At 37.0% G+C, this 130,421-nt stretch overlaps 1 protein-coding gene across 1 annotated transcript; it reads left to right on the top strand.

Annotated features, from left to right (window-relative positions):
- The first annotated feature begins 16,797 nt into the window (after positions 1-16,797).
- Positions 16,798-69,891, top strand: AEBP2 (AE binding protein 2). The gene is given in 10 exon segments (XM_020994341.2): positions 16,798-16,886; positions 16,888-17,522; positions 35,919-36,126; positions 45,698-45,805; positions 57,336-57,522; positions 61,371-61,495; positions 63,755-63,822; positions 65,298-65,411; positions 67,777-67,803; positions 68,338-69,891. Coding segments are annotated over 10 exon segments (1,578 nt in total). The 5' UTR covers positions 16,798-16,826; the 3' UTR covers positions 68,384-69,891.
- The last annotated feature ends 60,530 nt before the right edge of the window (positions 69,892-130,421 follow it).

Genomic DNA, 130,421 nt, shown 5'->3' with positions numbered 1-130,421 from the left:
AACCCTACTTGCCTTAGTTTCCTTATCTGTAAAATAGGAGAAGGAAATGGCAAGCCACTCTACTATCTTTACCAAGAAAACTTCAAATGGGGTCACAAAGAGTTGGACAAGACTGAAATGACTGAACAAAAGATCATTTCATCAAGCAATAATAAAGGCTGTCAACCTTGGATTGGTCAAATGTAATTGAAAGTGGTGTACTTCTAGATGGAGCCTATGAAATGGCTCAGATCCAAAAAATGGAATCAAAAGGCCCTGATGGGCAAAATCTACATAAATTCAGCCGACAATATGTCAACAAAATGTATCCAAAAATTTGCTGAATCATGAGCATTTTGATGTAGAAAGAGAGGGGATTTATAATGGCATTTTAGGACCAGGTCATCACCACTGGAAATTACAGATAGGCTATCCTTAAGAAGCCTTGTAATGAGTGATCAATTCAGATTATGTATAGAAACACTAAAAACTATGCAACAGTTCAAACCCCAGGCTACAAAAATTTAGCATCTACTAGAACATAGCAAGACATGACCTGATATGGCTGGAATTATACAATGGAAGCTTCCTGTCTTTCATGAACCAACAGACAACAAATTCCCATACCATAAATATAGACCTCAAAATGTACTTGAGAATTCAACAGTAAACTGAAACATTATCACAGACTGAACTATTTCCCACTATTACCCAGATGTAATATCAAGCTATAATAATTCAAACATAACATTTTAATAGATTTTACCATACCAAATACTTCTAATATCCAAGCTCTATGGAATGAATAACTTTCAAAATATAGAGACTTAGTAGAGTGAATCAAAACAATGAGGGAACAGGTTGAGGTACATATAATCAGGGTCACCCATGTCTGCTACTAGAGTTATACTGAGGATTCCTTCAGTAAGACTAGAGAAGAAGATAAGTTCATTCAAATATATAAATATATATATAGGCAAAACTTCATTCAGGTATATAAAGCACTTATTTTATTTACTTGTTCAGAGAATATGAAATATAAAATAATGATTGTAGGATAGTGACTTGATTGATTCAATCTGAATTCCTTCAGAAACATAAGAACTTGTACATAATTATGGTAAAGTTATGGTTATATGTATCAAGAGACTTATTCGCATCCTGAAACCAAAGTTAAACATGAACATATACAAAGCATTTGACACACAATATCAATCTTTTTTCCCCCTTATTTTGTGAGGCTTTTGGGGTTAAGTAACTTCCCCAGGGTCACACAGCTAGTGAATATCATGTGTCTGAGGCCGGATTTGAACTCAGGTCCTCCTGACTCCAGGGTCGGAGCTCTATCCACTACACCAATGCTCTATCCACTATGCCAAATATTAATCTTAAAATGCACTTTTGGAATTGTAAAATGGATCATGATAGATTTGAAAAGTACCCTATTATAAATCTGTTCAATATTAACAGAATATATGGCCCATTGTGATAAGGCAGTTATGGAAAGATGAACATTCATTGTCAAAAAGGAGGAAGAAGGTTGATAGACATTTTCATAGCACTGACAAATAGGTTTAAAAGTTTTAAAGAAATACTGTTGGAATAAGCAAATTTGGTTATTTGAGGTCCTTGGTGGGGCTCTACCATACCTGCTGATAATCCCAGCAACTTTGTGTTCCAATAGTCACAGGAGTCACTGCCATGTGGAGCCCAGGGGGAGTTCATTGCATAGGAAGGCTGACAGTGTTGCAGCTGTCTGCTCCTTTTCTGTCAGAATCATCTTAAGGGGATAGCTTTCCATTTTCTTCTTTTTGTTGTTGTTATTCTTTTAATTTACACAGTAAATTTCTTGCTGTTTTGAAGTGTAAAGGGAAAGCTGGACTTGAAGCAAAATATCAGCCATCTTGGCAGAAGTCTAGGCTTTTGATATTCTTTGACATACACGTTTGATATAGTGCTTACTACCTTGATCCATTCAGCTATTATATGATGAATTACTGGAATTTTCAATATATTTTAATAGTTCATAGGGACAATGGGACAAAATATTTTTAATCCATCTCAGGAAATCTGGAACATCAGTTATCTGCATACTTCATTAAAGCAAAAAAGCCTTCCTTATGAAGAGTTCTTCTAGATTTCTTTGCAGCCTAAAGCAAAAAATTCTCCCTTATCATTTAACCACGTACTCTATGGCACTCTTCTGGCCATGTCGGCTCAGTTATAGATATCTACTCAATTGTATTAGGCCTATTTCCTCTGGGTGCCAATTAAACAAAATTGAGTCAACTAGGACTATAGCTTTTATGATTTAAAAACAACTAGGGAGGAAGCAAGAAAGAAAGGAAAGAAGGAGGAGAGAAAGAGAGGAAGGAGGGAAGGAAGAAGAGAAAGAAGGAGGGAAGGAAGGAGGAAAGGAAATAGAAAAGGAAGGAAGGAAGAAGGGAAGGAAAGAAAAAACCAAGCATTTATTGAGGACTTACTATTTGTTCACTTGACATATAAACCATAGCCCTTAATAAGCACCCAAAAAAGCTGCACTAACATGGTACCAAGTTCAATCTTAGAGGCTTCTCAATAATTATGACTCCCAATGGTTTATGTTTGCCTCACACAGAGGGTCCTTCTGGCTCATGTTGGCTTTCTCTAGGGACCTTCAGTTTACTTCCTGCAGGAAAACGAAGGTATTTTAACTTCATTATTGTAAGTCATGTCAGGAACAGAAAGAGATGTTATGGGTAGCACCACACTCATATTAAAAGCACCTGGGGGCAGCTAGGTGGTGCAGTGGATAGAGCATCCACCCTGGAGTCAGGAGGACCTGAGTTCAAATCCAGCCTCAGACATTTAACACTTACTAGCTGCGTGACCTTGGGCAAGTCACTTAACCCCATTGCCTAGGGGCCCCCCCCAAAAAAAAAAGGACTTGTGGGGTTTTTTTTGCTTTTTGATGAGGCAACTGGAATTAAGTGACTTGCCCAAGGTCACACAGCTAGTAAGTGTCAAGTGTCTGAGGCTGGATTTGAACTCAGGTCCTTCTGACTCCAAGGCCAGAGCACTATTCACTGTACCACCTAGCTGCCCCTTGTTTTGTTTTTACATTGGATAGATGTCCCCCAAATGGCCTCCAGATTTTAGACAAAAACTCCCTGGGAAAAGGAAGTAAAGTAAAGCTTTTCTCCTGTCTCCTTATCTCACTTACATGTTCTGATTTCTGAGGAAAGGTTACCCTCCTACTCACCAGAACTGTACCCAGTTGATTTGTTACTTTCCCCTCCCAAATCCTGCATAATTCAAATGTGTCTTTTAAGGCCCTGATGCTGGACTTACATGGACTGGGCTCAGTGTGGGAGGAGGCCCTCCCAAATAATAACTCGATGGTAATTTGCCCTAATCTGATGTTCCCTGTGGAATATCTCAGAAAATAGCTCAATTATAACTTGTGTCTAGTTCTCCAAAGATGTAGATAAAAGACTCTCTAGCTTCACACAATACTCACGGTCAGAATGTTATCACAGAAAAGAGAAGCCTTTATTGAGTCTTAGATTTACCCCTTGTGCCTGATACACTATTCTATACTCATAGTATTATGCTGTGGTTTGGACTCTTCTCAAAAGGGAAATAAATTTGAGGTTGTAACAGAGTCAATCTTTCACCCATGCCAACCCTGTGACATGCCCCACTTTCACCCCAGATATGCATACAGACCTCCAGCATCACGGCAGCTACCCTAGAAGTTTGAATTTCCCACCCTCCTCTCCCTCCAAGGAAAGCAAACTTGGGATTTCTAGAGTGCTAACTCCCTTCCCATTAGACTCAATGTCCCAATAACTCAGGGTAATGGCAGAAGCCAAAGTTCAGTGTTTTACTCCTCCATGCTGCATTTTCCAGCTCCAGAAACCACTTATGCAACCCTATTCTCCTTAAGAGACTGTTGCTATCATCCAGCAAACACTCCCCCACCCCCCACCCCCACCCCCGGTCTCTGTAGAAAGCTGGGGTCCTGGGACTCTCAAGTGTGAGGTTGCTATAAAAGCAACCCTAAGGGTGGTGCTTCCTAGGAACTTCCCTTTCTTTGACTAGAAGGCAGATCCCAGAATTTGCAGTTCAGGAACTCTCTTCCTAGACACTGGTTGAAAATATATGCATTTCCCAAGATAGCCACTAACAGTTCCATGGTTAGGGGAGAGGACTGTTCCCTTATTATAGGCTCACTCTTAGTTTTACTGATCTCTGATATGTTGCTGAAAAAGGAAAAAGGGCAAAAAGGACAACAAAAAAAAGCTGGACTACAAGTGGCTTCCTTTATTATAAGATCAATGGGGGTTGGGTGGGGTGGGAAGGGGGTGGGCTGACTCTGTCCCACAAAAGTCTTAGCTAACCCAATTCATCCCCAGATGATAGACAGATAGATAGACCGGCAGACAGACAGATAAATAGATATATAGATGGATAAAGCATTTATTAAGTGCTTGCTTTGTTCCGGACACTGTGCTAAAAGCATATACAAATACAAGCAAACAACAAAGTCCTTGTTCCCAAGGACCTTACATTCTAATAAGGGAAGACAAAACATAAAGGGGAACTGGAAAGGAAAGGGATAAGAAGAGAGAATGAGGATACTTATGTGAGGGGCTAGGCAGCCTGTATGGAAGTGGAGCAGAAAAGAAGGTGAGATTGAAACAGAGACTAAGCAGCATGGTTGGGCCTTCTCATGATGAGAAACAGCTAGTTGCTAAGAAAAGTCAGTTCTACTTCCATAATATCTCCTCATCTCCACTCAAATAGTCATCACTCTAGCTCAGGTTCTTATCACCTCCAGCCTGGACTATTGTAATAGCTTCCTAATTGGGCTTCCTGCCTCTGGCCTTTTCTGTCTCCAATTCATCCACTACAGAGCTAACAGATGAATACTCCTAAAGCCCTTGTCTGATCGTTACTTCCCTGTTTAAGAAGCTTCGCTGCTTCTTTGTTGCTTCCAGGATAAAATATAAACTCTTCTCTGCTTATCATTTAAAGTCCTTCATAGTCTGACTCCAACCATTCTACTGAACTGACTGCTTCACACAACGTAGACAAAGAGAGGCTGTTGCATTACCAAAGACAACAGTCTGAGGCAAAGGAATTCCTCCATTTCCATGAGCGCACCAATCACATACAAGTCAGGACAGAGGTGTGTTCAGGTTGGCATATCATGTTTAACCCTGCTTAGCTTTTCTCTGTGAGTTCACCAGTCCCATTTGCCTACCCTTCCTTAGGTGTCTTTTTTTCCCTTCTTCAACAGAGCGTGGAAGACACCAAGCCCCACAAATCTGCGCCGTGTCCTGTTCAGTGCTTGTTCATGTTGTCCCATGGATCCCCCCGGAAAAGAATTAACTCGACATGCTGGGGGTTCTCCTTTAGATCTTCTAACATTTGGCTAGTACTTAGTTTGCTGGCAACACTGCAGCTATTTGTTTGTTAACTCCAGTTTCCACTTAAGCTTACTCACACGTTCTAACCCTGGGCCTCTTCTCAAAAACATTTATTCAAGCTCCCTTCTCATTGCTTAGTATCAGGTGCCTATTGCCCAGGTCCCTTGGCTAGGTCCTGTGCTACCCTGGACAACTAGATTTTTTGGCTTAACTTTTTTTTTTTTGGCTTACCTTCTAAACCTCTGAGATCCCCTATCCCAGTTTTCCAGTCTCCTAATATGAAGGCCTTTCTATTAGCTCTTCTGTTTAGATTTGAATTTCTTTCTCTCTGGACCTATGACACCTTTCTATTTCTTGTGTCCTTAGCTGATCTGTCCAGATTTCATCTGTAGTCTGCTTGACTTATGTTTCCTTCCAAATCTGCTAGGCCATCATTTCTTGCCTCTACATCTCCCCATTCCCCACCAAACAATGTAGTGAAACTCCTCTTTTTCTTTCCTCAGCAAGCACCATTTAAGTGTCACTTGAGATTTCTCATCCTTAAATATTCTGTCTAGTTGAGTTGCCTGAGGGATACAGTGCAAAGGGAGATCCAGACATTAGCATGATTTCTTTTATTAGATAATCTTCTTAATGAATTTCCATGATGATATATATCTCTCCAAGAGCCTAAAGAATATTCTAGATTCCTTAACCTAGTGTTTAAAGGTCTCCATAATCTAGCTTTTAACTACCTTTTCTGCCTCATCTGTCACTATTCTCTTTCACTTTTTTTTTGGCATTCAAAGACTTCATAGTCCACTTTTGGGGGAGAGTCCAGAGGGTATCAGTACAATAAAAGGCAAATTGAAATAGACATCATCAATGTTGCATCTGCCCTGCCCGTTCTTCAGCCTCCCAGTATGGTATAATGAGAAAAGTATTGTCTTTGGAGACAAAAGATCAGAGTTCAAATGTTAACTGTTTCTCACTATCTGTTTAACCTTGGATAAGTCACTTAATTTCTCTGAGTCTCAATGTCCACCTCCATAAAATAAGGGTGTGGGACTAGATGGGTTCTCAGGTCTGTTTCAGCTTTAAATCTATCATCCTATTTTTCCCTCAGAGAGTAAAGAGATCAAATCAGTCAATACTTAAAGAAATTAATTCAGACTATTCACTGGAAGGTCAAATACTGAAGCTAAAGCTTAAATACTTTGGCCACATAATGAGAAGATGGGATTCATTGGAAAAGACCCTGATGTTAGGAAGACTGAAGGCAAAAGGAGAAGGAGGCAACAGAGGATGAGATGAATAGATAGTGGATCTTGGACAGACTTCAGGAGATATTGGAGGATAGAAGGGCCTGGTGTGCTATTGTCCATGGGGTCATGAAGAGTCAGACTTGATTGAACAAGCCCAAAAGAAAACAGCTTACTTCGAAGTAGAAGCATTTAAGCAACAAGTGTAACAAAATAAATGACAAGAAAGATCTTCCTTTTACACACAGGAATACATTCTTCCCATAGGTTGCCTCTTCTACCAGTGGGGAGGGGACACATTCAGGGAACATATATGCTGAGGAACATGCATGGCCAGGGAAACTCCTGCTTCCCTTACTGTAGAGTCATTGACGTTCCCGGGTAATGTCATCAGCCTGCTCTCTATTGAGCTGCCCTCTCCTTCCTGTTGTTGGGTATCTCTACTGAGCTGCTCATGCTGCTACTTTTCTAAAGTCTTCTGTCAGTGTCCTCTCTCTTTTCTAGAATTATGATTAATCATCATATTTATTATAGTTCTTAAGTCTTTCACAGTCATTTTCTTTAAATGACAGAATCATAACTAGCACTGATATAGCACTTTAAGGTTTGCAAAGTGCTTTACAAATATTATCTCATTTTATCCTCACAATAACACTGAGGAGTAGATGCTATTATTGTCACCTTTTTCAGATGAGGAAAGTGAGGCAAACAGAGATTAAATAACTTGCCTAGTCATACAACTAGCATGTATGTGAGGGGGAACTTGAACTCAGGTCTTCCTGATTCGAGGTCCAGTGCCCTATCAATTGTGAAACTGTTCAATTCTGGTCAATTTACTCTGCTTTGGTTCATCCAGATTCTCCCAAGATTCTCTTAATATGCCACTTTCATTATTTCTTACAGCGTAATAATTTTTCATTACATTCACAGACTATAATTTGCTTCATTATTCTGTAATTGATGGGCATCCACCTTCCCCAGTTCTTTTGCTACAAAAAAAAAGCGCTGTTATAAATTTTTTGTTTTTATGAGTCGTTTCCCTTTCTCCCTGATGTTTTTGGGTATAATACTGGTAGTGGCATCCCCAGGTCAAAGGATATACAAATTTCAATTGTAAAGTACTAGTGCTGATTACATTCCTTCTCTTTCTAAACTTCTATTAGAAAGGGGAGGAGTATAAAAAGTATGAGATACAATTAACAATCATAAATATGAACATGAATGAGATACAGTCATCCAAAAACAGAGAAGAATAGCAGAATGGACTAAAATGTAGAACCTAACAATATCTTTTTATTTTGTTTTTATAAGAAGTCATATTTCACAATACATTCTAAATAGATAAATGACCTTAAAGATCATGCCATAAAATATTTAGAAGCATATCATATGCCTTTCATAGCTATAGGCAGGGGATATATTCGTTAGCATACAAAGGATAGAGTCGATTACAAAAGATAAACTTGGTAATTTTGATTTAATAATAATAACAATAAGTTATTTTTCAGTCATGTCCAACTGTTTATGAGTCCATCTGGGGTTTTCTTGGCAAAGATACTGCAGTGGCTTGCCATTTCCTTCTGCAGCTTTTTTTTTACAGATGAAGAACTGAGGCACACATGGTTAAGTGACTTGCCTACTGTCACATAACTGGTAAGAGTCTGAGGCCAGAGGCCACATTTGAAGTCAGACAGATGAGTCTTCTTGAGTTCAAGCCCAGGACTCTATCCACTGTGCCACCTAGTTGCCCCCAATAACAATAATACTTAGCATTTCTATAGTGCTTTAGGGTTTGCTTACAAATATTATTTTACTTTATCTTCACAACAATCCTGGAAGATATCAAAACTTTTGGGACATGGCAAAAGTAGTCTTTCTTTTGGGGAAAATGCATACTTCTAAATACTTTCATTGACGAAACAAAGAACAGATCAATGATTGAGGCATACAACGAAAAGAAAAGTAAAAAGCCAACAAATTTTAAAAAGCCAATTAAACACTAAAAACTTCTTAATTGCTATAGTCAATAACCTTTCCTCAGTCCTCACTGTTGTTGTTACATTTTTTACAGCATGTGATACCATTGACCACTCTTTCCTCTTTAATAAAATCTCTTTTTCTTGGTATTACATGACACTGTTCTCGCCTAGATTTTTTGCTTATCTGTCTGACTGTTACTCAGTCTTCTCTGCTAATTCATTGTAAAACTGCCCATCCCTTAAGTTTGGGTATCTCTCAAATTTCTTTCCTAGTCACTTTCTTCTATTTTTATGTTTTTTCCCTTGGTGATCTTGTTCACTCTCAGGGGCTCACTTATTACATCTATACTGATGACAAAACTATAAATAGAATCCTTTAAATTTCAGTACTATGTCTTGAACATCTCCACTTGGGTTTCACAACATCTCTAGAAACTCATTCCATCCAAAACTGAATTCATCAGTTTTCCTCCTAAACCTGTTGTTTTTTTACTTCTCTGAAATATTTTTGACTTCTCACTCACCTGCACATCAATTGGATTGCCAACTCCCACTGTTCTACCTTCATAATATTTGTCACAATTGCTATGCTGTTGGATTAAATGTGTTTTGTTTTTAAATAATGTGGTCTCTAAAAAGCAAACACATTACTATGGGCTTGGGAGCTATGATTTTGAATGTAAAGAGATCCACAGCGTGCATTAAAACTAGAGTAACTTTCTGGGGACCCACAAACTTCATGTATTACTTTACAGAGGAAGATGGTGGTAGGTTATGGGCATTAAAAAAAAAAACTGAAAAGTAACTGAAGTGAAAACAAGTCTGTAGAAAGCTTGGCCTTTCACATAGTAGGTAGTTAATAAATGTTTGTTGAATAAAAATTACATAAATAAATGACATCTGTTGCTTAGCTTTCACTTCCTCATTTATGTTAAAGAAAAAAAAGTTAATACTCTGCATTGTAGGCACAAGTCTGCTCGAAACAATTTCTATTAATTTGTTATTTTTCTAAATTTAAGCATTGTTCTGCTTGAGAGATGTCTAAAATAATGGAGTCCCCTATGTCCTTTGATATATCTTACCGACAAGATATTTTGAAGTAATATTTATAACAAGGTTCTTGAACATAGCAAAATTTCAAGATGATAAATTATACATCTCCTGAGGATAAGGTAAAAACTATTATTTTTTTCTTCATTAATCCAGAACAACAGTCACTTAATTTTGGAGAATCATTTTCCTAAAACCCCTTAATCCTTCTAAGACAACTCACTCCAAGTGTTCTTTTGTTCTCCTTCCTCCTCCCACAAAAAACAAACAAACAAACAAACAAAAACCAGGTCTAGGAAGTAATCCAGAGATTTCTTTCTTTGGGCCAACATGGTAATCCCTTCAGGGAAAGGAGAAAGACAAAGATCTTATCTAGATATGAAGAATTTCTCTTTCAAAATCTTGTTACCACCTTCAATTTTTTTTTTGTCCTAGGTTTGTTCTTGACCTTCTACATACTTTTTTAAAAGTCAAGAGGTTAGGCAAAAGAGAAAGGGGGAAAAATATTAGTAGTGGATAGTCCAAGAATTTTGATTAAGTACTGATAATGTTACTTTCCTTAGTTAAGTAAGGATATAAGACTAGAGAAATAGTTATTGCTTAATATTTTGAGTTGAATGAAAAAAGAGGTTTTAATATGCTTCTACATCTATAAACTGGAGATTAGCGTGCCACTTCTAATGGCACACTTTGTGAAAGCAATTTTTTTTTTGAGAATATAAATGAATAATAGGAAGATCTGAATTCAAATCCCACCCCAGACACTTAGGGGAAAGATGCTTAATCTCTCTCAGCCTCAGTTTTCTCAAATATTTCAAAGGAATGTTGTGAGAATATAAATAAAAAGCACTAATCTATGTTGATGAAATATATTAAAATGATTGATACTGGGCCTGATAATTGCTGCCACACATTCTCTCACTGATCATAGATATTTCCCTTCTCTTTAATCCTGGTCAAATACTTCGAAACTGCCCCTTCAGTGACTTATATTGTTAGCTTTTGCTCCTTGCATCCCACGTTAGTGACTTATATACTATTATCATTTCAGTTTATACTTCCAAATGATCTGAAAATGATAGATTAGTGAAAAAGTCAACAAGCATTTATTAAGTACCTACTATGTATCAGGCACTGTGCTAAGCATTGAGGATTTGAAAAAAGGCAGAAATAATTCTCATTTCTCAAGGAACACACATCCTAATGGAGGGGCCAACAGGCCAACAGCTATGTGCAAACAAGATGTGTAATACGAGATGAAATGGAGATAATCTCAGGAGGGAAGGAATTAGCATTAGCAGGGATTTGGACAGACTTCAGACAAATGGAAGCTACGAGGTGAAGATGAGGACGGAGAGAATTCTAGGCATGGGGGCAGTCAGTAAAAAATGCAGAGTTGGAAGATGGAGTGTTTGAGGAACATGGAGGCCAGTGTCACTGGCTTGAGTGACCTGGAAGGGAATAAGGTATAAAAAAATTTTAAGAGATAGGAAAAAGCTAGGTTACAAAGGACTTTATGGGCCAAATACCAAATTTTATATTTGATCCTGGAAGCAAATAGGGAGTCACTGGAGTTTGAGTGTGTGTGGGGGGAGGGGAGAAGTATGGAATTACATGGTCAGAGCTGGACTCTGTTAACTTTGGCAACAGAGTAGAGACGGGCTGGAGTAGGGAAAAACTTGAATGAGGCAGCCCAACTAGTGAGCTTTTGAAATAATGCAGGTTGGGGGTCCGGAGGGCTAGCACCTGGATGGTGGCTACATCAGAGGCGGAAAAAGAGGAGGGACATATGCAAGAATGTTAAGAAGGTAGAATTGACAAAAGCTGGCAACTGATTGGATAGGGAAACATCCAATTGTCTAACTGGCATTTGGAGATTTAAGACTGGAGATCAGGAGAGGTATAGGGCTATTTAAACTGATCTGAGAATAAGCTGCAAAGAGTGGATTTGAATCCTTGGGAGCTGATGAGTTCTCCAGGCGAAATGTTAGGTAGAAAACTGGATCAAGGTTCATCAAAGAAGACAGAGGAGCCCATAGAGAGGTAGGAAAATCAAAAGAAAGCCTTAGGAATATTAATTTGAAAGTTGAATGGAAAGTGGCCTGGAATGGGGAAAGATTTGGGACAGGGAGACCAATTGGCAGGCTGTTGCCATAGTTCAGGAGGGAGATGATGGGGTCCTGTGCTGGGGGGGGGTGACAAAGGGAATTCATACAGAAGAGATGTTAAGAAAGTAAAATTGATAGGACTTGGCAACTGAGGAGAGGATGACAATGATGCAAAGTTGTGAGTCTGAGTGACTGAGAATATGATGGTACCCTCAAAATTAATAGAGAAGTAGAGGAGAGGAGTGGGAGGGAAAGTAGATAATGAGTACAATTTTGGACATGTTGATTTTTAAAATGTCTACAAGACATGCCCAGTAGGCAGTTGGAGACCTGAGACTAGAGGTCAGGGAAAAGGTTAAGCCTGGATCTGAGAATCTTATATGTGTGTGTATGTAAATACATATATATATATATGTAATATAATATACACACATACACATAAATAAATAAGTATATGGGAGCAGATGAAATCACCTAGGGGATAGAAGTATATAGGAAGAAGAGGATCCTTGGGGGAACCTCCTATTAGTGATCAAGACCTGGATGAAGATTTGGCAAAGGAGACTGAGAAGTGGTCAGACAGGAGGATAACTAGGAGAGATCAATGTTACAAAAACCTAGAGAGAAGAGAGTATTAAAAAGAGGGTTGTAATCAAGGAAGTCAAAGGCTGCAGGGGATCATTGGTAACTTTAGCCAGAAGGGAGAGACTGTTAAAGTGAGGATTTTTTAAGGATGGAGACATTTACACATATTTGTAAGCAGTCACTGGAAGGGGGAAAGAAGTTAAAGATTTACTAGTAAGAGTGGGGATGATAGGAGCAATTCGCAGAAGTCAGAAGGGGATCACTGCATGTAGAGGAGTTGGCCTTGGCAAGGAAGAAGGGCCACCTCTTCATGTGAGACAGATGAAGGAGGAGATCGTGGCAGAAGGCTTTGGAATGATGACCCATGAAAAGGAAGGAAGAAGCAGAATGTTCAATAGGTGAGGTTCTCAGATAAGAAGGGAGAGGGAGAGGCAACCACTAGGTTTGAGGAAGGATTAGAAGTTTAGAAGACCTAGTGTAATAAGTGGAATAGTCAATCAATTAAAGAGATGTAAAAGGATTGTCTTGGTTCAAAGAAGGCCCAGTTGAGATTAAATTTGTAGTGGTCAACTGGTTTTCGTTACTTTGCCCAATTTTTCTAGCAGCTGGTGTAAGCAAGGCAAGTTAATGGTGGAAGTACCCAAGGCTGTGTCTTCAAAGTGCAAAATCTGTGATAGAACAAGGGAAAATAATGTACATTTGAACTGGTCCACCCAGGGGCCTAGATAGGGAAGGAAGAAGCATGTAAACTATTCAGGGGTAATGGCTTGAGAAAGAACTGTAGAACAGATTGAAGGACACTGAGCTGATTAAGAACTGCTAAGTGGGAGGAGAGGTGGAATAACAATGTACTCTGATAAAGGAGTCCTTTCAGTAGTTTTGTAACTTTAGCATTATGCTTGATTTTCTCCCTCTCCCTTCATCCTACTTTTCTAATTGGTTCCCAAATCTTACCATTTCTACCTCTACTATATCTTTCTTAAGAATCTGATCCCTTTTTTTCTACTCCTACTGCTACTATTAAGTTCAGGCCCATATCACTTTAGATGATTGTTTTTTAAATCTAAATTAGTTTTTTTTTAAATAAAAAGAGCTAATTATGTCAGATAGTCCAGCCTTTGATACAAAACATATATTAATTATTTATCATGTGCTAGGCACAGTGCTAAGCTCTGGGGATACAATTACAGATATCCAAAAAGACAAATCCCTGTCCCCTTGGAGCTTACATTCTAACAGGGGAAGAAATCCATAGTGTGCGGGAGTGATACCTGGGCATAGTAGAGAACTCTGAAGTAGGAAGCATGGCTGGTCTTGGCTATTTCTCAAAATAAAACTGAAGGTTCTGGGAGAAATTCATCAATGGGAGAAGAGGGCTGAAGTGGTAGAAAGAGAAAACAGAATCTTAGAGGGCCTAGAGAAGTTAAGTGACTTGCTCAATATTGCAAAACAAGTAAATATCTGACTCATCTCTAACCCATAACTTCTGAGCTTAAATTGATTGCTATAAAAAGTTAGGTTACCCAAAACTAGTCTGTTGATAAGCATTTCTTAAGGGCCTACTAAGTACTAAATACTTGGGATACAAAAAAAGGTAAAAGATTAGTAAGTCAGTCCCTATTCTCAAGAATCTCACAACCTAATGAGGAAAACAAAATAGAAAAAATTACACACAAATACTTTGTATGTGGGATAAACTGGAAATGATCAACCAGAGGGAATGCCTTAGAATTAAGGGGAATCAGGAAAAGCTTGCTGAAAAAGGTGGGATTTTACCTGGGACTTGAAAGAAACCAGGAGGCAGAGATGAGGAGGGACAGAATTCCAAGCATGGGTGGACATTTAGTAAAAATGCCCAGAGTTCAGAGATAGGAATGTCAAGGGAACAGCAAGGAGAGTCAGTGATCAAAAAGTGGGGGAGTGGGGAGGGTATGGTATAATAGATATAATACATGGCTCAAAAATTATACTTTTCTAACTAGAGGAGATGATAATTGAATTAAAGTCACCTTGTTTATTACTATTAATTTTTATGAAATTTAAAAATATTAATATTTATCACTATTAATTTTTAGTTAACAGAATTACTATCCTATTACTATTAATATGACTTTCTTGCAGTGATCTCTCTCTCTCTGTATGAATGGATATTTAGTGGTGACTTTTATTTCACTTATTTATTTAAACAGGAACTTCAAGTTCCCTGAAAAATATATCTAGTACCTTCTTTCTATAGAGATTATTCTTGGAATCGGTCATTAAAAAATTATAATGAATTTAAACACCAAAAAAGGGGGTTTCCATACACACACACACAGCAGATGTGAAACTGCATCTCCATTTCTTACCTCTTAAAATAAGTATATAATTCTATGTTACTTTCAAAATTTTTCTGATCTTCTATTCCTTTCAGTACGTTAAAAAATGTTTTAATGACTTTTTTTTTGCATCACTTGCCTAATACCTTTCTATGACTCTCCCCTACCCTCCTGTTAAAAAAAGACAAAGGAAAAAAGACACTTGTAACAAGTAAGCCTAGTGAAACAAACTGAATCTACACTGTGGCTATGTACTGTCCCTTTCTGCACCCTGAATCTGTCATCTTTTCTGTCAGTAACATGCTTTATCATCTGACTTTTGGATACATGGATTGTCTCCTGGATACATTGCATTTATCTGGGTACTTAGAAGTTTTTCAAAAGCGTTTTTCTTTACAATGCTTTTGTCCTTGTATAAAATGTTCTAGTTCTGATTTCTGTTCTACTACGGAGCATACCCAAGCATTGTATGAAATCTCTTGCTTTTGTCATTTTTTAACAATAAAATAATCCATTATATTCGTTTGTTCAGTCATTATTCAATTGTTGGGCACCCTCTTAGATTCTAGTGCTTTCCTTTTGTCTTGAATTAAGCACTGTGCGTGGCACATAGTTTAATAAATGTTTTATCTACTCAAGTCTAATCTCTCCATTCTGGATCAGGATGTTTGTTTTGCTTAAGGCTATTCTCTCGCTGTTATTATCCTTCCTTTAAATCTTGCTTAATTTAGATTATTGTAACTGCCTCTTTGTTTGAGTCTCAAATTTCTCCCCACTTTACATTGCAAAGTGATTTTCTTTAGGCATTTTTGGCCTCTTTTCCCTACTCAATCCACATTCATATTGCCTTGAGTAGAAAAACTTTTTAGCTTTTAACACTCCGAATCACCTTTCTCAACCTCATTGGAAGTTACTTTTATGCTCCCTATGAGAATGAGATCCTTCCCAAGCGGTCTCTCGGTCCATTTCCCTGGTGCACAGGCAATCTCATGCCTGGACTGCACTCCCTCCTCACTTCAGCCTCAGCCTCTCCTTTTATTTAAGGAGCAACAAAAACCCACCTTTTCTGAAACGTTCAACTTGACTGCTCAGTGCCATTCTATGCATTTGTTTCCTAGTTTAAGACTAAGTTCCTTGGGGGTAGGAATTGTTTTTGTTTTCAATAGTTTATCCCTAACGGCTGGCAACCTGCCAACCAAACGTGATTTTTCTGTTTCCCTTAGTAGTATTTCTTATCATTGCCAAATTTTGCAATCACTTGACTCCTCCTTCACCTCCTGCTTCCAGGCATTCCCCAAGACCCGTTCCATTCATGCTATAACAAGAGAGACTTGGACCTAGAGTAAGGTACTCAATCTCTTGAGCTTCAGTTCCCGCAAATGAACATTTTCTTTTCTGTTAGTCTATTCCAGTCTACTCCGAATTTTTTTCATATCTTTTTGCTTTAGGTACTTAGTACGTTACAGTCGAAATGTTGCATTTTGTGACTAATACCCTTCCCTTTCCCCACTCCTCATCTCCCCATTCCAACCTACCCTACTGTACCCCACGCAGGAATAATTTTTTCTAAGGCATAGCGGCTCTAAGCATCAACCCCGCCTGCTGTAGCCACTTCAAAGCTCCATACTGCTACAAAATAAATTCAAATTTCTTAGCCCGGCATTCCAGGCCTGATGTTCTTTTACATGAGTAAACTTGTTACTCCAAGTTCCATTCGCCCACCTCCCCACCGTGGAGTTTATTTATTTGCCTGCCTTTGCTCACCGGTGCCCGGAGTGCTTGGGAGACCAATTCCCTCCAATCTCTATTTCAAGTCTGTGGCCTGGGTAGCGGGGCTGAGTTTGAGAAAATGATACTCTTGAGGAGCGCAAGGGATTGGGAGGGAAATGGGCTGAAGCACAGACGATGGGATACTGGGTTGGAGTGCAAAATAAAAGCCGTCTCCCTCTTACCAACCCCTCCCTCCCGCCACGCCTGTCGCGCAAGCGCTCCATCACCCTGCAACTATTCGAACGCGTGTGTGTGCGCGCGCGCCGGTGACGCCGCCCGCGGTCCCTCCTCCTGCTCTGCGGCCGCGGCGTCGGGGGCGGTGTCAGCGTCAGCCCAGGCTCGGGCGATTGGAAGGGAGAGTAAGAGGGAGGGAGGAGGCGCCATGGCCGCCGCTATCACCGACATGGCCGACCTGGAGGAGCTCTCCCGCCTGAGTCCTCTGCCCCCCCGGCAGTCCCGATCCCGCGACGCGGGGCCGGGCCGAGCCCTGTGGGGAGGAGGAGGAAGAAGAGGAAGATGAGGAGGAGGAGGAAGAGGAGACAGAAGCACAGGCGGTGGCAGAGCTGCTGCTGAACGGCGACGGCGGGGGTGGGGGCGGCGGCGGCGGCGACGGGGGCGAGGCGGAGACGATGTCTGAGCCGAGCCCAGAGAGCGCCAGCCAGGCCGGGGAAGACGAGGACGAAGAGGAAGAGGAGGAGGAGGACGAGAGCAGCAGCAGCAGCGGGGGCGGCGAGGAGGAGAGCAGCGCCGAGAGCCTGGTGGGCAGCGGCAGCAGCAGCGACGAGACCCGCTCCCTCAGCCCTGGCGCGGCCAGCAGCAGCAGCGGCGATGGAGACGGCAAGGAGGGCCTGGAAGAGCCCAAGGGACCGCGGGGCGGCCAGAGCAGCTGCAGCGGCGGCGGAGGAGGTAGCGGCGGAGGCGGTGGCGGCAGCAGCAGCAGCAGCGTTGTCTCCAGCGCCGGGGACGAGGGCTACGGGACCGGGGGAGGCGGAAGCAGCGCTACCTCGGTGGGCAGGAGAGGCAGCCTGGAGGTGTCCTCGGATGGGGAGCCCCTGAGCCGCATGGACTCGGAGGACAGGTCAGTGCCACCCCGCAGCCCTCCCCGGGGGCCGGGGACTTCTTGGGCCCGCGATTGCAGTACCCCGCCCCTCCGGCCGCCGCTGCCGCCGATCGGCGGCCAACTCTCAAACCATTTTTTTCCTCCCTTGCCTTTCCCCGCCCCGTTTTTTTCTCTTGGTTCCCCCCACGCAGTCCCAGAGAGGGAGCGAGAGAGACCCAAAGTCCGACCTAACTCGGAAACCCACCGGCCGCAGAGGCTGCCCGAGGCGGTGTGCCGGGAGGCTCCGTCCGAGCACGCCCAAGGTTAGCTTCAACCATGTTCACGAACAGTTGTCAGAAGTATAATTGACAAGTGTTTTCCAACATGGCTGGTCTAGCCAGGCTGCTGCCGCCGCACAACTTCCTAATCTAGGCGAGAGTCTCAGTTCTCTCTATTCCTTTCTCTCTCTTTTTTAAATCTACAAAGATTTGGGTTTTGTTTAGTCAGGTGAAGGAAGTTTCTTGATTCAGTCTTGTAACAACGTGGTAACAGGCCAGATTCTTCTAACCTTTTTTTTCTTCTTTATTTACATATATTTTGCTGGAGTGTAGGAAAAACATAACTTTTTTTTTAACGTTTCGTGGTTGAGTGACTAGGAAATAAGTTAAATGTGATTCTTCTATTCCATAATGCTCATTCAGATACTTTTAGGAGGGAAAAAAAGCGGGAGGGGGATGGTTTGCAATTTTGTTTCTAACGGCACTTGGAAGCCACAGAGCTGTACAATAAATTGAACTAATTATTTTCGACTTGTACCAAATATCAGCAGTCCACTAATGAAATCTTTCCTTAAAGTTTTAAAACAGTGTCCTGATTTCAGCTGAGACTTAAAGCGCACTAGGCTTGTTGCCATGTGCTGGAGAGGCCTTGTGTGTTTTCTTGTTTGGTAATATTTGTATCTCCAGTCACAGAAAACAATTAAGTGCCATAAATAGTATAGATTTCATTGCTCTTTTATCTGGTTTGAGATAATGCTTTTGGCGAAACTTAGCATTTTTGGTAACTTGTGATTGCTTTTCATGTCTGACCTAATATGCTCCTTTCCACAGGTTAACAATCTGTTAATTGGATATTAATTTGTAGTAGGATTTAAATAAGATTGGTAGTAGGATGTAGCCAAAGCAGTAAAGAATGAGTGGGTTAAATAAGATTGGTAGCATTAGTAGTAGAGTAGAACTGCCTGGGGAAGAATTACTAATGTTTAGTGATCATTATTTTCCTGTTTAATGCCCAAGTTCATTTAGTAAATAGTTTCTGTTACAGATAAACAAAAAATTACAGTAATTTGATAAAGCCATCTAAGCTTGTTTGACAGTTCTTTTAATATTTAGTTATTAGTGTAGTATAGTAACACTTGGGTGTAACACAGTTTATAATTATAAAGCATATTTTATAGTCCTTAGAAGATTGATTGCTGGGTGCAAGGTATGGCTTTAGAAAGAATTCCGTACTGGGGAATTTTATTATGAATGTATTCCACCTAGCAAGACATTTTGGGCCACATGCTCCCTGGTTACAGAAATCAGAACATTTGTTTATTTAGTCACTTCCTAAGGGCAGCATGGTCTGGTACTTTTAGTGCTGGACTTGGACTCCAAAAGAATGAATGCCCCTTTAGTTGGGTGACCCCCTCCAGCATATCACTGAAATCTCTCTCAACCTGTTTTTTCATCAGTAAAATGGGGATAAAAATTCCCGTCTATCTCATGGTATTGTGATGAGGATTAAATAAGTACTTCACAACCATAAAGTGCTAATAGTTTAATGTTGGTCTGTTATTTTGATTTATGAATTCAAAAAAGTGGGGAAAGTAGGTATCTTGTAAAGTGGAAAGTTAAAGATACATTTGCAACTCCTTACACATAGTACCCACCAGTGTTTGCTTGGGTTATTCTTTTGGAACAACTTTTGTCTAGCCTGTACTAGCATTTTAAAGACTAGTATAATTAATCTTAAACAATAATTATAAGTTTTTAGAAACTACCCTTTCAAGCTATGAATTCTCTAGTATGTAGTCACTAAAAAATGGAACTTTTGCTGTACTTGAATTTGAAAAATTCATATTACGCAAAGAAAACAATCTTACAATATTAAAGAAAAAAATCTTGACATGAAAATCAAGCCACAATAATTTTTGTACATGATTTCAGTGTAACTCATTGAGTTTACCCTTTCTGGGAAAAGTTTTTATTGTCTTACCCTGAGACATATTATTTTTGTTGATTCAGATAAGTGTGTATATGATCTAAATTTTGGAAAATATTTCTTGTAAATTATTATTTATGACACTAATCTGGAGAACAAAGGTGTATGTTTTGTAGTTTGACTTAATAGTAATTAAGTCAGTTAAGAAGGTGGGGCAAGACTGGGAAGGAACCTGATCAGATATGGCTTTTTATGATTTGTTTATAATTTTTGCCAAGGTTTGGCCTCTTTTTATACTTAAATGGTTCAAAGAATCTTTTCATCAGAAACTTACTGTGGAAGTTGACTCGAATGATCTAATACTTTTCATGGATGAGGTGAGACTTATACTGGGACTTGAAAATTTCAAGATTTGGATATTCAAGAGGGAGAAATAATCAATTGGTAAGAGAAGCAAGCAAACATGCCAGTTAGAGCTATGGATGGATTTGATATGGTTAGGCTTTAAAGGCTCTTATGGAGGAGAAGGAGTTAAGTCTGAAATAGTTTGAGCATTGATATTAACTTCATAAAGTTAAAAACCATCCTTTTAAGAACATAGCGAAGTCTAATGATGCAGTTAATACTGGTTGCAATCTGGCTTTTATTTTGTTTTCCTTAACTTTTCACCCATTGTACTTTAGGTCATTGCCTGAATTTGTTGGACTTTGTCAGGTGTCTCAGAATAGAGTTTAAAGTTTATTTCTTAAAAGGCAATTTGAAGTCAGTTTGTAGAAGACCTAAAATTCAGTCTAAAGATTTGAAAATGTAATAGAGCCACTGTGTTTTTATTTTGAATAGGGGAGTGATAAGATGAGGGTGAATTTTAAGAGAGATAGGATGAATTGGAAATGTTTGGTGAAGTCCTGTATACATTAAAAATAATAATTCAGAGATAAGCCAATTAAATTTTACTCACCTGCGAGAGTTCCAGAGGTATATAAATCCTAGCCTCATTTTCTTGCCCCTAGGCAGTTTTACTACATGAATGAATTAACTCTCAGCAATGGAGAATATTTCTATTTTCTAGCATCCTCCCTTTCCCCCTCCCCCTTCACCTCTATTTACTTGCAATTCTGTTAAGGTTTCTGCAAATAGAGTATGGTACTTTTAAGTTAGCTAAAGGAACAAAAGCCCTTTTTTACTTTGAAGTGTCAAAAGTATAACAAGGCAAAGGTTATCTTAGTATCAGTGTCTTGAAAAGGTCCAGGAGATGGAGAGATTTCTTGTTGAAAGCTGCAAAATGAGGTTCCTTCACTTATCCTGAATTTTTTCCCCCTTCAGTTGAAATTGAAGAAAAGACAAGATTTTGTGTTTGTTTGCGATAAATTTAACTTGCATTTTATTTAACATTTCAGAAATGTTTACTTTTATCTAAAAAAGTGATGAAACCAAGGAAATTATTCCAATAGAAGATAAGAAATTCCAAGTTTTATGGGTAGAGGTAGAGGCAGTGTGACTTAGTGGGTAGAGATCTAGCTTCAGTTAGGGAGAACTGGATTTCAGTTTTACACTCTGACGTGTTACTGTCTCTATGCCAGTGGGTAAGTCACTTAAACTCACAGTGCTTAGGCAACTTTTTTAAAGCTAAAATTTGCAAAGAAGTTTCCCATGTCAATACAAGCTCCTTACTGGTAGGTCCCTGGACCATTGAAATCAGAGATTCAGTTAAAAAATGGATAGGACTACTTAATTTTATGCTTTTGCCTTGGCACAGTACCCAATAAATTTTGAGTCTAGAAGATGTATCAATTTGCCTATTTCATTTGAGATTTCTGTTCTTTCAACAGAGATTTCAACATGTGAAAACACCATGCATGCCACACTTGAATTCGTTGTCCATTTATTTAAGTTATGGGTAATCTATCTAGACGTTCTGTGGCTATCAGTTTCATTAAAAACTTGCTTCAAGCTTGTGATTCTGTCTGTCTTCTAGAACCCAGGGTTGTTACCTCTATGACATGGTAAAACATTAAAGTAGGATTTTTGTGAATGGACTGAGTTTGTGTTTTTTACAGATTTTTCTCTAGTTTTAGATTCTCACTTTATAAAAGGCAGAGACAATTCCTTTATTAATATTAATTAATTTTTTAGTTTTCAACAATCACTTCCATAAGCTTTTGAGTTTTAAATTTTCTCCCCATCCTTCCCCACCTCCCTCCCAAGATAGCATGCAATCTGATATAGACTTAGAAACAGTTTGTTTCTTTTCAGTATTTAGGGTAATGCCATGAAGGAGCTTACTATATTCTGATGATGGCAAAATCAGTTAACATTGACTTAACTCACAGCTTTACTATTTGAGAAACAGGAACAAGATAGTTTTATTGCTATTAGTAATGGTAAAAATCAAGTTGTAAACTGAGAAACTTAAGCCAGAAAAGGCACTTGCAATATCTTAATCTTAGAGAAAATTTTTTTTACCATATTTAATGGATGTAAAACTGGTTGTTTACGAAAGTATAAAGCTCTTGTTGAATTTTACAGAATGACACTAAGAGATCAAAGAACTTGTCCATGGTTGTGGGTTGTATGTGTTAGATGTTGAACTTGAACCCAAGTCCAGACTTTCTTGATTCTAAACCCAGTCTTCTCCAGTAGGCCATACTGCCTTTCTATTGGCTTGAAAAATAATCACCCAGAGAGCTCAGCAGTATGTAATATAGAGATCAAATAGCACCTGAGACAACCTTAACTAAACTGCTATTTGAAATTTAAATAATGGAATTTACAGTTTGGTTGTGGAGATAAGAAAGTCTTAAGAGTAGGAGAAGCTTGGCTCTTTCTCTTACATTTGGTAGGGAAAGATGCAGATGGGCAAGCTTTGATTAGCTGTGGAGGAGTAGGGAAGATAGCATATTCTGTCCTGTCCAGTTGTTGGGGTTTACTTGGCAAAGTTAATGGAAGGGTTTGGCTTCTCAGCTCATTTTACAGATGAGGAAACTGAGGCAAACAGGGTTAAGTGACTTGCCCAGGGTCACACAGCTAGTTAAGTGTCAGGTGTCTGAGGCCATATTTGAACTCAGGTCCTCCTGACTCCAGGGCCTGTGCTCTATACAGTGCGACACCTAGCTGCGCCTGAGGATATTTTCCAGGTCTCAAGTAGTCCCTAAATTGAACCAAGTGTTGCCAACTCTTGGTTTAAAAGATTTTGAATATTTTTGGTTAACTAACTTTGTTTAACAAAGACATAACTTTAATTAGAACATGGTTACAAAAGGGAACCACTCAATTTCTCGTGTTCATATTTCCTTACTATTTAGGTGCAAATAAATGCTTTTTTAAGTGTGATTTTTGTGGTAATTCAGGGCCCACACCATACCACACCAGACATAATTTAGGAATGGTGATGAAGTATTTAGGAGGGAGAGACCTTATTTTAAGTCTCTAGGTAGGCTTTCAAAGGTCCCTTTGTGACTTGTTTCAACAGTTTATTCACTTCTGGTGTCTACAATTGGTGAGGAAGCAAGGTGTTGTCTTATCTCAGATCTCTCCTTCGAGATCAGTAAGCATCCTCTTTGGTTGAGGGATCAAAAGATTGAGAAAAGGAAGGGTAGAAAGTCTGATTCATTCCGTGGCTGATTTTATAAATTTATTGGACCTGTTTTTATGGCCATGACCTGACTGAAACTTTTCTTGAGCCAATGGGCTTAAATTATTCTCTCCATCCTACTATATAGATCTTTAGGTGAGAGTCTGCTAGACTCTTTGAATCAAAAGTTGACAAAGGAAAAAGATGATAGTGCCCTAAATACCTTTCTTACCTCTGATTAGCAATTCTACAGCATAGTATAGGCAAAATAAAATAGGTTAATATTCACTCAGGTCTTTGTTTATACAATGAAGTTTTGTTCACATTGAGTATGTCATTTTTTTGAGGTGTCTTGCTCCTGTGTGGAGTAGCAGATGATTATGGCAGTTGGAATAAATAGATCTATCATACATAACAAGATTCTGTGAATGCCGTAGTTAAAAGAATATTTACATTACAAAGTATAATTCAGTTGAGACCGCCCATCAATGGGAATTTTTGAACTATTACTATAATTTTTATAACTTACTGTAACTATTGAAGCAATGGTAGAAGACTCATTATAAATGGAAGTATTATTTATCTTAGACAAAATTGACTCCCATAATAGTGATGTTCAAATGTATCCTTTTTTTAAAAATTTTTTTTTGGGGGGGTTTTAGGCAATGGGGTTAAGTGACTTGCCCAGGATCACACAGCTAGTGTTATGTGTCTGAGGTCGGATTTGAACTCAGGTCCTCCTGAATCCAGAGCGGGTGCTGTATCCACTGTGCCACCTTGCTGCCCCCAAATGTATCTTTTTTTAAAGAAGGGTATGTAGACATTTATGTATTTAATTCATTTTGATAACCATATTAAGAACAGAAGAGGTTAGCACAATGCCTAGCACAAAGTGGGCACTTAAATGTAAGGCCCCTTTTTGCCTAAGTCACCTAATTCCTAACTTTTTAGTTTGGTATTCAAGGCTACCATATATTATGGACTCTGGTGTGCAAGGCACTAGGGATTATGAGTGAGATAGTCTTCCAGTTCAAGGAGCTCATGGTCTATTATGGGGAAAGACTCAATGAATGCTTTTGTTAATGTGGGTGGTATATTTATGAGTACAGACCTGAACCCTTTAATAAAGAGTCCAGGCTACATGAATTCTTGGGGCCAGGAGTCTGAGGATTACCCTGGAAAATGGACTAGTTGTTTCTAGGCCTATCCCAGGAACTTTTCTCAATCTGTATTTTGTCAAGAGCTACTTTACTGGCATAGTCTTTGAGAATCCAACTCTGCCACTCTTTGAGTTTGATTGTAGAGAAGGGATGAGCATACAATAATAATAACATGGTAGAATATGCTACGCATGTATTTGTTCATAATTTTAAATGAGTGAATAAATTCAGATTTATCAGTTTTCATTTCTTATAGGTTTACAAAAGTTCAGTTTTCTTATGTAAAATGGGAATAATATTAACCTCAGGCTTGTTGTAAGGATAAGATGATACAGTATCTGTAAAGTGCTATATAAATGCTAACTATTGCTGCTGCTACTATAGTACCTACCTCATAAGATTTTTGTAAAAAAAGACTTTGTAAACAATAGAGTATATAATTGAGTTTTTAAAAAAGCTAATAAGTGAATGAAAAATGAATTTTTAGTGTTTAAAATTAGTCCCTTAAAGTTGAACCACTTGAAAATAGATCTATCCAAGGTGTTAATTATATTAATAGTTGGCATTCTTGCTGTGTACCAATAAATGATTACTGCCTTCATCTGAAATCATTGTACTTTTTCATTACCATTCCAGAGTGTAAATACACTCTTGAAGAGTTCTTTTTAATTTAACTTTAACTCATTTTTCATAATTTTGTCCTGGTATTACAATGAAATGTTGCTAGTTTTATGTAGTCCTTTGTTACAAAAATTAAGGAATATATGCAGAAACTTTTTAAAAATTTATTTTTCAATTAACAAGCATTTATTGTCTTTCCACTTCTTCCCATCTACCTCCATCAAAAGAATTCTTGTCTTGGCCAGGTCAAAACAGGTGTCTCTCATTCTCAGGGCTTTCAAAATGTAAATCAAAAACATGGTGCCTGGAATGGAATTTAAATAAAAATTAGTAACAGCTTAGTATTGAACAGAATGTAATTTTGAGAATAAGAGTGCAACGTACTTGTTTTGGGGATATATTTGATACCTAACTTACTGAATGATATTAGAACTTGAGAATAATTCTTTATATCTGTCAACACAGAAAGTTGGCAAAACTGTTTTGATGTTCATTCCCACCACTTGATATAATGGTCTTTTTAGTTTAAAGCCTTTTCTCAACTTTCAGCTTTCTTGACCTCTTTGCTAACCATCCCATCCTCCTATCTTCAAATGTCAGCTTAGGTCCCACTTTCTACAAGAAGCCTTTCCCTCCCATTACCTCCCACTTTCTGCAAGAAGCCTTTCCCTCCCATTACCTCCCTTCTTTCTAACTTACCTGTTTATTGCAGAGGACACTACCATCCTCCTGTTCACCCAGGCTCACAGACTTGGTGTCATCCTTAACTCCTCTTCACCCTCATCTGTATTCAGTTTGTCACTTTCTTTTCTACCTTCCAGCATCTCATTTCTCTTGACACTATCACCCTGGTGTAAGCCCTCCATCACCTCACAATTATACATATATGTTGCAGTAGCCATGTGGTTGCTCTCTACCTCAGGTCTCTTCCCCACTCTTTAACATATCTACTTAGCTGGCAAATTGATCTTCTTAAAATGCAGGTCTGACCATATCACTCTCTCTTTCAGTAAACTGCAGTGGTTCCCTATTACCTCTATGATCAAATAAAAAGTGCTAACCTAGCCCCTTTCTACCTTTCCACTTTTCTTACACTTGAATCCCCTACATCCGGTGAGATTGGCCTTGCTGATTCTAGAATAAGACATTGCATCTCTCTCTCTTGATTTTTCGCTGCCTGTGTCTTTAACAACTGAGGTCTATATACTCGGTCCTTGTCTTGTCTCCTGCCTTCAAGTTTTGTCCCAAATCTTCTTCAAGTCTTTCAGACCCCATTACTGCTAGTTATCCTTCTCTTTGAGATTACTTCTAGTTTACCTACACTGTATCTGGTAGCTAGGTAGCAGTGGATGAAGGTCTGGGCCTGGAGTCAGAAGATCTTAGTTCAAATTTGGGCTCAGTGTGGGCTCAGATAATAGCAACAGAATTAGAAGCAAAGTATAAATACCCATTAGTTGGGTAATGGCTAAAGACAGGGTGGTACGTGAAGTAATGTTACTATGCTGTAAGAAATGGCAATAGGTCCTATTTGTTGTGATGCAGAATGAAGCAGATAGAGCTAAGAAAACAATAGGTGTGATGACTTACAACAATATAAATTGAAGGAAACAAAAAAAATTAAAAGTGAAGTCACTTGCTCTGTGATCTTGGACAAGTCACTTAACCACTCACTGCCTAAGTTTTCCCAATTGTAAAATTGGTATAATAGAACCTACTTCACATTGTTCTTCATTTCTAAGAGGATCAATGACATCATGAGTGATGGTTGGACAATTCATATGACAGGATTGAGGCTTGTCAATTACCCTCAACCCAAAAAGATTTGCCTGCATGTGGCTGCTGTGCATACTATATATAGCTTCTTGGAGCTACCAGGTGAGAGTTGGGTGAATCAGGTGGCACCAAAGGTGGATGAGCAGCCCTGAAAAGGGGCAAGCCCATACAGCGAAGATGCTAGTCCTGAATACTTACCTGGTAGGGTTGTTATGAAGTTAAAATTAGATAATACTTGTGAAGTGCTTAGCACAATGCCTGGCACATAGTAGTCATAGATATTTATTTGTGCATAGTTGTTTGCATGGTATATCTATCCCCATTAGAATGTTTGCTCCTTGAGGGCAGGGATTGTCTGCCTTTTGCCATTCTTTGTATTCCCAGCACGGTGCCACTGTAATTAATCACTTGTTGTTTGGCTGATCTGGATTTGTTAATACATGACTTCATACAGGAAATTCTCCATCCATAGAGATAAGAGTAGACTAAAATAAATTACAAGGTAATTTAGCTGGTGCTAGATAGAGCAGGACTAAAATCTCACCTCCTAATTTCTTTTTTAAAATTTTTATTGGTGTCATTTTCAGTTTTGCCTAGTGTCCTTCACACTCTGAGAGCTGTCCACTATAACAAATATTTTTTAAATATAAAAGGAAAAAAGGAAAAGTTGTGATTAGTAAAACTGAAAGTCTAAATGCGTAATGCACTAAACTGGTGGACTTTTCTGCAAAGCGGTGGAGTGTGGGGGTATCATCTCATCTCTTTGAAGACTTGTTCTTTATCATTTTGCAAAATGCTTTTGATTATTGTTTCTTTCCATTTACCATTGTTGTAGACATTGTGTATGTTTTCTTGGCTTTGCCTGTCTCATTCTGCATCACACAGGTTTTTACAAGCTTCTCAGTATTCATCACGTTCCATTCTTACAGCAAAGTAATTACATTCATCTACCATGTTATCCTTAGCTATTCCCAATTGATGGGCATCTACTTTGCTTCTAATACTTTGACATCAGAATTGTGGCTATAAATGTTTAGTATTTATATGGAGAACTCTTATCAATGACCACTTGGGGTGTAACCCTGGTAGGTCAAAGGATATGGCTATTTTAGTTACTTTATTTGCAAAACTAAAATTGTTTTCAAAAATGGGGTTGTACCACTTTACAGCTCCACCAACAATACACTAGCATTCCTATCTTTCTTCAGCACCTCCAGCATTGGCAGTTCCCTTTTTTTTAGTTATCTTTGCCAGTTTTGCAGGGTATGGAGGTTAAACCTCAGGGCTGTTTTTTTTTCTTATTGATTTGGAACATTCTTTTTATGTGGTTGTGTTAAAATGTTGGTCTTAAGCTTAATTTCTGCCAGATTGCTTTCCAGTTTTACCAGCTTTAAAAAAAAATTTTAATTAAAAAAATTTTTTTTGGGGGCGGGGCAGGCAGTTGGGTTAAATGACTTGCCCAGAGTTACACAGTTAGTAAGTGTTAAGTATCTGAAGCTTCATTTGAACTCCTGACTCCAGGGCTGGTGCTCTATCCACTGTACTAGCTAGTTGCTCCCTCCTTCCACCTTTTTTTTTTTTTAAATCTAAAGAATTCTCCAGTCCTGTTTTCTGGCTTTTTGAACATTGGGTATTGAGTTCCATTGTTTCAGATCTGTTACCTAGTCTATTTCATTGATATAACTTTTTTTTAAAGGAATACCAAATGGTTTTGATCTGCTTTATAATATTTTTTTTGGAAGTACAATTTTTTGAGTTTTGGAAGTACAATTCCTTACCTCTTATTTTCCTTTCTAATATCTAGTACGATATTTTCAGTATACTACAGGTCATCAAGATGGTTTAATTTATTTATTTATTTATTTTGATGGCCTTCTCCAGGTCAGGAAAGATTCCATTTTGTTGGTCTTGTTCTAGTTGATGTTGATGTAGAGAACGATACATTAGAGAATTTCCTTTCTTTTCTTTGCATTTTATCTGAATGTAGGCTATACTTTCCTCTCATTATGACTGGTCTAAAGCTTGGTTGTTGCCTCATCTGAATTTTTAAGCCTCCCTAGTTTCTCTAGCAGTAGCAGCACCCTGTAGCTATGTGTAGAGACTCTGTGCAAGAAATTCTCTTTATTTCTTCACTTGGCTCCCTACCCCCATTGCCAAGGAATGCTTCTCAGTGGTTAAAATACTTGTTCTTGGTCACACCCATAGTTATAAAATGTGGGAGGTAGAGTTTGAATCTAGGTCCCTCCTATCTCCTGTTTGGCTACTCATTCTGCTCATAGCTAGCATTTGGCTTTTATTTATCTATCTATCTATCTGTCTGTCTGTCTATTTATTCATTTATTATTTTATTTTATTAATTTATTTTGATTTATCAACAATCACTTCCATATGCTTTTGAGTTGAAAATTTTTCTCCCCATTCCTCCCCCCTCACCCTCCCCAAGACAGCTCACAATCTGATATAGGCTTTACATTTACATTCCTATTAAATGTATTTTCTCATTGGTGAAGTTGTAAGTAAAAATTAAAACCAATAGGAGGAACCATCAGAAAGATGAAACAAAACTCAACAGAAGGTAAAAATAAGTGATGGTGATTTGACTTCCATAGTTCTTTCTTTGGATGTGGACAGCATTTTCCATCCCGAGCCATCTGGAGATGTCTTAGATCCTTGTAATGCTAAGAAGGGTTCAGGCCGTTATTGTGTACAAACTCCTCTTGCTCACTTCACTCGGCATCAGACAGTATAAGTCCTTCCAGGTTTTTCTGAAGTCAGCCTGTTCCTCATTTCTTATAGCACAATAGTATTCCATTACATTCATATACCACAGCTTGGTCAGCCATTCCCCAGTTGATGGGCATCCTCTCAATTTCCAATTCTTTGCCACCACAGAAAGAGCTGTCATAGCTAGCATTTGTTAAATGCTTTAAGATTTCCAAAACATTTTTTAGATATTCTCCTTGATCCTCAAAATAATAGTTAGATTTAGGTATTACAGGTTTATTAGCCCTGTTCTACAGATGATGAGGGGCAGCTAGGTGGCTCATGGGTTAGAGCACTGGGCTGGGAATCTGAATAGGAAAATTCTTAGATTCAAATCCAGTCTCAGACACAGGATGAAGCTGGGCAAGTCACTTAATCTTATTTGCCTCAGTTTCCTCATCTATAAAGTGAGTTGTGAGGCAGCTAGGTGATGCAGAGGATAGAGCACGGGCCCTGGCTTCAGGAGGACCTGAGTTCAAATCCTACCTCAGACACATAACACTTAACTATCTGTGTGACCCTGGGCAAGTCACTTAACCCTAATGCCTAGCCAAAAAGAAAAATAAAGTGAGCTGAAGGAAATGCCAAACCTTCCAGGATTCTTGCTAAAAAAAAAAAATTAAAACTGAGAAAACAGCTGAACAAAACAGATATTTGTTTTCTTTCTTCTTGTATAATTCTTCCTCTTTTTTCTGTCCCATGCTTTCAGTTGTTACCTATGCAAATTATTTCCACATCTGTGTATTCAGTCCTAACTTTCCCCCTGCACTCCATCTATGCATTTGCAATTTACATATCTCATGGTCACTCAGGTATTCCTGTGGCACCATAAATGGGAACATTTAAACTCTCACTGTTTATCTTTCTTTATCTACTTATACCACCAAACTTAGAAGATTTTTATAGTAGCCACTTCTTCCTCACCAGGCATCTCTGGCACCATGGAAAAAGCATTGAACTTATAGTTGGAAGATTATAGTTGAATCCCACTTCTATCACTTCCTAGTTGTTTGAATTATCAGCTTTAGTTGCTCTCAAATTTTTACAGAGTTATTGTGAAGGTCAGCTGAGATAAATAAAGCTTAAAGCACTTAAAGTCAACTATTATCTACTTACTCCCCAACTTCTTAAAACTGTATTCTCTTAGTGTTTTAAACATACTTTTGGAATTGTTCTTGTAAATGATAAACCTCAACCCAGTTCTGTTTGAATTAATGAGGCTTCATGATAACTGAGATGAAGAGTTGGAAAGTTGTCCTATTTTCTTTCTCTTTTTAAAAACGTGTTTTTATTGATATGTTGTGTTTTTTACATCATCATTCATCCCCAGTATTTTTTTAAATTAAAAAAGTTAAAATTTTTGAATTAAAATTTATTAAATTAAATTTTTTAAAGACAAAAGCGAGAAGGGGGAAAAATAGCACATCTGTTCAATACCTTGAAAAAGTCCAGTAACATAACAGTCGAGGACTTTCCACCTCTACAAAAGGGTGGATTGGGAATGTCCAATTCAATCAAGTCATGCTTGATGTATACTTTTGTTACTTTCCCTTTTGATTATTTGTGAATCATTCTTTCTGCTTATGTTGTTGACATTGTGTATGTTTTCTTGGTTCTACTTATTTCACTATTCATGGAGATGTTTCCATGTTTCTTTGTATTCACATATACTTTCTTACAGCATGGTAATACTCCATTCTTATACCACAGTTTGTTTAGCCATTCCTCAGTCAATTAACTTCTGTCTGCTTTGTTTTCCAATTCTTTACTATTACAAAAAGTGATTTGCTCTCCCCTTTATGCCCCAGGATTTTATTTAGGATCTACTTTGTCTCTGTCATCATCAGCTTTGGTGGTTCAGCTATCCTTTTTTACTGATTAAAAATTCGTTTACCTATTAGTTATTTTTAGCATTCTTTTAAAAAATTTCAGTTCCAAATTTTCTCCCTTTAGCCCCTCTCCCACCCATTGAGACGACAAGTTATGCTGGTGAAGTCACACAAAACATTTCCATACTACTCATGTTATGCACATGACTTTTAAATACACATACAAAATCTTCATTTGCTTTCCGGAGTTTCCAAGTACTTCTGGACATTGTCACTTAGGTATCTCCTACATATCTCAAATTAAACATGTTTGGAATAGTTAAACTACCCCTTCCTCCTAACTGCCCTTTATTTTATCAGGAATGGTACTACCATTCCTTTGGTCACCCATGTTTATAAACTTTGAGTCAGTCTCTTCATTCTCACCCCTCGTCTAAGCAATTGCCAAGTGTTGTCAAGTCTTAGCAGTGTCTCTCACATCCATCCTTTTTCTCAGTTAATCATACCACAACCACTCACCTCTTGTTTAGACTATTTTAATATCCTCCTAATTATTCTTCCAGTCCTTGGCTTCCGCTAGCCTTCACTGTTGCCAGATTTTTATTCCTGAAATTCAGGTTTGTCCATGTCATTCCTTTGGTAAGAAGCTTAGGTGGCTTTCTGTTGACTCTGTGTTTTGACCTTTCTGTACCTTTATAGTCTGACTCTCAGCCTATTTTTCCTGGATGATTACACATTCTTTCCTCTTTGCCTTTCTGTTCTTGTTCTGTCCAAACCAGCCTACTTGTTGTTCCCCAGTTCACAGCTTTGCAATCAGCCTTTATTTAGGCTGATTGATTCTCCTCTCCTCCCCCAATGCCTAGAATATTCTTTTTCTCATCTTTGACTTTTGGAATCTATCCTTCAGGAGTCAACTCAGATGTTACCTTCAGCACCAGTCCTTTTCTGATTTTTCTAGTTCAGGGGTGGGTAACCTGTGGCCTTGAGGCCACATGTGGCCCTCTGGGACCTCAAGTTTAGACTGAATAAGTTCACAGAACAAATCCCCTTAATAAAAGGATTTAAAATTACATGTTGACTCAAGGCCTCGAGTTCCCCACCCCTGCTAGAGTAACTAGTGTGAGTCTATTAACTTTGCCAATGCTTTTTTTCTCTTCTATTTCTGAGGCAGAAACTAGTAGGGAATGGTTAGCTTTCACTTGGGAAGGAATCCAACATACCTTTTACTGTTCTTCCTCAAGACTACCTGAACTTTCCTTCATACTGCTATGTTATGGTGGCAGAGACCTGAAAGAGGCTTCCTTTCCTGAGATGATTATTGTATACTGTTCCATTGACATGGCCCATGACTGGGTCAGATGAGGCTAGTGGCAGAAACTCTACTGGAGCCCACTCCTGTTCTAGTTGGTAGTTTCTCTTTGCCCCCAAGTTTACTTTTAAAATATTTTGTATTTAATTGCCTGTGTTCACCTAGAATCTGTTTTCCTTCTAGCAGAATGTAAGCTCTCTGAGAGCAGGGACTGTTTGCATTTTTTTTCTTTGATTCTTTGTCTAGTACAGTACCTGGTATGTAGCTGATTGAATGAAATTATTCCTTGAAATTTAAGGAAACTATTTATCATTATTTATTTTTCCTTTTTTTTTTTTTTTGGCCAGGCAGTGGGGTTAAGTGGCTTGCCCAAGGTCACACAGCTAGTAAGTGTTATGTGTCTGAGGCTGGATTTGAACTCAGGTACTCCTGAATTCAGGGCCAGTGCTCTATCCACTGCGCCACCTAGCTGCCCCCTATTTGTCATTATTTATACGAATAGTTTTTGAAGCAAATAGTTTTGTAGGATGTGTTTGTTTTACATTTATTTCAGTTTGGCAGATTGCCAAAACAAAAACCATCTCTTATTGCTGGGTACAAAGAAAATCCTTAGGGAGCTTATATTTTGCAAAGTTCTTAGGATACTAATGTAGTGTTTGGTTTAGTAGGTAATAGTTAAGGGGGAAGTGTAGGTTCATACCATGTCATTTTGATCTATTTCTGTACCTTCATTTTATAGATGAAAAAACTGACGCCTATAGAGGTTAAATAACTAAACATAAGTTGTACCTCCATCAGAGCCTGTTCTATAGTCTCCTGATTCTGCAGTTCAGCTTTTTTTATACTACTATACCAAGCTAGACATAGGTACTTAGTAATTAAAGAGAACTATGAGGAAGGTGGAGAGGACTCAAGTGGTAAAAAACATCCAGTTAATTTTTGTTTATAATATGGAAGCATTGATCTAACCTAGAAGCATAACTAATTAGAAGTTGAAGTCATTCCGTGGAACATGAATCTCCATAATCACATGAATCAACTTTTCATGGGTCTGAATTTTAAAGGCAAAAAAATTCATTTTTATGAGGTAAGAGAAAGAGGGAATAAATAGCTCAGTTATTTTTCAGATCATAGGCAAATTGTAAATAATTCCTTCTGCAGTTTGTTTATGTAACTGAACATGTAATTGATTAGTAACTCTGGGATGGTACAGTATTTGGGTAGAGGGGTGGTTTGAATAAGCTACAGATCATGTAATTTAAACATTACAGGTTTAATTATTGGATAATACTTCCAAGTTAGGCATCTAAAAATCTGGAAGAAGAGAAAGTCCAGATATTCCTGTGACCCATATGCTTTCCATTTCCTTTTGGGCACAGTATGTCCCATAATGGAAGGCAGCCAGCTGTGAGGCTGTGATATCTACCATCTACCCCAAAGCGTTGACTTCTCTCTGTGTCAGCACAAGGCAACAGAAGTTGCCTCCTGCTCCAGATCCAGTGTCAGGTCTGGTCTCCCAACCAGGATGTGAGGAACCTCAGATGCAAAGTAACCCTCCCTTTGATCTCAGGCCTTCCATCTCCTGTTGTTCCCGTCCCTAGAAGAAAGAGGAAGAGGATAGTTGGTGGGAATAAAATGTCGTTCTGCTATATTCTTTCCTACCATATCTCTTCCCTTCCCTGCCCCCACCTTGGAAAGGAAGAGGAGTAGTGGAGCAGGGTGTCCTATCTAACCATCTGAACTTGTTGTTCTTCCCATCTCATGATGCATTTGCTTCCCTCCAAATCTTTTTTGGGAAGAGGAGTGGCACCCTCTACTCAATAACATTCTTACACTTGGTCATACCCTCAATATTCCAGTCATTAGGAACCTCTATAGGTCACCATTCCAAATAACAGTCTCTACTACCTACACCTATACCTTTCTCCTTCCATCTGAAACTGGTGCCTCCTGTTGCCTCCAGTCCAATATCCAGCCTCAGTTGGGAAGAGAAATGGTGTCCTATACCCTGTAGTTCATCTAAACCCCATTACCCTTCCATCCAATTCCTTATTCCCATCTCCCTCAAACCTTATTTCATAGTTTCAAACAAACACCACCCAACCCTTCCACTGTACCCTCTAGCGTGCCTATTCCATAGGCACCAAACTTCCCTTCATCCTAAATCTTTACTTCTCTTACTCTTTTTTTTCATCTGCTAGCTACTACTGAAACCTGGTTCCATTCAGATGACACAGCATCCTTGGCCACCCTTTCCAGATTGGGCTATACTACTTCATGTGCTCCCTTCCGCCTGTTGATTGAGGCAGGGGAGTTATAATAACTTACTGCTCTCAGTTGCCATTTCTAGCTTTTTCCCCCTACTTCAGTCATTTAGTAACTTCTTCTCTGAGGTTCATGCTATTCATCTCTACCACCTATTCAAAATCTTGTTAGCTGTAGATTATAGACCTACGGGTCATTCCTCTTCACTTTTACTGTTCCACCCACCTTGATCTTGCTATACACCCAAATGTACCAACTCCACATTCAAGAATTCCAGAATCACCATATCTGACCATAATAATCTTATTTGTTTTTCCTTTCTCCCTCTGCCTTCCCTTACAAAACCCTAATCCTGTGGCTAGGGTTAGTGGCTCCCTGTCCCCTCCATAATCACATACAAAATCCTCTTTGTCATTCAAAATCCTTTATAAACTTTTCCAATCTTACACCATATTATCTGCCCCATATACTTTGATCCAGTGACACCAGCATCTGTGTTCCACAAACAAGAAATTCCATTCCTTGATTCTCTGGGTATCCCTCATGCCTGGAATGCTCTCCTCTCTCATCTCCTACTGCCTTCCCTGGATTCCTTTAAGTCCCAATTTAAAAACTCCATGCTCTACAGAAAGCCTTTTCCAAGCTTCCTAATTCTAGTGCCTTCCTCTCTTAATTGTTTACTGTTCATCCTGTATATATCTTATATTTGTACATATTTATTGTCTCTCCCATTAAAGTATGAACTCCTACAGAGCAGGGACTGTCTTTTTGCCTCGTATTTTTTGCCTTTATCCTTAGCGCTTAGCACATTTGTCATTTCTAAGTAGTTTTAATTTATATAGAATGTCATGGTTAGGATATAGAATTCAAGTTGTAATATTAACTAATTGTTTGTAGCATCTCCGTATTTCTAAAAATATTTTTTCTTTCTTTTTACAGCATAAGCAGTACTATAATGGATGTAGACAGCACAATTTCCAGTGGGCGTTCAACTCCTGCAATGATGAACGGACAAGGAAGCACTACTTCTTCAAGCAAAAACATTGCCTATAACTGTTGTTGGGACCAGTGCCAGACTTGCTTCAACTCTAGTCCAGATCTGGCAGATCACATTCGTTCCATACATGTAGATGGTCAGCGAGGAGGGGTTGGTTTTATTCCTTTTTTCTTCTCTCACATCCTCGCCGCCCTATTTAAATTATTTTGTAATTTAGAATTGCTACCTAGCTGTTCTTTTAAATTACATTGTGGTTTTATATATATTACAATTTTTAAATCTATTTTATTATACATGTCATTTCTCTTTTCAAGTGGGAAAGCATTTGTATTATATGAACACCAGTTTACTTAGTTGTGATGTTACCTGGTATCTTTTTTCCCCCCACGAGTTTCTTCTTCAGAATAGGTTAAAAGCAAGAGGGAAGAATTCTCTGAACATTTTAAGTGCAATAGAGTACAATAGTTTTTTGTTGCTATTGCTTGGTGGGTTACATGTTATCTTGAACTTTTTGTTTGTCAGGCTTATTCAGTTATAAACTGATAGTTTCAAAAGTCATCAATAAAATCTATCAGTGATTTCTGAAAGAAAAACCTCCCATGTGACAAAGAACAACCATCAAACTAAGACATCCAGCATAATGATCACATCTGACCATATATAAAACATTTCCTTCTGGTCATCTCTTTGCTATCCTTGGAGTCCTCCTTTAGGTTTTCAGATACTCAGAGCTTGACTGATCTTTTTTTAATGTATTTTTGCAGTCATTATGTATATTGATCTGGTTCTACTTATTTTGCTCTATCATTTCTAACTCTTTATCTTCATATAGTAGTTTTTTTCAGTCATTCTGCAATCATCCATTTGACCATTTATCAGCTGTTGCAAGAAATGCTATCAGTTCATAGAGAACTCTTCACTTGCACACAAATAATCATTATCTTCATATAGTAGTTTTTTCAGTCATTCTGTCAATGATCATCATCCGTTTGACCATTTATCAGCTATTGCAAGAAATGCTGTGATTATTTTGGTATTTATTTGGTATTTGACTTTCATATTTTATAAACCTGGGAGTAGTATTGCTGGGTCAAAGGATATGAATAATTTAGTTGCTTTTCTTGAGTAGTTCTGCACTAATATCCGGAATGGTTGCTTCTATTCACAGTTCAGGCAACAGTGCAATAGTGTGTGCCTGTCAAGAATCCCTGGTGCCATTAGTAGCAGAAAGGTTTTTTTAGTTTCAAGGTTTTCTTATAAAGAAAGACATCCCCACCACAAAATTTAAAACTTCAACATAAACATTCTAGCCATGTATGTTTTGAGTTAGAAACAATCCGAGATTGTTAGGGACTCCTGTTACTAGCAGTACCTATGTTAGCCATTTGTACTAAATGGCAACTCTTACTTGGAGCTAAAATTAGAATTGTTCTAGGTTTCCTTAGACCTTACCCCAGCTGTGTAGTTCTGCTTTCATAAAATCAGTTTTGATCTGTGTGGGGTTGTGGGAGGAGAGGTAGAGTTGAGGAGATTAATACTGTCAAAATAGTTGTGGTGAATACTGAGTGTAAGGAACTAAGAAGAATATTGTGGATAAAAACACTAACTTTTAAAAAACAGGCTAAATTTACTATATATAATCCACACTTTTGCCACTACTGCTACTATCTACTCTTTTATCTGCCAGTTATTTCTATTGAGATGCAGTAGTGCTAGCTTAGATGAGGTTGGCTTGCTATGTCATGTTGCTCATGTTGCTTAGTGATTACTTCCAAGACTGCTTTAATTTATATTTTCTTTTTAAGTATTTTTTTTAAAGAGAACCAAAACTTTTGATTGACTTTGAATTTTTATTCTTGGATTTGTAGGAAACGGCTTAAAATGTGTTGATCATTGAGTCAGTCATTATATTTATTAAGTGCTGTTCCAGGCACTTTCTGTACATTGAGGATACAAAAAGAGACAAGATAGGCCCTTCTAACACATTACTAGATTTTAATTGGATTCAAAATTTTCAATGTCTGTATTTCTAGGAGGTCCATTAATGAATCTCTGGCACATAATAATGGCAAAAACCAACCTCGTTGGCTAGATATATTGTTAACTCGGTCTGAGTTTTATAATTTGTATATGCTTGCTGGCTAGTGCTGAGAATGCAATGTTAGAAGATATTTAGCAGAGAGCCTCATTTTGTCATCCGACAACAATGTCTCATGCTAGACTTCTGTTTTCAGTAACATGAGGTACTCTCCTGCTTATGGGCTGGAATAAATGAACAAAGCTAAATGAAGAATATCTTAAATCAAAAGGATCATTGACTCTAATTGTTGACATACTTATCCCTACACTAGAATTCAAGAACATTATTGTACCCCAATGTATTCATGTTCTAGCATTATATGATACTGTGCTAAGCACTCTTTACAAATATTGTACCATTTAATCCTCTCAACAGCCCTGGGAGGTAGATTCTATTTTCCGCATTTTACAGATGAGGAAACAAAAGCAAATAGAGTAAGTAAGTTGCCCAGGGTCACACAACTAGTGTTTTGAGGCTGGATTTGAACTTAAGTCCTTCTGGCTGTAGACCTAGTGCTCTCTCCACTATGCCACCTATCTGTATCTCTTATTTTTTTACCCAAGTTCTACAATTTTTTTTTCAACATTTGATAAAATTATCACCACCAAATTTTTTCCCAACTTCCCTTCTTACTTCCCCTAAGAAAGTCATATCAACATACCAAATTTTTTTAAGAAAAAGGAAGAAAAGAGCAAAGCTCGTCAGTTGGTTGAGAAAAATATGAAAACCTGTGTAGTATACCAATACCCATTGACCTGTACTTGAAAAGCTGTGGGATAAGGGTGTCTTCTCATAATTTCTTTGGGGTTATGATTGGTTACAATTTTGTAACATTCATTCTGTGTATTGTTTTTTATGCAAATAAGTTAAAATGTCATACCTTTTGACCCAGAGATTTCACTACTGTATAAAAAGGAGATCACTGATAAGAAGAAAGTCCCTATATACATCAGAATATATATAGCAGTTCTTTTTGTGGTAGCAAAGAATCAGAAGCAAAGTAGAAGCCCATCAGTTAAGAAACAGCTAAGCAAATTGTGACACATAGATATGTGTTGTAAGACATGATAAATATGATGAATACAGACAAGCAGGGAAAAGATTTATGTTTAGTGAGGCAGAATGAATTAGGACTGACCCAAGAAAACAGCACAATGACTACAACAGTGTAAATGAAAAGTACAACCACTCCCAAAAATCCTAAGTGATTGTTGTAAAATTTTACACTAAGTAATTTTTTTATTCTTTTGCTTTTATATCATCTTTTCTAAAATATGGTCTTAACTTCTCTGTGTTCCCATTTAAAAAAAGGACCAGGTTCACTGTGTAGAAGTAACTGAAACTGGCCAACACAATCTGATAGTATATATAGTGTTCCATCATAATAACCCAACCCTGCAAATATGGGATGTAATTGCATTTTTTTTCAGTTCTTTTTCAACTTAACCATTATAGCTACACAAGGAATTTAGTTTTGTTTCTTTTTACTTTCCTTTTACAGTGAGATGTGTATATTTTCATTTAAATTTCTTCCAGTCAAGCCTTTACTTTCTCAGTTCATGTTTGTACTGTCCCATACCAAAGCCATTGTCTGGATGTAGAAGAGTAGCTCATTGAGAGATCTATCAGAATACCCTGTGATTAGTTAATCTCAGTTGACAACTTCTGGTTTGGGGGTGGGGGGAAGTATCTCAAATTACAAATGAACCTTAGTTCATTAACTCTTGTAGCAAAGATATTTTAATTGTTCACGGTACCTATATAGGGAAACCTATTAACCACGGCTAAATACGATTATAACAACTGAATTCTTGGGTCCATGCTTCTGTGTTTCAAATACTGTAGTAAAAGTTTTGGCTGATTTTAAAGTACCTTCTGTCCACTTACATACTCCTGAATTGTTCATGCTGTACAAGCAGGTTTTCACTCTTGCGGAGCATTAGTTCTTTACTCTTCTTTTGGGACTTGATTGTTTAAAGTTATCCTTAGGGCTCTTTCTTCTGATGTTTTGTTTCTCTTAAGCTTCTTTTCTTGTTCCTTCTTTTTTCTCAAGCTTCTTTTCTCACTTATTTTTTCTGAACTCTCTTCCTTGGTTGGTTTTCTTATGTTTTCTTTTCTGTAACATGGTGTTTGAAGACTTGAAGCAGGCCAACCACCCCATGTTGAGATAGGAATTCTGTCTTTTTTAAAATCTTTGAGAAATAGTCATGGTGGGTTTGGATATATAATCATCTTGAGGAAGTAGCCTCCAAGGCCTTAGGTTATACTTCCATAGCTTTAAAAATTAATATTAATTTGGGGTAGTTAGACTTCAACAAATTTTACATTGTAGCTGGGTTATTATTAAAGCAGGAAATTTCCCAGTGTTCATGATATGTTCTGTGTAACAATGTGGAATATACTATTAAAGTTGTACTTTTCTCTATACTTTTGAACTAAAAATGAGAATACTTAAAAATTGTCAGTTTTCTCACTTGTACCTTGCAAAGGAATAGGCTGTTACTATTTCTATCAGACAGTTTTTAGAATGGAGTCTAGTTCAACCCTTTACTTTAGGGGGAATTTTACTTTCCCAATATATTTTTGCATAATTTTAACTGCAAAAAGTGCAGGTTAATACAACGTAATGGATGGATATCTAGCTGTGTAGTGAGGAAATTTCTGCAATAATGGATTATTATGTTTTTTCCACATGTATAAATTGTGCTGAAGTGTATTTTATTTGCATTAACGTAGATGGATAAATTTTACTGCTTTAGAAGTTTTAATTCAATTTCCTGGTGTGCAGCTAGATTCTCTGTTAGGTTGCATTAAATTCTTTTCACTGGTTATGTTAAAAATCTTACATAGCAATGTCACATACATACTTACAGTGTGCAGGGTTAATGAAGGAGGGGTGCATCTTTTTGTACTGTCACACAGGCCTTATGTAAATTATGCACACTTTCAAATAAATACACTGGTTGGTACACTTGTTTTAGAAAATTGGCCAAATTGAAGCAGATTAAGACTGTGCCATGGCGCGCCCCTCCCCCCCCCTCCCCCCTCCCCCCTTTTCTTGTTTTTGTACCAGCCTTCTTCATCTTGTGTATTCTGGAGAAGATCCTTCAAGGTAAGGTACTACTAAGGAACAAATCTATGCTTAAAGGAAAAAAAAAGTAAGGTTTTCTGGAATTTTCCAAAGAAGGGAAAGCCCTCCCTTAAATTTTGAGATAACAGATTTCTAGATGACATAGTCTGAAGAGACTCCCAGTACAAAACATTCTTTAAAAGAACTAATATTTTTGTGTCAGTATTCCTTAGAAGGATTAAAAACAAAGTTTCATGTCACATAAATATGGTGCTTAATTTTTTAAGTGTATTACCTAAGGTCATTTAGCTAGTAAAATGTCAAAGTTATGACTCCCCAGGGGTCTCTAATTCCAAATCGAGTGTTCTTTTCAGTGTCACTGCCTCATTATTCTGTTATTGGATTTATGCGATATAACGTCTTACTAACATTTAGCTTGTCATGTCTGCATTCATAAAATTAGACTGTCAGGAGTAAGTTTTTTTTTTCCAATTGCTAAAACTCATTTAATAGCTGTAGGGATTATGAGCAAGTCTTAACTTTTCATGTCCTTAGTCACTTACCCTTTTAGAATTGTCTGGGGACAGTGAGAAGTTATGACTTGCATGTGGTCACAAGGCTTGTATGTGCTAGAGTAAAGACTCAGACTCTAGAGCTTCTTTGAACTGGCTGTCCTGTGGGTATGTCAAACCTAGCATATGTAAAACAACGTCTCTTTCTTCCCCCAAACTGTATCATGTTTTCTCATTTTTATTACTGTTGAAGATAGCATCATCACCCCAGTCATGGTGTCACATTCAATTCCTTTTTCATCCCACACATACAGTCCATTGTCAAAGTTGGTTGGTTGTGTTTTCACAGCATCTTGCATATCTTCCCTTCTCTACTTATGTGGTTGCACTCCTAGCACTTACTAGCACTTAACTATCTTTTGCTTGTATTCTTACAGTAGTAGTCTTTTTACTGAATGACTCCTCAAGGCTTACCACATTCACCTGCCAGTGTTACCTTGCTACTTAACTACTAGCTACCGGTGGCTTTCTATTAATATCTCCAGCAGCAAATACAGCAAAGTCTCTTTACAATCTGGCCTTTTCCAACCTTTCTTGTCTTACTACATTAATTGTTCATGTATTCTAAAATCCAGCTGCTATAACAGACTGTTCCTTTAATACTGTACCTCATCTCCTGTTTTTGGACCTTTTTAACTGGTTATCTCCCATGCCTGAAATGCATTTGCCCATCACCTACCTCTCTCATCATTCACCTACTAGTATTTTCCCCCTTGAATTTCCATCTACTCTGTATGTATCTTTTCTGTTACCAAGTTATTTATTTACCTGTTGTCTTCCCCTTTAGAATGTACCCTTCTTGAGCAGGTACTGTTTTTCTTTCTTTCTTTTTTTCTTTTTAAACTTTGTATTTCCAGTGCATATCACAGTGCCTGGTGCGTGGGTGTCTGGGTGTCTGGGTGTCTGTGTGTATATTAAGCAATTAACAAAGATTTGTTGATCACTGTGCTACATTGACTGTTTTTTTCATAGATCCTCTTAAGATTTATTTGTGTGTTTATAGTGGTATGTAACCACACATTTTTAAACTATAATCCTTCATCTTGCCATGGAAAAATAATAATCTTTTGATAGGCTTTGTTTTATCATCATGCCTAGTGGTGGGCAGGAAATGTCACTTACAGTTCCTTGGAGTACCAACATCCTCTTGGGTTCTGGGTTGAGCCAGGGCCTGGTCCTCCTGAGGGGAAAGGAAAGCAGGAGGAAACTAAATTTACTTTTATAAGATTTTGAGTTACAAATTTTTCTCCTCCCTTTCCTCCCCCCTCCCCAAGACTTCATGTAATTTGAAATAGGCTATACATGTACAATCATATTAGTCATGTTGGGAAAGAAGAATTGGAACAAAAGGGAAAAAACACAAGAAAAAAAAACAGCAAAAAAGGAAATAGTGTACTTTGATCTGCATTCAGACTCAATAGCATTTTCCATCATCAGTCTTTTGATCTAAGAAAATTCCAAAAGATTTCATGATGGAAAATGCTAGCTGTATTTTAATAGTCTATTAAGATCGTAGGTCAAACTCATTTAAAAATATTTTTGAATACTACATACAATTTTAGAGGCAAAATGCTGATTATATTTTCAGGGAAGTTTTTGTTATCAGAATTAAGTACTACTAAATTCATATACATTAGCTTTACATTGAGAAAACATCCATTCTATAACATCAGCTTGGTTGTGAAGACCAGCCTGTTTATTTTAATATGAAATCTTTAGCATAAGAAAAAAAGATTTTGAATTAGGGTTTTATAAGTGTTTTTAGAACTTACCTTTTTTTTTATGGGGGAAGATTCTAGATAGGAACTGTTACCCATAGTTATTCTAAGTTTTTTGTAGAAGGAAAGGACAAACAGATTACTGTTTGTAGCCATAATATTGACCAGGAATCAAGAGAGTATTTTCATCTGTATGTAGCTAAGCCAAGTTGATTTTTTTCCTACAGTACAGTTGTACTGTAGAATAGCATGTCATTTGGAGTTATTTTAAAATTGATTTTATAAGCCAGAAGTCAGTTTGAAAATGTTTGACATGTTCAGTTTCACCATAAAAGACTGTAGTGGATAGAATTGAAGGTTTCTCATTGCTACTTACTGCATTGTCAGTAGGTTCCTTCAAATTTTACACTTGACAAAAGATGCAGTGAGTTCTCTTTTTTTCTCCATGTGTTCTTCTAGTGAGTTGTTTCCCAAAAATTGGGTAAGAGAATGTCTCCTTTTGTTTAGAATGGACTCAACTTTTTGCTGTTTTGTTAAGTAACGCCAAGAACTTCACAATCAGAGCAGAACTCTTGTTGTTGTAGCTGTCGTTATTACATGGTTTCAAAATTACTACAACCAGTAATACATTTGTATTATAATATATTACTATACATAACAATACAATTGTTTATTGCATAATACAATAAAAACTAGTTAAAGCATAACAATTGGTTGTTTTCCTGACCTGATTTTAAATGTGTATATGCACCTCTCATATATATGAAAAAAATATAGTTACCATTTTTGTTTCATGAGAACCAATTGGTTACTTCTGTTAGTGGTACTTTATATTTATTTAGATTTAAACTGATTTAACTATTAAACTTTTCTTCTAGAAACCCCAGAAAACACAAGTGAATTGGGCATAACCCATGGAAGGCAGTTTATCTACTTGTCCTTTATGACCCAGTATATTTGTTGAACAGGATTACTATTCAGTCTTCCCTTAAGTTGATCATAAGTTATTTCTTAGTTCTCTCCAAGTAAAATGTTTTGAGCAAAAATAATTATTTTTGAAAGTTTGCTCGTTAGGCATTATTATCTAGCTTCATTTGAAATTTTCTTTTGTTCCCTTTTTTTTACCTGTATTCTGTTATATACAGATGGATGTAGAAGTTTGTGTTTTGAAGTGTGGCTCTAACAGTACTTATAAATTATCCTTTGAAAGTAGTAATGTGTAATGGAATCACACTTTCATTGCTGACGTTGAAGAGCATTCTTTGATTTTTAAGTTTCACGAATAGTGATTTTTGTCTCACTGACTGTAAGATAGAAACGGGATGGTGAGGCTCTTGTCTATTACAGAATGTTGAGTAATTAAAAACCCAGTCATACCCATGTTGCTTATACCCAAGAATGTAAATATATTTAATAGCCAAAAAATAAAAATTGTCCATGTTAATGACTTTTGCAAATCAGTATTTTCAACATTGTACTGTAAAGAAAAGAATTTTACCGATTTAAAGTTTCAATTTTTGCTAGATTATTGAGAATAATTTTTATTGAAAGACTGCTAAGAATAGATTTTCTTTATGCTCGTAATATTTTATAGTTTTATCAAAAAAAGCCCTACATTTAATCAGTTACCAGCTTCTCATAGAGCATTCAGACATCTTTGAAAACAAGAAAATATTTGTTTATTCCATCTGCTTGAAATGATTAAATTTATTTGTAACACTTGCTGTTGAAATGGGATCGTATCTTTTTTTTCAGTTTGAACATTTCTCCTTAGAAAATGTTACTTTATTTTACAATTTTTTTTGAAATGATTATTAATATTCTGCTGGTTTTATATGCAGTAAGTCACATGCTAATTTATATCTAGAGAGAATTGACTTATAAAAGCTAATCAATTTAATAGTTGCCAGTTGTTAATTATTTACATTTTGTGGGGAGTACGTATGAATGTATAATTTGTTAACAGCCTCTTTTTGACTTTATTAGCTGTTGATTTCTTATTTTTTTCAAGATGAGTACATTTTGAAAAAAAAAAGCAAATAAACATAGCCATCTAAATAGTGTCTTCTAATTACTACAAATACTGAAAGTAAAACTACTTTGCTTAATGCTGTAGTAATTGTTGGCTATTATTGAAAAATTTGGTCTCTGAAAATTTTTATATCAAATGATTTTTTAAGTAGTTTTGGAAAATAAATTGCTTTTGTACTGAAAAATGAAATCGAAAGAATGCCTATTGAAATTTTTACAGGAGAATTAATGAAACTTTTGTTTTTGACAGGTATTTGTTTGCCTATGGAAAGGTTGTAAAGTATACAACACTCCTTCAACCAGTCAAAGTTGGTTACAAAGACATATGCTGACACATAGTGGAGACAAACCTTTCAAGGTAAACAGCTTTTGCAACATCTTTTTTTTTTTTTTTTTGCAGGAGTGGGGGCTTGGGTGTGTGAGGCAATCTGGGTTAAGTGCCTTGCCAAGTCTTGCACAGCTATTAAGTGTCAGTGTGAAGATTTGAACTCAATTCCTCCTGACTCCAGGGCCAGTGCCATATCCTGTGCCACCTAGCTGCCTGTGTATTGTTTATTAATAAACAGTTTCATTGTTAGTGAATAATTGCTGCAGTTTAAAAACTAGGTTTACTTTCTTCATAGACTCAACTTAATGTAAGGAGAAAAATCTGAGGAGCTTAAGATCTAGTGAGATTGTGACTTTTGCCCCGATGGCAGAATTTAGGTCTCACAGTTCCAGTGTTCATTCTTGTTATACCATGCTTTCTTTCTTGAATGTTTGTTTATTGATCTTAGTGGTGTGAGTACTTGCTGCACAAATGCAAATTACCTATCTAATGGAACTCTTGTCTGTATATTCGCATAAATTTGCTGAAGGGTATCCACTGGATGTTTTTTTGCCCCCCCTCAGTCTGTCTTGTCATAGTGAATATATCAGTGGAGCACATGGATTATATTTCATTTCTTGTTTTTGGCCATATGGCCAAGCATCTTTTTGAATCATAGATTTCTTTGACATCCTTTCTACAACTTCTCCTTTGTAATTCCTTGTATTTAAGGTATTATAGCTCATTCATGTGACCCTGTGCCTCTCCATGGGTATTTATGCAGTCAGTTCTTCAGTAAAGTATTCCATGACTCTCACCCATACAATATTACTATTAAAAAGATGGTCTTCTGTTTTAGGGAGGTGTTTGGTTTCATTCAAAGCCAAACTGTAGTTGTTTGAAGGCAAGGCAGCCTGCTTTCCTCCTTGTTCAGTTCTAGTCCCATCTTGACCTTTTGATTTGTTCGAGATGGTATACTGATAAGTTGTCTAACTGCATGTGATAATGTTTCCAGTGTCTTTCTATCTGCCTATCCCAGGAAAATTGACATTGTTTATTCCCTAGTGTTTCCAGTGTGAGTAGTTAGGCCCAATTTCTTTTTAGGCAGTTAGTTGGGTGAATGGATAGAAAATAGGATTTGGAGTCAAGAAGGCCTGAGTTAAAGTCTTGCTTTGCATTCTTATTAGCTCTGTCACCCTTGATGAAGTTGCCGAACCTCTCTGCTACAGTTTTTTCTGTAAAATGAGGATGATAATAATAGTACATTACATAGTTTTTACGAGGGTCAAATGATATATTTAAAGAACTTTGCCAACCATAAAGTTCTAAGTAAGTGCTACCTCTTACTACTTCTACTCCTCTTCCTCCTACTCCACTTACCTTTTATTAAACAGTTATCTAAAATGTTCCTGGGCCTTATAATCAGTACAGTATTGTGCACAGACAAAAACATCTGGAGGACATTAACTAGCTAATTCTACTTAGCTTTGACTCTGTAGTGGTGATAAGTAGTATCAGAGGGTAGTCAAACAAGTTTTCACTTATCTTTCAAGGAATTTTGTATATTTTTTGACAAAAGCATGGAAATTACTAGGGAAAGATTTTGCTCCACTGAACCATGCTTCTAATAGTTAGTCAACAATATTTTCTTTTTTTAAAAAAATTAATTAATTTTGATTTATCAGCAATCACTTCCATAAGCTTTTGAGTTTTAAATTTTTCTTCCCCCTCCCTCCTTAAGGTGTGGAATCTGAGATATATATAGGCTATACATAGACATTCCTATTAAACATATTTTCATACTAGTGATGTTTTAAGTAAGAATTAGAACCAATAGGAGAAACCACCAGAAAGAGGAAAGAAAAAAAATTGCAAATAGTATGCTTCGAATCCTCCATTCAAACTCTAAAGGTCTTATTTACCATCATGAGGCCTTTGGAGATGTCTACAGTGTTCTCCTGGTTCTGCTCAGTTCACTGCATCAGACCATACAAGTCTTTTTCTGAAGTCTGCCTGTTCATCATTTCTTGTTTTTTTGGTTTTTTTTGTTTGTTTGTTTTGCTTTGTTTTGCTTTGTTTTCTGTTTTTGGGTGAGGCAATCAATCAGGTTACAGGACTTGCCCAGAGTCACGCAGCAAGTGAGTGTTATGTGTCTGAGGCTGGATTTGAACTCAGGTACTACTGACTCCAAGACCGGGACTCTATCCACTAAGCCACCTAGCTGTCCCTTCATCATTTCTTATAGCACAGTAGTATTCCATTATATTCATTTATCACAACTTGTTCATCTGTTTCCCAGTTGATGGGCATCCTCTCAGTTTCCTGATCTTTTATTTTCAGCAAGTTTTACTCAGTTTCATGATGGTAAAAATGTACTGCTTTGACTTGGTGTGGTGTCCTAGAGCTCTTATCAGAGATATCCTTGACAAATATGTGTATTATTCTCATAAAAATTTTGTAGTGAGGTGCAATGAGGTGACGCAGTGGATAGAGCACTAGCCCTGAAGTCAGGAGGACGTGAGTTCAAATCCAGCATTAGACCAAACACTTGACACTTACTAGCTGTGTGACCATGGGCAAGTCACTTAACCCCAATTGCCTTTAAAAAAAAAAAAAAAAAGAAATGATCCTGTATTACCATCACTGGCTTCCTTCATGTGCAATTTAATCCAGCTGCCTTTATTTTGTTCTGTGCAATTTCCTCATCTGTAGGATCATATCTGGACTGAGATCATTGATTTCAAATGTATTTCATTGTATTTCATATTTTAAAAGTTTGTTGTAAAAATATTAGTATCTTTTTTGTTTATTTTTGCTTGTTGTCCTTCCACTTTGATCTCTGAGCTTTGTTTAAATGGAAATGGTTTACCTGCTTCTCATTCTCTCTTGTGGTGATACTACTCATGATGTTCCACTCTCCCTCTGTAGGATTTTACAAAATAGATTGTTTTGTGCTGGCATTGCTCTGGATTTCTGTAGCTTTATTTCTTGTCAAGTAAGTCAAGTACTTGTTAATAAAGGCAATTTTGGGGCTTATTTGGTTTCCTTATGGCAATTTATTTCCTTGTCCTTTTCTTTCTATCCAGTTCCCATTTTTAGTGATGGGAAGTTTTTAAGTAGGTTCTATTTCAGTTGCACACAGTTATCTTTTCCTCATTTTTTATTTTAGTTTTGCATGCATTTTTGTTTTTCCTCTTTGTTAACAAGTCATTGGTACCATGTTTGGGAAAGCCTTCTATGTCAGTAATGAATTGTTTACTCATTGTTAAAATATAATTTTAAATTTTTGTACGGTTTTTTTTGAGTTTTCTGCCATGAAAACATTGCTAGTCTTAAACGATACCCTTTTTCTGAACAAAATGCTGTTTGAAATATGAAATTAAATTTGAACATAAATGTAAACAGTGCTTGAGATTAAGAACATATTAATAATTTATTTTTAGTTTTCAACATTCACTTCCATAAAATTTTTAGTTTCTACTTTTCTTTCTCTACTCCTCCTTCCTCCCCTTCCCCAAGACAGCATGCAATCTCATATAAACTCTACTTATACGTTCATATTAAACATTTTCACATTAGTCATGATGTAAAGAAGACTTAGGAACCCTCAGAAAGAAGAAACAAAACAACAAAAGAAAAGGGGAGCAAATAGTATGTTTCCATCTGCATTCAGACTCCACAAAGTTCTTTCTCTGGATGTGGATAGCATTTTCCATCATGAGTCTTTTGGAGTTGTGTAAGATCTTTGCGTTGCTGAGAAGAGCTAAATCTATCAAACTCAGTCCTTGCACAATGTAGCTGTTACTGTGTACAGTGTTTTCCTGGTTCTGCTTATTTCAGTTAGTGTCAGTTTGTATCAGTCTTTCCAGATTTTAAATAGCATTGTAGAATTATGGTTCCTGATGCACTCTGTTACCCCTTCCATTTTATGGGAGAGGTCATCCAATTCACATTCACTGTGATTATTACTATCTGTCTTTCTCTCCATCCTATTTCCCCTGTTCATGCTTTTCTCTCTCCTTTCTCCCTTTCCCTCCTCACTAGTTTTGCATTCTACTACACTGTCTCTCAGTCTGCCCTCCCTTCTATCAGGCCCCCTTCCTTTTCTTTCTCCTTTCCCCTCCTACTTCCTATAGGGTAAGTTAGATTTCTGTAGCTAACTGATTGTGTTATTCTGTATTTGAGCCAAATCTGGTGAGTAATACTAAACCAATGCTCATCTCTCTCTCTTCTTTCTCTCTACTGTTTTTGTCTTTTCATGTGATGTGATTTAACCTTGTCTGCCTCCTCCTTTCCTCTTCTCCCAGAACAATCCTTTTTCATCACTTAATTAGATTTTTTTTTATCGGTCTCATCGAAGTCAACTTAAACCCGCACCCTGTGTCTATGTATGCTGCTCTTAGTTCTCAGGAGGTAAAAGTATCATCTTAGCTTGTAGGGATGTAAACAGTTTGCCTTTGATTTCCTGAAAGTTGCTGTCCAGGCTTTTTCCTTCATCATGCTTTTCAGGTAGACCAGTAATTTTTAAAATTGTGTCTAGGATCTGTTTTCCAGGTCAGTTGTTTTACCAGTCAGGTATTTTACATTGTCTTCTATTTTTTCATTCTTTTGTTTCTATTTGACTGATTTCTTCTTATCTCATTAGCTTCCACTTGCCCAATTCTGATTTTTAATTAATTGTTGCCTTCTATTAGATTTTGTACCACCTTTTCCATTTGGCCCATTTTACTTTTTAAGGAGTTGGTTTCTTCAGCATACTTTCTTCATTTGGCCAATTGTATATTTTGAGGACTTGCTTTCTACAGTCAATTTTTGTCCTTTTTCCAGGCAATTGATTCTCTATTTCATACCTTCATTTCCTTTCCCAGTTTTTCTTCTACTTTTTAAATCCTTCGTCCAAGAAGGCTTTTTGGGCTCGAGACCAGTTCGTATTCCCCTTGTTCCCATAATGAGCATCTGTGTTCATTGTCTGTTTCTGCTTTCTGCTCATGGTGTTTGCCTATTTCCTGGCTTTTAAAGTTGAGCTGTCTGGAATCTGGGACCTGGTCACTGGCTTTGTGTGCTAGGGCCTTGGGTGCTGGCAGCTGGAGGCTGTAGGTGTGTGCCAGCTTACCTAGTACTGAGCTGGGGTCAGCAGCACTGGAGCTCTCAGGGTGGGGTGGGAAGTGGGGAGTCTGACACCTGAGGTACCCCGGCTCATTCAGGCTTCTTTAAAGCACTTGTATGTTGGGAGGATATCTGCCAGCCTGGAGTTGTGCTGAAGCGCTGGGAGATTTGGCTGCTGGAGAACTGTATGCTGCAATTGGTAGTTTTCTGAACTTGTGTTCTCCTTCCTGTGCTGAGGCACTCAGGGGATCCTAGTGGGCTCACAATCTTACCCGGTTTGCTGAGGTGGGTCTTGCGGCTGGTTTGCTGGAACACTTCCAGTCCTGTACTGCTCCCTCTCCTTCAGAGTAAGAGGGGCCTTTCCTGTTAATCCCCTAAGCTTCGTGGGCTACAAGACTGCTGTACCCTGTCTTTCTGTTGGCTCCAGGGTGATATTTTCTTTCTGTTTTCAGAGGTCACTAAGGGAGGGTAAGAGCGACTTACTTCTTACTCCTCATCTTGGCTCCCAGAAGAATCAATTTCCAATTATTTTGCAAATTATTAAAAATAAGTAAAATGAAAATACCAAGTCATATTTTTTAAGGTTAAAAAATTAGAAAAGGTGACTTTTCTTCCCAACTTAGAATAGTTTTCCAAATGGAAATATTTAACTAAAAATCTTTCAGAAATTTCTTTTGAGTCTCATGTTAATATAAATTGGAGAAGCACTGTGGAGTTTTAAATAGGACATTGGAAGACCTTGGAAGGAGAGTCCCAGTCTTAATCTTTCATTGGTTATGTGGCCTAAAATGAGTGGGGCATTGTACAAAGGAAAGTGTATTTGCATTCGGAAGACCTTTCTATTTGTGGAAATTGGGGCATGTCAGTTACTCTTTCTTATCTTTCATTCACTAAAAATGCCAAATATATTATCAGTCCTTTGGCAAATTCTGCATACATGTTTATGTAGGATAGTTGTGTTGCAGTATGTTTTATCCATTTCTTGAAACAGTTCTTTAGGGATTAGTTCTATTCATATTAATTTATCCATGTAGTCAGTCTCCCAGTGGGTAGCCTCCAGGGAAGAGGAGCAGTACAATGATGAACATTAAAAAAAAGATGTTGCCTTTTTTCTTTTACAGACATGTTTGATCCTCTTCTCTGGAAATAAGATGATTCAGTTACTTCTCAGAGTTTTTAGAAATTTTCATAGGCATTATATTTACACTATTCTTTTGGTTTTCCTTTTGAATTGAAGTCACAGTCTCTACAAAAGTCTTAAACTTGTTAAATAACTCTGGTGTGGAGAATTTTGTGCTATGTGCTAAGCACCCAACTTTTCTTTATTAGCACCCTGTGGAGAAAGTATCATACTGTGTTCCAAGAAAAATTATGCAAGATCCCCAGATACCAGCAGTTGCAGTTATTATTGTCCTTGAAGGATAAGGCAAACCACAGCACTTAAATTTTGTGGCATTTAAATGTACTTGGCTTGGCTAACCTGTAGCTGTGCTATTTAATCACTGATGTTGATTCTCTAGGGAAGTGATGGTACTTAAGAAACTTAAATAAAATATTGGTAGGGATCATAAAGGTTTGGGTAGATTGGGAGCATACTTTGTGAAGATCTGTTCCATTTGATTAGGATATTGGAAGAGAGAAACAAGAATGAATGTGATAGGTAAGCAGCCAGTTTTTTACGTGGTATCAGGACAGGATTTGTATGTATTCTGTGCAAGGTACTGTGCTTGGTACAAAGGATACAAAGATACATATGAACTGGTGCTTATTATTGAAAAATTACATTCTACTGGGGGCTATATATACTAGTAGTATATACTATATATAGTATATACTATAGTATATACTATATATACTTGAAAATTGGGGGAAAGTACACTAGCAACTTATAGGTATAACTTAATAGAGGAAATGGTACCTCATTTGAGCCCTGAAGGAAGGCTTTGTGAGGAGGGGATGAGTAGGGAATGCATTCAAGTTGGAGAAATGGCTTTAATTTACAGATGCAGGAAATGGTACATGGTAGCCAAGTTGTGGGGGTCCTTAAAATAACAAAATAAAGAATTTCTTAAAGGCAGTGGAAACCACCGAGACTTTAATGACACGATCAAACTTGAACTTTAGATTGTTTTGACAGCTGTGTGGAGTATGAATTGGAGAGGGGAGGGACTGTAAGCATTGAGACAAATTAGGGGATCTTTCAGTGGTGTATATAAGAGGTTATAGGAGGGTTGAAATAGAGTGGTAGCTGTAGTGGACGGAGGTTATAGAGGTAAAACAAAACCTCAAGAACTTTGGCAGTGATGAGAAATAGATGGAACTTTAGTTAAATAGGATAGAAAAGAAAGTGAAACAAGTGGTTTTTTTTTTTATGTATAAGATCAGGGAGCCTGACAAGATATTTGCTATAGTAAAGAATGGAGATATCTATTACCTCCTAAGGAGTGAAGGAAGAGAGAAAGTGATTGTGTTTTGAAAAATGAAAGCAAGAAGCTGAGCCAGTAATGATAGGCACCCACAATATGCATGGAAGTAGGAGCTTAGGTCATCTGCTATAAAAGTGAGGATATAGTAATATTTGGGAGGGAGAGGAGAGAATATCATTATTATAGTCATTTTGGAAAATGATAAAGAATTGTTAAGAATTGAGTGGTGGGGTTTTCCCCAGCAATAGTAAAGACCCAATTGAGGTTAGGTGCCCCAAAAGTCTGTCCAGTAATGCTCAGGAGTGCTATAATACTGTCTAGAGATATCTGAGTTAGATAAGGACCAGCTGTAAAGGAATGATAGCAGGAAGGGAGAGGAGGAAAAGATTCTATGGCATTAGGAATCTGTAGTATTAGATAAAGTTTAGGTGTGAAAGTTATTGACTGAAAGAGATAAATTAATAATGAGTGCTTACTAAATGTCAAGTACTGTGTTAACTTTGGGAATACAAATAGAAGCCAAAAGTGTCTGTCCTCAAGGAGTTTGCATTGTAATGACACAAGACAACCCATTAAAGATGAGAGGTGGTTGAGGGCAAGGAAGAGAGGAGTTGATTATAATTAGGAATTTTATGTTCTTAAATGTTATTTCTTTTTTTATCTCCATAGCTTTAATTTTTTCTTTTTTTAATTTTAGTTTTCAACATTCGCTTCCACAAGATTTTGAGTTCCAAAATTTCTCCCCATCTTATCCCTCCACCCACCCCAACATGGCGTGCATTATGAATACCTCTTCTCCTAATCTGCCCTCCCTTCTATCTCTCCCCTCCTCATCCCTTTTCCCTTCAGTTTTCCTGTAGGGCAGGATAGATTTCTATACCCCATTTCCTGTATATCTTATTTCCCAGTTGCATGTGAAAACTTTTTTTTTACTTTTGTTTTTAAAACTTTGGGTTTTAAATGTTATTTCTAAAAAGCATTTATTGATTACTATGAGATAGCCACTGTGTGGCTTTAAAAATATCTCGTGATTCTCACAATAACTCTGGAAGGGAAGTGCTGTTATTCTCATTTTACAGTTGAGGAAACTGAGGCACAGAGATCAAGTGACTTGCCCAGAGTCACACAGCTTGAGAGAGTCAGAGGCTAGATTTGAACTCAGGTCATCCTGATTTCAGGGCCGGTGCTCTATACACTGCACCACCTAGCTGCACTGAGCTTATTCTTCATATCACATTTTTTACATACTTAGATACCTAAAATGATCTGTTACTTCAGTGTCGATACTCCCTTTAGTTGTGCACCTAGCTTTGGGTACGTTATATTGGGATTCTGGTCTACCTTCAATGCTATTACATGTTTAATTAAATTAAATATTTAAGGCTATTAAAATTTTATTAATGCTCCATTGAATGCTTTCTCAACTTAAATTTTGCTCAGGTCTTCCTAACTCCAAGGCCAGAGCTTTATCCACTACACTACCTAGTTGCCCCTAAAATAAACATTTTCAGTAGTGGCCAGCTCCACTGTTCTCTCTGTAAAATCTGGACAGGATGGAAAGGAAAAAAGGATTAGAATTAGTAAGATGCATGGGAAAGAATCCCTTTTTTAAAATGTTTAAAGATTAGGGACATTTAATATTGGTAGTATTAGAATGATAAAAAGTTGCCTTTGACCTGCGTAGGTGGAAACATTGCAGTAATTCCTCTTGTGGGACAAGGGCCATGATTATCCTGGCAGACACTTTTGGTCTCTAGAGAGTGTGGATACCTTTGGATTGAGGCTAAATTCAGGGAAGCTAGTTAGGCCCTGTAGCATTACAAAGTAGTCCCAGTATTTTTAACTACAGTCAACCTAAGCAAAGATTTGGTCACCATTGTGATCGGAAAATCAGCACAATTTATTGAAAGAAAATTTCAAATGTGTGCCTTACACTTACAAAAGTGAAATCATAGGCGAGTGCTTTTTTTTTAAAAAATAATATTTTATTTTTTCCCCCAATTTTAAAATTTTACAATGTTCCATATCAGTCATTTTGTGAAGAATACTACGCTTCAGTCTATATTCATCAGTTCTTTTCTCTGGAGGTGGGATAGTATTTCACATGAAGCATTTGGCATTGTCTTGGATCACTGTATTGCTGCGAATAGGCAAGTTATTAACAGTTGATCATCATAACGGTGTGCTGTTACTATGTACATTGTTCTTCTGTTTGTGTTCTCCGCATCAGTCCATCTAAGTCTTTCCAGATTTTTCTGAAATCATCCTGCTTATCATTTCTTAAACCACAGTAATATTCTATTAAGATCTTATACAACAGTTTGTTTGGCTATTCCCCAACCCCCTCAATTTCTAATTCTTAGCCACCATGAAAATACAAATAGGTTCTCTTCTCTAGTCCTCCCCACTCTTTTTTTAAAAACTCTCTGTGATACATACCTATTAGTGGCATGCACAGTTTGATAGCACTTGGGACATATTTCCAAATTACTTTTCACAATGGTTGGCTCAGTTCACGACTCATCAGTAGTGTATTGATCCAGTATCCCAATTTTTCCATATCCCTTCCAGCATTTATCATTTTTCTTCTGATAGCTGTGAGGTGATACCTCAGATTTGTTTTAAAATTTACGTTTCTTTAATCAGTGGTGATTTAGAACATTTTTTTCATATGATTTAGATGGCTTTGATTTCTTTATCTGACAGTTGCCTGTTCATATACATCAGTCATTTTTATCAGTTGAGGAATGACTTGTATTCTTACAAATTTGACTTAGCTCTCTATATATTTGAGAAATGAGACATTTTGATCAGAGATACTTGGTGTAAAATCTCTTTTCCAGTTTTCTGCTTTCCTTCTAATTTTGGTTGCATAGATCTGACATGTACTATAACATACTATAACATACTCCCCTAATTTGCTTATGGTATCAGGCAAGTGCTCCCTGAGCTTTAGTTGCCTCATCAAGTGGGGTTTTAAAAAAATTATTATAATTATTTTATTTTTGGGCAATTGGGGTTAAGTGACTTGCCCAGGGTCACACAGCTGATAAGTTTCAAGTGTTTGGTCTGAGGCTAAATTTGAACTCAGATCCTCCTGACTTCAGGGCCGGTGTCCACTGTGCCACCTAACTGCCTCTCAAGTGGGCTTTTAATATTAGCACTAACTAATGGTATTGTAACAAAAGTGCTTTTTAAATCTTAACGGGCTATTTGAATGAGTAACTTGTGAACCATAACGTCAGAAGGAGCTGTATTTCTAATATGTGCAAAGAAAGTGATTTTTTTTTTAATTATAGTAGATATACCTAATTGAATATATGGGATATAGCTAAGTATGGCACCTTCTTTCTTGAGACACAGTCCACTTATATCAACCATTTGCTTGTCATTAGTCATTTCTGGTAGTTCTGTTCTTAATTCTTAACACTATTAAGCTATTTCCTGGACTTTGAAAATTAGATGTTTTGAATATATGTATAATGGATTATACAGTAAATAGTAAATGGCTATTTTTTATGTTATTATAATTTGTTTTGAAGTTGTGTCTTCTGTCATAAGTTTCGTGACTATCAGGGATAAGGACAATACCTCATCAAAGGTACTTAGGGAAGTATTTACTAAATTGAATTTAGATTTCAGATAGAAAACATTTTTCCTCCAGTTTTTTTGGCCTGTTATTTCCATACAGACAGTGAGGGTGTAGAGATAACTGTTGAATGTAAATAAAGTTTCTGCTGCCTGTAGTATTTTGTGTAATGGAAAAATCTTTTGGTTTGTCCCTATTGAACAAAAATGAGTAATGAATGAGTTGCACTTTCTGTTTTTTTGTTTTTATTATAAACCTAAACTTTGTTTTGAAGTGAAACATTTTGGATGTGGAAAGCCTGATTATAAATTTGGAGCCTCCTGAATCTCAGTTTTCGCGCACGCGCGCGCGCACACACACACACACACACACACACACACACGCACGCACACACACACACACACACACACACACACAAAATGAGTTTTTGTGACATATTTTTTTTTTCCTTTTAATTTAGTGTGTTGTCGGTGGTTGCAATGCCAGCTTTGCATCTCAGGGAGGGCTAGCTCGTCATGTACCCACACACTTCAGTCAGCAGAATTCTTCAAAAGTTGCCAGCCAGCCAAAGGCCAAAGAGGAATCTCCTTCTAAAGCTGGAATGAACAAGCGGAGGAAGTTAAAGAATAAAAGACGACGCTCATTACGTAAGTATTTAACCTGAGAGGAAAACTATCATAGCTATTTATTTGTATCTTTAGACATTGGTGGGAACCCATTTGTGGCTATCCCTGTAATTTTCTCCTTCTTCTAATAGATACTTTTCATCATGTAACCATTGGGTTAGCTTTTTTTTCTTACATTTTGTTTTTCATTATGAGAATTAAACCAAATCTGTCCTAAACTATGGAGAACATTGTTGATTTATACTACTGGCCAAGTACAACTTGAATTTCTACTTTTTCTTTTTTTTAAGGTTTTACCTAGGAAGGAATTAATGTAGAAATTTTAATATTCTTAAAAATGCTGGAAAATATGCACGTTCATACTTTGCACTTCATATTGTCACGACGTGTGAAAGTTAACTTGTATCCTTAGTTTTTTTTTATGTAAACAGATCTTAAGATAACATCTTTGGGTTCTCTCATAAATTAAAAAAGGAAAGATAAAAAATGTCCCAGACAAATTTGAGTATTTAGTACTTGTATAAAGTACATGTGGCAGGAAAATACAGATTGCATTAAGAGTCAGTGCAATTTAGTGCTTGTTGTCATGACAAGCTGAATGGTTCCTAGTTATTGCAATAAGGGATTTAATAAAATCTGCCAAATCATAAAGATAAGAGACCTATTATGAGAGAATGCATTTTTTTGTTGTAGGTAAAATGTAAGCTGCTTGATTAAACTAGTACCATGTTATGCATCTAGTAAGCTCATAGTTAATATTTGTTGATTTGAGTAGAATTATAGGTGTTTCCTATTTAAGTTCAGGGTCCTTATTAATGAATCATCCTGAGCTCTTTTCCTCACACTATGAGGAAACTTTCATACACAATGAATTTTTTTATTCTGGAAGGAGTATGCTTTTTCCTTTTTACCAGTAAAACTTAAAGTGATGTCATAAGCATGTCATTTATGCAGTATTAAGGCAGTGAGCTGAGCAGAATACAAAAGTGAAAAGGATATGATCCCTACTCTCAGCGACTTTGTAGTTTTGGTGAGGAAGTGAAACATGTAGGCAAATTGCTACAGAAGAATAAGGTAGTTTTTTGATTACAGGTAAGAATTAGAAAGCTTGGTTACAAAGTTTTAACGTCTGGGTAGGATCACTCTAAGAATGGAGGGAAAAGGGTGAATGTAGACGTGGAAGTTGCTTTGAAATGAATGGAAGAAGGAATCTGAGTGTTGGCAAGGCTTTAGTGGATAGAAGAGGGGAAGAAAAATAATAGACAATGCATTAAAAAGATTTTTAAGTTTTATATTTCAAAGAAAAAAGCTTTTAACAATGATTGATTTCTTGTTAAGTTGTTGTAGAGAGGCTCAGAAGTACTTGTACAACTAGTAAGAGTGAGAGTTAGAACCTGACTTCCATCACTTAATTCACAATCACACAACATAAATCAACCTTTGTTCATTCAACAAATTTTGAAGTGTCTATTATTTCCTTTATGCTATAGATACAATACATAAAACAAACTCCTGTATTTTTTTTGAGGTGGGCTTCAACATCTATGTACGCAAATGTATTGCAAAGTAATTGGAGCAGAGAGAGAGATATGATAACAATTGGGCAGGTTAGTGAAGACCTCAAGGAGAAGGTGGTACCTGAACTCAGCTTTGAAGGAAGTGTTCTGAAAATGTATAGACAAGATTTTGGTAATCTTCTACAAATGAACAGAGGCAGAGAGTTTATAATGTTTGGAGAACAACATGTAGACTGTTTGCCAACAAGATATGTTGGTGCTAATTTGTGGAGGGCCTGTAATAGTGGAGGAATTGTTTTATCTTAGAGGTGGTAGGGAGTCACTTAAGTTTTTTGATGTAAGAAGTGACTTGGTCAGACTTTTTGCTTTAGGAAGATAATTTTGGCAGCCATATCTGAAGGATTAAGTAGAGAAGGGAGAGACTGGGAATAGGGAACTGCAGAGAGGTGACTATGGAAGTAAAGAGAAGGGAATTGATCTGAGGTGAGTTGGAGTTAGGTGTGAAGGAATGAGAGAAAGGAACTTGGGTGATTGTGAATGGTTGTGCCCTCAACAGAAATAGAAATTTGGAAGAAGAGCTTAAGGTGGAAGGTGAATTCAGTTTTGTACAGATTTTATTTTGTGATGATAATGCCTAGGAAATTGGAAATAAGGAAGAGTGTTGGGAAGGAGTAGGGAGGTCGTGAGGGAGAAGCATCGGTGTCACAGTAAAGATTGAAGAACAGTTTTAGGGAAGAGTGATGCTGGTGAATGGCGGGGTGATACATGGAATGACTTGGATGTCATCTAATCTAACACTCTTAATTTTACATATAAAACTGAAGCCAAGAGAAGTTTAGTTGACCTGCTTATATTCACATGGTTATCATTAAGTGACAGAGGCAGTATTTGAACTTTGGTCATAATTCCAAATTCAACTGTTTATTCTACACATACTGCAGATTGGAGATGGAATTCATGGCAGTTGAAGAGGTTGCTGAACTGGATTAAAAATGACTGGGAATATTGAAATCTCTCAAATTTTGAAGGCAGGGCGTGGAGTTCACACGAAGACTTTTAGTGCCGATTCTGGTGAACTCCTTTAGTCATAGTCATAGCAGCAGCTATGTCCTGGGAACTCATAAATCTGTAATGTCATTAAGTGTTAGGCACGTCAAACTAATGAAGTTCCTAAAGTTGCCTGATCATGTAGTGCGGGATTGGTTAAAAAAACAAACAGATAAACATGGTTTTATCTGAGCTCTGTGGTAACGAAACATATACTTTATTTGCTATTTCTTGAGAACAGCCCTGTTGGAAAGGCATTTGGTAAAGTTTATATACACTTTTTAGGATTACGGTTTATTATGTTTTGTTGAAATCTAAAAAGATATTCATATTCTTGTAATCCATTGAACAGCTTCAAATAGTTTTAAATGAAAGCTGTTTAACTTAGAAACTTTTACGTCTTCAGGCATTAAAAGTAACCTCAGAATATTCTTATTACAGTTTAAAATCAGTCAAGCATTTAAGTTCCTGTGTGTTAAGCACTGTCAATTGCAAACGACATGAATGACACGATCCCTCTTAAGGAGCTTACATTTTAATGGGGAGGACACATGTGTTTCTATATCTACTTACAAAATAAATATAAACAGTTGTAGGTGCTGTGTGTATGTGTGTGGGGTGTCAGCAAAGTCTTGCAGAAATTTATCTTTAGGAAAGTGACTCACTGAGGTAAAGGTGAAGAGGGAGTGAATTCTAGACATAGGGGATGGGGAATGCATGGCCGCATCTGTGCTTAATGAAAATTATTTTGTTATCAGTATAATAGGATGGATAGGAGTGGCAAGAGATTCTAGGAAAGGAGGCCAATTAGCTTGTTGGATTAATCTTGAGAGAAAATATGATAGTAGCTCTGAGAGGAGAAAAGGGGTCAGAATCAAGACATTTTATAGGTAGAAGCAGTTAAAATTTGACAAAAAAATTGTATATTGTTAGTAGGTGAGGATGAGTAAGGAGTTCAGATTTATGCTGGGATTATTATTAACCTTTGACAGAAATTTTGAAGAGGAATGAAGCTTTGGGAAATGAAACTGAGTTTTGGGTATTTTGATTTTTGAGATGTCTATGTAAGATGTCCAATAGGTCATTAGTGATTTGGGGGACTGTAGCTGTCAATGACATTGCAGTAAGTTGCAGACTATTAGTAATAGGTTGAAATATATGGTTGTAGGTTTACTTCTTTGTCTAGTACTAATTTAGGGATTTAGAGATTAGGGAAAGTTTCTTGGGCAAGGTAACTGCATAGAGCACATTGCTTGACAGGTTGAATTTTTAAAAAATAACATTTTGTGTTTTTCGTTTTTTCAGCACGACCCCACGACTTCTTTGATGCACAGACACTGGATGCAATACGACATCGAGCCATATGCTTTAATCTCTCAGCCCATATAGAAAGCTTAGGAAAGGGACACAGTGTTGTTTTTCATAGTACTGTAAGTATTCTGGGTTTGTTTGTTTTTTTGCTTATTAAACATACATATACCCCTGAATTTTAAATACAAAGAAAAAGGTGTATATGATTTTATTTTGTCATAAGTTTACCCTTAAATTGTCTCCCGTCAGTGTGGATTTATCAAATATCTGTTGTCTGGTAGGCATTTTATGAATGAAGTACTCTGTATTCACAAGGAGATTTTGAGTTCTGCTTGGAAACTTCATAGGGAAATAGAAGTATAGGCAATTTATATAAAGAATAAATAGAAGGTGGCCGCTAGTTGGCACTGTGGGTAGAGCACTGGCCCTGGAATCAGGAGGACCTGAGTTCAAATGTGATCCTCCAACCAAACGCTTGATACTTACTAGCTGTGTGACCCTAACCCTAGGCAAGTCACTTGAAAAGTGTTCACTATACTAAAACCATTCATGAAAGCAAAAATGAGTCCTATTACTTAGTAGAGATTAACTTATTTGGGTGGAGAGGAGAAATTTTTCAAAGAATAAGAAAACTGAAAGTGGAATTTGTGTCATTGGATAGTGAAAGACTATTTCTGTAATCCCCTACCCCAGTCCTACCTTCATACACATTTTTTTAAGGAGTTTAGGGAAGAGGGAATTGAGTTTCCCATAGGTTACTGCAGAGAATCTAATATCAACATAGGAGAGAGAAGGTTGATTTTGAATAAAGATAAATTTGTTCCCAATGGAAAACTAAAGAAGTCCAAAAAGTTGTGCTGAAGGAGCTTCCCACTTAAATAGGGTTTAATTCTTTCAGGTGCATGATTGAGAATAGCGCTCAGAGGGATGGAGACAGACAGAAAGATAAGAAGAAAGTATTGCTGTGGGAAGCAGAATTGAGATTGATTTTAGGGTCTAAGGCAAGCAGATGGAAGAACTGCTTTATAATAATGTTTTAAAGAATTCTGTTCCTGGGGCAGCTTGGTGGCGCAATGGATAGAGCACCTGCCCTGTAGTCAGGAGGACCTGAGTTCATATCTGGTCTCAGATACTTGACACTTAATAGCTGGGTGACCCTGGGCAAGTTGGGAACACAGTCCTAATGTTATGCTAAGGCCTGTGATTCTTGATAAAAAAATTGTGCAAGTGAATCCCATAGGAGGTGAAAAATAATTTTTTAAAAACATCGCTGTGGTGATTGGAAATTTTTAATGAATGAAACTCACAAAGAAAAAAATTTTTTTTGAAAATTATTTTCTTTTGACAGTGTCTTTATCCATTCCAAGTCTTTAAGAATAGATAGTTCATCAAAAATACCTATCCTATTGAGGTATTATCTGCTTTTTAGGTATCTTTTTAAAAGAATGATAAATAATAATTGGTTCTCTTTCTCTTTGAAGAACTTGCTTTTCTGTCTTCTCCAGAAGAGGTCAGCAGAATGTTAGTTATTATTTGATTTGCTTTAATTTTTAGTATACGAGGCTAAGATTAACTACCTTCTAATTACAGTGTTTTGTTTTAAGTTTATAGTATCTTCTAGAATTCTTTAAATTTCTCCAGTGTTTAAATCTTTCATTTGGGATAGACTAGACTTAGCAGTAATTTAAAAGTTTAAAGTTAAAGGGATAACATTTATACCTATTAAATCCCTAATACGCAAAATTACATTGTCTACCAGGGATGTTCTTAAATAATCAAAAGTATTTTATTCTTTAGATAAAATTCCAATTTTCATTTGAAATAATTGACTCTTAAATGATTCAAGTATGGACCTTATTAATAAATTCAAGTTGCCATTGGTCAATCTAGTATGAAAAAGGATAACAATTATGGAACATATTTTGATCCATCTATTAGCATAGGACTTTTAGTACTGACATCTTAGCTTTTCATATCTTGACTTTCTCATTTTTTATAGGCTATTTATCATTGACTTACATAATTAATATTAAAGTTAAGCTCTTAAACAAAGAAATTGCCTTTTTTGAGTTAACCAACTATCCTTTTAACTTGTCAATTGAAAACTGCTTTTATTTTAGATATGAAACTGAAAAAAACTTTTGAAAAAGATTCTACATTTCACATTACCTTTTAATTGCATTTTTGGGAAAAGGTGTATTTAGTGTTTTGTTACATTTAATTTTTCCTCTTTTTCTTAGTTCAGTATGGAGGCCATTTAAAAAAATGATTGAATTGATTATGATTGGTACTGGAGGAAGTGGGAGAAACACATGTAATTTCCTTGTTTTAAATGTACGTTTTCCACATTTCTTTGTCATTTTAAATACCATTTATAGGTAATAGCCAAGAGAAAAGAAGATTCTGGAAAGATAAAACTGCTGCTTCATTGGATGCCAGAAGATATGTAAGTATTAGAAATTTTAGAAGTGAACTACTGTTGGGTTAGTATCTAGATCTTTAATTAGAGAATTATAATGGTAAACACAATTTCCTAAATAGTTTTCTTTTAACCAATCGTTAACAATACTCAAGCTCTATTATTTTTTTTTTACTTTTTAATTTTTTTTTCACAATTTTCTTTCTTCTTTCTTTTTTTTTCCTAGGCAGTGAGATTTGCCCAGGGTCACACAGCTAGTGTTTGAGGCCAATTTGAACTCAGGTTTTCCTGACTTCAAGGCGCCACCTAGCTGCCCCTGTACAGTTTTCTTTTACATGTACTAACGTGTTCAGTATTTTTACCTTTTTGGGGGTGGAGGAAGGTGAGATTCTTGGATGTATAAATAATGGTACCAATATATTATAGAGGAGACAGTATATTCAGGAGACTTTTGATTTCTGATTTGGACTCTGCCACTTGCAAACACTTTACTGTGGGGAAGTTAATACATTCTTCTTTTTTTAAGCTCTTACTTTCTTCATGTGTAGAATGAATGAGATGGAATAGAAGATTCCTTCTAGTTCTAAAATTTTATGATTTTTACTTTTATAGCTTGCCTACATAATTGTTATAGATTTAAATGTTCCTACCTTTATTTTCTCAAACAAGTACTTTTTAATTACACAAGTAGTTGTTTTCTTGAGCTGGTACTGCTTCTTCTCCATGTTCGTATTTGAATGTCTGGCCAATATCTGTAGCTTCAGAAAGCAGGCCTTAAGTAAGACCTAAAGTAGATTTTGAGCAATTGAAGACATCTGACAAAACTTACAGGCAGAATTCTACTAAGATTTTGAGCTACATAGGATATTATATTGTTTGGTGGCCTCTGTGTCTCCTGTTCTTCTACTCAGAGAGGAATAGGTGAGATGAATCACTGAATGTCAGAAAGTGAAAGACAAGGAAGTTGACAGAATTATTTGTGTGGGGTGGGATGGGGTGGGGAGGTAGTTAGGCAGGATGATAGTGAGATAGGGGCACCCAGTTAAGGCTGGCTTTAAAAGATCAGGGATGAAATATGCTAAATCGTTGTGGAATTAAACTTTTAGTTTATTCTGTTTTTTCAGTAGTAATGGAATTTGATTTGGTTTGCATTAAATGTTGAAACATTTTAATGCAGGAATATGTCAGCTAATAAAGTTAAGAATGCAAAACTAATCTACTCTTCTTTAGGCTTTTTATGGAGCTTTTATAGTTATAATTTCAAAACTATTAAGATCTTTCAGTTCAAAAAGGAAATATTTGCTTGGCATCAGTAGAACATTAACAGCTATGGAATATTTATTACTAAAGACACGCCCTTAAGAAGCATCACCTTTCATAATTTCTAGTAACAGTATTTTAAAGCCAGAATGTTCCTTTAAGGTTTATAATTGTACATTTACATTTAACTTATGGGTGAGAAAGAAGTGATCTTTAAAAATGTTTTGTTTTTTTCCCCATAGTTTGCCTGATGTGTGGGTAAATGAAAGTGAACGACATCAACTAAAAACTAAAGTAGTTCATTTATCAAAGCTACCCAAAGACACTGCCTTGCTTTTGGACCCAAACATATACAGGTAATTTCATTTTGAAGTTCCTTTATGAAGCATAATCATTAAGACTCACTAAGCTTTTAAAAAATATTGTATGTTGAAATTAATGCAAGAAATTGTTAGGGTAGGAATGTCAGTCTTGGTTAGTGCCCAGCAAGTTCTGAGGTTTTAAGAAATTCTTAAATAATCTACCTTCATGAACTGAAATCTAGTTACTGAGAAAGAGGGAATGTGTTTATTTACCAAGTGTATTTTACTTTTTTGTGCTTGGTGTACAGAAATTCTAGTAAAAGAAGTACATACAGTGGAATCCTGAAAGATCACTTCTGTTAAGATCACATACTGGTTTGTATGCTAATTTTTTTCAAGTCCAAATTTATCTTAAGTATTTACTGTTCAGTTGTAATACAATGTAGTATTACTTTGAAACCAGTACTTTTCATGTAAGTACTGCCATTTTTTTGGTAAGACTTTGTGGGGGAGGGAAAGAAAGTGCATATTAAGTGTTCTAGGTAGTTTAAACAGTTTGATTTTCAAAAAATGTTTCTTTGCTGACACAGGGTTAAGTTTATTAAATTGAAATGGTCACATTTATTGTAGGGGGTCTCTTCTCTCCCCCCCCCCCCCCCATTCTGGCCTGCTTTTACATTGGTGTATTATGTTTAAACCATAATTCACAGAATACAAATAAAAACTTTTAAAAAATGCTCAAATACTGCAAGAAGTTTAGGATATACTGATAACGAAATTAAATTCTTGCAGCAAATTATAGTTTTATTCATGTCGCCAGTTAATCTTTGGCAGATAACTACAGGACTAAAATAACATTCACTTAGCATAATGCATTGTATATGTACATTAGGAATTTAATAAATTTTTGTTGAGCTGATTTGTAATCTATAATGGCCAACAGGTATTGGGAATTATTTTCTATTTCACTCCTGATCAAATTGAGGTTTTTTAAGTGGAGCTTTGAATAAATGGAAATACTTTTCATTTTAGGCATTTTGAAGCACAATTTACTTGTTCATTTTTTTTTTTTGGAGCATTATTCAACACAACTGAATCCTAATACAGCAAAGTAATTGCTCTGAATTTTGCATCTGTTTTTCACCTTTTGGAGTTCAGAGTGGGGAAATACCCAATTCAGATTCAACAAATATTCCTTAAGGTATAAGTAAAAGCTATGAGCATAGACTCTGTGCATCCTATGTTTGGATCTATTCTCCTTTTGATACCCCACTCCTTCCATGAATTTCCTGTATTTAAAAAATAAATGACCACCACTTTACCCATATTTATGTTTTCTCAAGATTATTATGTGGTGGTTGGAAATAAGTCTTTAGTTGCTAATGTTAACTTGTTTTGATATTGTAAATGTATTGTGACAGTTGAGTTGTAGTGCTTCCTTAGTCTCTTGAAATCGTAGAGATGTTCCACATTGAATAATCATAGATCGGGCCAGCCTTTGAGTCAGGAAGATCTTTCAGTAATGTATAAAGTAATGACTATAGGAAAGGCCCATAACCTCTAAGTGCCCCAGGCAACTTTTAAAAAATTGTAAGTTATAGATTACTTACTGATCTGCATTTTTGGAGAGAGTTTGCACACAGGATTTCTATACTAGGAATTTCCCATACTGATAAGCCCCAAACCCCGTCTCTTTTTGACCCTTTCCAAGAGGAAGCCCTCCTCTGAGGTTGGCTGTTCTATATAACTATAGAAAAGTAGAGTACTACTTTCACAGATGGTTTCCAATTGGGGTTGGGAAGGCTATTATAGTTGGGGATTGTGGGCCATCCTTGTAGTTTGCCTAGGCCTCAATATCTGCACATATTTAGGGGTTAGACTGAAATAATTCTAAATTTCCATCCATCTCTAAACGTTTTTGATTTTTGGTTCTGCATCATTAGGGAGCTGAATTCCTTTAAGGGATTGAGGAAAACATTTTTTAAAGTTATCTAATTTATGTTGGATATAAAATTTCTTATGATAGAATATAGTACAACTGATGAACTGGTCTAATGAAATAAACCTTAGCATTGATATGTACATTAAAGGAATTCCTTCTAAATTGCTCTTTCATTAGAATCACTTATTTGTCATCTCATAGACAGATATTCTTTTGGGAAAAAATACAAATATTGATACTTCTTAAGAAACAAGAAATTTCAGATATAGGGTGAGCTAGTAAACATGAAAATTTTAGCAGAGGGTAAATAGTAAATAGTAGAATCTAAAAACTTGAATAAATAAATTCCACAGAAAAGTGTCAGATAAGAAATATTACATGTATATATTTTACTATGAAAGAATTTATCATGAATAGTTGTCTTGTTTGTAGTTTTTAAAAACCTTTACAATAAAACACATTTTTTCTTTTTTCTAGAACAATGCCACAGAAGAGGTTGAAGAGGTAAAAATAATAATAAATAAATAAAGCAAACAAACGGGGGATACCTACAGTCTTAGTCACTGACAATGGGTTTAGGAACAAAGTTGCACATTAGAGTCAACCCCTTTTTTCTCCTCCCTCCCCCAGTATTTAGATAATATTTATGCTTAGTGTAAACATTCTGTGAATGAAGTAGATGCTTCTGTGGAATGTATTAATATATTACTGTATATCCACATTTTCATGGAATGGTACAGTGGGAGACTGAGCAACCACTCTTCTGGCAACTTAGTGGAACAACTTCTTAAAAGCTTTGCATGCTTGCTGCTTTAAGCTGCTTTTCTTTAGTGATTCCAGTAGTTTATATTTGAAAAACATTATTACAATTTGTGCCCTTAACAAATTTCAAAAGCACTCTAAGAATATTTGTCTCTACAGTGTTCATTGATTTAAACTCAATTAATATATTAAGACAATGAAAATTATCAGGAGATAATTTTAATTTTCAATTATGATTAATAGATGTGATTGGTTGCCATTTGTGTTCTTTTGCAGAACTCTGATAAGAAAAGTATTCAATTTGTATTTAAGCAAACAGTGAACGTCATTTGCAATCAACCAAAAATTTCATCTATCGAATTAGGGCTGAAACTTAAACTGTTAAGAGTGTTGCAGTATGTCTGGTGACTCCCTTTTCAGGATTAGGGCTTTCTCATGGAGTACAGTATGTTAATATTTACTTACATAATGAATCTGTTAACGGTTTTTGAAAAACCTGTTTCAAAATTTTTGAATACTCATGATGTTTTCATTTTAAGACCGGTTTTTTTCATGAGAAAAGCAATTGTTTTTTTTTGTTCATGTAAGAAAAAAATTGTATTTTTTTTTTTACATATCTGGAAATTGAATTCTTTATGCACCAAAGTTGGTTTGGGAAAATAAATCACTTTTCTTGCTTATTAAGCAAGAAGCCATATGGATTTTTTTTAAACTTAAAGAAATAGAAAATTGTGTAACTTGTTAGTCTTGTATGGAGACAAAAATGTTGCATAGAGATAATAGAAGGTTGCTTGTAAATAATTCAGCAGATTTGTAATATATTTTTATATTATGAAATGTACTGTAGATGTTTTTCTAGAGGCATGAAAGTTAAAATGTATATATTATGGTAGAAATAATATTGAAGGATATTGTAATTCACTAGTGCTGCCAGAAGAATTGTTAATAAAGCACCTTCCTTAACAATAAATGTCTTTTGGAGACTTAAGGGACTATGTACTACTGTTAATATCTGTTGTAAGAATGAAATACGTTGAACATCCTTCCAGAAGTCTTTGAGGGATGACCAGTAACCATAATAGAATTATGGCACTCATTTCCGACAGTGGCTGTGAAATCAATTATTTCCTTACTGTTGGAAGGACCTATTGTAAAGTATGTGGTAATGTGCAGTCAAACTGCATAAAATCCTCCTAATTGAGGAGTCTTCACTTTACTACAGTAAATATAAAAACCAGCAGTTTTTACACTAAATTTTTTTAAAGAAGAGACAAAAGTTTAGAATTAACCCTTTGGTTCCAAGATGAGAATTTTCATGATATACAGTGCATTTTGCATTTACATAATTTTTTAAAAAAATTAAAAAAAAAATAAACATGAGAGGCCTTCTTGGTTCCAGTGGGTTAAAAAGCTCTAGAAATAACGAGTCATGAAATTAAATGAAGTGCAATTACAGCACTAATGTTAAGACATTCTGGAAAGGTTGTTTAATAAGAATATTATACTTAAGCTCTGTAGCAATGTGATATTTTTTTTTCTTTTTTTCTTTTTTTGTGGGTTTTTTTTTCTTTTTGGATTTTTCTTTTGGTTTCTGTTCTTTTGCTGGAGCACTTCATCTACTGCTTTATTCTGTACCTATAAAGTAACCTGCAATCTCCATTGTTATCTTAAATTTGTTATGAAATTGCCAATAATCGGATATATAATTTGTATCTGTATTTTATTTTATTGCTTCATGTCCTTGTAAGTCATTCATAATTGACAGATGATTGTAGCCCTTGCCTAAGTATTTTTTCTAATAAAACAAAGCAAATCACATCTAGCTTGAAAGTTGTTACCTTTCAGTGTAATTTGTAAGTGGCAATTGAAGATTTAAAGTACATGTCCTTTTTGATGTATCTCATTTCTGTCAGTTAAGATTCTCAGTTTGATTAATTTGAATCATATGTACCTTTTCCCTTAATTTTTCCTCACTTCCATACCCACTGTTGCTGTTAGCTGGTCTTGATTCACATTATTACCTATTCATACTGTTCCTGAAAGAGATTATTGGAAGACAAAGCAGGGAAAGAAAATAAGTAGCAAAAGAAAGTATCATTGCTTCCTTATAGTGGTGCACATGGATAACAACACATTGGTAGAGATTTCAGACATCAAAATCAGTCTATGATTTATCTTCTTTTTTATGTTACTCCAGTTGGCAATAGTAATTCACCATAGAGACTTAATAGAAAAAGGAATAATTAGGCATATAAAATGTAATATTTCTTACATTCTTCAGTATTGCTATTTTGACTTTAACATCCATCAACAAGTCCCATGTTATTTCTAAGTATTGCCATCCACATTATGCTCTGCCCTACTTACTATGTAGCCAATAGCATCTTTTTTTTTTTTTGGCCTCTATGTTTGGGTCAATAAAAAGAATGGTTTATTGTTCTGTACCTCTTAGATGTATCAATATTTGTCCAATATTTTCTTCAAAAAAGTGAAAATAGAATTTGGATTTTAAAAATCGGATAAAGTTAAATGCATTTTAGATACTGCATATAAATTGCATCTGGCCCTCAAATATTGCAAAGCCTTTTAAGTAAGCTCTGATGTGACTCAAGGGTTTTGCATAATCATCCAAAAAGACAGAACCAAGTGGAGGAAGAATGCCTGTTGTTCAGACTGATTACATGTAATTAGATAAACAGCTCTTAGAGTTAGTCTTGCACAGTTTGGACTGATGGTGCAAATGGATAGTAGTGGTCTGGGCCCAGGAAGAGAATAGATTGGATGGCCTCTGTGATTGTTTTGCGGTACTTTTTATGAACCCAAATACCATTTATGACTCCGTGAAACAAAAATACCAGTCTCTGAATACTTAAATGTAGTTGGTTATGCAAAAGATGGTGGTGTGTCAGCAGCCAACAATGTCATCAGCGAACTATTACATAGCAGATCTGGCATAAAGGATGTCTGTGTGTCATGTGACTGGACCAAAAGGTAGACTAGTAACTAACTGAAGAATACCTTGTGTGTACTTGATCAATGTCGAGATCTACAGGAACAATTTTTGCGCGACCCCTTGTGACAGATACTGACAGGAGTTTTTACATAGATGAGTTTTGATCATCAGAGAAGTCAGAAAAATCAGTTGATAAATATTAGACATTAAGAATAAAGTTTTATGTATATTAAGAATAGTAAATAAACTAGTATTAGCTAGCATTTATATAGAGCTTTAACACTTGCAAAGTGCATAACAAATATCTCATCTTACTTGCACACAGACCTGAGCAGTAGATGCTGTTCCCCATTTTACAGGTAAGGAAACTGAGGCAGACCAGAAATTAAGTGACCTGCCCAGAGTTACAGCTAATTAGTTAAGTGTCAGAGGCTAGATTTATACTCAGGTCTTCCTGACTCTCATTCAGCATTCCTCATTTCTGCCTAATAGCCTCTACTGAAGGAGACATATAAATAGTCACAGAATAGCTGGAGTAATCTGGAACAGTCTCTTGCGGAAGGTGATAATTGAAGTCAATCTTAATGAAAGCACAGCTGACTAGGTACAGTATTCCACCGTTGGGGGTAGCCAGTATAAAAGCATAGGAGATGAGATACCATTTGCAAGAAACTACAAATTGTCTGGTATATTGCAGGACCTTAATGATGAGATTGGAGATCTCTCCTATGAGAAGATTGAAAAGGCAGAAACAGTTGTCTATTTTGTGAAAATCCTTAAATGCCTAGTTTATTCATGATGGGTGCTAGGTATATACCTATAGTGTAAGAAGCTTTGTGGTAGGTAGATGGGAGTGGGGGGAAAAGTCAAGGAGACTACTAATTCAATTGGCCTGCTACAATACTGTAAGTCAGAGCTAAGTGGTGACTGAATCGAAGGAAGGCAATGGTATAGGAGAGTCCAGAAGGTAAAAATTGTAAAATAAACTGAGTATGTGATAAGAATGAGAGTGAGATGTTGATGCCAGGGTTTTGAACTTGGGAAAGATGGAGGGAAGTGTTGGCACCCAAATTCATAATGGAAATGTGAAAGAAGGAAGATTGGAGAAAAGAGAATTGGCTTGAGATGGCTATGGAACATACTTTAGATGTCAACAGGTAGTGGGATTAGAGGTCAAGCGGCTAGATTTGGGTATGTAGGATCTTAGATTCAGCATAGGGAGGAAAACTGAACTAATTATTGGAAGCTAATGAGATCACCAAAGGAGATATGTATCGGCCTAGGAATCTATAATTCTTTGGATTTGACAAGGATTGTGATCCAGTGATCTGGGGCTGAGAGATGGCTAGACAAGGTAAAAGGCTACAAGAGAGAACTAAATCATTGTCACAGAAACTTAAGGGAAGGTGTCCAGTGGAAGGAGTTCAATAGTGTCAGTGTTGCAAGAGGTCTGGGAGCATGAGGATTGAGAAAAGGCAGTTTAATTTGGAGATAAAGAGGGCTTTGGTAATTTTGGATAAAGCACTTTCAATTGAATAATGAGGTTGAAAGTCAGATTGCTGTTAAAGAGAAGAAAGGAAATTGAGGTACTGATTGGAGACTGCTTTCTCAAGGAATTTCTCCAGAAAAGGGAGGAGACAGACATAAGGAATTAGCTGCTGGGGATCCATGGAGCAAATAGGATTTTTTAAAAGTGTGGTAAGGTGGTGTCATTCTACTGAAAGGGAGTTTCCTGTGTCCAGAGTACATGTCCATAGGAGATGAGTAAAGGAGTACATAGTAGAGTATGTTATGAGATAAAAGGGGATAAGAGGGAGCTTTCAGTAAATTTTCAATAAATAGTGAATTTGGGGCAGGGGGTAAAGAATGAGGTGAGTTGTGGCACCTTGGGAGGTTTGAGTATGTTTTGGGACTTGTGGAGAGTTAGATAGAGAATTAAGTGTGGAAGGATTGGCCTCTTGTTAAAGGGCCCAGTTGAGATTATATAAAATAAGTGTTAATGAATAGCCTCTCAGGCTTGAATAATGTTTACTTTTGATGTCAATTATTCATAGCTCATTTAAAAAAGTACCCAGCTTGGTATATTACTTTTTTTTAAAGGCTCTGCAATCAGTGTTCTGAAAAATGGTCATTTCATTGTTACCAGAGTTTGAAGCTTTGTATTTGGAATTGGTGTTTAAAAAAAAATGCTGGTGACTCACATATCCATTAATATATTAAAAAATTCAACTCGGGAGTTTTGTCAGACCATCAGTACGAAATGTTATTAGTGCATAAAACAGTTCATCCTAGTTATTACAGCACTTTATCTGTTAGGTATGTGTTTTAGCCTTAAGTGGTAATGTTCAGGAACAGTCACTCATTTACTAAGCAGTTACAACATTGTTTCAGTCAACATGCTTAGGGCTATGGAAACAAAGACAGTCAGGCACTTTCCTCGAGGAATTTATCTACTAATAAGTAGACAATATAAATATATATGTGCAATGGAAATATAAATCATAGGCATGTAGAAAACTTTAAGCAATACAAAACACTCATTTGTAGTGATCAGGAAAAGGTTTCATCCAAAACAAGCATCCTGAAAGGTTTAGGGAAGGAGAACATGCCAGGTATGATGCACCCTTAGTTCAAAGTTACACCAATAGAAGATGGTGTGTTGTGTGAGGAATAGAAGGGTCAGAATGAATGGACTATATAAAGTGTATAGAGTGGGGAATGTGTATAAAGTTGTAAAGGTAGTATGGGCGTAGGTTGTCAGTCATTTATCATGTGCTAAATGCTGGAGATACAAAGGTGAAAGATAATCCTTGCCCTCAAGGAGTTTATGATCTAATGGGGAAAATAACAAGCAGACAAATATGTACAATCTGTGTACAGCATAAATAGGAAATGATTAACAGAAGGAAACCTCTGAAATTAAGAGTAATTGGGAAAGACTCCTATAGAATAGAAGATGGGATTTTAGTTGGGCCTTGAGGGACACAGCCAGGCAAAATGTCAAGCTGAAAGAAGTGTTCATGGAACCCGTTTCATGAGTTCCATGGAAGGCAAGGAGAATAGTGTCATTAGATGGAAGAGTATGTGTTTGTGGTGGATTGTGGGTATACAGTGTTATAAGACTTGGAAGATGAGGGGAAGGGTTGATTATGAAGGGCATTGAATGCCAAACAGGATTTTTGTCACTGATTTTGGAAAGAAATTGGGGTGGGAAGGGTTTAGCAATATGTCAGTTTTGGACATATTGAGTTCAAGATATCTGTTGGACACTCAGTCTTAAAGGCAGTTGGAAATGTGAAACCAGAGGTCAGAGAGATAAGTAGATTGGAGAATTCATCACAGAGGTGGAGAAAGCAATTTTTCTAGAATAATGAGGTTGGAATCCAGATTGTAGGAGGTGAAGACAGTGAGAAGAGAGGAATTGGAGGATTCTGTTGTGAAATGGCCTTCTCAAAGAGTTTTGCCACAAAGGGCAGAAGAGATATACATAGGATGATGGCAAATGTTTATAGGCCATAATGAGTCAGTAGACAGTTTGAAGATAAGTGAATGTAATCTCTTGTTTAGAGGGCAAGGAATAGGCCCCCTTTGTTTGAAGGAGGAGATAATGTCAGAAACCATCAGCGATATGAGATGAAGAATGGAGAAAAGGGAGCTTATGGTGAATAGCTTCAATTTTTTTCCTATAAAATATGAGGCACTGTTCTCAGCTGAGCACGTTGGGAGAGGGGCAGTCATGGGAGGTTTGAGCTAGCATGAAAAGGTTTAGAAGAGTTTAGAATGGGGTATCAAATAGATAAAGGAGAAATAGAAGTGTTGCTTAGTTATCTTTGAAGGGCCAGTTGAGGTTGTGTGACATAAATTTGCACTTAAAACTGCTGGGTGATTTTTGCCACCTTTGTTCAGCGAGGTTTGGTTTGGGAAGGCAGAGCTGGAGGTGGGAAGCCAATAGATTATAGTCAGAAAAGGGCATTTCAGACTTTATGAACATGAAGGTCATGCATTCATTGTGCATTGATAAGTGGTGACAAGATCAGGGATACGAGTATCTTTGTATGTGGCTGAGATAGGATGGAAGAGTAGGTCATAAGAAAGCAAGTAAATTGACGAACTGAAGTTAGGATATTTGAGAGTGTCAAAATCTATCTTGAAGTCTCTATAGAGTGCAGAAGTTGGGGAGGAAAGATTATGAGCATGGTACTGAATTGAGAAAGAAAAGGGAATATCCTGGAGGTCTGTAGACAACAGCTCCAGGATTTTGGTTGAGTGAAAGATGTGGGTTGTATGAACCTTGGGTGATGGTAAAATCAGCAAGTAGCAATGGGGATCAAAGAACATTCTACCTTACCTGACTTGATTAGTGAGTCAAGGGGAATGAGTGAGAGTGTAGCCAGTACTGGAATGTGGCCATGGAGACTATGCCATCAGTGGACAGCCTGCTCTTGGTGATGGTCTGAAAGTGGAAGAAGAAGAAGAAATTTAAGATGAAGTGAAACTTGTTGCCTATGGATCAGGTATTCCAGAGGGCACAGTAGAAGGACTGCATTGGTTGAGACTTTATGATGGGAAGATTGAGGGAGTTGAGAATTAGGAAAAGATGGTAGGGGATGGGTAATGGGGTTTGGGTTCAGAATTACTGAGATGTGTAGGGTATGATGAGGTGTTAGTATCTTAATCATTAAGTGGAAGCACTCCTCTTCCTAGGGGAGGCAGGAGTTCAGATAGAAGATATGAGCAGCGCCTGATGGAAGACCCACAGTCAAATGGAAGGCCCCTGTTCTTCCTCCTCTCCTCCCTCTGAAGGTGGGATATCAGGTAGGACATGGAAGTCAACCATGTAACGGGAGTTGGAAGACTTTCCTCTTCCTTTTCTCTCAGGGTATCCGAAAACAGGAGATGGAAAGAATATAGTCAGATGGAAAATCCTCTTCCCTGGAGGCTGGAGATGGGCTGGGTACAGCAGGAGTTGGAAGTGGTGTAGATGGAAGTCATATTCCTGTCTTGTGCCACCTTCTTCCTGTGTGCAGCAGGAGAGGGAAGGTATGCAGTCAGATGCAAGGTCATACAGTCAGATGGAAGGTCCTTCCTGTGTGAGGCTAGAGATTAGGCAGGTGCAGCAGAAAGTGTCTTATTTTTTCCTCTGAGCATCAGGAGATGCATTTGTTACAGGTTGTAAAGAACTTTCATTGTCAGAGAAGTTCATGTTGGATTTTACAAGTAATGGAAAGTCATAGTATTTTATTGAATTGGGGAAGGGGTGATGTGACCAAACCTGCTTTTTAGAAAAATCGCTTTAATGGCTGTGGTAGATAAATTGGAGTGGGGGATAATTTATAGGGAGATTAACTAGACTATTGTGATAGACAAGGTGAGAGGTAATGAAGGTCTGGACTTGTTGGAATGGGAAGTGGAGAAAAGAGGATATATGCCAATGCTAAAGAGATTGAAACAATGAAATTTGCAAATGATTGGATATGTAGGCTAAGAGAGTGAGGAGTCTAGGATGACACTGAGGTTTCAGACTTGGGAATGAGGGGTAATGATGCCTTTAACTATGACAGGAAAATTTAGAAGATGGGTGGGTGGGTTTGAGGGGAAAGATGAGTTTTGCTTGAATATATTTTAGATGCCTGTAGGATATCAAGTTTGAAATGTCTTAATAACCAATTGGTGATATAGGACTGGAGCTCAGGAGAGAGGGAGAGAATGTACTGGTCTGGCAGTTCTTTGCATGAAGATAATAAGTAAAGCCATAAGAGCTGAGATCAGCAATGAAGACAATGCAGAAAGTCAAAGAGGGTCCAGGGCAGACATCGTGGATACCAAAAGTATACGTGAAAGGTTATGATGATCTTACAAATTAGTTTAAGGAGTAAATTGGATGGGGAGGAGAAGAGCCAAGAGAGAATAGTGTCTGGACACCCAAAGCAGAGAAATTATGCAGGAGAAGAGGCTGGCTAACAATATAAAGTGTTGTAGATAATCTAGAAGGATGAGGATTGAGAAAAGGCCGTTGTATTTGGTAATTAGGAAATCTCCGATTAGTAGGTTATCTCCATTAGGAGAGAAGTTTTATTTGAGTGATGAGTTTGGAAGTCAGATTGCAGATGATTGTAAAGAGGAGAGGAAGCAGAAGAATGTTTTTTGAAAGATTTATCTAAGAAAAAGAGGCAAATATAAGATGATTGCTAATAGAAATGGTAGAATTTAGTGAGGGATTTTTAAGAATGGAGGAAATATATATACGTTTGTAGGCGTCAGAGAAGGAATATGGGGAGAGATTGGAGAAGAATGATTATGAAGATAGTATTCTGGAGATGAAGGAGATGGGATCAAGGTGTTGACCTAGGCAAAGACAAGGATTACCTCTTCAGATATTGGAGTAAAAAAGGAGAATAATGATTAGATGTCATAGGGTTGTGAGGTGAGAAAAGGAAGCTCTCAGGATAAATAGCCTCTATTTTCCTCAGTGAAGTATCGAGCAAGATCTTCAGCTGAGATGGTAGGTGGAGATAGTGCTATTAGAGACTTGAGAGAATAGAATTGGAACTGCCCCCCCCCATGGGATAGAGAATCAGTTAAGGAGGAAAAGGATTGCCTTGCTGCCATAAGGATCCATTTGAGCATGTTTCCTGTAATTTCATTCAATAGCATTTGAGAAGGAGTACAGGGTACAGATGTTGGGAATAATTCAGGGTTTTAATTTAAAAAAAATATTTGTTTTTCAATGGCCTGATTTATTTTATGACTACTCAGATTATTCTTATTTTTTAATATGAATCTAATTTGCCTCGTAACAAAAGTCAGTGAAAAACATAATTTGTGCTTGTTACTTTTTTAGTATTGTGTAAAAAAGTATAAACTGAATATGCTTTGTTTAAGGTTTACATTTCAAGGTATTCTGTAGGACAGCATTATGGTGAATTCTACTGCCAATTATTCTTTTAAACTACATTCTTTTTCATAGCAGGTAGTACATTAAAATAAAAATATTGAGTATTGTAAACCAGAATTTTCAGTGCAAACTTGAAAAATGACTTGAGAAACTTTAGTTTTAACTCCTATATACATATATCCTGTTACTATGTTTTTAAAATTCAGTGTGGCATTGTGGTTTATGAGCTGACCTCAGAGCCAGAAAGACCTGTTCATATTCCACCTCTGATGTCCGTTGACTGACTCTGGGCTTGTTAATCTCTCAGTGCATCTATCCGAGACTATAAATTTCAGAGATGACAGCCGGTCTCAATCCTAGTTTCTATCCCTGTGTTTAAACTCGACATAAAGAATGAATAACTTCTTTTTGTATATTTTTCTTTTTTTTTTAAGGCAGTTGGGGTTAAGTGACTTGCCCAGGGTCACACAGCTAGTAAGTGTCAAGTGTTTGGTCTGAGGCCGGATTTGAACTCAGGTCCTCCTGACCTCAGGGCCAGTGCTCTATCCACTGTGCCACCTAGCTGCCCCCTTTTTGTTCATTTTTCATAGTTTGGACCTGTGATGTCATTTGTATAGGCAGTTTCCACTTGGGAATTCCCTCTGTTGATGTAGATCTGTGATGTATAGGCTCTGAGCTGTCTAAGGCCCTAAGATTAAACAACTTGGTCATAGTCACAGGTAGTATGTGTCAAAGAGAGGATTTGAGTCTAGATCTTTCTGATTCCAAGTCTGATGGTAGTTAATTATATCAATGCTCCATTATCTATAATTTTTTCTGAGTATTTATGACTGTCATTGCTCTCAAATTCCGAGTTGAATTATATACATAGTAGAACATTTGTAGTAATAATCAGATATGATTCAAGTATATGTTCCTACCCGCTTTCAGCCAGTTTAGTTGAAAGTGAAGTTCAGATGATACTCCTTCCTTATTTACAATTAGCACAGTGCTTGACATAGAAGGAACTTAATAAATGTTTGTTTACTGACTGTCCTATTAATACAATTTTCAAATTTGGACACTTTTTTTGTTGATTTTTAATTTTTTTTTTACTACAAATTTCTTTTTATTTTAATTTCATGCACACTGAAATGTACGTGATGACATTAGTCTTTTATTGTGTGTATTTAGTGAGATACCATTTATATATTATAAGGCTAAATTGCTTAGAAATCTGGAGGGGGGGTAGAATCATTCTTTTGTAAAATTTTGAGTCCTGGAAACTTCTTCGTTGTCTAATGAAACCATCATAAGCAGAAATGAGTCAATGTAAAAACACTCAAGTTCTGATAGAATAAGAAGAAACCATGAAGAGATATATCTGGGCCATGAATTAGGGAGAGGGTCATCTCTCAGGTGATATTAGAGCTTCACCCTTTCACTGATGACTTCCCCGGCATCTAATGGTTCTATGAACTCCTTGTAACATTTCTTGCTTGTGTCCCCTTCTCTTTCCTTTTTTTTTTTCCAGCCAAAAACAAGGTTTATTAGAACATCCGCCATGTTGGCCAGACTCTTAAGGAATCTGAACGTTAGTGGGCTGTTGGCTAGATTATAAGAATCTAAGCAGTGGTTAGATTTTAAGAATCTGAATCTTTTGTTGATTTTTCTGCATACCTTTCCATGCCCCTAAATTCTAGATTGCACAAATATTTCTCATTTTACTATACTAAATAAAAATTGAATTTATTTTAGGGATCTTTTAAATAAGATATTGTAAAATAACCTTTAGATGCTTTAGGGATGTTGTTTTAAAATTTTTTTGGGTTAGAAACTGAGGAATAAATTCTGAGTGCAATCTGTGGCAGAACTATGTAGCAAATGGTTTTTAAAGTTTAAAGTAATGATATCCTGTAAGATGTAACATGAAAGTTTTGATATAAAGAAAATTTTGGATCTTATTTTCCAATTGCTTGCCATTATAAATTAATCAATTTGCCTGTAGTTATAACATACACTAGGATTAAGCAAATCTTTGAAACTTATGTTTAAAAATAGAACAAAATTTCATTTGTTCGTGGATTTTTTTATTGATACCTAATATTTTTACACCATAGAAATTTCCCAATATAACTTCTCACCCCTGTAGAACCTTCTTAAGTCTTTCAAAGTTTTATTGTATAAATTCTTTTCTTGGCTCTACTCACTTCATTCTGCATCAATTCATTCAAGTCTTATCAGGTTTCTCTGAAACAATCCTTAAATGATTTGCCAAGGTCACACAGGTAGCGACAGATCCAGCAGTCTAAATCAGGCCCTCTGTTTCCAAACTGTGTAACTTTTCCATTGTACCAGCCTCTGCTTCATAGAAATATTCCCATGTTTTGCTCAATTTGTCATGTTTGTTATTTCTTATCGCATACCATTATATTCATACACCATGCCATTCTCAATGGCTGTGTACTCATTTTGCTTACTTTTTTTTTTTTTTGGCAAGGCAGTTGGGGTTAAGTGACTTGCTAGTAAGTCACACTGCTAGTAAGTATCAAGTGTCTGCTCTTTGACTGGATTTGAACTCAGGTCCTCCTGAATCCAGGGCTGGTGCTCTATCTACTGCATCACCTAGCTGCCCCCTTTGCTTACTTTAAAAAAAAAAGTTTTACTGTACTTCTGGTGCCAAGATAGCGGAATGAGGAAGGAACTCTCTGAAGCCCTCCCAAATTCCTTTCCAAACCACTAGAAAACCACCTCAGAATTGATCTAGGAACAGGGAAATGGCTTACGATCACTGTGGGAAAGGTCTGTCTCACTGGCGTGAGAGGGGAGCAAGGTCCAAGAGCAGCATCAGCAGCCAGCCTCACAGCAGGGCTCTAAGCCTGGGAAAATCCACCAGTGAGGCCCCACCCTCCTGCACACCAGCAGATCCTTAGGCAAGTGAGCAGTCTGTGCAGTGCAGCAAGGTCCCACCCTTAGCACAAGCCACCAGCCAGGCCTTGACTCCATTGCTGACCAGTAGTGAATCATATCCAAACCCTCCCCACCCCTCACCCAGGGCTGTCCAACAGGAGACCTTGCTCCTGGAGCCTTCTAGCAGAGAGGCTCTGTTTCCATAGCAACCCAGCAGCAGGATCCCATGCCTGGGCCAGCCACCAGGAAGATTCTATTACTGTAGTAACCCACCAGCAAGGCACTGCCCAGCAGGCCAGCAGTTAGACCTACTCCTAGGGCAGGCCAAAAGGGACGCCCCCTGCTTTCCAGTAGAAGCCAAAAGGAAAGCCTACCCACCAAAGAAAGCAAGCAGCTAAACCCTGAAGTACAGTGACAGCCAGCAGTAAGAGGCAGAGCCCCAGCACAGAAAGCTTGAAACAGTGCAGGACCGGAGTCCAAATCTCACATAGAAACACCAAATTAAAAAAAGAAAGTAGGAAAAAATGAGCAAAAAGAAAAAAGCTTGACTATATATTTCTATATGGCACAATAATATTTGTAACTCGTAACAACTTTCAGGCTCAAAGAGCAGTTAGAAGGAGTATATGCAGAGGGTATAAATATAAGGTGACGTTGATGGGATGATAAAAACCAAAAGGGTGAAAAAGAAAATTGCACTACAAGAAGAAGAGGGGGACTGAATGGGGTAAGTTATCCCACATAAAAGAGGAATGAAAAAACTTATGATGTTTTAGGGGAAAATGGAGGGGGCTGGAGGGCAAAGAAAGGAAATAACATACACATTCAGTTGGATATAGCAATGTATCTTACCCTATGATGAAGTTAAAAAGGACAGGGATAATAGAAGGGGGGGCCACTGATAAAAGGGAAGGCATATTGGGGTAGATGGTGATCAGAAGTAAAACACTTGTGAGGAGGAAAAGGGTGGGTAGTAAGAGAGGGGATTAAACAAGCAAAAAATAACATGGAGGGGAATACATAATTATTATAAGTATAAACGTGAATGGCGTGAACTAACCCATAAAACTGAAGGGCACAGCAGAATAGATGAAAAACCAGAATCCTATAATATGTTTACAAGAAACATTTGAAGTAGAGAGATACATCACACAGGGTAAAGGCTGGAGCAGAATCTATTATGTTTTAGCATAGGTTCCCAAAGTGGGCAGTACTGCCCGTGGGGGAGAGGGGCACTGGAATGATCAGGGGGATGGTAGTAGCCTCCAGTATGATTGGGGGGTTGGAAGCATAATGAAAGAAGAAATAAAATTTTGAAAAACCATTTGCACGTGTTTCATCTGTCGAGTAACAGTTAAAGTGGTAGCGATTACATTATTTTCCAAATAAACAGCAACATGCAAGTTTTAACCAATCAGTAGTCCCCTGACAGGTCTTAACAAGCAGGTGTTAGCAGACAAGGAATGTGCATTGTCAGGAGGTCCAGCATGCATCAGCAGGATATGTGCATGTTATGACTTGTTTACAGTATGATACTATACAGTTACATGACACAATATTGCACCATCAAAATTTCAGTGCAGGCAAAACCCCACAAATTTATGATAAATCACTAAGTTTAAGGTGCATCATTCAAAAAATATTTTTGAAATGATGCAAATTTTAAAAAATGTTAAAGGGTTAAAGAAAGATTTCCAGGTGAGCACTGAGTAATTTTTTTTTTTAAAAAGGGGTGGTAGGCCAGATAAGTTTGGGAACCTCTGCTTTAGCTGAAACAAAGAAAACAAGAGTAGCAATTATGATCTTAGACAAAGCAAAAGCAAAAATCTAAATAAGGGAAGAAACTGTTTTGTTGAAAGGTACCATAGACAATGAAGTAACATCAGTACTAAACATATCTACCTAGTAGTATAGCATCTAAGCTTTTAAAGAAGTTGAATGAGTTACAGGAGGAAACATGCTAAAACTATGCTAGTGGGTGAGCCTCAACTTTCCCCTCTCAGAGCTAGATAAATCTAACCAAAAAGTAAACAAGAAGTTAAGAAGGTGAACAAAATCCTGGAAAATATATGATATCTCTCTTAATTGAATGCGAATAGAAAGGAATACACCCTTTTTTCAGCAGTATGTGGCACCTACACAAAAACTGAGCATGTATTAGGACATAAAGATCTCACAACCAAATGCAGAAAGGCAGAAATAGTCAATGTGTCCTTTTCAAATCATAATGCAATAAAAATTAAAGTTTTTTTTGAAATTAAAAATTAAAATTAAAAAAATTAATAATGGAGAATGTAAAGAGATTAGAAATTGATTAGTAATTAAATAATCTAATCCTAAAAAACAAGTGGGTCAAAGAACAAATCATAGATACAATATTTTTGTTAAAGAAAATGACAATGAAACAACATACCAAAACTTATGAGATACAGCCAAAGTGGTACTTAGAGGAAAATTATATCTAATTACGTCAATAAAAGTGAAAAAAGCAGATCAATGAATTGGGCATGCAACTAAAGAAACTAGAAAAAGAACAAATTAAAAATCCCCAATTTAACACCAGATTGGAAATCCTGAAAATCAAAGGAGAGATTAATAAAATTGAAAGTAAGAAGACCATTCAACTAATAAAACTAGAAATGAATAAAGTAGATAAAACTAACTAATAAAAAAACTAACATTGGTTAGTTTGATTAAAAAGGAAAGAAGAAAATCAGATTACTAGTATCAAAAATGAAAAATGAACTCACCACCAATAAAGAGGAAATTAAGACAATTGTTAGGAACTATTTTGCCCAATTATATACCAATAAATTTGATGAACAAAATGAAATGGATGAATAGCTACAAAAATATAAATTACCCAAATTAACAAAAGAAATAAAATGCTTAACCCAATCCTAGAAAAAGAAATTGAACAAGCCATCAATGAACTTCTGAGAAAAAAACCCTAGTATCAGATGGATCCACATGTAAATTCTACTAAACATTTAAAGAACAATTCCAATGCTATATAAACTATAACACAAATTTGTTGCTTATACACAAATCAGGAAGAGCCCAAATGGAGAAAAAAAACATAGACCAATTTCCCTAATGGATATTGATGCAAAATTTTTAAAAAATAAATTACTAGCAAAGAGATTACAGCAATATATCACAAGGATTATACACTGTGACCAGATGGTTTTTATACCTGGAATGCAGGGCTGGTTTAATATTAGGGAAACTACCAATTGACCATATCAATAACAAAACCAACAGAAATCATATGATTATCTCAATAGATGCAGAAAAGGCTTTTGACAAAATACAACATCCATTCCTATTAAAAACACTGGAGAGCATAGGAATAAATGGAGTTTACCTTAAAATGATAAGTAATTTATCTAAAACCATTAGCAAGCATTATCTGTAATGGAGATAAGCTAGAAGCCTCAATACAATCAGGGGTGAAGCAAGGGTGCCCATTATTGCCTCTATTATTTAATATTGTACTAGAAATGTTAGCTATAGCAGTAAGAGAAGAAAAAAATTGAAGGAATTAGAATAGGCAATGAGGAGACAAAACTATCACTCTTCAAAGATATGTTATACTTAGAAAATTCTAGAGAATCAACTTAAAAAGTGACTTAGGTAAGCAGGAGATATCTGTGACAGTTGGGTCATGGTTGTACTGGGGCACAGTGCAGGCAGAACTTTGACAATGCCAGCAGCAGGCTTTGGAGGTTGTACCAGTGGCAGCCGCAGCTTTGGGAAATCTTAACCCGCAAATGGTTAGGGCATTGGACAATTAGTGAGCAAAATATTATAGAGGACCCTTTGACTGACACTGCCTTCAGGGCCCTATTACATTGCCCATATGCAGTTCTGGGTCACAATTCCAAGGTAAAGTCAGGAGCACTAGTGCTTGTGGCTTCAGGGGAGGAGATACCCTGTCACAAACAAAAACATTTCAAAGTGCAGAAGAGTGTTTGTGGTCATTCACAAGGGAGTAGGGGTGCTGATCTCAATTCCAGGGCAGAAAAGAGCCCTAGTACTTGAAACTACAAGAGAACAGTGGTCCTGGTCAGAGTTCCAGGACCAACAGAAGCCCTAGCATTTGGGGCTACAGGGAAAACAAGATAACTTACTAGGTAAAGACCAGACCTCAGGTCAGGATGGCAGTGACCACACCTCTTCTTAGATCATACCACCTTGGAAGCACTGACTTCCATAGCTAGCTCTGAAAACAGCAGCACAAAAAACCTAGAGCTTGGGACAGTCCTTCCTCTACCCTGGGAGCACAGCCCAACTTTAACATAAAATTAAAAGTCAAGAAGTAAGTTGTAAAAATGAGCAAACACAACAACAACAGAAAACTAAACAGAATCTGACCATTAAAAAGCTACTATGGTAAGAGGGAAAATCAAGACATAAACTCAGAAGGAGACAATGCTATTAAAATAGCTATAAGCAAAGCCTCAAAAAATGGGAATTGGACATAAGCCCAACAAGAATTCCTGGAAGTGCTCAAGAAAGATTTTAAAAATCAAATAAGAAATGTAGAGGAAAAATTGGGGGAAAAAGATGCAAGAAAATTATGAAAAGAAAGTCAACAGATTGGTAAAAGAGGGACAAAAAATAGTGAAAAAAATAACATCTTAAAAAATAGAATTAGGGGCAGCTATGTGGCACAGTAGATAGAGCTCTGGCCTTGGAGTCAAGAGGACCTGAGTTAAAATCCAGCCTCAGACACTTGACACTTACTAGCTGTGTGACCCTGGGCAAGTTACTTAACTCCAATTGCCTCACCAAAAAGCAAAAAAAAAAAAAAAAAAGGAATAGAATTGACCAAGTGGAAAAAGAGACACAACAACTCACTGAAGACAATAACTCCTTAAAAATAAGAGTTGGACAAGTGGAAGCTAATGACTCCATGAGACATCAAGAAGCAATTAAAATCAAAAGAAAAAAACAGAAAAAAATGTGAAATATCTCATTGGAAAAACACCTGACTTGGAAAATAGATCCAGGAGAGAGAATTTAAAAATTTTTGGGCTTTCTGAAAGCCATGATTGGGGGTTGGGGGTGGGAAGAGCCTAGGCATCATATTTCAAAAAATTGTCAAGGAAAACTGCCCTGATATCCTAGAACCAAAGGGTAAAATAGAAATTGGAAAGAATCTACTGAGGGAGGAAGAGCCAAGATGGCGGAGTGAAAGCAGTGACTTGCTTGAGCTCTCCTCCAAACCCCTCCAAGTACTCATAAAAAATGGCTCTAAACAAATTCTGAAGCAGCAGAACCCACAAAAAGACAGAGTGAAACAAATTTCCAGCCAAGACAACCTGGATGATTGATCAGAAAGGGAGCTCAGCGTGGCATGGGTGCGCAGGCCTCAGCGTGGGCGCACAGGCCTCAGCGAACCTGGAGCAGGCCTCAAAGGACTAAATCTCTGTCAGCTGTGGAGGTTTCCAGACTCCTCAATCCACCAGTGCCAAAGACAACTTAGAAGGTCAGTGGGAAAAGTCTGTTTCTGTCGGTGCTGAGAAAGGAAGGTGGGGTTTCAGCTCCATTCCCCAAGAGCATGGCCCTTCCCATGCTTCCAGCCCACAGACTGAGGGGGAATCCAGTGGCTGATCAGAGAGGGATTGCAGGGATCTCTTTGCTTTGCCTGTGTTTGGATCTGGGCCACAGTTCTGGGCAGCGGTGCTGGGGTGAGGAGGAGCACTGGCTTAGTGGAGCTTGTAGTGGTTGTGGAGAGGAGCCCCTCCTCACAGTTACAGGACAGAAAGGAGTACTTGTAGTTGCAGGCCAGGAAAGGAATAAGCACCTCGCCCCTTATCATACCACCTTGGAAGAACTGAAAATTTACAGGTCCCTACAAGTATCTCTGAAAACAGCTATACAAACCCCGAAGCTTGGGACAGTACATTCTCCACATTGGAAGCAGATTCGTACCTTAACAAAGAGTTTAAAACTCAAGTAATTGGCCGGGATCATGAGCAAGCAGCGCAAAAAGAGTCAGACTATATTATCTTACTTTGGTGAAAAGAAGATCAAAATACAACCAGAAGAAGACAACAAAGTCAAAGCTCCTACATCCAAAGCCTCCAAGAAAAATATGAATCAGTCCCAGGCCTTGGAAGAGCTCAAAAGGGATTTTGAGAAGCAAGTAAGGGAAGTAGAGGAAAAACTGAGAGTGATGCTAAAGGAGACCCAAAAAAATACTGAAGAAAATAACACCTTAAAAAATAGCCTAACCCAAATGGCAAAAGAGGTCCAAAAAGCCAATGAGGAGAAAATGCCCTAAAAAGCAAAATTGGCCAAATGGAAAAGGAAGTCCAAAAGCTTACTGAAGAAAATACTTCCTTAAAAATTAGAATAGAGCAATTGGAAGATAGTGGCTTTATGAGAAATCATGACACAGTAGAACAAATCCAAAAGAATGAAAAATTAGAAAACAATGTGAAATATCTCATTGGAAAAACAACTGACCTGGAAAATAGATCCAGGAGAGAGAATTTAAAAATTATTGGACTATCTGAAAGCCATGATCAAAAAAAAGCCTAGACATCATCTTTCAAGAAATTATCAAGGAAAACTGCCCTGATATTTAGAACCAGAGGGCAAAATAGAAATTGAAAGAATCCACAGATCTCCTCCTGAAAGAGATCCCCAAAGGAAAACTCCTAGGAATATTGTAGCCAAATTCCAGAGTTCCCAGGTCAAGGAGAAAATATTACAAGCTGCCAGAAGGAAACAATTCAAGTACTGTGGAAACACAATCAGGATAACACAAGATTTAGCAGCTTCTACATTAAAGGACCAGGGCATGGAATATAATATTCTGGAGGGCAAAGGAGATAGGATTACAACCAAGAATCACCTACCCAGCAAAAAATGGTCATTCAGTGAAATAGAGGACTTTCAAGCATTCTTGATGAAAAGACCAGAGCTGAATAGAAAATTTGACTTTCAAATACAGGACTCAAGTGGAACATGAAGAGGTAAACAGGAAAGAGAAATCATAAGAGACCTATTAAGATTGAACTGTTTACATTCCTGCATGGAAAGATGATATTTATAACTCATGAGACTTTGTCAGTATTAGGGTAGTTGGAGGAAAAAAATTATATATATATCTATATATCTATAGATAGATATATAGATATGTAGATATATAGATAGATATATATATATATATATATACATAGATAGATAGATAGATAGATAGAGGGCACAGGGTGAGTTGAAGATTAAAGGATCATATCTGGAGAATAAAATTAAGGGGTGAGAGAGGATGATACTCAGAGAAGAAAGGGAGAGGTAGAATGGGGTAAATTATCTCACAAAAAAACCCCAGAAAAGTCAGTGGAGGGGAAACAGGGGAAGGTGAGAGGGAATGAGGGAATCTTATTCTCATAGGATTTGGCTTAAGGAGGGAATAACATACACATTCAATTGGGTATGGAAATCTGTTTTACCCAAAATAGGGGGAGAAGGGGACAAGAGAGCATGGGGATGATAAAGAGGAGGGCAGATTGGGAAAGGGGGTAATCAGAAGTAAATACTTCTGAGGAGGGACAGGGTCAAAAGAAAGAATAGAATAAATGGGAGGGCAGGATAGGATTAAGGGAAATAGAGTTAATTTTTCACAACATGTCTACTATGGATGTATTTTGCATAACTGCACATGTACAACTTATAATGAATTGCTTGCCTTTTCAATGAGGGTGGGTGGGGAGGGAGGAAGAGAGAAAATTTGAAACCTGAAGTTTTAAAAATATATGTTTAAAAAAATGTTTTCACATGCTACTGGGAAATAAATATAGGAAATGGGGTACAGAAGTCTATCTTGCCGTACAGGAAAATAGAAGGGGAAGGGGATAAGAGAAGGGGAGAGAGATAGAAGAGAGAACAGAGTAGGGGAAGGGATATTCAGAATGCATGAAATCTTGGGGTGGGGGGAGAGGGGAGATGGTGTGAAAATTGGGAACTCAAAAACTTGTGGAAGTGAATGTTGAAAACTAAAAATAAATAAATTTAGATTAAAAAAAATAGCCAATAAAAAGAAAAAAAAAAGAATCTACTGAGCACCCCCTGAAAGAGATCTTAAAATGAAAACTCCCAGGAATGTTGTAGCTACATTCCAGAGCTCCCAGGTGAAGGAGAAAATATTGAGAGCATCCAGAAAGAAGCAATCAGATATTTTGATTTAAGATCGCACAAAATTTAGCAGTTTCCAATTTGAAGGATTACAGGGCTTGGAATGTGATATTCCAGAAGGCAAAGGAGCTAGGATTAAAACCAAGAATCGCCTAACTAGCAAAACTGAGTATAATCTTTTGGAAGAAAAAAAAATGGGCATTTAATAAAATAGAGGACTTTCAAGCATTCCTGATGAAAAGACCAGAGCTGAATTGAAAATTTGACTTTCAAATACAGCACTCAAGAGAAGTATAATGAGGTAATCATGAAAGAGAAATAAGGGACTCAGAAAGGTTAAACTATTTACATTGGTATGTGGGAAGATGATACATGTAACTCCTAAGAACTTCATAATTATTAGGTCAGTTAGAAGGAGTATACTTAAATAGAGGCATGTGTATGAGTTGACTATAATGTCATGATTAAAAAACAAAACAAAATTACGGGGCAAAAAAGAAGAATGCACTAGGAGAAGGGGGAAGGGAAAGGAAGGACAAAAAATTATTTCATCTAAAAGATGTATATAAGGAAGAGCTTTTTTAGTGGAAGGTAAGGGAGGGAGGGATGGGTAATGCTTGAACCTTATTCTCATTGGAATTGGCTCAAAGAATGAATAACATATACACTAATGCTATAGAAATCTATCTTACCCTATAGGGAAGTAAAAGGGGAAGAAGATTAAAGAAGGTGACAGGGCTGACAGAAAGAATTAAGGGAGACAGTGTCAAAAGCAAAACAGACTTGAGGAGGAACAGGAGAGAGGAAGAGAGAGGGAAATAGAGAGAGAGAGAGAGAGAGAGAGAGAGAGAGAGAGAGAGAGAGAGAGAGAGAGAGAGAGAGAGAGAGAGAGAGAGAAATGGGGAAAATAGGATGAAGGGAAGTACATAGTAATTGTAACTGTGAATGTGAATAGGATGAACTCACCCATGAAACAGAAGCAGATAGAATGAATTAGAAATCAGAATCCAACAATATATCATTTACAAGAAACACACTTGATATAGAGAAACAAACACGGAATAAAAATAAGGTATTAGAGTAGAATCTGTTATGCGTTAGCTGAAGTAAAAAAATAAAACAAAAAAACCCCTAAGGGTAGCAATCATGATCTCAGACAAAGCAACAGCAAAAATACACCTAATTAAGAGATAAGCAGGTAAATTATGTTTGTTAAAAGGTACCATAATGTCAATGAATGAAGTAATATCAATACTAAACATATGAACCCAGTGGCATAGCACTGAAATTCTTGAAGGAAAAATTAAATAAGTTATAGGAGGAAATAGACAGTAAAATGATTCTATTAGGGGACCTCAACTTTCCTCTCTCAGTACCAAATAAATCTAACCATAAAATAAGTGAAAAAAAAAAGGAGATGAATAGAAAGAAATATACCCTTTTCTCAGCTGTAAGTATCTCTTTCACAAAAATTGCATTAGGGCATAAAAACCTCACAAGCAAAAGCAGAAAAGCAGAAATATTAAATGTTTCCTTTTCAGAGCATAATGCAGTAACAGTTACAGTTAGTAAAGGGCTGTGGAAAACATAGATTAAAAATTAATTGGAACCTAAGTAATCCCAAAGAATGAGCGGGTCAAAGAACAAATCATAGAAACAATAAGTAATTTCATTAAAAAGAATGATAACAATAAGAATGACAACATAACAAAATTTATAGGATGCAGCCAAAGTAGTTAGTTGGGGTAAAATTTAATAGAGAAAGAGCCAATCAAGGAATTTAACATTCAATTTAAAAAACTAGGAAAAAATTTTAAGTTCTAAATTAAACACAAAATTGGAAATCCTGAAAAATCAAAGGAGAGATTAATAAAATTGAAAGTAAGAAAATGATTGAACTAATAAAACTAGGAGCTAGTTTTATGAAAAAACCAATAAAATAGGTAAACCATTGGTTAATTTGATTTAAAAAAGGAAAGAAGAAAACAAAATTACCAGTATCAGAAATGAAAAGGGAGTATTCACCACCAATGAAGATGAAATTCAAGAAATCATTAGGAATTATTTTGACCAATTATATGCCAATAAATCTAAAATGTAAGTGAAATGGATGAATATTTACAAAAATACAAATTGTTCAGATTAATAGAAGAAATAGAATACTTAAATAACCGTATTTTAGAAAAAGAAATTAAGCAAGCCATAAATGAGCTCCATAAGGAAAAAAATCCTCAGGAGCAGATGGATGCACAAATGATTTCTACCAAACATTCAAAGAACAGTTAATTCCAGTACTATACAAACTATTTGGAAATATAGGCATAGAAAGAGTCTAGCCAAATTCCTTTTATGACACAATTATGGTGCTCATACCTAAACTAGGAAGAGTAAAAACAGAAAAGTACAGATCAATTTTCCTAATTAATATTTATACAAAAATTTAAACAAAAGGAGATTACAGTAATAGATCACAATGATCATATGTCATAAATCCATGTGAGATTTATTTATACCAGGAATACGGGACTAGTTCACTATTAGGAAAACTATCAGCTTAATTTACCATATCAATAACAAAACTAAAAAAAAAATATGATTATCTTAATAGATGCAGAAAAAAGTTTTGACAAAATACATTATTAAAAACACTAGAAAGCATAGGAATAAATGGAGCTTTCCTTTAAAATGATAAATAGTATGTATCTAAAACCATTAGCCAGTATTATCTATAATGGGAATAAGCTAAAAGCTTTCCCAGTAAGATCAGGGGTGAACCAAGGATACCCATTATCACCACTATAATTCAATATTGTACTTGAAATGCTAGCTATAGCAATAAGAGAAGAAAAAGAAATTGAAGGAATTAGAACAAGCATTGAGGAAACAAAACTCATTATTTGTAGACAATATGATGGTACAGTTAGAGAATCCTGGAGAATCAACTGAAAAAACTAGTTGAAATAATTAAGTTCAAGAAAGTTGCAGGATATAATAAACTCACATAAGTCATCAGCATTTCTATATTCTACCAACAAAGTCTAGCAGCAAGAGATAGAGAAATTCCATTTAAAGTAACTGGAGACAATATAAAATACTTGGGAGTCTACGTGCCAAGATATACCCAGGAACTATATGAGCAGATTTATAAAATACTTTTCATACACAAAAAATCAGATCTAAACAATTGGAGAAATATTAATTACTTATGGGTAGACCAAGCTAATATGATAAAAATGACTATTCTCCTAGATGAATTTACTTATTCAGTGCCATGCCAATCAAAGTACCAAAAATTATTTTACAGAGCTAGAAAAAATAATAAAATTCATCTGGAAGAACAAGAAATCAAGAATATCAAGGGAATCGATGGAAAAAAAATGTGAAGGAAGGTGGCCTAGCAGTACTAGATGTCAAACTGTATTACAAAGCAGTAATCATCAAAACAATCTGTTACTGGCTAAGAAATAAAGTGGTGGATCAGTAGAATAGATTAAGTACATAATACACAGTAGTAAATCACCATAGAAATCTAGCAAATGGTAGATTCAAGCTTTTGAGACAAGAACTCAGTATTTGATGAAAATTGCTAGAAATACTGGAAAACAGTTTGAGAGAAACTAGATATAGATCAACATCTCACACTATATATCAAGATAAGGTCAAAATGGGTACAAGAGATAGACAAAAAGGGTAATATCATAAGCAAATTAGGGGAGCATCATAAATTTTACTCTGAGTTACCACTTCATACCCATCAGATTGCCTAATATGACAGAAAAGGAAAATGATAAATGTTGGATGGGATATGTGAAAATTGGGATACTAATGCACTATTGATAGAGTTGTGAACCGATCCAACCACTCAGGAGAACAATTTAGAACTTTGGCCAAAGGGCTCTCAAATTGTGCATATCCTTTGACCCAGCAATACTACTACTAGGTCTGTATTCCAAAGATTAAAAAAAAAAAGGAAAAGGGCCCATTTGTATGAAAATATAGCAATTCTTTTTGTGATGACAAGGAATTAGAAATTGAGGGGATGCCTATCAATTGGGGAATGGTTGAACAAGTTTATAGTATATGATTGTGATGTAATACTATTGTGCTATAAGAACTGAGCAGGATGGTTTCAGAAAAATCTGGAAAAATTTTTATTTATATAAACTGATATAGAGTGAAGTGAGTAGAACCAGGCGAATGTTGTCTTACGATGAAAAAAATACTATCCAGCTCCAGAGAAAGAACTGATGGAGTTTGAATGCAGATTGAAGTATACTTTTTTAAACTTTATTTTTCTTGCTTTTTTTGTCAACATGCCTAATATGGAAGTATGTTTTGCATGTATTTCACATGTATAATTTCAATGTGAAATTTGTATGTTTTATATTACATTTCTTGCCTTCAGAATTGGTGGAGGAAAGGTGGGAGGGAAACAGAGAAGTCAGAACTCAAAATTAAAAGAAAAATGAATGTTAAAAAGAAAGAAATGCAATGTCACCAGGAGATAAATGCTTTTTTTTATGAGGTATGAAAAACACCATCAAATAAAAATATTTGTTAGGAAATTGACTCAACTAGTTAAATTTCGGCAGTTAAAAAACATTTATTAAACATTTGCTGCATGCTAAGCATTTTGCTAGGTTCTGGGTATGCAGTATGAAAGTTAGACAAAGCTTGCCATCAAAGAACTTACATTCTACATTAAAGATAAGTTGATATAGGATTTATCCAAAATAAATACAAAGTGATAGAGATGGGATAGGAGGTGGAAATGTGGATTGTCAACTGTAGAAACCAGGCAAAGCCTTTTGAATCAGATGAAGATTGAGCTGAGCTGGTGTTGGAACAGATAGAGCTGACTAGAGGGAACAGTTTGTGTTAGGCACTGGGGTGCAGAGATGGAAAGTTATAAATGGTGAACAGCAAGTAGAGGAATCAGATTAGGAATTTAGGCTGGAGCCTGATTATTAAGGGCTTCAAATGACAGAGCTATTTTTATCACAGGTAATAGGGAGCCACTCAGCTGAACATGTTAAGCATTTCCAAAGGAGCTGAATAATAGAAAATTACTGTAGAGGTGGTATAGATTTTTAGTAAGTATTGGTAATAAAATGATTTTAAAAATCATTAGTGCAGTTCCTAGCATATAGTAGGCACTTAGCAATGCTTATTCTTTCCCTCTCCCCACCAGGAGATAATAGTATATTTTCACCTGAAGTCTAAGATTTTAGTTATGTCAAAAGATGCAAAGAGTTTATAGAGAGATGGCAGAAGCTCTTAATTCATCTTTGTTTTAGCAATGATGATAACATAAAATGAAATACATCTTAAAAAGCAATGCCATGTTCTGAAAGCATTTTAAAAAGGTAATAATTGAGTTTCCCTAAGAGATTCATTATTTGTATTCTATCTATTGGTTGTTTCTACTTTATATGAAAAGTACCATTCAAAAGATTCCAGAGGACTGATGATGATCCATATCCTTTTCTTAATTCTCATTTTCTTGTACCCCTCTAAGCCTTTGACATTTGATACTCTCTTCTCTCCAAGTTTTTGGGAAACGATTTTGTCCTGGTTCTCCTTTTCCTTTTCAAACTGCTCCTTCTCAGTCTCCTTTACTGGATCCTTTTCTGGATCATATCCTCTAAATGTTGAAACTCCTCTGTCAGAACCATCGGGGTTCTGTGTTGGGTCCTCTTTTCTTTTCTGTCTATACTACTTGACTTGATGATCTTGTCAACTCTCATGGATTTAATTATCATTTCTATGTTGATGATGATCAAATCTACCTTTCTTCTCTTAAGCTTTCTGCTGACCTCTAATCTCGCATTTCCAATTGCCTTTCAGACATCATAAAGTAGGCATCTTAAACTCAACATGTCCACAATAGAATTCATTATTCCCTTACCCTCCATCCCCAACCTTCCCCACCTCTTACCTTCCCTATTACTGTCAAGAGGAATACCACTGTTCCAGGTTTGCATCCTAAGTGTCCTCCTTGATTCTTAAATATCTCTCACCACCCCTCCCATCTCCAATCTGTTGCCAAGACTGGTCAATTTCACCTTTGCAACATCTCTCAAATATTCCCTTTTCTTTCCTCTGACACTGTAACCACTCCAGGTCCCAGCCTTCATCACTTCTTGTCTAGACTACTGTAGCAGCCTGCTGGTGGGTCTGCTGCTTCAGGTCTTTTCCCACTTCAATCCATCCTCCATTCAGCTACCAAAATGGTTTTCCTAAAGCACAGTTCTGACATGTAACCCCTCTACATGTTACCCAGTGGCTCCCTGTCACTTCCTGGATCAAATACATAATCCTTGTTTGGTGATTAAAGCCCTTTATAACTTTGTCCCCTCCTGCCTTTCCAATTTCCTTACATTTTACTCCTGGCCACATAATCTTCAGTCCACTGACACAAGCCTCTTTGCTGTTCCATGAACAAGACCCTCCATGTCTTGGCTTCAGCATTTCCTCTGGCTATCCCTGGCATGGTTGCTACCCCTCTTCATCTTCACCTTTTGACTTCTCTGGTTTCCTTGAAGTCTGAACTAAAATTCTTTCTTCTACCTTTCCCAACCCCTCTTAATTCTGGTGCATTTCCTCCTCTTAATTATTAAAATTTTTAGGCAACTGGGGTTAAGTGACTTGCCCAGGGTCACACACCTAGAGTCAAGTGTTTGGTCTGAGGCCATATTTGAACTCAGGTCCTCCTGACTTCAGGGCTGGTGCTCTATCCACTGTGCTACCTAGCTGCCCCTAAGAAAACAAGTCTTAAAGTGTTTGTTTGAATTAAGGACTAAAGTTTACTTTTTATGGGGGAAAAATCTGCTCTTGGAATACCTTGAAAGAAAATATTTTGTCCATTGGTTAGCTTACCTGGCACATATTTTTAACCATGTGAATGAGATGAATACTGGTCACAATTATGAATGGTACTGAAAAATTTTATGATTTCTTGGCTAAGTGGCCAATAAGGAAGAAAAGAATAGAAGATGACATATTGCAAATTTTCATATGCTAAAGGAACTGCTTTATCAAGAAGGAGCTGAGATACCACATTCTCTGCATTTCTTTGAAAGAAGAAGTCTGTGAACACCTGGAAACACTTTTGAATTTTCAAAAGTTATTTCTTTGTTTATCAACTTTATTTAAAGTTGAACCAAGGATACTTAATCTTTTTCTTTTTGATGTAAGCTGTCTCAAAAATGTTGACCTAGCCAAAGAGGAACTCATTGATTATTTGAAGTTTTAATTTTTTTTTAAAAAACCGAAGTTTAAGGCTTATCTATTCCTTTTCAATTTGATCTTACTGGATTTGTTTCAATGTTCTAGGCAAGGGATAGGGAACCTGTGGCCTTGAGGCCATATGTGGCCCTCTGTGTCCTCACATGGGGCACTTTGACTGAATCCAAACTTCACAGAACAAATCCCCTTAATAAAAAGATTTGTTCTGTAAAATTTGAACTCAGTCAAAAGGTCCCACTTGAGGACATAGAGGGCCACATGTGGCCTTGAGGTCATAGGTTCCCTACCCCTGTTCTAGGCTGTCAAGATATTTTTGAATCCTGATTCTTTCATGCAGTACCTTAGCTATCTCTTTTTTATAGTTGGAATTTAACTCAAAAACTTGGGAAATCCTGCTATTCCTTGAAGGAAACCTATCCTCCCTTACCTTATAAAGCATATGTCTTTATGAATTAGAATTTTCAACACTTGTAGCCATTAAAATGAAAAAATCAAAATTAGTCGGATGTCCAACATGACTATATGTGTTACTTTGTCAAGTGCCGCCCTAAAGTTTAATGTTCTTTTTCAAGTTAAACAACAGCTTCCTACTTGTATTTATTTAAAAAACTAAAACCTAACTTTGACTTCTCCTTATTTTAAATGTACTGTCTTATTATTTGGTATGTTAAGAAGCACACATTATTATATCACACATTTAAAGAAACTATTTTGAAAACTATATTTCAATATAATTTAATTATTTTATGATCACCTGTATTTTAATTAAAAAAATTATTCTGAGAAGGGGTCCATGGGCTTCACTGGACTGCCAAAGGGGTCCATGACACACAAAGTTTAAGAGCGCCTGCTGTAGATCTTTCTATTCGTAATTTATGGGGTTAATGACATGTGTCCCCCACCTTGAGTTTGTATATTACAATCAACTCCTTATACATCTTGCTAAAAATGTTACTGAGGGGTAGCTAGGTGGCGCAGTGGATAGAACTCCAGCCTTGGAGTCAGGAGGACCTGAGTTCAAATCTAGCCTCAGACACATGACGCTTACTAGCTGTGTGACCTTGGCCAAGTCACTTAACCCCAATTGCCTCACCAAAAAAAAATGTTACTGAATTTGTGGATTTCTGAGTTAGAAGAGACTTAAGAGACTTAGTCCATTTCATTACAGCAAAAGGAACCCTTCTACAGTGGAGTTGGCAGCACATTCTTCTTTTGGCTAACACCAATTCTTAGGAAATTTTTTTCTTACATCTAGTTTAAATTTGCTTCTTTGTAACTCTTAAGCTGCCATCTCTTCAGATGGAATAAGTCTAGAACCCCTTCCATGTGATAGTCAGTCAGATACTTAAAGGTAGCTGTCACAACTCCTGTGGTCCTCTCTAGGCTAAACATTCTATATTCCTTTTGCTGTTCCTCATTTAATATAGACTTAAGGCATTTCACCAATCTGGTTTCCTTCCTAAACTGTGGTACCTAGAACTGAACTCAATACTGTTTATGTGGTACAGTGAGGGAGAAGGAGTATCACCTCCTTATTTTTGCCTCTCATATGATGTATTTTATATATTGTGTAGAAGCACATTTTATTATATTATGTAATAAAATATATTTACTATGTAATTATCTTTTGTTTTTATATCATCATTTTAAAATATATCCTTCATATATCCAAATATATGATTCAGCGCGGTATAGTGAATAGAATTATGGCCCTGGAGTCCACAGACCTGGGTTCAAGTCTTCCTCAGACATAAACAAGCTATGTGACCTAGGATGAGTTAATTGTCAAAACTAATGCCCTACTATCATCTTCTGTAAAAATCAGAGGAGTGAGCTCATTGGCCTCTAAGGTTTTATCTAACTATAAATCTATGATAATATGATCCATCCCTAGGGAGAGGTGATTATATCTCTACTGATATAACTTATGATCACATTATTTTTGGCTGCCATATAACCTGGTGACTTATTTTGGTTTTGTAGTCAACTAAAATTCTAAAATTTTTTTCAAACTAACTCCTGTCTAACCATGTCTCCCCCGACCTTGTACTTGAGAAGTTAAATTTTTTTTAACCCAAGTTTAAGGCTGATCTATTCTTATGCAACTTAACCTTACTGGATTTGGCCCAATGGTCTAGGCTTTTAAAATATTTTTGAATTTTGGTTCTTTTATGCAATATCCTAGCTATCTCAGCCTTGTATCATGTGAAATTTAGATGGCTATATTGTATATGCTTTTATCCAAATAATTTATATAAATGTAGAATAAGATACAGTCAAGCACAAACCCCTGGAACACTCTATTTAAGACTTCTAAGTTGACATAGAACTATTAATGGGTATTCTTGGGCTTGGCCATTCAACCATTTCCAAACCCATCTCTACTGTATTTTAGCCCATGCTTCTCTATCTTTTCCACAATAGCTTGAGAGACCTTATCAAATATTTTGCTAAATTCAAAGCAAACTATAGTTACAAGCATTTCCTAATCTATTAATCCGGTGTTCATAAAAAATGGAATATAAAAAATAAAGTTAGTCTTACATGACATATTATTGATGAAGCCATGCTGGTTCTTTTTGATCAGTGCCTTCTTTTTCTAAGATATTACTTAACCTTTGATAATATGTTCTAGAATATTGCCAGTAATCCATGTCAAACTCACTGGCCTATTGGTGAAGAAACCAGTTATCTCCCCTTTTCTGAAAAACAGAAAAACAGTTGACTTCCAATCCTGTGGCACTGCTAGTTCCTTTATTATTCAAGGAAATAGTTCATCTGTACTCTTTGACTTCAACTAGTCACTCACTCTCTCTCTTATTATCTCCTTATCTTGGGAATTAGCTTCCTATTAGCCATATTTCCAGGCCAAAAACCATTCTTAAAATAGCAGCAAAATAAGCATTAAGCATCTGCCTCTTTGTTCTGTCTTTAGTTACCATCATCACATGGACCTTGGGTAGTGATCCTAGCCTGTCTTCAATTCCTGTTCTACCAACATAGCTAACAATAACAAAAACCTTTTTGTTGTCTTTATTTCTTCTTGCCGGCCTTAGTTGATTCTGAGCATTAGTATTCATAACATCTTTCTTCTTTGATTGTGTTACACTTTTGTATTCGTCCTCTAGTGAAGAGAGAGGCCGAATTAGAGGCAGTGGATAGAGAGTACCACACATGGAGTCAGAAAAACCCTGGCTTGAATCCTATCTCTGACATATCATAGCTGTGTGATTATGAGTAAGTTACTTAATCTTCCTGAGCCTTGGTTTTTACATCTATAGAATGGGATAATAGTACCTTCCTTACAGGATTGTTGTGAGGACAAAATGAATAATGTATATAAAGTGTTTTCCAAACCTTAAAAGGTGTGAACTGTTGTATTTTATTGCCTCTCTTTGTTTCCATCTTTTGGATATGTCTTTTTTTTCTTTTTCTTTTTTGTCTTTAGATTTTATTTTTTAAAAAATGTGTTTATTGATTTATTTTTAGTTTTCCATATTCATTTCCATAAGATTTTGAGTTCTAAATTTTCTCCCCCTCTGTCTCTTCTTCCTTCCCCAAGATAGTGTGCAATCTGACATAGGTTCTACATATACATTCCTAATAAACATATTTTCACATTAGTCATGTTGTAAAGAAGAATTAGAACCAATGGGAGAAATCACAAGAAAAAAGAAACAAACAAACAAAAAAGAGCAAATGGTATGCTTCGATCTGCATCCAGACTCCACAGTTCTTCTGAATGTGGATAGCATTTTCCATCATAAGTCTTTTGGAGGTGTCTTAGATCCTTGCATTGCAGAGAAGAGCTAAGTTTATTAAAAGTAGTCTGGATATGTCTTAAATTTTTTTTTTTACTTTTTTTATTACTGAAACTTAAATACACAATAAGAAAAGAAAAAGGAACATTGTAAACTTAAATATTGAAAAAATACAAAATAAGATAAGAAAAAAAGCATGCCAAGTACACAGTAGAATGTAAGAGAATATTCAAAATATATAACAATAAATTTCCATTTCAAGAAAGCCTGTATAATAAATACTATGTGTTGTGTTGAGAGCTGTCCATCTTGTCTGTGCTTCCTTGTTTTCTTTTGTTCTCTCCTGTGCACTTTTTACTTTGTTCTTTTTCTGCCCTTCCTCCTCCCCTCCTCAAAAGGTTATAATTAAGCATGGATATATTTATATATAGATATCAATATAGACATATAGATAGCAACATACATATATACACTTACGTAAATATATATGTACATACACATGTAGACATGTACTTTCTCTAACAAATTCTACTTCTAATATGTTTTTATGTTTGTGCGTATCTCTTATTTCCTATACCTCCTAACTCCTCTACTTCACTTCTTCCCACTACCTTACCCTCCTGTTACTTAACCTATCCCCCTCCACCAAGGATCTCTTCCTGATCCTCCCATTCCCATACATCTAAACACCCTTCTATACTCTCCTTTTGATGGGGTGCTGGGGTGCTTCCAAGATCATATTTCTCCCTAGCCTCAGAAACACTATCCCTGACAGTTTCTCTCCAGCCCAGAGACCCTATCTCTGGCAGTGATTCATGAGCGGGTGCAGTGAGGCAGACTTTTCTCTCCCTGTTACAATAACAAGCTGATCTCTGTAGAATTTCCCTCGTACTATCTTGTATCAACAGAACTATCAAGTACTGATGCCCACAGTTATCGTATATAACCTGGAGGTCAAGCTGTAGATGTCAACTCCCGAAGCTATTTTGTTACAGACATAACAGACCAAAATATACCTTTAGGAATCCTACTTCCCCCACCTGTTCTCCCATTTCTAGTAGTCAATGATGTAGTTGTATGTTATCACCTAATTAGCCTACTTGCCACATAATTTACTACTTTTCCTATATAAGCTTTAGCATCATTCCTGTTGGTTGCAAGTTCCTTAAGGAGTTCTGCCAACCATGGCAGGTTCCTTGAGAATCCTTGCCCCCTGTATAGCATAACAGTGAATCTTTGCCACCTTGACTTAAACAATGTTTGAGTCTGTGAATTCATTCTGGATGACCCTGTCCTATACTCCAGCCCTTGAGGGGTCTAAATCTCTCAGACCTCAACACCTTGACCTATCCCTCACCCTCCCCTTTAAAGATCTCTCCCTTGTCCTCCTATCCTATTAATCTAAATATCCCCTTTAACCCATTCCCTCCTCCTCCCCTTTAGAGATCCCTTATCCTCCCCCCCATCCCCTTAACATTTTATTTCTTTGTGAATTTAGAAGACTTTTATACTCTTCTGGACACACACACACACACAATTCCCTCTTCAACTCATTCCCAATGAAAGTAGGTTGCCAGAACTAACAGTCCTCCCTCTCCCATCTAATTCCTTTGTATTTATTCTTCCTCTTGTACCTCATTTGTTTAAATAATTACTCTTTTTAGCTGTTCCTAAATGATTTTACTTTTTAAAGTTATATCATACTTAGGTCAGCTCCAATCTTTTTTATGAACTACCCAATTACTAATAACATCCTAGACATATGTTTTACATTTTACATAGTTACATACAGAAAAGGTAAACCATCTGTCCTTATTGAATCCCTTGTAATTAGTCTTTGGTATGTACCTTATATTTCTCCTGGCTCTCGTATGTCAAATCTTCTATTTAGTTCAGGTGTTTTTGTTTTTCATTTTGTTTTGCTTAACAAAGTCCTGAAAGTATGACAGTTCATTAAATGTCCATTTTTTTTTCCCATTCAGGATTATGCTTAGCTTTGCTGGGTATGATATTTTTGGCTGGAACCCCGGTTCTTTTGCTCTTTGATATATAGTGTTCCAGGACCTGGAACAGGTCTTTTAGTGCCACCATTGCTAGGTCTTGTGTGATTCTAACTGTGGCACTGCCATATTTAAATTGTTTTTTTCTTGTTGCTTGTAATATTTTATGCTTGAGCTGGGGATTTCAGAATTTGACTATAATGTTTCTATGGATTTTCCTCATAGGATCTCTTTCAGGTGGTGATCAGTGGATTTTTTTCTATTTCTACTTTCCTATTTCTACTTTCCCCTCTCATTCTAATGCTTCAGGACAATTTTCTTTAATTATTTCTTGTATTATTGTATCTGGATCTTTTTTTTTTGATCATAGCTTTCAGTTATTCCAATTATACATGTTTGCTCTTCTTGATCTGTTCTCCAGATCAGTTGTTTTTCTTATGAAATGTTTCACATTGTCTATTTTTTCATTCTTTGTATTTTCTTTTATTATTTCTTGATCCCTTATAACTTTGCCTAATTCTGATTTTCAAGGAGTCATCTTCTTCCTTAAGATTCTGGGTCTCCTGTCCTAATTGGTTGACTTTCTTTTCATAATCTTCTTGTTTTTCTTGCATTATTCTTTTTTCCTAAGTTTTTTTTTCTCCATCTCTCTCATTTGATTTTTACAGTCTTTTTTAAGTTCTGTGAATTCTTTTTGAGCAGGTGACCATTTGGGGGTAAAAGAGGGTTTCTTTGTTTCAGTATCCTCCTCTGTAGATGAACCCTGGTCTTTTCTTCTCATAGTAATTCTTTATGGTTTGATTCTTTCTCTTTTGCCTGCGCATTTTTTTATTTGTAGTAGCTTAGTTTTTTATAATCACATGTAGTCCTAGAATATGGGGTATGGTACCTCTGGCCTCAGATCCTCTTCAGGTCTCCCCTATGGCCTGGAACTTGAACGAAGACCTCCAGTCTTCTGTAAGTGCCCATGGCCATCGATGTCCCCACCCCACTGCTTCTGCACTCACCTGGTGTCCTGGTTCTTTCTTGGCCTGCCCATCTCTGCAGCACAGCTGGGTCTGGTGTTCCTTGTCAGCAGAGTTTTACTTGATCTTCCTAGGCTCAGATGCCCAACTCCCCTCACTGTTGAAGGGTAAAAGTTTCTGCAGCCAACCCAGCTAACCCCAGGGCTTGTCACCTTGAAGCAGGCCCAAGACCTGGTCTCTACTCTTATTTATTTTTACCACTCAATATTAGTCCTGAGGTGCTAGTTCATCTACTTTGTGGGGGAAAATCTTGAGAGCTTGGAAATTGTTTTTTTTAGTATAAATTTATTTATTTTTTAAGTTTTCAACATTTACTTCTACAAGATTTTGAATTCCAAATTTTCACCCATCATGCCCCTCCCCCCACCCCAAGATGGCATGCATTCTGAATACCCATTCCCCTAGTCTGCCCTCCCTTCTATCTCTCTCCCTGCCTTCTCTTATCCCCTTCCCCTTCTATTTTCCTGTAGGGCAGGATAGATTTGTGTACCTCATTTCCTGTATTTCTTATTTCCCAGTTGCATGTGGAAGAAACATTTTTTTAAACATGTGTTTTTAAAACTTTGGGTTCCAAATTTTCTCCCTTCCTCCCCCCCACCCCCCCTCATTGAAAAGGCAAGCAAGTCACTATAGGCCAAACATATGAAGTTATGCAAAACACTTCCATAGTAGGCATGTTGTAAAAAACTAACTCTATTTCCCTTAATCCTATCCTGCCCCCCCATTTATTCTATTTTTTCTTTTGACCCTGTCCCTCCTCAGAAGTACTTCCTTCTGATTACCCCTTTCACAATCTGCCCTTCTCTCTATCATCCCCCTGCTCTCTTGTCCCCTTCCTCCCCTATTTTCCTGTAGGGTAAGACAGATTTCCATACCCAACTGAGTGTGTATGTTATTCCCTCCTTAAGCCAAATCCTATGAGAATAAGATTCCCTCATTTCTTCTCACCTTCCTCTGTTTCCCCTCCACTGTAAGAACTTTTTCTTGTCTGTTTTGTGTGAGATAATGTACCCCATTCTACCTCTCCCTTTCTCCTTCTTCCAGTATAATCCTCTCTCACCCCTTAATTTTATTCTCCAGATATCACCCCTTCATCTTTAACTCACCCTGTGCCCTCTATCTATATCTATCTATCTATCTATCTATCTATCTATCTATCTATCTATCTATCTATCTATCTATCATCTATCCATACGTATAATTTTTCCCCTCCCACTACACTAATACTGACAAAGGTCTCATGAGTTACAATTATCATCTTTCCATGAAGGAATGTAAACAGTTCAGCCTTAATAAGTCTCTTATGATTTCTCTTTCCTGTTTACCTCTTCATGTTCCTTGAGTCTTGTATTTGAAAGTCAGATTTTCTATTCAGCTCTGGTCTTTTCATCAAGAATGCTTGAAAGTCCTCTATTTCACTGAATGACCATTTTTTCCCTGAAGGATTATACTCAGTTTTGCTGGGTAGGTGATTCTTGGTTGTAATCCTATCTCCTTTGCCCTCTGGAATATTATATTCCATGCCCTGCGGTCCCTTAATGTAGAAGCTGCTAAATCTTGTTATCCTGATTGTGTTTCCACCATACTTGAATTGTTTCTTTGGCTGCTTGCAATACTTTCTCCTTGACCTGGGAACTCTGGAATTTGGCTACAATATTCCTAGGAGTTTTCCTTTGGGGATCTCTTTCAGGGGGAGATTGGTGGATTCTTTCAATTTCTATTTTGCCCTCTGGTTCTAAAATATCAGGGCAGTTTTCCTTGATAATTTCTTGAAAGATGATGTCTAGGCTCTTTTTTTGATCATGGCTTTCAGATAGTCCAATAATTTTTAAATTCTCTCTCCTGGATCTATTTTCCAGGTCAGTTGTTTTTCCAATGAGATATTTCACATTGTTTTCTAATTTTTCATTCTTTTGGATTTGTTCTATTGTGTCGTGATTTCTCATAAAGTCACTATCTTCCAATTGCTCTATTCTAATTTTTAAGGAAGTATTTTCTTCAAAAAGCTTTTGGACTTCCTTTTCGATTTGGCCAATTTTGCTTTTTAGGGCATTTTTCTCCTCATTGGCTTTTTGGACCTCTTTTGCCATTTGGGTTAGGCTATTTTTTAAGGTATTATTTTCTTCAGTATTTTTTTGGGTCTCCTTTAGCAAGCTGTTGACTTGTTTTTCATGATTTTCTTGCATCACTTTCATTTCTCTTCCCAGTTTTTCCTCTACTTCTCTTACTTGCTTCTCAGAATCCCTTTTGAGCTCTTCCAAGGCCTGGAACTGATTTATATTTTTCTTGGAGGCTTTGGATGTCGGAGCTTTGACTTTGTTGTCTTCTTCTGCTTGTATGGTTTGATCTTTGTCACCAAAGTAAGATAGTCTGACTCTTTTTGTGAGGTTTGCTCGTGATCCCAGCCAACTACTTGAGTTTTAAACTCTTTGTTAAGGTAAAAGTCTGCTTCCGATGTGGAGAATGTACTGTTCCAAGCTTTGGGGGTTTGTATAGCTGTTTGCAGAGATACTTCTAGGGACCTGTAAATTTTCAGTTCTTCTAAGGTGGTATGATAAGGGTCGAGGTGTTTACTCTTTTCCTGGCCTGTGCTCTGGTCTTTGAGTGACCAGCCACAAGCAATGTTTCTCTCTTGGAACTGTGAGGAGAGTTTCCTCTTCACCTCCACTACAAGCTCCACCATGCCAGCGCTCCTCCTCACCCCAGGACCGCTGCTGAGAACTGTGACCCAGATCCAAGCATGGGCAAAGCAAGAGATTCCTTCCTCAGCACTAGCAAAGAGATCCCTGCAGTCTGCCTCTGATTAGCCACTTGATTCCCCCTCAGTCAGTGGACTGGAGACTATGAAATTAATACTTATACTACTGTAAATTGAGGTTGTACCTTTGGAGTAGCCTAGAAGCAAATTCGAAATCATTCATGTGTTTGTAACAAGCTACTATATGGAAACCTGAAATAGCATTCAGTTAAATTTTCTTAAGGAAAGAAAATAATTTTGGAGCATTCTTCACTTCATAATTTTTTTTGTTTTGTTTTTACGAATGCATACACATTCACATAAAATTCAACTTAAACCAGTAACAGGCAGTGTAAACCAGTGGAGAGAACTGGGAATTTGGAAGCACAGGACCATTATTTAACTCCTACCCTTCTCACTCTTTGTGTGACTTTGGGCAATTCACTCCATCTTTTTGGGTCTCAGTTTCCTCATCTGTGAAATAAGAGGTTGGCTTGGTTGACCTCTAAGGTGTGTTTGAGTTCTAAATCTATAACCCCATGAAACCATTACTCTTTGGTTGGGAATTCATTTAGTTAAGCCACATACAACGAATATTTTTTTTTTTGGCAATTGGGGTTAAGTGACTTTCCCAGGGTCACACAGCTAGTAAGTGTCAAGTATTTGGTCTGATTCCAGATTTGAACTCAGGTCCTCCTGACTTCATGGCTGGTGCTTTATCCACTGCACCACCTAACTGCCCCAAATTTTTTTAAAAGAAAAAACACATTATAATCACGTACTTTGACATAATATATAAAATACATGCTTTAATATAAGCACTTAATAATTGCTTGTTTCCATATCAAATGCTTATTTCCTATTTGGGTTGTTTGCAGAGCATTCATTCATTCATTCAGCAAATATTTAGTAAATGATGACTTATATGCTAAGAATTGTGCTAGATGGTGGGGGAAGATACAAAAATTTTATTTCATTAATGCCTTTGCTTTGAAAAAAAAAAGGTCCTACTCTAACCTCAGTTGAGAAAGATGTAACCTTCTATCTTTTAATTTTTTTCTAGAATGACTTTTAAAATTCAGATCACTTAGTCATTTGGAATTTGCTGTACAATTCTGGCCTAAGCTTATTTCTTTTATTTTCTGGTTGATTTAAGAAAACTTGTTATTAATGTAATTTTCTTTTTTTATACCTATTGTCACTTTTCACTAACTCACTCCCATTCCCAGTGGAGCTCTCTTTTGTATCAAATAATTCCTAATTTGAAAGTATGGTTTCATTCCTGATTTTTTGCAGTTTATAAAAATTTTAATCCAGCCCCTCACTTTGCCGCTATGCTTCTATGTTCTGAGTGTGTTTCTTGCATGGAGCAAATTGTTGAGTTCTGTTTTCTAATCTTTCTGAAATCCTTTTGTTTTATTTAAGTATTTAATGATCTTTTGTTTTCTTTTTTCCTTCATCAAGCCCTGTTTTATTACCTTAAAAAAAAACCAGGGGGTAGCTAGGTGGCGCAGTAGATAGAGCACTGGCCCTGGAGTTAGGAGGATGTGGGTTCAAATCCAGTCTCAGACCAAACACTTGACACTTACTAGATGTGTAACCCTGGGCAAGTCACTTAATTCTAATTGCCTCACCAAACCAAAGACAACAACAAGAAAACAAACAAACAAACAAACAAAACCAGCCTTAGGTATCTATGCTTGTTTTGCTTGAAGGAATCCTATTCCAGTCTCTACCCATATATACAGATACATTGCCCTCTCTTCTTCTCATGCCCTGCTCAGCCCAGACCCAGATACTTGGATATGACCCTTAAAAAACAAAAAACAAAAAAAACCCAACAAACAGCCCTAGCTGCTGACAATTTGTTTTGCTTGAAAAGCTCTGATCCAAGACTCTACCTTCAAAGAGAGAGATATTTCTTCCCTCTCCCCTTTCCTCCTCCTAAATTAAGACCCAGATTCCTTGATTGGGCTTTCACTCATATATAATTTTATACTTTCTTTGCCTAGCCAATATATGTATGTGGTTTAGGAGCCTTCTCCCATTGTCTCACTACTTTGTTTTGAATGACTGTCTCTTAAAGTTCAGAAAATAATAATTTAGTTCTTTCCTTCCCCCTATCTTTTCCTCCTTGAGGATTAGTTCATGTTCTCTTGGTGACTTCAAATATGCTATCTAATTCAATTTGACAAGCTTTTATTTAGGAAGTACTTATATGCAAAACCTAGAGCAACTGGGTGGTGAAGGATGGAGTGCTGGGCCTGGAATCTGGAAACTCAACTTCCTGAATTGAAATGTGGCCTCAGATACTTACTACTTCTGTGACCCTGGGCAAGCCACTCAACCCTGTTTGCCTCAGTTTCCTTATCTGGAGAGGGAAATGGCAAACACTACAGTATCTTTGCCAAGAAAATCCCAAATGAGGTCAGGAAGAGTAGGACATGACTGAAAGGCATGTGTTAAGAATTTACTAGGTGCTAAGTAAGTCCAGTGGTAAGCACTGAAGATAACAATACACAAATGAAACCATTCCTGCTCTCAAGAAACTTACATTCTAATCGTAGAGCCAACATATACATATATACATACATATACATAGACACATACATGTACATATACATGTACATATAAATACATACATATCTAGGAGTTATGGTCTTCATCACCTAGTGAATCTCAACAACAAAATACTTAACATATGCTTTTCATCCCTCCATTCATTACAGGAATAATTAAAACCCACTGATTCTATTCAAGATTCACTTTTTTCATAGATGGCTGTTTGGTTTTTCAGGACATATTATTTGGGGTATTAGTACAATGATTTCCCTTGCATTTTACTATATTCTAGCTTTTGCTTTCTTTTCTCATTTCCATTACTCAATGGTATGCTCAGTCAGGTATGCTTCAAAGGAGTGTTCATTGGCATATGATTAGATAAAACCTTCTTGGTGCTGATCATCCAAACTGACAATGACGTTTTTGGTTAAATAGGTAGATTGCATCAATTTGCACTTTGCCCTCTGTTGTTCTAGACATGCAATTTTATTGTGATTTACTGAAGCATATCATTCTGGCTTTTTGTTTCTAGGTGCTACAGTAGATAGAAGGCTGGGCCTGGAGTTCAAATCGGGCCTCAGACCATTACTAGCTGTGTGACTGTGGGCAGGTCATTCAACCTGCTTCAGTTTCCTCAACTGTAAAGTGGGGGTAATAATGGCATTTACTTCTCAGGGTTGCTTCAAGGATCAAATGATGTAATAATTATAAAGTATTTAGTAGAGTGTTTGAAATATAATAAGTGCTATAGAAATGCTAGCTATTATTATTATGATCATTATTGTCATTATTTTGGGAGAGGTCAATAATTCTCAGATTACCCTGCTGAACTCTGCCTTGTAGGTCGTTTACTTTGGTTTGCAGAGACTTGGTTTTCTTTTGCTGTTAGTATGTTTTGCTTTTGCTCTGATGGATGTTCCAGCTATTCATTTTTGTGTTTTGTCTCCAACATTCTTTGAAGCAGCAAGGCACCTTGAAGGGAGAGACAGGAGGCAGCGTGGGCCAGGCTAATAAAATCACCAGCACCACCTTGAGGATCTCCTCTTTTTGTTCTTTGAAGGAGACAGTCCAGGACACTGAACTTAAGAGCCTTGGAAATATTATAGTATCCCCCAGACCACCAGCTTTCCTTCCAGCCCAGTCTCTGAAACCATCGCTAAGGAAACAATTCCTGTGGAGAAGGGATGGGTCATCTTCAGCAGTGGCCACCTATGTGTAGACAAGTCAGCCTAGTTGAAATCACAAGATACCTTTAAGAAGAAACAGGAGGCAGCATGAGCCAGGCAGATCAGACCGCCACCACTGTCACCATTACCACCCATTCTCCTGGGATCTTTGATCACTCAAAAGAGATCTACTCAACCAACAAAGGTAAATGAAGAACACACACTCAGATTATGATATGTAAATGGATGGGTAGCTTGTATGGTCCTGGTAGTTAATATTTCGTATTGGAATGAAATGAAACATTTGTAGGTCATTCAGTAGTTAACAAAAGGAGAGTCACTTAGCCATAACAACATCATGTATTGAGGATGCAGCTATTTGATGCAGGTGATTGAGGCTTCTCTGACTTTTAGTTCACTACCATGTTAAGTGGTCAGCCAGACTTAAAATCCAAGTTGAAACTCTTGTGGCTCTTTTTACTCAGGCAACCTGAAAGTGATGTGAACTGCTGAAGCCATTAGTCCTCTGAGCCAAGGGGACTAAGTCTTTTTTTTTTTTCAGGCAATTGGGGTTAAGTGACTTGTCCAGGGTCGCACAGCTAGTACGTGTCAACTGTTTGGTCTGAGGCTGGATTTGAACTCAGGTCCTCCTAATTTCAGGGCCGGTCCTCTATCCACTGGGCCACCTAGCTGCCCCTGGGACTGAGTCTTAAGGATAGTTTCAACACATATCAAGGAAAAACTGGACTAACTTTCAGAGAGGTGGGTGGTTAGCATATTGCTCTTAACACATTGGGCAAGTCTGTCTTTGAATCACAGCTTTGTCAAAAATTGCATCTTGGGTGAGTCATGCTCTTGGTGGTCTGATTTATCATTTGTACACTAAAGGGGATGGTTAAGATGATAAGATTCCCTTCTGTCTGGGAGTGTGCTGGTTAATGTTGCTTTCTGGGGGAAAATGTGCACAGAACATGTTTTTAAGTTTAATCTGTATTACTAACATTTTCTCTATTACTTATGTCTAGAAATCAACAAGATGATGAATGAATCTCTGATTTGTAGTGTTTGTCAATTGCTGGGGCATAAATGCTCACACTAAAGTTTTAATAATCTGCTTTTCTGAGCTGGTTTGAGCTGGCTCCAGCATATTCCTAGGGGGAGGAGTGGGTTTCCTGAGTGAAAAACAAAAACCCATGAGATGACTACTACTACTACTACTACTACTACTACTACTACTACTACTACTACTAGCTAGCATTTATATGGTGCTTTAAAGTTTGCAAAGTGTTTTATGTACATCTGCCTCTTTTGACCAGTATGATAGTAACAGAAAGGAAATCCTTCTCACTGGGTCGAATTCAGTCAAATGAAGAGCCAGAGTAAGTTATATATATTTAAACACTGCCATAAGAACAACAGAATTGGAATAGCATAATTGGTGAGGAAAGATAGAACTTTAAATTAGGGACTGTTTAGATTCATTTCTCTAAAATTATGTCTTTAATTTGCTTAATTGAATGTTATTTAATTTCCAATTAACAAGGCTGCTTTTTAATTTTAGTGTTTATTTTTTCAATTAACAAGCATTTATTTTCTCTCTTCTCCACTTCCAGTTGTAACAAATATGCATAGTCAATAAAAATAAATTCTCACATTGGGTATGTCCAAAAATATATGTCCCATTCTGCCTTTTGAGTGTATCATTTCTCTGTCAGGAAGTGTGTAGCATCATCAGCTCCTTGGAAATCATGGTTAGTCATTGTAGTGATCAGAGTTCTTCAGTTTTTCAAAGTTGTTTGTCTTTATAGTGTTATTTTATAAACTGTCCTATTTCTGCTCATTTCACTCTGCATTTCCCAGGTTTCTTTGAAACTATTTTCTTTATCATTTGTTATGGCACACACACAAATTCCATTATATTCATATACCATAATTTGCTCAGCCATTCCTCAAATGGTGGGCACCATCTTAGTTTCCAGTCCTTTGCTACTACAAGAAAAGCTGCTATGAATATTTTTATACACATTGGTTCTTTTTCTCTTTCTTTGATCTCTTTGGGGATATAGGTCTAGGAACAGCATCATTAGGTTAAAAGGTAGGCATAGTTTAGTGGCTTTTTGGACACAGTTCCAAATTGCTTTCCAGAATGATTGGACCAATTCATAGGTCCACTGATAGTGCATTAATGTATTCCTGTTTTCCTAAAGCTTTCCCAACATTTATCATTTTCCCTTTTTGTCAACTTTTCCCATCTGATGAGTATGAAGTAGAACCTCAGAGTTGCTTTAGCTCACATTCTTAGAGATTTGGTGCATTTTTTCACATAGCTATTTATAGCTTGGGATGAATTGTCTTCCTTTGAAAAGTGACTTTTCCTATTTTTTTTTAAACATTTATCAATTGAGGAATGGCTCTTACTCTTATAAATTTGAATAAGTTGCTTATATATGTTGAAAATGAGACCTTTATCAGAGAAACATGCTAGAGTTCTCTCTCTTTCTCCCCTCTCCTCCCAAATTCTTTGATAACCCAGATTGAAAATTTAGCTGTTTAAGGCTAGAGAAAAATCTGTGTGAATCAAGTGATTTTTAGCATATTGGTTAGTGAAACGTTTAATTGGCAGACCAAAAGATACATCTCTTGTGTTGTTAGCTATTTCTGAGTTACTTTATTATTGTGTGATGTCTGAATTAAAGGGGTAGCTTTTGCTTTTGTTTGCCAGCTGAGGGACATCTTTCAGTGCTGCAGTTATTCATATTGATTAGGTCCAAGACAATCAGAGCAGGACTGACTTGGTGATCTTTCATCCCAATATTTAATTTGATATTACAAGCTGCAAATAGACTTTTTTTTTTAAAAAAAAGTACATTTCTGTCTTTGTTCATAGAGTTGCTACTAACAATTAATAATGATAGAAAATTTTCTTTTGCCTCTTGAGAAAAAGCTGGGGCTGGAACTCTTTCATAAGCACCTGGTTGTAATTTTCTTCACTACCACCACTGATTCACAGAATCATAGAATCTCAGAGCTGGAAGGGATCTCAGTGGCCATCTGATCCAATCTATACTTCCCCAATACAAGACTCCCAATTAGATAATTGAAGTCAATTTCCTAATCATACAACAAGGGAACAAAGATAGGCCATAACCACTGTGGTTGTGATTACATCTAGGGGAAGGCTTAATATTGTCTGTCTGATTTACTTGTTTTGGTAGTCCACAAAATAAGGTCCAATTGCTAGCAACTTCTCTTAAAAACTTATCTCTTGTCAGGTGCATGCCTATAATCTGTGTTACTGGGAAGCCTCAGATTGGTAAATGTCTGGAGTTCTGTGCTGCAGTGAGGTAGGCCAATTTGGTATCAATACTAAGTCTGTTATCACTATGGTTTGCCCACAGGTGTGTGTGTATGGGGAGGTGGCCACTAGGCTGCCTGTGAATGGGTGAACCTGCTTAGGTTGGAAATAGAGCAGATCAAAGCTCCCATTCTGATCAGAATGGGACCAGGCTGGTGAGTAGCCCTTGTATTTCCAGCTTGCGTGAGATAGAGGAGGTAGTCTAAAAAAACAAAACCAGAAAAAAACCCATATCTTTCCTAGGATGTTACCTTAGCTTATACATCCTTTCTGAATATGGTGAGCATATTTTCTCTACCAAAAATTAGTACCCATGGCTATTCCTTTTGTAAAGTCTCATTAAAAGTACAACTTCTCTTCTTGAACTTGGGACTTCCTTGGAATATCCCAGCCTTCAGGCTGAAGTATTTGTGAATCAAACACTAGCAAAGAGATTTGCAGGGATCTGGAGTAAAGAAAAATTTGTTGGGAGAATCTTTCCACTCCTGTCCTGAAAATGGAGGCTGTATGATCCTTTAATTTTCAAATCCTTTGTCATTGAGTCAATTTTTGTGACTCAGGGCAATGATATGGAAAATCACGTCATTTATTGTCTTCAAGTAGGAAGGGGTTGTATAGAGAAATGAAAGGGGAAAGCAATTAGAGGGAAAAAGAAAGCCAAGACTTGGCTGTTCAGTGTAAAAGCAGTGTAAATGACATGTAGAGTAACGATTGGGCTTTGTAACTTTTCTCTGGAAGCATGGAAATAATTTTTTGTAAACATTTGAGACAATAATCCCTAGAGGACCACAAGCTCTCAGTATTTTTCATTCCATCTTTTATTTGAACACAAAACCCCATTAATTATTTGGGGGTGGGAATGGAGGGAGAGTTTGGTATTAAGCTTTGTGTGATTGTAATGTCCAGCCACCAATAGACTTTGGTCTCCAGAAGAAGACTCTGCCTTATGCTTACTTGTAAAGTGAGGCAAGATAATTTTAATAACTAAGCACAAATCAACTTGCTTTCTGTCAGCGGAATACAGCTTGAGGTCCTTCCATATTTTCCCACCTCCTCATTTGCCTGGAAGGAAACTCCAGCTGCAGGCAATTGATACAATGAAATGCTTTTGATTTCTATTCCAGGATCCTGGTGCATGCCTGTTTGCTGGGCAGTAAACATGGTTTTAAGCGTAATAATCATATTTTCCATGCTTCAGGAAAGAATATTTATGATTCTAATGCTAAGAAACAAAAATTTGTTTCCCTGTTAACCAAAAAGTACAGTCATAAAATACTGTCTTAAGCAGTAACTTGGTAAATCAAAATGACTGAAGGCTATAATCTGAATTTCTAAAAGAAACATTTATTATCTTCTCTTTTCTAGCATAGCTGTAGAATAGGCCTTTGTACTGTATTTTTTTAAAATAAATTTTTTAAAAAATTAAGTTTTTATGAATATACTTTGTTTCATAGCTCCTATATTTCCTAATGTATCTTTCCCTCTCCCAGTTGTTTTCCCTCTTTCAAGAGCCAAATCTTACAAAAGGGAGAGAAAAAGAAAAAGAGAGGAAAACAATTCTGCAAGATTAAGGTATCTGAAAAGTCTGACATTATATGCAATGTTCTATACCCATAGTCCCCCACATCTGTAAAGAATAAAGAGTAGGAAGATGTCTTCTCATATCTCTTCTTTTTTGTTTTTTAAGGCAATTGGGGTTAAGTGACTTGCCCAAGGGTCACACAGCTAGTTAAGTGACAAGTGTCTGGTCTGAGGCCAGATTTGAACTCAGGTCCTCCTGACTTCAGGGCCAGTTCTCTAGCCACCTCATATCTCTTCTTTGGGATGAAGATTTTTCATTAAAATTTCAAAGTTTTCAATTTTGTTTGTTTTGTTTCCATTACATTGGTACAGCCATTGAGTATAGATTGTTTCCCTAGTTCTGCTTACTTTACTTAGCATTAGTTTATCTAAGTCTTCCCTTGCTTCTCTGTAGCCATCATAGTCACCATTTCTTACAGCACAGGAAAAGTGCATTACATCCAGGTATCACAGCTTAAGTCTTTCCCTAATTGGTGGGCATCTCTTTTGCTTCTAGTTCTTGGTGATATAAAAAGTGCTGCTGTAATTTTTTTTGGTGGATATGTGTCCCTTCTAAAGAAGATACAAATATAAAACTTGAAAGGAAAAGTCACCTAATCATTCACTTTGAATGGAATCCTTATAAACAAATCTGGCTGCAAGATTTTTCTTTCTGGGGGGAATGGAAGAAACTCAAAATGTTTTCTAAATTGTGTATTCATTTTATCTCAACACCGACTTGTATATGGACTTTAAAAAGTACTCTTGAAAAAAAAAAGTACTCTTGAAACATGAAGTAGTCCTCACAGTCCCCAGATGAGACAGCTCATGCTGCCTTTTCATTGCAGTATGATATCCTTGGGATGGAACGCAATATGACAAGCATGAACACACATGAGAATAGTGAAAGAGTCCAGGACTCAGAGGCAAACCACACAAGGCTGCCAATTAAACAGCTGGCTTCTGTGGAGGCTTTTTTTTAAGGACTAAGCTTACGTAGTTACCACATCCAGCACTGGCTGCTCTTTACTTCCCCCCTCATTAAGCACTGCTTAGGACACATTTTGAGAGAAGCTCAAAAAACAATCAACTACAGTCTCTCAGCGTGAAGAAAAATTTCCTGCTTCTTCCATTGTGTCATGCTGCGGACTCTCCTGAATACTCACTGTTTCCATCTCAGCCCTTTTTCCTTGACCCAACCATATCATTTGTTCTTTGTAGGATAAGAAGAAATTGTTATCTCTGCACATTTACATCAGCTCAGCCACCCTCACCCCTCATTTGTTTGGAATCAAAATAGTTTCTACTCTTTGGTCTTTGGCTTTTGGAAGGCTGAATAGGGGGTTGGAATAGGGCACTCTTTTGCCTGTGACCTCTGAGGAGAAGAGACGACACAGACTCAACAGTAAAAAAAACTAAACTTTAACCAAGTTTCTGAAAATTATCCAAAACAAAGTTTTGGGGTTTCTGGAAGCAAAGTTGCCCAAAGGAGAACTCAACAAGTCAAGTTTGTCTCTCTCCTTGGAACTAAGCGTAAACAGAAATCTGTAGTCCATCAAAAATAAATGACTTATTTTTAGATTTATGACAAATTCCAAATCTTACTGGGGACTGATTCAGAACACTTTCTAATGGTTGAATGTGATTCCTTGGGGACATTGTAAGGTAACTGTGTTATTTGATAATAATAGTTAATAATAATAGCTAGCATTGATATAGCACCTACTATGTGCTACCATACATCTTATTTAAATCCTTACAACAACCCTAGGAAGTAGGTGCTGTTAATATCATCACCGTTTTGCAGTTGAAGACACCGAAGCAAAAAGAGGTGAAATGGCTTGCCCAGAGTTACACTGCTGCTAAGTGTCTGAGGATGGATTTGAACTCAGATTTTCCTGACTCCAGGCCTAGCTCTCTATTCACCGTGCCACCTAGCTGCTTCTTCTTATTGTTTATTACTTAAGTATTCTTATTATATGCCTATTATTTAAATACTCTGGTACCGAAAGGCTATTTCTAAGGTGGACTGGCAGGCAGTTTGTAATAAGTATGTGTTTGCATGCAAACATATATCAGAAATCACATTATGAAGCTATTCTTATCTGTACCTGAAGACACAATTATGGCAGTGACAGCTTGGATTTTCATAGGTCTTGATAATGGTATGGAGCCATTTTCCTGAATCATGATAGAGATTGATGGGGTAGGAGTCAAGTAAGGGGTAAGGAGGTTTCTTGTTGACAGAAGATGTCAGTCTTAGATAAGAGTTTCCTGAGATATAGAAAGAGAGGAGGAGTTACAAGGTCTAGGAAGGAGGATCCTGAAATGAGAGGAACAACTTCAACAGGAAGGACAGTAATCTATGCCTGAGAAAAGAGGCAATTTTGTAAACTCAATTCAATCATCAGTCAAGCATTACAGGCCTAGCACTGTCCTAGTACTTGGGTTACAATGACCCTCCCCCCCCAAAGAAAGAGTTCCTGCATATCGGAGAGAAAACATATACACATGTAGCTTTATACAAAGCACATACAAAGAAGACTCAAGGCCATCTTGAATGGCAAGTTGATGCAGGATTTGTGAAGAGGATTTAAAGAAAATGGTCTATTCTTCTTGCTCACGTGGGCAGGGTGGCTGGAAACAAGAAGCAATTGCACTCAAAGTAGAAGTTATTTCTAAACTGAAAGAGAAACAGTGGGACCATACAAAAAGGTACTTCTAAGAAAGATACAGACCTTTCTGAGGAAGCTTTTGCATAAAATTGAGACATTCTGTGGCCTTAATTAACCTAAATCATCCTGCATTAATCTAAAGATAGCAATTAGATGTTCTGTCACCTTCGGAAGTAAGAAGTACATCACTTTTATTCCTGGGATGTTTGGCTGCCATAAATAGCAGAGATTATTTAAGGCTTCAGATAAAGACAGGATATGTAGGTGATGTGCTGTTGGTGAATATGAGGTAGTTAAAAATTGTTTTAAATTAAAAAAGATTTTTTTTTTACTACAAACTTGACAAACAACAAAGGCACCCAGAAAGGAAAGATAGAAGGTGACATGTGACAGGCAGATCAAACCACCATCAACCCTCTGACCCAATGGAGATAGCCCAGGGCCATACCCAATGGAGATAGTCTAGAACCCCAAATCCAATAGACTTGAAAATAGTGGAGCCATTCACAGAACACTGGTGTTGCTTTTCACTCCAGACCCATAGCCATTACTGAGGCCAGCAATCACTGTGGGGAAGGGACCCACCTTCCTTGCTCTTGCCATTACTAACTACTAACCAAACATCATGGATGGCAGCAGGTAAGCCCAAGAACCCTGGGAGTGGCAGCACCTCCAGAGCACTTGTCCTAATTCCAGGTTGTTTCCCATAGCTATCACCCCAGGAAGCAGCTCCTATGGAGATGCAGCCTGGCTATTGCTTCTTTGGGTATTGTTCACAGAACTACTAAAGAAATGGAAAAAAATAATTCTCACCACCACATTAGGAACTGATGTGATTTTATCAGTGGAAATGGTGTTAAAGAAGAGGCAATGCCATTTGCTACTGTACTCTAAGAAATCTGGTACTTTCCCATCTGATTTGCAGCTGAAACCTATATGTTGTCTTCCCCATTAGAACGTAACCCGATTGAGAACAGGGAACACCTGACTTTTCTATTTGTATCCCCAAATGTAACACAGTACTTTGCACATAACAAACACTTAATAAATGTAAATACTTTTCCCTTGATTCATCAACAGAAATGAACAAGTCCATGTTCAAAGAACAGAAAAGGAGTATTAGCTATGGCACAATGAATAATATTATCACTTCTTTAAAATGTGTGCTTGTATGTATGCATGCATCTCTCTGTCTCTCCATACACACACATACACACACAGTGTGTATGTGTGTGTATTATATATATCCATTCATCCATCCATATCTGCACACACACACTGTGGTACCAACACTGATACAGAGTAGTTGAAGTTGGAAGGTTGAGGTTTTGGTCATACTTTAGGAGCTAGGCAAATGCCAAGCCCACTTGCTAACAACCACTGCCTCTCTCCATTATCTGCTCCAACAATTCCTGTGTAGGATCCATAGGAAGAGGGAAATTACATGACAGAGACGTACCGACTTCCTACTGATTTGTAAGCTACCACTTGGCCATTTCTTTGTCTCATTTGGGACTCTACATGAAAATAAATTGATTTTTTTCCCCTTGGCTACTCATTGTTAGAATACTGTGTTTAGTTAGTTACAAGGGTACTTGAAGATACCAAGAGAACCACAAAAATAATTGAAGTCCTAATAATTAGTCTCAAAAAGGCTGAGAGTTTTTTTTAAACTACATTAATATGAATTTGAAAGAGTTAATTTATTAATTTAGATTCTTCTAACTTAGGATTTGTGACAGTTTGACTAGAGTTGAAATTAAAAGCTCTCTGAATGAAGGATTGGTGAAGTATAATCACGTAATGGTTGTGCTGCTGCTTGGTGACAAGCAGACCCAGGGGCAGAGCATACTTGTGTGGGTGATGACAGACATGGGGGCAAGTGTGAGAAAGAGAACGCCACGAGAGCCTGGAGAGTGAGAGTGAACCAGTGTCCTCTTCTTCCAGGCTTTTGCCTTAGGTGGGACTCTGATAGCTGGCAATAGTCATTCCCTTTGGGGGAAATCCAATACTTGGTTCAGGTACAAAAGGGACAAGTGTAGATGTAGCAAGACTGGTTTTTCTATCCCAGACTGAAGCTGGCTGCAACATCACTTCAAGGTTCTAAATAAGGTTGTGCTGGAGACAGCCTGAACAGGATTGGGAGAACCAATGATTAAATTTTCAGTATGAACATTTATGCTTTGGAAATCAGCAAACACTACAGATCAGGACTTGATTTATTGTTTTGTTGATTGTGTAGACTTATGAATATTTCTCCATCAGGAGAAAATATTAATATTGCAGATTAGACTTAAAAATGTGTTGTGGGTACTTTCCCCCACCCTCTGGATAGCAGTTAAAAATTTACCAGCACATACTAGTTCTAGGGTGCCTCTGAGGGGCGGGGAGGGGGGAGTCTTTCTTTCTTTCTTTCTTTCTTTCTTTCTTTCTTTCTTTCTTTCTTTCTTTCTTTCTTTCTTTCTTTCTTTCTTTCTTTCTTTCTTTCTTTCTTTCTTTCTTTCTTTCTTTCTTTCTTTCTTTCTTTCTTTCCTTTCTTTCTTTCTTTCTTTCCTTTCTTTCCTTTCTTTCTTCTTTCTTCTTTCTTTCTTTCTTTCTTTCTTTCTTTCTTTCTTTCTTTCTTTCTTTCTTTCTTTCTTTCTTTCTTTCCTTTTTTTAGGCAATTGGAGTTAAGTGACTTGCCCAGGGTCACACAGCTAGTAAGTGTCAAGTGTTTGGTCTGAGTCCGAATTTGAACTCAGGTCCTCCTGACTCCAGGGCCGTTGATCTATCCACTGTGTCACCCTAGCTGCCCTGGGAGTTTTCTCTAACGCTCTTGGGCTTCAGCTGCTGTATCTAGGTATCTCACGTTAACTTGCAGTGATTAGTACCGAAGTTCCGTGGAATAAATTAGCGTCAAATAACTTTTACAAAGGGATATTTACTTTGTTTTTATTTTTATTTTTGCTTTTTGTTGAGGCAATCAGGGTTAAGTGACTTGCCCAGGGTCACACAGAGAAAGGGATATTTACTGCAAAAAACCCAGCAAGATCACAAGTACTAACTTGCAGAGGGAGAGGGGGAGAACACATTGGGGCATACTTTGACCTATATCACCCTGGTCTGAGTGATTGTTCCTGTGTGAATTAACCTTTGCCCAATTTCTTCTGTGTCTGGGAGCAACTGAGAACTGAACTTCCAGGGTCCAACTTTCCTTGCTACTCTGGGGTGGAGTGGGAACTGAATGAGGGTCATAATCTAGGATGTGTGTGATGGGATGCTTTGCCGTTAATATGCTTTTTTCCATTGTTCTAATAAAATTATTTCTATCATAGGAACTTTGGTGAACGTGATTTGATAAAACATATGCCAGCAATGGCAAGAAAAGGAAGTTGCCAAGTATGTAGGGACTAAGTATTGACTGACACCTAGGAAATTTGATGGGAGGACATAGATATATACACTGTAGTTGTTACAATCAGGTATAGCAGTCAGGAGGCAGAGCTAATGAGTGACTAGCAATCGGTTGTTCTGATGAAGCAGACTGCAGAGAAATATGTAATGGGGGTCTGGTGCATGTACAGGCTCCATTAGCCTGCTCATTTGAGGTTTCTCCACATGGAAGAGGCTAGGAAGTTGCTTTCAGGAGAATTGTGTAAGGAAATGCCTTGAAGTTATTGGAGCATGTGTGGGTATTCAGTAATTGCTTCTGGTTGGCTAACAATGTGGGGAAAAGGAGACTCTTTGATTGGGTTCGGTGGCATTCAAAAAGACCTGTTTATCTTCAGTTACTCACCTTCTTCCGGAAGCAGTTTCCTAGCACCCTGCATATGGAGAGACACCTTCCCAGACTGTGTTACAAATGGATAGCTTGGTTTAGTGCCCTTGGGGTCAGATGTTCAGTCTGTCCACAAGCATTTATTATGTGCCTGTCACTGGGTTAAGTCCAGGATGTGGGGGGCTGTGCGGAGAGGGAAGGAGTAGGAGGAACTTACATTCTGATAAGGGGTACAATGATAATGATGCTGATAATAATAATTAGCATTTCTATAGCACTTTGAATTTTGCAAAGCATTTTACATAGGTTATTTCATTTGATCTTCACACTAACTCCATGAGGTAAGACCTATTTTTATCTCCATTTTACAGAGGAGGAAAGTGAGGCTGAGAGAAGTGAGGTGATTTGCTCAGGGCCATACAGCTAGTCAGTATCTGAGGCAGGATTTGAATTCAGGTCTTGCTAACTCAAAGACCTGTACTCTATCCACTGTGCCAAATGCAAAACCTATGTACATTCTCTCTCTCTCTCTCTCTCTCTCTCTCTCTCTCTCTCTCTCTCTCTCTCTCTCTCTCTCCCTCCCTCCCTCTCTCCCCTTCCCTCTGAGATCTCTTTCTCTCTTTCTTTTCTCTCTCTCTCTCTTCCCCTTTCTCTTTCTCTTCTCTCTCTTCCCCTCTCTCTTTCTCTTTCTCCCTCTCTTTCTCTTTCTCTCTCCATCCCCCCCCCCCCACGGGGTGGGGAGAGAGAGAGAGAGAGAGAGATCTCAGAGGGAAGGCTAGCAAGCAGTGTGGAGGAGCAGAAAAGGCCTCTTGTAGGATGTGGGATTTGAGGTAAGTCTTAAAAGCATGAGCCAGGGAAGTCAGGAGGAGATGAGGAGTGAGAGCAGTCTAAGCATGGGGGCAGCCAGTGAAAAGGCATACGGTTGGTTCAGAGTAGAGCAAGAAGATCAAAGTCACTGGATTAAAGAGAACATGGAGGGGCAGCTAAGTGGAGCAGGATAGAGTTAGGAGGACCTGAGTTCAAATGTGACCTCAGACACTTGATACTTATTAGCTGTGTGACCCTGGGTAAGTCACTTAACCCCATTACCTAGCCAAAAAAATAAAATAAAATAAAATAAAAAAGAGAGAGATCATGGAGGAGAGTAAAGTGTAAGAAGACTAGAGATTTAGGAAGGAGCCAGATTGTGAAGGGCTTTGAAATGCTAAAGAGAGGATTTTATATTTGATCCTGGAAGTGATAGGGAGCCACTGAAGTTTATTGGGTAAGGAAGTGAATGGTCAGATCTGATTAGATTAGATTAGAAAGACCACTTTGGCAGGCTGTCACAATTTCCAAGCCTGAAGTGATGAGGATGTGCACCAATGTTTTGTTTATGTCCATAGAAAGAAAATGTATATGAGAACATTTACAAAACACTTTATATCTATGATCTCATCTGAGCAAATTAATAGTATGAATAAAATTGCAAGAGAAGTGCTTAATCTATTTAAAAAAACACATTCTCCAAACATTCGAATAGCATTGTTTCTACATAGAAGATTAATATGTTGATTACACGTGAATTATACATGAAAGTAGAATGGAAAGAAGCTCTACTTGGTATTAAAAAAAATAGATATAAGTTAGGGACTTAAAAAGTAGTAAAGCATATTTCTTTCTTCATCTTATAATTAATACTTTTTAATAATTCATATTGGTTTACCCCAAGTGCCCAAATAAGATTTTATTGAGTATGAAATCATAATATATGATTATGACTAATGATATTTTCTAGACCTCCATGAAGAGCAAGAAGGAATAGAAGAAATATTTAGGCATACAATTAAGAAAAACTTTCATAGTATAATTGTTTTGTGACATTAGAATGGAGGTTATGGAGTTATCTTCTATTCCTGGCAAAATCTAAGAACTAATAAAAAGCGTGATTTCTAATTCTTTAGAAAGGGAAGTAGGTATCATTACAAGTAAGCATTAAGAAACTATGCTGACTGATACAATTTCCTTTTTTTGGACATCTCTGAAATGTATAAATCAGTAGGATTTCTATGAAGCTTTTCAGGATCACATTTATTATATAACCATACATACATGTTTATAAGAAATGGTTTACAGAAACTGGAATAATTTAACCCTGAGGGAACAGAATTGTTCTAATTAAGCAAGAGTGTCAGGGAAACTCTTGGTCCGTTGTGCTACTCATTTTGTATTATAGTTTTTTTTGTGTGTATACAACCTGTGCCCCTGCCTTGTCTTATCTCTTTGAATTATTATTTTCCCTTTAGCCTGGGATGATAGTGATTGACAGTGACTGGCAGAATGGTCTCTAATGATCTTGACGCATGAGAATGATTGTTTCTCTCCCCCCACTTTTTTTTTGCAGGGGGAGTATGTATCAGATAGAACCCACTTATAATAAGCAAGAAGTCATACAATTGGAGGAGGGGGTCTGGATCTATATGCTGAAGCATCCAGGATTCATTTCTTGTTTTCCTTCTCCTGACCCTGGATTGGAACTTCCTGGCTGCTGTGAGGGTAGTTGCAGCCAATGCTATCGCTTCTGCTGAGGGCAGAGAACCAAGTGTCCACTCAAGTGGACAGCTTAGCCCCATTTACTCTTCAATCCAAGGACACGGCTTCTTGCTGTTCCTTGCACAAGATACTCTATTTCTTGACTGAGCATTTTCTCTGACTACCCCCTATGCCTGGAATGGTCTCCCTCCTCATCTCTAATTCTTGGCTTCCCTGCCTTCCTTTAAATCCCAGCCAAATTCCCACCTTCTGGATCAGCTAGGTGGTGTAGTGAATAGAGCACCGGCCCTGGATTTAGGAGGATCTGAGTTCAAATTTGACCTCAGACACTTGATAACTTACTAGCTGTATGACCTGGGGAAGTCACTTAACACCATTTGCCTAACAGCAACAAAAAAAAGCCCAAAATAAAATCCCACCTTCTACAAGATGTCTTCCTGATTCTCCATAGTGCTAGTGCCTTTCATCTGTTGATTTTCTCTAGTTTATCCTGTCTACATCTTCCTTGTGCATATTGTTTCCATGTTTTCTCCCCCATTAGACTGTGAGTTCCTTGAGAATAGGGATTATTTTTTGCTTTCTTTGTTATCTCCAGCACTTAGCATAATACCTGGCACACAGTAGGTACTTAGTAAATGCTTAGTGACCCACTGACCGACTGACACTATGTAAAATAAACTATATGAACACAGTGTGTTAAGCCTTTGAATCCCTGATCTGGATAAGGTGAGACCAGATAAGAGTAGGAGATCATGAACTGGGTAAAGACTCTAGATTTGCTGTTTCATATTAATATCGCATTACTCAATTTTGTCACTGAGATTAATTCCAGACCTAGTTATTGGAAGCAAAATCACATTACTTAGAGCTCTGGATGCATGGGCTTTGCTGTAGAGAATCAAGTCCATGCATATTCAGGTTTGGTTCCCCCTGTTTACCAACAGGGATAATGCAGCAGAAACCCTGTGTAGCCACTGGGCTGGGGCCTCAAGTAGTTCTCCCACTGGAGAGAATACTGCTCAGATATTGTCCATGTTCCTTGCAGGGACATGATTTTTTTCCCATTTGCTTTAGCATGACAGCATATGAGCAAATCTCTACTGAAAAAGTACCAGGATCACATGTACATATCACAACCGTAGTAGCCTGTAAACTCCATGAAGATGGAAAAATGTCTTATCTGAGTGTTTTACCTCCTATAAAGGGATGCTTATGTTTATTGCTTTATAAATTTTTGTTTTCTGAAACTATGGTATAAAAATTTGTTATTGCATTCTTTTTATTCCCACCAGTAGTGGGAAGTATTTTCTTCTTTGCAGAAGCCAAGAGTTGTTGGTAATGTTTTCAATTGAGCATGAATCATCTTAAACTGTTTCAAATATTCAACAAAACCCAATGTGTGTTTTATTAAATATTTTATCCATTAATTCCTATACATTTATTATGAAAAAGTTAATAAAAACTTCATATTCATTATTACTCATTACAATGCATGTTTTTTTAAAAGACATTCTATTTTTCTAATACATTAAGTATTAGGTCATGCTTTGCTGAGGCAAAATGAAATTCAAACTTCACATGGTTCCAGTTCAATTTTATATGTTTTTTCATCCTCACTTCCCCCTCACTGGTGATAAACAATGTTGTGACACATTAAGGGCACAACCTCTAAGTTGCAAGTAAAAGGCATTTCCAAGAAAGGGAAAGGGACATTGATGGTTATTGTAAGCAGTTAGCATGGAGAGACAGATTCTAAAATGGAAAGACTGACTGAGAGGGGAAAAATGTCCCCAAATTCAACTCATGGACTATAGGAGAGCAAAATTAATGTTTACATAGGCCTTCTGAAGTGGAGAGTTATGTAAATTGTGCTAATAATTTAAGATAAACTACCTGCTTTATAAAAATTAGAATTAGAAAAGACCTGAGTTCACAGTGAACATTTGAATACTTGTTTTTTGTTTTTGCTTTTAGGCAACTGAGGTTAAGTGACTTGCCCAGGGTCACACAACTAGGAAATGTCAAGTGTTTCGTCTGAGGCCGGATTTGAACTCAGGTCCTCCTGACTTCAGGGCCGGTGCTCTATCCACTGCGCCACCTAGCTATCCCTGAATACTTTTTTTTTATAGGGTGTTAGAGAGTGTACAATTTGACTAAAAGTAGTTATTTTCCAGTTATATAGAATATATATATATATAACACCATGAGATGGAAGTGATCTTAATTCTTTAACTTAGCAAATGTTTATTAAGCCTTTAGACGGCGGGAAGTTGGAGTTGGGAAGATTTGGGGTTTGAATTTCAATTTAATCATTCTGCCAATTACAGACAGTTCTTGCTTTATGTAAGCGGACCATTTCACAAACTTCTACATAAAACAATTTTTACATAATGGGAATTTGCCACTACCTACCCACTTCACTTAGCCTATATAACAAAGGCACACACAAAATAATACCTTTACCCAGGTTATAAAATGTACTAACATGCAGACATATTAAATACTGTACCATGATAATAAACAGAATTATGAAATGAAAGGTCAAGTTAATGTTAAAATATGCACAGTACTGCACAGTAAAGTTAACATAGTGTGCAGTATGTTACCTCTTCCCCACCCAGTGCACCTAACTTTTATCACTAGTGGTTGGCTGCATAACTTTTTAAAAGAAGCTATTGAAAGATGTTTGGACAGTGACTCTCTTTTTTTCCCTTACATCTGCTGATAGCAAGCAATGTTATCCTCAACTAGTCACTGAGCTTTTAAAAATCTTGAAGTATTTGGATCCATCTTTTCAATACAAGAAAAAAATTCACTCAGATGATTAAATGCTTCTGCCAGTTGTTTTGTTGTGGACTTTTTTGGTTTGACCTCGGCTTCCAAAGCTTACCTCTCTTTTGTGATCTTTGCAGCTAGCAACTCAGTCAGATCCTCAATCAACTCTGCCACAGCATTCTCATCCACTTTTAGCTCCAATTCTTCTGTTAATTTTACACACTTGTTATTCACTTCTTTGATTGTTTCATCTTTGTCAAATCCACAAAAATTGGGAACAAACTGTGGGCACATTTTTTCTCCAAACTCTCTTCATACATGTTTCCATTAAATCTTCCCAGAATTCTTTACATAAAGCTGAATTTGTGTAATGTGAATTTACATAATGGGAGAACTGTCTATACTTAACCTCTTTAAGTCTGTTTCCTTATCTGTAATATGGGAATAATGATATTTGTACTATCTACAGGATTATTTTGAAGAAAGCACTTTATAATCCTAAAAATGCTATACAAATATGACTTATTTTTACTGTATGCAAAGAACTGTGTTAGGCATTGAGGATAATGCCAAATTTAGGTATGACAATGTACTTACCTTCATGTAACTTACTTTCTAGTAGAGGAATAAGCTCCATTGGAATGGGCTGTGCAATGTGTGGAGAGTAGTAATATGAGATAAGGCTTGAAAAAGAGGGCAATTACAGATTGCTAGGGAAAAGAATTCAAAGTTTTATCTATCAATCAGTCAACAAGTATTTATTAAACACCCGCTAAGTGCCAGGCATTGTGCTAAGTGATGAAGATACAAGGAAAAAAATGAAATCCTTCTGCTTTTAAGGAACTGATATTCTGTCAGGGGAAGCAACATATACATATCTAAGTATCTATATATTAAATACAAAATTAATGCAAGATAGTTAAGTACAAACTAGTTAGGGAGGTAGGGCTCTAGCAGTTGGGGGCTTCAATGTAGAAGTTGATGCTTAAGGTGGGTCTTGAATGAACGGAGTTATTCTATGAGGTGGAAATGAGGAATGCACTTCAGTTATAGGGGAGTAGCAGGTGCATGGCAATGAGAGATAGAATGCTGTGTGTGGAGAACAGAGAGAAGATCAGTCTGGCCAGATTGCAGACTGTGGGAAAGGTAAATAATGTACAATGAGCTGAAAAAAATAGGTTAGGTTTTGTTTTGTTCTGTGAATTAAAAATAAAATAAATTTAAAAAAATAAACATTTCTGTTGATGCCTTTTGAGAACACATGTGCACGTGTACACATACACATATAGATAGGTTAGGGACAGGATGTAAAGGGTATGTTTTAAATCCAAAAAAAGGAGTTGGTGTTTGATCTTAGAGCTAATGAAAAACTACTGGAATTTATTAAATAGGAGAGTGACATGGTTAGATGTGAGTTTAAGAAAAATAGTTGTGATAGCTCTCTGGAGGATATATTGAAATGGACAAAGAGTTGAGATTTTATAGGCACAAGATTTGAGAAAGATTAAAAGTTAGAATTTTTTCTCTTTTAAGACAGAGACTTGAGAAAGACAGGGAGACCAATGAGGAGGCTATTTCAACAGTTATCCTTTCCACATCACCAGGGGTTAGAGGCATGGCACCCCTAGATCTGGAAAATCTGTGTAAAATTTTTTGGCCCTTCCTTTGTACCACAGAAGAAGTCTGAATTTTTTCTTTTTCTTTTGTGGGGTGTTTACAGTATTTTATTGTAAAATTTGGATTAAATATTTGGTCATAAGCTCTGTGTCATCTGCTGGACTTCACATGTTATCTGCAGATTCTGCAAAACTACCCCAAAATTCCCATTTAATTTCTTATGCTGACCTGGGATCTATTGAAACTATGGTGGGTCAAGTCACAGTGAGGAAGGGATAACTGTAATCTTGGGTAGAAATGATAAAAACCTACAACTCCTATAGCTGCAGAAGATTGATATTTATATACATGTAAAGAAGTATGTATATATAAATATGCCTATCCATACATCCTCATATATGTATACATATATATATTTATGCAGATATATGCATATTTAAAATATGTATATATATAATATCCATATAATACTATAATACTGTATTTTGTGTATAGTTTCTGTGTACCTGGTTGTTTACATTGTGTCTGTTCCATACTATACCTTCCCAAAGAGGAAAATGAGCAATATGTACATAAATATTTATAGCAGCTCAGTTTTTTTTCAGAAAAACTGTCATCTACCAATGACTTTTTTATCCTATATTTATGAAGCTTTTTTTTTTTAAATCCAAGTATGACTTCAAATTTACCCTTATTGAATTTCATCTTATTAATTTTGGTATAATGCTCTAGACTGTCAATGTTTTTGGATCCTGATTTGTAACAATCCAGTGTGTTAGCTATCTCTTCCAATTTTGTGTTATCTGCCAATCTGATGGGAATACCGTTAATGCTTTTTCCTGGGGCATTGATAAAGGTATTAAACAGTGCTGGGCGAAGCACAGCTCCATCTCTAGGGCACTTGACTAGAGACCTCCAGCCATACTGACATTGAGTTATTAAGGACTGGTTATTCTTTGAGTCTAGTCATTCAGTTTGTTTTGACCCCATCTAGTGAGTGTCTGTCTATCTTTCCCTAAAGAAAAAAAGTCATTTTCATTGGCAGGGAAAACAAACAAAATCACAGTTATTAGCTCTGCCTTCTCTCTATTGTCAGTTAATATAGTCCCATGCACTCTAAGCAGTGGCCCTGTCCCTTCTTTGGTTCTCTTTTCCCCAGTATAGCTACTCCTACTTTTTCTGGTCAATAGTGTATTGTTTTTTTCAAACTAGCCTTCCTTCTTCTCCTCTTCCCATCTCCTGCCTTCTCTTTTCTACTCTAGTCCATTTCACTTCACTCTTCTCTCCTCATTGGACTTAAAGTTAGGAAGATTTAAGTTTGAATCTTTCCTCTGACACTTACTAGCCATAAAGCATGAGAAAATCATGTATTGTCTCTCAGATTCAATCCTTTCATCTGTAAAATTGGCATGATTTTCTTACTTTATAGAGTTGTTATAGGCTCAAATGAGATTATGTATTTAGGATACCATATAAATGCTGGTTATATGATTTTTACTACTCTTCTCTAGGCCTCAGTTTGATTGTCTTTACGATGAGGGGGTTAAACTACACAATTTTGAGGTTACTTCCAATTCTAAGATTCTATAATTCTGTTTTCTATGATAACACCAGCAAGAACTGCCTTTAAATTCCTTACTCTCAGCTTCTAAATAGTCCAGGAAGCACTAAGGAGTCTAAAGTGCTCCTTACAGTTTCTTCATCTCAGCATGATTGCTTTTAATGAGAAAGCCAAGAATTGCAAAATGTAAGACTCTGAGTGAAAATAGTTCAATAATAACACAAGTGCCACTTTTCCTGTGACTTCCTTTCTGCAATGAGTCCGTTACGGAAACAAATGCAATTAAGAGTGTAACCCACTGAAGGAAGCTCACAAATTATTTTCATGAAGGACATAGCAATAGAAGCACTTTTCCTTTTGAAAAACCAAAAATCAAGATGGGTTTTTCAAAGTTTTAAATTCTGATGGATTAATCATTTAATTCTGTCCCTCAAGTACACTATATCAACAAATGATAATGTTTACTTTGCATTTTTTTTTACAGGACTACATAGATGATGCATTTTCTAAAATTATCTCTAGGTGTATCCACATGAATTTACCTTATTCTGTCCAACTAATAAACCCAGAGAGGGAGGGTGAAGGAGAAAATATATAATTAGAAATTGACTATTCCATTTTCCGTTGTTCGGGAAAGGTTGTCATTGGTTTTAAGCCCCTTCTTTTGACTGCTATTTTCTAATGTTTTGTTCATGTTGGTTCACTCAGATCATAGTCCACATTTAAAAAAAAATTAAATTAGACTTTAATGTTGATCAAAGTAACAGCTAGGTAATATTATAGTCAATAGACCAGAGTTCTACAGGTAACTTGCTATTTCCATTTCCATTTTTCTTGGCCTGATCTGTGAGAGGACTAGATGATTTCTGAGCTCCCTTTTAGCTCAAGCATTATATGATTCCAACATTATCTCCTTAATAATAATACATGGCCTATGCCAATACACTGATATGGGTACTTTCTCTAGCAGTATAGATTGTAACCCATCCACACGTGCCTGGCCTGTGCAACTCATGTCCTTGTCTTTTCGTAAGTGTTGGGGACCTTTTTCTAACTCTTCAGATTGTATAAATATTAATGGAGCGTTGAGGCTGTTCATCAGTTGTCCCTTATTTTTGCTATGTGATCTTTTTCCCTCTCTGGG

Source organism: Phascolarctos cinereus, unplaced genomic scaffold (assembly GCF_003287225.1).
Source record: "Phascolarctos cinereus isolate Bilbo 61053 unplaced genomic scaffold, phaCin_HiC Scaffold_1;HRSCAF=81, whole genome shotgun sequence".
In the NCBI taxonomy this organism is placed as follows: Eukaryota; Metazoa; Chordata; class Mammalia; order Diprotodontia; family Phascolarctidae; genus Phascolarctos; species Phascolarctos cinereus.
The sequence above is the reverse complement of the archived record's forward strand: the minus strand, read 5'-3'. Positions and strand labels throughout refer to the sequence as shown.